The sequence below is a fragment of the Pleuronectes platessa genome, chromosome 6 (genome assembly GCF_947347685.1).
Source record: "Pleuronectes platessa chromosome 6, fPlePla1.1, whole genome shotgun sequence".
Classification (NCBI taxonomy): domain Eukaryota; kingdom Metazoa; phylum Chordata; class Actinopteri; order Pleuronectiformes; family Pleuronectidae; genus Pleuronectes; species Pleuronectes platessa.
In genome coordinates this window covers 4187379-4290830 of record NC_070631.1, presented here as the reverse complement: position 1 = coordinate 4290830, position 103452 = coordinate 4187379, and the positions used below count along the sequence as shown (strand labels likewise).

At 44.1% G+C, this 103452-nt stretch overlaps 7 protein-coding genes across 9 annotated transcripts; 1 reads left to right on the top strand and 6 right to left on the bottom strand.

Annotated features, from left to right (window-relative positions):
* Positions 1 to 931: 931 nt before the first annotated feature.
* On the bottom strand, positions 932 to 11518 carry tamalin (trafficking regulator and scaffold protein tamalin). The gene is made up of 8 exons (XM_053425309.1): positions 11112 to 11518; positions 8526 to 8578; positions 7611 to 7665; positions 5470 to 5572; positions 3997 to 4090; positions 2887 to 2953; positions 2162 to 2228; positions 932 to 1725 (listed from the first exon to the last, which is right to left on the bottom strand). Exons 1-8 carry the CDS (start codon positions 11307 to 11309, stop codon positions 1244 to 1246), a joined length of 1119 nt encoding a protein of 372 aa, XP_053281284.1. The 5' UTR covers positions 11310 to 11518; the 3' UTR covers positions 932 to 1243.
* A 973-nt stretch (positions 11519 to 12491) lies between these two features.
* On the bottom strand, positions 12492 to 33051 carry dgkaa (diacylglycerol kinase, alpha a). 2 transcript variants are annotated; one of them, XM_053425207.1, is made up of 24 exons: positions 32822 to 33051; positions 24401 to 24504; positions 24030 to 24106; positions 22449 to 22578; positions 22234 to 22308; positions 22088 to 22137; positions 21927 to 22001; positions 21486 to 21602; positions 19901 to 20021; positions 19675 to 19763; positions 19474 to 19593; positions 19180 to 19278; positions 18913 to 18999; positions 18091 to 18164; positions 17930 to 18004; positions 17738 to 17823; positions 17547 to 17636; positions 17287 to 17447; positions 17135 to 17199; positions 16802 to 16892; positions 16509 to 16695; positions 14026 to 14143; positions 13813 to 13873; positions 12492 to 13716 (listed from the first exon to the last, which is right to left on the bottom strand). In XM_053425207.1, the coding sequence occupies exons 2-24, from the start codon at positions 24474 to 24476 to the stop codon at positions 13636 to 13638; spliced, it is 2205 nt and encodes a 734-aa protein (XP_053281182.1). In that variant the 5' UTR covers positions 24477 to 24504; positions 32822 to 33051; the 3' UTR covers positions 12492 to 13635. The 2 variants fall into 2 exon arrangements, with proteins under 2 accessions (XP_053281182.1, XP_053281183.1); XM_053425208.1 differs by having other exon boundaries at positions 19901 to 20018.
* Positions 33052 to 34232: 1181 nt separating this feature from the next.
* rnf41 (ring finger protein 41) lies at positions 34233 to 38501 on the bottom strand. The gene is made up of 7 exons (XM_053424560.1): positions 38351 to 38501; positions 37476 to 37579; positions 37257 to 37372; positions 36901 to 37172; positions 36628 to 36763; positions 35934 to 36037; positions 34233 to 35824 (listed from the first exon to the last, which is right to left on the bottom strand). The coding sequence occupies exons 3-7, from the start codon at positions 37344 to 37346 to the stop codon at positions 35470 to 35472; spliced, it is 957 nt and encodes a 318-aa protein (XP_053280535.1). The 5' UTR covers positions 37347 to 37372; positions 37476 to 37579; positions 38351 to 38501; the 3' UTR covers positions 34233 to 35469.
* Positions 38502 to 39642: 1141 nt separating this feature from the next.
* ankrd52a (ankyrin repeat domain 52a) lies at positions 39643 to 59343 on the bottom strand. 2 transcript variants are annotated; one of them, XM_053425955.1, is made up of 28 exons: positions 59131 to 59343; positions 58511 to 58594; positions 58324 to 58402; positions 57738 to 57808; positions 57329 to 57529; positions 57131 to 57218; positions 56839 to 56981; positions 56495 to 56707; positions 55867 to 55945; positions 55644 to 55758; positions 55437 to 55519; positions 55228 to 55345; positions 55043 to 55111; positions 54757 to 54945; positions 54511 to 54573; positions 54284 to 54395; positions 53927 to 53998; positions 53639 to 53840; positions 53423 to 53510; positions 53196 to 53313; positions 52481 to 52700; positions 52289 to 52376; positions 52065 to 52148; positions 51769 to 51914; positions 51530 to 51612; positions 51243 to 51325; positions 50797 to 50888; positions 39643 to 49736 (listed from the first exon to the last, which is right to left on the bottom strand). In XM_053425955.1, exons 1-28 carry the CDS (start codon positions 59155 to 59157, stop codon positions 49465 to 49467), a joined length of 3282 nt encoding a protein of 1093 aa, XP_053281930.1. In that variant the 5' UTR covers positions 59158 to 59343; the 3' UTR covers positions 39643 to 49464. The 2 variants fall into 2 exon arrangements, with proteins under 2 accessions (XP_053281930.1, XP_053281932.1); XM_053425957.1 differs by having other exon boundaries at positions 54805 to 54945.
* A 2046-nt stretch (positions 59344 to 61389) lies between these two features.
* Positions 61390 to 66919, top strand: coq10a (coenzyme Q10A). Its single transcript, XM_053425359.1, has 5 exons — positions 61390 to 61526; positions 62666 to 62815; positions 62905 to 63097; positions 63305 to 63406; positions 63824 to 66919. Exons 1-5 carry the CDS (start codon positions 61390 to 61392, stop codon positions 63989 to 63991), a joined length of 750 nt encoding a protein of 249 aa, XP_053281334.1. The 3' UTR covers positions 63992 to 66919.
* Positions 66920 to 68378: 1459 nt separating this feature from the next.
* Positions 68379 to 78728, bottom strand: cs (citrate synthase). The gene is made up of 11 exons (XM_053424775.1): positions 78555 to 78728; positions 75384 to 75431; positions 75155 to 75262; positions 74433 to 74498; positions 73714 to 73845; positions 72499 to 72687; positions 72155 to 72354; positions 71846 to 71975; positions 71404 to 71505; positions 70937 to 71146; positions 68379 to 70831 (listed from the first exon to the last, which is right to left on the bottom strand). Exons 1-11 carry the CDS (start codon positions 78603 to 78605, stop codon positions 70661 to 70663), a joined length of 1407 nt encoding a protein of 468 aa, XP_053280750.1. The 5' UTR covers positions 78606 to 78728; the 3' UTR covers positions 68379 to 70660.
* Positions 78729 to 79483: 755 nt separating this feature from the next.
* Positions 79484 to 102533, bottom strand: LOC128443099 (inactive dipeptidyl peptidase 10). Its single transcript, XM_053425840.1, has 25 exons — positions 102412 to 102533; positions 96852 to 96966; positions 95806 to 95901; positions 95572 to 95666; positions 93696 to 93767; positions 89427 to 89479; positions 88780 to 88861; positions 88174 to 88294; positions 87932 to 88086; positions 87130 to 87227; positions 86834 to 86957; positions 86436 to 86477; positions 85943 to 86047; positions 85375 to 85466; positions 84643 to 84690; positions 83956 to 84074; positions 83819 to 83866; positions 83472 to 83570; positions 82553 to 82619; positions 82228 to 82422; positions 82077 to 82131; positions 81876 to 81975; positions 81708 to 81766; positions 80923 to 80995; positions 79484 to 80826 (listed from the first exon to the last, which is right to left on the bottom strand). Exons 1-25 carry the CDS (start codon positions 102448 to 102450, stop codon positions 80609 to 80611), a joined length of 2370 nt encoding a protein of 789 aa, XP_053281815.1. The 5' UTR covers positions 102451 to 102533; the 3' UTR covers positions 79484 to 80608.
* Positions 102534 to 103452: the final 919 nt, after the last annotated feature.

Here is a 103452-nt window from a genome sequence, read left to right as displayed (position 1 = left end):
TATGCATTCAGCCCAGAGCCATGTTTCAAGCATTAGCGGGTCTTGCATAACAATCCCTTGTGTCAGCGTCCATTCCAGCCCCCCCCCCCCCCTCCTCCCCCTCCTCCCCCTCTTCTTCTCACAATAGAGGAGCGAACGTGAAGACGAGGGCCCGGCTCCAACACATGGCCACATACCATCGCTCCCCATCATCAACAACTCTTTGACGCATCTGTGAATGAGCGGCGGAGGACAAAAGGGATCAACTGCGCAGGGCCAGCGGAGAGAGTGACCACCGTGACCTCACGGGTCAGCCGGGAGCCAGGAATGAAAAGACTCCAGGCGACCCCCCGCCCAACACACTTGCACACATGCACACGCACACCCAAGCAAGCTCTTGGACAACCGAACAACCGTCATGGGAATATGGGAGCGTGGAAGCGGGAGGAATCGGCGATCGTCTGCCAGGAGCTGAAAGAAGCCGGTTGTGTTTGGAATTCTGGGTCATGCCTTTCTCCGCACATTCCTCCCTGTTCTCCCAACAATAAACCGTGTCAGGGTGCACACAACGGCCTCCTGTCTGGGTACCTCACACCCCAAACCACCTCAAACCACACATTAACCTCCAAAACCTGGGTGATAACATTATTAAATGGAGGGGGGGGGGATTTATGGGCCTCATAAATTTAGCAGCAGCACGTGGAAAAAAAGGTCACATCTCGTCTGAGGGAATAAGAAAAAGATTGTGTGCACACTCGAGGTCTGGGAGCTAATTTGAGATTGGGAGCTGCAGTTCCCACAGACAGTTGTGGCTTGTGGAACTAAATAGATTTCCATGTTAGCTCCGCTCGAAATAATGTTCCGTTATTTTATATTTAGGGAACTGAGGTGACGGTGGAATCATCTGATGTCGATATGAAAAACTTACAAAATGCTGCGTTGCACAATTACACTCGTAACAGGCCATTTATTCAGCTGACAAAATAAAAGTCTTGCATGCAGTAAAAACTGAGAAATGCTTCATTCTGTACAGAAACCAAAAACGTGTTAAAAATAAATAAATAACTTAAACAAGAGATGAACAAATGTAAAGAAAAGTCCCGTCCGGCCGGGAGAAGCCGCGGCCTGAAGCTGAATGTTCGTCCACTGCTGAGCCGTCACTCTTTGGTCTCTTCACTGCCTGCTCAGTTTTCTTTGGGCAGCTTCAGTCTGACAGTCACTGGTGCTGTTAAAGTCATTGGGTCTGTTCTCTGTGGCGCTCGGCTCACAGCTTGCTCTCCTCCTCCTCCAGCGGTCGGTTCAGGCCGGGGATGAACTTGAGGAGGCGCCTGCGGAAGCTCTTCTGTTTGGGCTTCCTCTGCAGCGTGTTGAAGCCTCCCTGCTTCTCGCCCGACGAGTTGGAGCCTCTCATGTAGCTGCGTGTGCTGGCGCTGCGGGTCAGCTGCGTTTTGGCCGAGGTGAAGAGCTCGCTGGCCGGCCGGAGACGCTGCACCTTCTGCGGCAGCTGCAGCTCTTTCTTTTTGCCGGCACTGCCGTTGTCTGAGTCCACGCTGCCGTCCACCTGGTACAGGCAGGTCTGGTACAGAGGGTCGTCCTCTGTGGCCGTGCTGAGGAAGCTGGCGCTGCTGCTGGTGCTGCCGGTGCCGAGCAGGGCCCTCTGAGCCGCGGGGCTGGGAGCGCCCAGGCTGCCGTACACACCTGCCGACTCCAGGGACTCGTACACCGCCGCATCACTCATTACTATACCTGCAGGAGAGAGGGGACGGGTTAGGACAGTGGACTTAAATAAATGTAACTTCACCATTGAACACAGACGCAGAAATAGATGAACAATTCACAACGAAAGCCAGACAGATGTGGAGTTTTTGGGGCAGACGCCAATACTGGAATTAATTTAAAGATTTTTGGACTGTGAATATAAACAGGCACATCCTTTCTGCATTGTATAAATAAAAGATTTCACATCAGCAAACATGAATCCTTATATTGATCTGTCTCTGAAAGACGGATATCAGATGATCTTTACCAGCCAATGAATACATCTGTCAGGCTCTATTCAGAACTGAAGTTTCAACTTCTTTATTTTATAATTTATTATATTAGAACATTTTGATATGTTTTTAATATTTCCATTATCCCTGGTTGAACACGTTCTGACACTGAGAGGTTTATATTCACTCACCGTGAACCAGCCTCTGCTCCTGCACCATCAGCGACCGATACTCATCCCACTTCTCGTGAAGCGTTTGCTGAGAAGAGAAAACAGATGCAGGTTTTAACGACTGAGACACGAAAACCACAACATACAGAGTCCACACATGACTCCCAGGTCAGGAACTGGGACTTTATCCCTGAAGTAAAGTGGTTAAAATGGTCATCGAATAGCTTTCTGCGTCAAGGGGGTTATTAAAAAAAAAATCCCCGCAGTGTGAGTGAAACTCTGAGTGATACGAGTGTCTCAGTTTCATGGTGATTTACGTGGTCTCTAGTCAGATGGTGGTTTTATTTAGTTTCTCTCGACTGCATCGTATTAAGTGACGACTTCACTTTCCAACATTTGCATCTCGGGCTTGAGCGATGCAGCAGCAGCAGGTTAATCTTTAAAATGTTGGATTAGTGCCTCGGAGAGCGGCTGTGTGGCGGAGGATTAGAGCCGGACAGCTGCTGGGATCTTGGGGGGGAAAAGCTCCAACACTCGAGCCACTTCACGACCACGAGCGAAGAATGTCTGCAGGAAACTGCTGAGGCAACAGGTGGCGCTGGCGGGGAGACAGGTGTGGGAGGAGGGGGGGTGGTGGTGTCTATATCAGGCCTGTGTGTGTGTGTGTGTGTGTGTGTGTGTGTGTGTGTGTGTGTGTGAGGCTAATGGCCGACTAATGCAGCGACAGCCTGAGAGAGTGAACCCACCTTCAGATACTGCAGCCGCGCCTCCAGCTCGGCTTTGCGGATCGAGTCGCTGTAAACCGTCTCCAGCCTTTAAGTGAGAGAGCAGAAGAAGAAGAAGATCAAAGGCTTGTAAGTGGAACAGGAAGCGCTCAATAAAAAACTACAAGGAAAAGTCTCCTTTCATCAGACAGTTGTGGGAATGGGGGGGGGGTCTAACAGGCTGCTAGTTTTCACTCTTACACGGGTTGTAACTTTAATTTGATGATTTCAGACACTGTGATGTGGTTTTACCTCACGTCCTCGCCGACTGTGACTTTAATGTTTTACGAGTAGAGCCAGAGGGTGAGGAGGAGGAGGAGGAGGAGGAGGAGGAGGAGGAGGAGGAGGAGGAGGAGGAGGAGGAGAGGGAGCGGGTTCAAATGAAACATCCGCTCAGTAAACTGACAAAACCGTTTAATGATTGTTTTTTTTATCGATGATTAATCTGATGGTTATTTACTTTGACAGCCCTGAGGCGACAGAAACTGGTTTTACTGACGTTCACGTCTCACGAGTGAAAAGCTGGAGCCAACAGAGAATAAATTATTATATTTGTCGGTTGACTAATTGTTGCAGCTCAAATAAAACAATTTAATTTAGTGATTCAAGACATTAAAGAAAACAGAGAGACCTCACATGAAAAAAAGTTGTGTATTAACTCGACTGTTTCATCATGTGTTTGTTTATGAGCAGTTCAACACACACAAAACAAACGGATTACCACGGAAGTTGGTGGAAGGATGTGGTTTGATCCAGGAAACGTATTTAATCCTTTTCTTTAACATTGAGCACTGAGAATAATTCATGGGTCTTGATGATAAAACAACTCAGGCACGTGAAGAGCACTGAGATCTGAAAGTGTGTGAAAATGTGGTGGATTAAAGTCGCCTGTTGATAAATCCTCATTTTTCTCTCATGTCAAACAGAAGTTAATGAAAAATACAACTTAAAACTTCCAGATATTTAAAACACTAAAAACCAAAAAGGATCAAAATAGACAGATAAATCGTATTTTTCTTGTATTTTTACAATACAATTATAAACTTCTACAGCTGCTGTTGTTGTTGTTGTGTTCAGTGAGTGTGTGTTTACCTGAGTGTGTTCCCACAGGCCCGGATGAGCTGAACGATCTCTTTGTGTCGGTATCCCTCCACCGAGGCTTCGTTCACACTCGCGATGGTGTCTCCTGCTCACACACACACACACCAAACAGAAGAAGAGTGTTAGCAGCCGGCTGGATGCACGTCAATCCTCGAGGCTTGTTCGATTCCAAATGAATCCTTCACACATGTGCGACGCAAACGTGTGAAGGATTCATCACCATTTCCGAGAGCATCATCAACCACACGTCATCGTCATGTTGTGTGTGAGCTTCCGTCCAAACAACAACAGGTTTGATCTGCTCTAATGAGGTCAGGCCGTGGAAACACATTCAGTCTTTGATGTTTAATAAACGTTAAGTTAAAACGTTAAATTATCGAAATGGTTGACTTGTTTGTTGTTTTTAGATCCACAGATACAGATATAGAGTTTGTTTGTTGACTGATCGGAGTCACGCCCGTGGAGCCGGTGGAATTATTGGACGCAGCGTGGACTCTCCAGGCGTGACGCCGGCCCTTTGTGAGCTCTCGGACAACAAAGCCTATTTTCCCCTCTTTCAAACAACGAGGCCTCCTCGGCCCTAATGCGATGAAGTCATTGTGTTCGCAGCAAGACGCTGGGAACAAAAGAGCGAGCACGCGAGGAATGCAGGAAGTGAAACTGAAGTGACATGTGCAGGTCGACCGGCGGAGGAAGATCAAAACATTGAGTCTTTTCCAGCGGGCTCCGAGCCGACAGCTTGTGACCGAGCGCTCACAAGTTTGAAAACCAGAGAGGATTTAAAGAAGCAGAGCTGCAGAGCTGCTTCTGCTCATCTACCTTTTGTAAAAGCTTTCTAGTCAATGTTTCTCTGATCCCTGAACCGGCTGCTTTATGAATGCTTTATGCTTAATGCTGTTCATATTCCGACACGTAATATATTTCTTTACACGTATAAATGTATATTTCTATTTCTTTATACTCTTTAATTAACTCAAGTACTTCATGCTACTGTCTTCTGCTGATGTAACAGTGCACATTTCTTCAGGCTTCTTATCTCATCTTATCTTAGAGCAATTTAAAAAAGGGACCTAACAGAAAGTGAGACTTGTTTACCAAATAAAAACAACAACACGTCCTTCAGAGCCGGCACTCGGGAGCTGGTGGTCGCTTCACGCCGGCACTTTGGCGAGAGGAGCCGGCACGTACGTGTTGGATGAGCAAGCCGCTCGCTGAGAGGTTTATCGACTGGAAAATGATCCGACAGGAAGTCATGTGTGTGCTTCCCTAAACAGCTGGCAGAGAGTCAGGGGGTGATGTTGTTGACTCACGGTAAACAAGTGTCAGCTGGTGAAGAACGGACGAGCTGAACTAAAAAGCTCCTGTCACGCTCTCTTCCCCTCATTTCTATTTCTGGTAGTTTTCCAGCCTATTTCAGGCTCAGATAAAAAAAAAAGAAGATAAAAATACAAAACAACAACTCACCGACTTTGAGGCCTGCCTGCTGGGCCGGGCTGTCGCCGTGCACCTTGCACACAAACGTGCACATCTCCACCGAGTTCTGGTCCTGATGGTGGAGGCCGTAGGTCTGGAGGAAACAGGACAACAGACACTGAACATGAGAAACGGTTCCTTTCCTTCCTTGATACGTCATGATTATCTGACACAATGTGGCTGATGGCAGCAGTTTGAAGATACAAGATACACGGTACGGTGATAAACCACCGAGCGAGTCGCTGAGGAAGCCACGACAGTCGATGCAGGAAACCAGATTGTATCTCAACACATGCCGAGACGTGCCACATGCGAGGTGGGTTTCTCTTTATCTGATTAAACTCAAATGCGAGAGACGTCGTCAACATCCAAAATAAAACCGACACGTAAATCAGCCAAAGACGCTGGTCTCATGTAAAAACTGAAATGTCAATAGAGCCCATACGTCCATCAAGGCCAAGCAGGCCCCTGACATTCAATCAAGCATGGAGGAAAATCCTCTCACAATGTTTTAGAAAGTGAAAATCCATTTCCCCCTGACCCATCTCCCATCCTTCCATCAGGTTTGAATGGGAATCCATCCAGAAGCTTTTCCACAATCCTGTTAACTCACAAACTAAGTGATGAAAGTGTCTCCTCCTCGGCAGCAGGTTCACCTTCATATAAAACTTTTCCATCGCTGCATCTTCACCTTTGAAAGCTCCAGAGATGGAAAGTAACTAAGTAGAGTCACTCAAAGTATTTATAAATACAATATACATACTTTTAAAGCTGCTATTACTCGTTACTTCACAGATAAAGGTTTCATCTTTTATCTGAAATGTAAAGGAGGGCAGCAACAAACTGTGTTTTCCTTGAAGATTAATCTGCTGATCAGTTATTAATCAGTTAATAATCTGATCTATCGAAGCTCTAATAATAGCGAGGCCTTTAAAAGTCTCGCTCCGTGTGACTAATGTTCTCAAAAAGCCACCGAGAGGAAACAGAGCCGTTTTAAACTGATATCACTGATGTGGTTGAAGTCTGACTCGCTGAGGTGAACGATGTGAGCACTTCCTCCTCCTCCTCCTCCACTGGCAGGCCTAAACATTGTGTTGTCCTAGAAACAGTGATGGTTACTTCCACACGCATTTGCATTATCTTCCCTGTTGCAGTCACCGCAGAAGGTCACAGGCTCACTTCCCCTTAAACGGCTACTTCAGTTCACAAGCTGCTGCTGCTGCTGGAGCCTGAAACTCAGCCGACAGGTCGAGAGGCAAATAACACGAGAGCCAATCGAACTTCCCATCTGCTATCACAAGAGCTCCTCCTGAAACACGGATCCAACTTGGAGGAAATTTGTCTAAAGGGGAAATTGGGAATGATTCAGATCTGAGCCTCGCTGCTGGCTCCCGACATTAAACCATGCAAATGTCGTTGGAATGCAAATGACACACATTTACATCCCGGGCTCCTGAGCTCGACGTCAGTGTTAACATCACAGACGGGACGAGGGAGGAGAAAACCCGAGACTCCACATTCATCTGCGTGCTCCTCCGCTGGCCGTCAAACTGGCCCTCATGATCTGACTTCCCTCTGGCCACAGGCAGGAAGGGTGGGAACCTCCGACCCAAACACAAATAGAACAATATATCTTTTCCTCAACGCAGCATTTTCACCTCAAACCGGAGCTCGGCAGCGTTCCCATTATTGTAAACACTCGATCGATGCCTCGCTAAGTATTTAGAGAATGGAGGGGCCTGCGCGACAGAGGCGTGATTGTGCGGCAGCGCTTCGGGGCGACACGAGGCCGAGATCTCACAGATACTGAGGTCAAATGTGGGAAAGCCTCCGATGGGATGAGAGTGGAGCAGGTATTACATGGCGAGCGTGTGAGTAAACCACACGGCTTAAAATACACACAAAAACACACACACATCTCCTCTTCTCTCCGGTCATGGGACTAAAATCCACAAATTGTTTGACTGATGCGTGACCTTTCAACGCTCGGATTAAGAGATTTACAAGATGTGGATCCTTTACTTATGTTTTATCCTTTGACAGCGATGATGTGGCCGATCAGTGGAATCCTGTTAAATAGCACTCACAACGTTCAGACCCCCCCCCACACACCCTACCATTAATCCTCTTACCTGGATCTCAAAACCAAACGATTCCTCCTCATTTTTCTCCAGCACGACCACGTTCCTGGAAAACAAGAGACATTTTGTTAATTCTGAATCTTCTCTGATCAAACAGCTCGTTTTATATCCTTAGTTTTCCTCCTGGAATCTTCCTGTGAAGGTGACGTCAACTATTTGAATAAAGCTCTGAGGACATTTACCATCATTCCTGCTTAGAGAAAAACTAACAGACAGAGAAAAATGACTCTGATTAAATCAACTGTTCCATTAAGAGAATCATATTTTGGGTAATTATCAATCTGCCATCTATTTGTTTAGTCTGGAACATTAATCGTGAGGTCCGAGGCGTCAAATGTCTTGTTTTTGTCTGATCGACGGACTAAAACTGTTAGAGTTTAATGTAAGAGACTAACAAAATCAAATATTTAAGTCTAAATGCTAAAACTAGAGATATTTTTAAATAATCAGAAACGTTAGCATTCAAATAATCTATAAATGAAGCATTATTATCCATAAAATCCCAAATTCAGGACAGATATCACAGAAAGTCAATAGTTTTTGTTTGTATCCAACATCTGGATCGTCCCTGTGTGTCCTGATCTAAAGTGCATGAGGAGGTGGTCTCTGCTGCACAGGACGTCCTCTGTGTCCAGCAGCATGTGGACGTCACAGACAGACAAACAGAACAAAGGCTCTGAAGCATCTCTCAGGCAGAGGAGGGAAAAGAGAAGAACATTCATGACAGACCTCAAGAATATCACAGGGAACAATGTCCGCCATCACTGAAGCTCCGTGTGTGAGTGAGGGGCTTTCACTCTGAGATGAAGCTGCTCATTAACAGAGTGAGGACAGAAGAAGAGGAGGAGGAGGAGGAGGAGGGGGCGGGGGGGGAACACAGGATGAAGGTGAAGGAGGAGCTTGTACCTTTGTGGCTCCGGTGACAGTGTCAGGGGTTTCCACTTCTGCAGGCCGCCCCCCTGCGAGGAGACAAAAACGAAACAGGCGCGTGTCAGACACCTGCTTGAGGTCAACGCTTGATTACTCATGAGGGAGAAAACCCCCAAAGTTCCCCGACACACCTTGTGCACACACGAGTGCATCAACCGGTCCATCGAGTGTGTCTCAGTCACTGGGCCACGTTGTGACGATATAGAAACACAAGCTGGAACCAGAAATACAAGTCGGGCTGATGTTTGTTTACCTCCAGCCGTCGCTTCACCATCAAAGGGGAGGACGACCTATTTTTAGATTCCAGTTCCAAACTCAATCCGCTCCAGGCGCTCAGACTGTTGATGTGTCTGATATTTTAAAATCATTTAGATCTTTTTTTTTTTTTTTTTATTGCAGCCCATTAAACCAAACGAATAAGACACATTTGATTATTTATGACTCTGGGAGGAATGAATGCCCGTCTCTGTCTGGTTGTTTGTGAAACTGGACGGATTAACATGAAAGATGGTGAAAAGCTGTGGTTTGGCTCCGGGGAGAAGACATTAAACTTCGGATCAGGGGCCAGATCCCAGGACTTTCTTTAACAATTTGAATTAGGACTTTTCTCACTGGGGATATTTCTATGTGTGTGTGTGCAGAACCAAATAAAAATCAGGATCTATAGTGGATTCAAACCCAGGCTTCATACTGGGACTGTGGCTCTTCCAGTTACACACACACACACACACACACACGTCTTTTAAGTTTTCTTTCCCCCCCCCCCCCCCCGGAGACACAAAACACCTCAGCCACAATAAGTGCATTGAGCGAGAGCCCCAGTCAACAGCAGGTCAGGACCCTGCCCTACCTGCCTGTGTCAATAAGGAAGGTATCTGTCCACCGGCTCCACTAAATCATGTACAATCAATCCGCCTCTGTTCCAACTCACTCATTTTCAAATGCTGGCCCCGTGAAAGGCGGCTTTGTGCTGCCGACCGCTCTGGGCAGTAAAATGTTGCTTTTCTTTATGCCCCAACACTTACAGAATTGTCCCGTGCCCGTCTCAATGAGTGCATTTATTCCCCCACGTAACTGCAGAGCCTGACGGGGGGGGGGGCGGCCGGGGCAGGAGCTCCATCCCTGTGTGTGCACAATGCACTGTTGTGGCCGCCGGCTGCAGCTACACACAGCGTTTGTGATGTGTGGGTCTGGGGGGGGGTGACTGTGCGTCTCTGTGCAGGACACTGGGACACATGGCTTTATCAATGTTTAGTAGAGTTATTATCCAACAGTGACTGAAGCTGGTGTAGTTCTTGACCATCAGAGGTGGAGGCTGTCACTCCTGTCAACTGCTCCTCAGACACGGCTTCAGTCAAATGTTGTAATCAGGTTAAAATGATCCAGTTAAAGAAGTCGATGCCATTATCTTTGAAGTTGTCTTCAGTATGCTTTTATTTTGAAATAAAGATAGGAACTTGTATATAACCTGTTTATTTTCATTTTGATGTGTTTGTGCTGTTTATGTTCATTTCAGTTTACTTTTATACACAACTTCATGTTATTTAAATGTTGTACAGGAATCTGTGGATATGTGAAATAACCAAATTAAAATAAAAACTAAACTAAACAACATGTGGAGAGTGATTTAAAAAGTGGATTAACTTCTTCTTCGTGGCCATTTTTCAGCCAAATGAGCTCAGACGTTAATCAATTTAAATAACTAACATATACAAATGTCAAATTTATCTTAATAAGGTTTACGTGAACTCACGATGACCTCATGAGAAGGATTTCTACTGTTTGGATGTTGATATTTTAAAGTTACAGACTTTTCATCGAGTCTCTTCTCGCAAAGGTCTGAATATTAAAACCCAAACTCTTTTCACATTTTGTCTAGAAAAACAGATTCAAACAACAACTCCCGGGGGTCGTCTTTGTGAAAGACCCCGAAGGACCCTGGACTACCTGACACAGCATCAATCACAAACAGTGTTTGGGTGGTCCACACGCTTGCCCCCTGACCAGGCTGCTACTGTTCACAGTGGGACGCTCTCTGCAGATCCACTGGGAGCAAGTTTCCCAAACATTTTCATTTTTCAAAACACAATGAATTCCACATGTGAGGAGAATAAACCCAAAATATAGATTAATCCAGAGCCTCTGGTCAATGTTAGAAATATATAATCTCCTCTTTCGAATGATCCTAGAAGTTATGTATTTATCTTTCAATAACATGTTGTTATTTGTCTTTATCTTTAAATAAAAAGTTGGATTTATCTATAATTTGCTGAGCTGGTCCCTGGACATCACTCAGTCCAACAGCAGACATGTGACTACACATGTTTTCATGCTGATAAAACAAGTAGGTGAAATTCTTTTACCTCTTAAACTTGATATTAAACAGGTTTAAGGGACTTTTATCAAAAGTTAGAGTTTCAAAAAGTCCAATTAAGCAGCAGAAAAGTGATTTAAAAATTGTTTTCATTCTACAGGAGCCAGTGAAGCAGGACCCAGGCTGGACATGAACTGAGCTGCTGAATGAACTGAACACATGAAGAGTTTTAATAAACTTGTATTCACCTTCTTGAAGTTCCTGGGCAGCGTCCCTCCGGAGTAAGCCAGGGTCTTGTAGCTGTAGACCTCCGAGGAGCCGCTCCGCACCTCCACCGTCCTGCAGCTGTCCGACTGGGACGAGGGGAAATAGATGTCGTGGTCCGGGGCTGCGGGTCCAGACTCGGGTCCGCTGGAGTTCACTTTCTTCAGCCTCCTGAAAGTCATGATGCGCTCACGTGCGGCTCAGAATAAACTCTGGAAATAACACTGATAGTGATAATGGTGGATGTGGTCTGTTATTGAGAAGCTGTTCCTGCAGCGCAGCAGATGAGGACAGAGTCTGAGGAGCTGAAGCCTCCAACAACTTCTTCTCCTCCTCTTCTTCTCCTCCTCCTCCTCCTCAATGTTTCTGTTTGTTCTTCAGAATAAAGTTGGGGGCGGGGACTCGACGCACATGAGCTGACGCGTCGCTCTGCTGCCTTCACGTGCACCTCGGGAATTTCACACGCTCGTTAAAAGGCCAAGTGAACAGCACATAACTGTTATCCTGGAAAATGTACAAATGTTTATTTATGCTGTGAAGTTTGTTGTTCTTCTACTTGACATATTTTTTAAATCTAGCTGCTCCCTGAAGTGTTATTGTCCTCCTTTCTCTTTTTTAAAATAAACTAAACACTTATTGAACAAAATAAGTTTTGTCAATATTATTATTCACCATTTACCATCTCCTTTATTTTTACTTCTACTGAAAAACACTGTGTGCTTCAACAAGAAACTATTTTCAAAATATATATTCATTGATGTAGATAGATAGATAGATAGATGGATAGATAGATAGATAGATAGATAGATAGATAGATAGATAGATAGATGGATAGATAGAAAGATTATAAAGATATAGAACATGTTGTGTATGGGTGAGAGTGTGTTTCTCTGGATGCGTGTGGATGTTCAGTAATCAGGAATAAAATAATTAGTGGATTAATTAATTACGATTTTTATTATTGTAAACTTAATATTTTGTTTTTTTTGCCCTGTTGCTTAGAAAAAAGACACTTGAAGACATCACTGTGGGATTTAAGAAACTTTTTCACAATTTCAGTTATTCCGTTCATATGTTTATAATGATAATGAAGAATAATAACTATAACATTGAAAGCAGGAGACAACTGGACTAAGGTAGATACTGATTTACTATCTGACATTTTAAGAGGTAAAGTTCTAAAATGATGCTTAATTCGACAGTAAAAGAAGAGAAGAGGATCATTTTGAGTTCATAGACACAAACATGTCTGGAGCCACAGACTGAAGAGTAGATGACGCCCCCTTGTGGTAGAATACCGGTCCACCACAGGGTGAAGCTTTATTGTGCAGTCGAATCCAAGTGTTAAAAACAGTAGAACAAACTCAAGAAGCGCAGACGATTTATTAAAGTCTTTACACAGTGTGTTATTTCAGACATATTACGTTAACATTCTCTAGATACAGTGAAATGATATGAGAGATAAAGCATTTAAATAAGGATTATATATGTTTTTAACAGGTTTCAATCTGTGGTTTTAAATCCAAGTCGTCTCAATTTATAAGTTAGAAGTGAACATATCACAACTTTCCATGCTCAACAAGTGCTGCAGACTTTAAGCTCTGACACAGACGCAGACACACACACACACACACACACACACACACACACACACACACACACACACACACACACACCACTAACCCTAAAACCACTTATTAGCTCTCAAACATCCTCAAGTTGTGAGGACTGAATAAAGTCCCCCCTCTCCTTAAGATCTGTGACTCAATCTGGTCCTCACAAAGATATTACATGTACTCTCTCACACACACACACACACACACACACACACACACACTGACACACACTCACATACACACACACAGGAACAGCAGAGCAGGCCGACTGCTGCAGCACGTCGACACTCAGGCCTCTTGGCGATGATTGTCCTGTAACTGTTCCCTAAAACACTTTCAAGTATCTTCTGAAATGTAGGAAAAATCTTATTACAAATGACTTCAGACCTATTCTCATCTGTCCTTCACTCCTACTGCCCAATCTGTCAAAGCCTGTGTCTTCACAGCCACAAGAGGAAACCACAACACTGCGTGGTCTGTGTCCAAAGTGCATGTCTGCACAACGCCCGGCACATCTTCTACCTCCGCCTTAATAACCACAAAGAGGAGCAGACCGTCAAAGGCACATGAAGCTGAACACTCTGCTTTACTTTCACTTTGCTCGACGCTCCGGCCGAGCAGCGGTTCCACGAGCATCCGTCAGAAAAAAACTAAACACTGGTTGAATTTGGTCGAGTTCATTCTGTCACGATGCAACACATCTTACAGTTTGTAGTTCAAACAGCGCCATGCTTCGGTTATATACGTTTACAGAGATGCAGAACCTCGGACTGTTAACATGTGATTATTCTACAACGGACACATTCAAAGTTGATTTTATATGATGAAAATCACAAACGTGTCAGTTCTTTATTTACAGAGGACAAGTGCATGAAGTCAGTTCGCTGTCGTTTCATTTGTGGTTGAAGAAGCCTGTCGCTTTGGCCTGAGGACCCATCAACATCCTGGCTTGATTCTTGTGAGTGATGTGAATCTGGAAAGAAAAAAAACACAAAAGCGGAATGTGGAGTAAATGACATGGTAGCTTCAGGATGTGATTCCTGCAGTGTGTTGTTTTGTGTGTAGTTACCGTGCAGGGAGGCTGCATCCACGGCTCCCCGTCTATCTGCATTGGTAATGCTTTCTTTGTCCTGGGATCAGCAAAGAAAACCAATGACTGTCACGTGTCATTAAAATACCAATAGAAAAAACCCAGCATACATAAGTACTGTTATGTAAAGATCCAGAGAAGGATCCTCGTCAGTCAGACAGGTCTGAACACGTCCGTGTGGCGGTGGCTCACCTGATGGTGATCTGGGAGGTTTTGGCGAGTCTCACCGCGCTCTTCAGGCCCGTGTAGATCTGACCCATCTCCATGGCTCCTTCCAGGCCGACCACCTCTAACCGACGGTCACCGAGATCTGAGAGGGACACGAGGACACGGGGACATGAGGACACGAGGACACAAGGACAACCGGGGCAGAGACATTGTTCAGTCACACAAACATTATGCTCATCTTACAACTATAAGTGTCAGTAGAATGGGGTTAGAATTAACCCTCCACCTACACAGACAGACAGACAGACAGACAGACAGACAGACAGACAGACAGACAGACAGAGAGAGAGAGAGGTAGATAGGTAGATAGGTAGATAGATAAATAGATAGATAGATACACAGATAAATAGATAAATAGATAGATAGATAGATAGATAGATAGAATGATAGATAGATAGATAGATAGATAGATAGGTAGATAGATAGATAGATAGATAGATAGATAGATAGATAGATAGATAGATAGATAGATAGATAGATAGATAGATAAATAGATAGATAGATAAATACACAGATAAATAGATAAATAGTGAGAGAGATAGAAAGATAGATAGATAGATAGGTAGATAGATAGATACAGTGCCTTGCATAAGTATTCACCCCCCTTGGACTTTTTCCCATTATGTACTGTTACTAACTGGAATTCAAATAGACTTAAATAAACTTTTTCCCGTTTGATCAACAAAACATGCATAGTACTTTGGAGGTGCAAAATAAATTTTATTGTGACACAAACAATAATGAGAACAAAAAAGTTGACATCTGTTGGGTGCATAAGTATTCACCCCTGTGTCAATACTTGGTAGAACCCCCTTTCGCTGCAATTACAGCTGCACGTCTTTTGGGGTATGTCTCTACCAGCTTTGCACATCTAGAGATGGAAAGGTTTGTCCATTCTTCTTGGCAAAAAAGATGAAGCTCAGTCAGATTGGATGGAGACCGTCTGTGAACCGCAATCTTCAAGTCTTGCCATAGATTCTCTATTGGATTGAGGTCTGGGCTTTGACTGGGCCATTTTAAGACATTAACATTCTTTAATCCAAACCATTCCTTTGTAGCTCTGGCTGTATGTTTAGGGTCATTGTCCTGCTGGAAGATGAACCTCCGCCCCAGTCTCAAGTCTTTTGCAGACTGCATCAGATTTTCTTCAAGGATTTCCCTGTATTTGGCTCCATCCATCTTTCCCTCTATTCTGACCAGTTTCCCTGTACCTGCTGAAGAGAAGCATCCCCACAGCATGATGCTATCACCACCATGTTTCAATGTTGGGATGGTGTGCTCAGGGTGATGGGCAGTGTTTTTTTATTTGTAAATAATTGTGAAATCCATGTAATATTTCCCCCCACTTCCAAATGATGCACTATTTTGTGTTGGTCCATTACATAAACTCACAATGAAATAAATTTTAAACTGTGGTTATACCATCACAAAATGTAGAAAAGTCCAAAGGGGGTGAATACTTATGCAAGGCACTGTAGATAGATAGATAGATAGATAGATAGATAGATAGATAAATAGATAAATAGATAAATAGTGAGAGAGATAGAAAGATAGATAGAATGATAGATAGATAGATAGATAGATACACAGATAAATAGATAAATAGATAGATAGTGAGATAGATAGATAGATAGATAGATAGATAGATAGATTGATAGATAGATAGATAAATAGATAGATACACAGATAAATAGATAAATAGATAAATAGTGAGAGAGATAGAAAGATAGATAGAATGATAGATAGATAGATAGATAGATACACAGATAAATAGATAAATAGATAAATAGATAGATAGTGAGATAGATAGATAGATAGATAGATAGATAGATAGATAGATAGATAGATTGATAGATAGATAGATAGACAGATAGATAGAGATATAGATAGATTGTAAACACTCATGAATATTCATTCCTCCATCCGTCCATTATCTTGACCACTTATCGTTTGAGGGTGGGGGGGGGGGGGGGGGGGAGGCTGGAGCTAACATTAGGTGTGAGGTGGGTTACACCCTGCACAGGTCACAAGTCCACAAACAGCCGTTAACAACCACATTCACACCCACAGTCAATGTGAAGTGTTCAACTGACACAACCCCAAACCTCACACATGCACACTTCACACGTTAGGACGACTCCGTCCACACTCATGAATATCAGTCCTGTGAACACAAGTTTTTCATCTTGATTCATGAATTATTCTCCAGGAAAACAATGAAAATTATGAATATCAACATATTTTGCAACTTGCTCAGTCGTCACAAGTTCAAAAACAGGTTTTATGAAGCCACTGTGACCTTTGACCCTTGACCTTTGACCACCAAATTGAATAGTTTTACCCTTGGGTCGCTAATTTTAAAGAAATTCCTTCAAGGCGAGCTGAGATATCATGAATGCAGATTTCCAACCGACATGTTTGACTTCACACGTCATCAGCCTTCTCACCTTGAGACGCCACTTTGAGGATTTCTGGGTCGGTGATCACCTCCGGCTCCTCCTGACTGGACAGCGCCTTCGCGTCCCCTTTTTTGGTCTCGCCCCACAGGTTGGAGCCCCCGTGCATGCTGGGAATGTTGAGTACAGCGACGCCCTCTAGCGACAGGCTGCTGAGGTCCAGGGCCGTACCGCAGCACTGAGGGGGGTGGGGAGGAGGGGGGGGGGGTTGCAGCAAAGTGACACATCAGCATCATACACATTGCACACGTGCACCTGTGGTGAGGCCCGCGCTGTGCTCTCACCTCGATCGTTAGACTCTCGTTCAGCTTCTTGCAGGAAGCAGAGATGGTCTCTGATGTGGCGAATTCAAAATACCACAGCTTGTTCTTCATTCTGCAATCAAACAGAAGTGAGTTTCAGGCTTGAGACATGTTTGACTTCCACTGAACATTTTCCTCTTTTCAGCACACACGCCTCTCTTCAGCAGGAGGAGGCGGAGCCACAGACGCCTGCGTGTGACCTTTATCAGTTTTAAGAATCAGTCGACACCAGCAGGAAAAAGGAAAAACAGCTGACGACGTCGAGTTGAGATCAAGACAAACTGGTTTTCTTCCCCTGAAGAGATCGATTCCTACCTGCTGTTGAACTTCTGCGGATGTTTCTCCCTCATCGTGTGGAAGCGGTGAGCGATGGACGCGTCCTGTCAACGCAACACAACAAAGACACTTTACAAAACACTCAAACACAAACACTTCCTCTTGTGAGACGTATTTCTGAGAAAACTCACAACTCCGATGGAGAAGTAGTTGTTGATGATCTCGTAGGGCACCGGGTCTCCCTTCTCCTGGCTCTGGTCTGTGATGACCTGCACGCTCCAGCGGTCCATCAGCACCTCGGAGCTCCCCTCGATGTCCTTCAGGATACGAGTCAGATCCTCGCCGTCATATCCTGCACGGTGGAAAACAAGAGGATCAATCTTTAAACATTTAAAAAAAGAAACATCTCTTAAATGTCATTATTTTGATAGTAAAGAAAGCCGTTCCCCACCTCCTCCCCATCGCAGACAGCGTGCCAGGTCATTTCCTGTCCCCAGAGGAAGCACAGCGACGGGTGGTCGTACCTGCAGATTGGCTTTGTCTGATTGTAAGAGAAAAGGAAAACACAGAATGCAGGATCATGAGAATTGCCACCAGGAGCTCACACAGGTCTTTTAATGGAGCTCAACCCGACGGTCTCACCTATCGCGTCCAGGATCCAGCCGACTGTGCCGTCCCCCCCGCACACCAAGATCCTGAAATCCTGCAGATTCCTGAAGAAGCTCAGTCTGGAAGAAATGTGAAGATAAATATAACGACAGCAAACGATACGGGCCTGAAATATATTTAGAACAAAGTGTTTTGAAAGATACTAACAATCTGCTGGTTACTCACCCTGGACCAGGTCCACCGTTTGAAAGGTTGTAAACCTGCCGTGGGTTCAGTAAATACTGGAACTTACGCAGGACCCTGAAACAGATAAAACCAGAATAAACAATATGAACATTTTAAACAATTAGTTCTACATGAATGTGTTTTTCTTTTTTTGGATTCACCTCTCTCCCTGCTTGCCTCCACTTTTAGGATTGACAAACACCAGAAGAGGATGGGTGTTTGACACAGGGCTGATCTGAATGACATCAAAGAGTATATTGATATTAATAACACATTTTTTATAGCACTTTGTTTTATCAGCAAGAAAACGACACCAGACAGGAAGATAAAATGAGAATAAACAGGACAAACTGCACACTTATGAATTTAATTAACGCCCTCAGGATGTTAAAGGAAGTGAACAGACATGTCCTTGATCCACGTCCTAATCCAGATCCACACCTATATTAAATGATCTCTTCCCTGACTCACACCAGATCCCTTCACCAAGTTTCCTGATAATCCATTTAATACTTTTTGTGTAATCCTGCCGACTCACACACAAACAAATTCCAGTGAAAACAGAACCTCCTTGTCCGAGCTCATGATTCAGTGTGAATAAGAGTCGATGTCAATTATTAGTAAAAGTTTCCAAGAAAAGAAAAGTTTGAAGAAAGGGATTTAAAAGTCTCTCTAAGTTCATTCGGCTCAAATAGCAAAAAGCTCGGTCGCCCTTTGTCATGAGGTGAGTAACCAGGGCGGTTCTCAGGGGGTCGATGCACCTGAGAGGTTTTTGGGACGGAGGCAATTTAAGGCCTTAAAAGTGAGCAACAGAATTTCAAAATCAATAACAGGTAACGATAGATTAACACGGAAAAATGATAAATAATAAGTATACATGCTGAGTTTACTCTTTACTTTTCTTCACTGTGGAATCAATCTGTACTCAGCCCACAGACGTCAGATTTGTTTAACACCAGAGCCGTCACGAAGCAGAACATTACCTGCAGCACTTGTCCATCAGGAGTCGTGTTGAGCTCGCTGTCGTCCATCGAACCCGAGCAGCAGTTCTTCCCGTTGTTCGGTCTCTCCTTCAGGCAGGAACACAAAGTGCAGAGGGAATACGTGAGCGATGTGGAGAAAGATCTCTCCTCACTGCCGCTGTCAAGGAGCCAGGCAGCCGAGCTTCTACCAGCAGCACAGGAACGGCCCCGGGCTGATGTTGGTGTTGTGCGTTGGTGTTTGTACTGCACACCAGGATGATTCAGTACCTTTATAACAGGATATATGGCCCACGGAGGCAGGATATGGTCCCGGAGCAGCCCACAGCTGCACTCTGTCGGCTCCTGGTCGGCACATTCATCGTGACGCTGTCGAACACAGACAGTGAGGATTGACAGGAGCCATATTTATCTTTTACAGCATGTTTTTTAATCTGTGTTGCGGTGGATTCGTACAGCAGGAAGAATCAAGGAGAAGAGCAGAGGAGGAATTAAGCAGATATTAAAGCAGAGACACTGAAAACACACTTTCAGACGCAGTCACACATTAAGAAGCCTGCTCACCAACGTGTGGCACCACACACAGTGTTTGCCCGTTAAGCCTTGGAAGCTCTTGATCTTCTTCTGGCATTTATCGCACTTCCTGGACTCACAGTTCCCACTCACCCAGTCGTGCGCCGGAACCTGAAATGTGGGACGAGTGTTTTAACATGAAGAGCGGAGCAGAGGACACACAGGATGAAGTGAAGAGACACCTGGCATTACCCCCATGTCTTTCTTGGACTTCACAAACGTCCTGGTGCAAGGAGCCGGGTTCTTGTTAGCGCAGCGTCCGTGGACCGTGTACCTGCAGCCTGCAAAACAACAAGAACCCAGCTTTCACAGGAATATCAAATATAATTGAGTGTCAATGTGAAAAATGATGTTGCAATTCCCAGTGATAAGTGTGTCACTGCAGCGTCGCCCTCTTCTGGTGAATCCGGGAACTCACAGGTGCAGCACAGCCCTTGCTTCCTCAGCCCGAGCAGCAAGCTCTGACACACGTTGCAGTAAACGGGCTTGTTGAAATGTTTCATCCTCCAGAGGTGCTGCCCGTCCTTCTGGGTCATCTGCTTGGTGAAGGAAGGAAATCATTAAAGATGAGGATGCAAAGACAGAGCAGAGGGTTGTGCTTCAAGCTTTCGTGTTATTGTTCTCGCTCCTCTGCATTTTGAATAGACGACAGAGAGTCTGTAACATAAGAAGCTTATATCCGTTTCCTTTGTTCGGATTTGGATCAAAAAGACGCAGATCCTGTCCTGAGCGTCCTGTGGTACAGGCTCGTGTTTCACAGGGTTTCACACCCACTCGTGACTAACCTCGCCTTAATGACACTGCTGATGATGCAGTGTGTAGTTGGCTCGACACATCCTGACACACTGTGCAGCACCGGGGCTGCTCACATCCACGCCGGCTGTAATCTCAAGGTCTCGACACAAGATTATAAAGATGCTTTCCATCTGTTTACTGAGCGACCGGGGCTCTTATCCAGATTACACTCTCAAATGCTTTTTTTATATTATATTTTCCCTGCAGGATGAATCAGCCTCGATTTCTGCATGAGGCAAAGCGGGCGGCCCACGGGGGGGGGAAGCACGCTGCGCCTGTGAGGGGGCTGAGTTTATGCAACCCCGGGCTTCAAATGTCTATTGGTGGCTTGAAATAGGCCGAGGGGGGAAGTCCCTGGCATTGTTGTGGAGGCCGAGCCCAGTGACAGAGTCCGCTTCGTGGTTTTAGAAACTGCCACAGTGAGCGGCCAGACACACACAGTCTCACAGTGTGTTGCTTTTTACACTCCTGGCAACACAATCCACACAACTGGCCTGTCCTTGATTAAAGGTAATGGTTTTTTTAAAGGGGACATATTATGAGAATTCCACTTTTGTAGTGCTTCTACATGTTAATTTGGGTATCTGGCATTTCTACCGTCCCAAAAACTCTGGAAAAAAACAACTCCCGCGATTTGTTGTGGTTCCTCTAGCCAGGCTCACGGGGGGGTGTGGGGGGCGGGGCACTCAAAACAGGTCAAATCTGAGGAGGGCTGTTTTAAATGATCCTTGTGGTATTTTGACCAGGATATGCTACAGACATTTCATTAAGACCCCGAGGAACCATATCAACTGTGGTGAAATGGGCGTAATATGTCCCCTTTAAGGGAGGATGTGCTGCCATCGTGGACATGGTTTATTTCTCTAGTCAAATAAAGTGCATCCGCCTGAAGATTACCATTTTATGCAAGTGCTGTTAAAATGTGGCCACAGATTGAACCGGGCACAGAGAAAACACTAAAGTGCTCAGATGGTGCCGAGTTTGCATGAGAAGCGATGACATTATCACGCACTGTAACACTGAGTCGGCACAAACAGGGCCCTTATAGACGGGGGGGGGGGGGGGGGGGGGGCACGCGAGGACAGGATTTCACAAGAGCAGTATAAGTGGCTGTTTTACTACTCTGCAAGACGCCTGCTCTCAAAATGAAATACATCCGAGCCAGAGCCGGGCACTTCAGTGGAAAGAGGAAAATGGTTTCAAAGCACCTTCAGGCCCAGCAGCACCAGCAGGGGGACGTTGTTCATGCCCCCCTCCACCCACTCCTCCAGAGACACCGTGCCGCTGCTGTCAGCATCAATAGCCGTCATCATGTCCTTCAGAACCTGGTGAAATGATACGTGGTTGTTTTTTTTTATTTCATCTCTGAATCACTTATTTTCCATCACTTAAAGAAACACCACACGTTTCCTGAAACCGGTCATGCATGAGAATGTGTGAATGTGATTGAAGCAGAGAGGTTTATGATTTTTTTACTGGTCCTAGCAAATGAGTGACAGGTGGCGCCATGTGCACGACACGTCATCAAGGACATCTTGTGCAAACAAATGTGCATTTACTACAGTGTCATGGCTGAAGGTGCAGTGTGCACAGGGTTCTAGGTGTTTCCCGGGTGTCTACATTTCAGAGCAGTGCATCGTGGGACTTACCGGCCTCAACTCTGACACATCCCAGCCCAGGTATTCTGCAGCATGCATCATCTGAGCAATAATCCTGTCCACTTCCTGTTTGAAAAAAGGACCAGGAGACTCGTTTGTTAGAGGTGCAGACAGTTTCTATGACATGTTACTTCACAGTCTCGACAACTTACCGAGTTGTCGAGGACTCCGTTCCCGTCTCGGTCATAGAGCTTGAAAGCAACTAAAGAGAGAAAGGGAAATGAGAGTGGAAGGAGCTGCACGGGGAGTCATCACTCACGTTATTGTTGGCAAGAAAAAAAAAAAACAAGCGACTCACACTCCAGCTTGTCCCGGGGCTGGTCGTCCTCCAGCAGAGAGAAGTAACAGGACACGTCCTTCAGAAAGACCTCCTCTACAGGAGACAGGGAGGAGAGACGCTGCAGTCACAAGCTGAACCACACAAACGTGCACTGATAGACGACTGCATGCCTAATAGGCCGGTGTGTGAATTGATAAGGGCTTGTTACAGAGTTGTGTTGTGTGTAATCTCACTGGTGCTGTCTTCCTGGGTGGGTTCAGAGTTTTGGAACGAGAGGAAGAGTCGCTGGCAGAGGGCCACAGGGAAGTCCTCCACTCCTAAGTACGTCTTCAGGAACAGACGGAAGCCTTCTTCATTGATGCACTGGTGGAAACAATGAACGAGTGAGTCACACTTTAAAAAGAAGTGTATCAACCATCTGTGTGTGTGTGGTAACTTCTGCATTTGTCCAAAATCCACTCTGCTGAGAATAAGGGAAGATTGTTGCTCCTGAGAAAAACAAGTCCTGTTGTTTTGATTATGGGATCCAAGATGTTTCTCTGCAGAACTTAATTTATCATTTATGAATAAAAACTCGTCTCCAGAACTGGAGCGGTTGCAGGATTCTTACTGTGACAATTACATATGATAGAAAAACAGGATTTTAGACCATCTGTCTGGTCTGGTATCTGTTTCTCACACAAAGAGCTGCCGCAGGGCTCGATCACAGTGAACCACAAACCCACTTCTTGTTGACATAATTCCATTTCCATGGCTGATGCCCTGCAGAGCGGCAGCAGTAATAAATAATGCCACTGCAAAGGCAGGCGGATCACAAGAAGAAGAACAACAGAGAGAGAAGTACCGCACTGCAGCTGTGTGTCTCCACCGACCGATGCAGTGTCAGTCCAAATGAAATCTAATTCCAGACTCACATGAGGTCAGGGTGAACTTAAGCCAATGAAATCGTTTGAGTCCAAGTGACTGGTGAAGAGGCCGAAACCGTGGCCATGACCTTTGACCTCCAAACTATGATCAGGTCAACCTTGTCTTGTTGAAATTCTCTTCAGGCGATTCCTGAAATATCACGAGGTCACTGGGACCTTGATCAGAAGATGGGATTGTCCACACACCAGTTGATGCTTGTGAATTTATTTCCCCCTCCAGGTAGGTAGCGTGTCAGAGTCACTGTGACATTGACCTTCCACCAACTAAACCGAATCAGTTCTTCCATGAGTCAAAGTGAGCGTTTGTACCAGAGGGAATTCCCTCACGGAGCTCTTGAGATGATCTTGTTCACAACAACACCATGAAAACCTTCTGCCTCCAGTCACCAGCTGTCACACGAGTGCAGGGCACAGCCTCACTATTATGCAAACAACATTTACATTATATTCAAACAAAATAAATTGTCCTTTGCAGCTTAGAAGTTATATACTTGTAGTCTATGACACTATTTATGTTTCCTTTTACGACTGTGTAGTTAAATCATCCATCATAAAGTCATAACGTCTTTCCAGATGTACAGATCTGGAAAGACGTTTTTTAAATCACATCTGCGCTGACTCCGCCCCGAGGCCTGTAGGCAAAACCAAGTGGAGTCATTTACATTTGCAAGAGAGGTTTCTCCCGGACGGCTCCATCAACGTGATCAATGGGTACGAATCTAATTAATCAGCGCAGAACAATCAATAACCAAACATTGTACATTAATCACACGCTCATTTCCCAGTGGACGGCTCCGCTCAGAGTCATAACTCAGCCGAGTCCTGCGTCTCGAGAGGCCTGGAGCCGACCTCGTGTTGAAAGCATCAGGGTGCGGCGCCCCCCCTCACCTCTCCGTGTCTGTGCCGGGCCAGACGGCCATCTGCATCGAACTCCCTCAGCACGTCCTTCACCTTCAGGCTGCAGTCTGGAAGCAGAGACACACAGGGTCACACAGGGACACACACACACACACACACACACACGTGGGGCCGGCGCTCAAAACTCTATGAAAACACATGAATCACAAAGAAGCTGGGGAACAGAGTGTGGGCATGCTTTATATCCAAAACAACAGAATGCTACGTCTCTCTGGATATGAAAAACCATACACTAGTATAAATGAATGTGTGTGGGTGGCTGGGAGAGGGGGGCTGGGGGGCTGGGGGGCTGGGGGGGGATAAGTGCTGAGAAAGCCGCCCGCCCGCTCGTCTGTACTCACACTCAATGTACTGCTGCAGCTGGATGAAGTCGACAGAGTTCAGCTCCTTCACCTCTGGGTTTGTGGGGGTGGACATGGTGCCTGCTTCTGCGCCAACCGCCTGCCTGTGCTCGGGCGGGAGAGAGAACCGGTGAGACACAGATGAGGGAAGAGGAGGAGGAGGTGGGTGCACGGTCGCCTCCTGCTTCTTTTTGTAAAAGCAACAAGAAAAAAAGAGCGTCGCTGCGAGCGAGAGATAACATCTCCCGTTGAGTCGCGGCTCAGGAACACGACTGCAGACGAGGAGGCTCACACTCCACAAGCAGACCTTCAGAGGATGATAACACACAGAGCCCCACACAACAACACTTTGATATGTCCTCCCTCATAAACCTGTCTCTTCTAAACGTGCATTTAAATACACTTTTTATTCCAATAAGAAGTTTATGTCTTCACTCCTGTCGTCCTGATTGTTAAGTGATTCATATTTTTGTTGGTAATGTTTGTTAATGTTGGATCTGGAGCAGGAAGCGGATCAAAGGATATTCTTTTAAAGACTGAGAGTTATTTTTCAACATCTTCATTGATTTCTGAGAGAATAACTGAGGAAGATCTTAATAAGAGAATCGGGCTTATTAAGAGGGGGAGAGATATCTGAGTGCGTACAATGTGGAGCAGATCAATTTAAATATGGTTTCATAAGGGGGATTAGATATCTTTCAGCAAAACCTACAGATCCGCTCTGCACCAAAAAATACAGTGGGATGGGACCTGGAGCCAGAGATTTAATAATTTCATTTTGGTGCACATTCTTAAATTGTTTTCCTGATATTAATATATTTCTATGAGTGTGTGGAATTCGGTGCACCTGGATTCAAGGGGCCTACATGACGAAGCTCACTGGGTTGATTCTACATCTCTTTCCATCTTTAATACGTTAAAGCTTCTTAAAACTGGTACACGAGTCTGGCAGAAACGATGTCAGGCTGAAGGAACCCCTGATACTTGGACTCAAGGGATTTCCCTGCAGCCCAAATCTCCTTCCATGCACTCATTAGCCCATTTAAGGTTTATAAAAACAACCAGTAATGCTCTGTACTTGGTTTGGTTTGGCACAGGAGAGATGTTGACGGTGAAATGTCGAAATGCAGAGATGAACAATCGTATCTTGCAGAGAGATCGGAAAAAAACAAATTAACTTCTGTAGGAAGCTCCCCCTTCAAACGGAGGGAAGAGACATGAAGTCATGCAAGGTAAAAAGTGAGCGAGACTATGAATCACACACAGAACTGGAACCTGTTATTGGAATAAAAAGTTGGTGAAGCATGTTATTCTGAAACTGAACACATGAAGTTTGAATGGACATTTGCTTAAAGAGGAAAAGGAAGGTTTCCCCAAAGGAGAAATGAGTCCACAGAGCTGCAGTTTGCTGCTTTACATATAAACAACATCAGAGAAAACATAAAAGACACGTTTGATATTAACGACACGATGGTTTTAGACGTAAGAAAAGACGCATTACAGAGCTGAGTGCTGCAGGAAGTTCCTTAAGACGTGATGGCAAATAGATAAAGTTCATTAATCATTGAAGAAATAGGAGGAACTAGTTAATGGAGGAGAGAAAGTCGTATCCTGTCACCAGGTAAGAAACACCGGCGCAGATAGAGACTGAATTTACAGAGTGTCGGCTGATAATCGATATGTTTTGCAGTTATGTTTGAAATATGATCTTATGAGTCTGTTCTAACGAGCAGCAGGAAGTAGAGCACAAGCTGTCCCGCTCGGCTAATGCATCTTTTTCACGGCGAGAAGATTTAGAACCAAGGCCGTGAAACATCTGATGGAGAGAATACGATATCCTCTTATCGACAAAAGAAGAATATATGAGTTGTAAAGTGCATATACATCTGCAGTGGACCAATTCTATTGAAATTCACTAGATCACACACAATCTAAAATATTTCTGACTTTTTTCATCCAGATCCATGAATTATTCTAAATGAAATTGTTGTTATTGTTAAAGAAAGTGAAAAACATACCACACCAAATCTTTGAGATGATAGAATATAATACACAGTCTGATCATCTTCAGTTAGATGTTCTGTGTGACTCACTTCATCACTTCCTCTCTTCATGTCACAACTTTTCCTTTTACCGTATATTCTATGATTCACCGTTACCTTGGAACCAGTCAATCTAAACTCTCACTTTGACGTCCCACAGGCTTCAGGGTGATTCAGAGTCTGAAGCAAGGTTCACGTCTTTGTTCCATTGTTCCCATTTGATCTGGTAAGCTTCTCACATCGTGATTTATGAATCACACTGAAGGATTCTGCCCAACATGCGCACTTCCTGTCGTCATCACCGAGGTGGGCCGTGTCGACCTCTACTTGACCTTGATTGGTTTGTGGACTGGCGAGGGCGTGTTGTCAGTGCAGTTGTGGGTGTAAACTTGTTTCTGTTAAGTGCTGAGAAAAAATGACTGAACCGGTTCCCTTCAATAACTTCGTGGCTGCAGTCATATTAATTATTATTATTACTAGTAGTAGTAGTAGTAGTAGTAGTAGTAGTGGTAGTGGTAGTAGTATTCTGTCCTCGTGGTTCAAACCTAAGGAATCCTGTCAGAGGATCTTTCTCTTCTTCTGTTGTTTGATGCTGCCTCCACTTCCTGCCACTGGTCTGAAACTCCAAAGTCTCCCACAACAGTGTTTTCACACTGGTCCAGTTCGATCCAGACCGAGGCATCTGATTGGTCTAAAGTTTGGTCCCTTGGTCCCGACCAAACAAGGTCTTGGTTAAAATCGGCGCTCAAACACTTAAAATAACAAAATAAAACAATAAATAATCTGAATTGTTTTCATGTTAAAACTCGTCTTGAGTTGTGTGATGCAATCGCTGCATTAGAGCCGGTCTGCATTACATTACCATTACAAGGTAATAATGCAGTGTTGACTTTCTAAATCAATCTGCACTTTGCATGCATTACCATGCAACATTGATGTGCATCTGAAAACAACACAAGGCTCTTAACTCTGGTGGAGTGCACAAGTCAAGAGAATGTGCTTATTGATTTTAATACCAAGTGGAACTTAATGAAAATGGAAAAGCTGGAACAGGAAGTTCAGACTCAGAAGCTCAACAACCAGCTTTGGAAACTGGTCTGATCCTGAAAGGCCACTTGCTGCAGCCTGCAGTGTAACTCAGGTATTTCCCCCAATAAACAATGAGATTTTTATACGAGGATTTAAAGGGGAAATAGCTAAAAATAGAAAAGGATAAATAAACTGACAGATTGAACAGTTAAATACACACGCTGCAAACCGGATTTCCTATTTTTTATCAGAATACATCAACACTCAGCTCCACAGACACAACGCAGGTAGAAGGCAGTGAGCTGGTTTTCAGGCCAGGCTGCTGAAACGCACTTATCACACATTGAAGTGCAGCTTCACCGAGAAAAACAGAAATGAAAGAACCTGGGTGTGGGGGGGGGGGGGGGCAATAATAAAAAAAAATCACCCGTCTGCTCCTTCCATGTGATTAGGCCCCATTTGCTCCCTTCAGACTCTGAGAGGTTCACCCTGTCCTCTCTTAATTCCCTCCAAAGGTCAGCGGCGTTGCCTAGCAGTCGGCCTTTTTCTGCTGCCGATCCGCTGGGCCTGGTCTGAGCCGCCGGCAAAGTGACACGCGGAGGAGTCGTGAGAGGCCATCTGCTGCTGATCACCTGCCCACAGCCGAGAAGAGCTTCTGCTAAATATACACACCTGACTCCATCTTCAAACGCCCCGGCTCATACACGGACTAAATATAGGTCGTCTGAAGTTTATTCACACGGTAATTACAGCTCCGGGTTTAGATGTTGTTTGTTTTTTGATCCTCCCCAGAGGCCGGGATGATGTCATGAGCACCATCATCATCATCATCATCATCATCATCATCATCATCATCACGCTCATCTGGTTCTACAAGATCTGGGGCCTGTCTGAGTAATTTGATTCCCCGCTTCCTGATTAGATAATGATTTGCATGCAGAGCAGGAATCAGGAGCAGGGCGGACACATGGGGGGGCAACAGGAAGAGGAATCCCCTCCGCTCCGAGGGAACCATGAATAGTGCGATGTGGAGAAAAAAACACAACAAAACAATGGCCCCGTCTGAACGAGCTCACTGAGGCGAGTGGGGATATTTCAGCAGGTTGCAGGAATGTCTGAGGCTTGTTAGGACTTAATACAGAGCGTGTGACTAACTGCCTGCGGCCCGGTTCTCATTAACTCACACTGCTGGATTGAGAGTTGTTTCATGAAGGAGCGGCCGACGAGGCTTTGTGGAGTGAGCTGTGCTTGAGATTCCTTTCAGAGGAGATTTGTTGTACGTGGGTTTGCACTGCAGACGGTCTGAGGTATAGACTCTCGCTGCACTCTCCAGCACAAACGCACAAAAAGCAGAAGCCCACTGACTCACTGCTGTCACCGCTTCTTCAAAAAAGAACAGTCTTAATGTTAAAGTGGTTCTCTAGGCAGCAACCACTCCCCCCCCCCCCGCCAGCTAAACCAAACCGACTCTGACCACTCCACTGCAAAAACACCAAATCAACTGCTTCATAAAAAATCACAAGTGGGGGATTAGAGTGGCACACACACAAAAACACACACACACACACACACACGCAGCATGTGTTTAATTATCATCCCTTCATGTCCCTATGTTCAACAGTCAACACCCATAAAAGCCCCTTTCTACATGAGTCACTTGAAGGTTTGCTTGGGGATGACCTTTTTCCACGCGGGCTCATGTTTGTGCAAGCTGTCGTTACACACCCACGCCTTGTGTCAAGGAAATCTGCTGCTCTGCAACACTTGCACGGTGCAGAGCCGTTCGACTCCGTCACCCTGCGGTTGGAAAACACTGCGTAGGTTCTTATTGAGCTGAAGTCGAGAACGTCGGGGGCAGCTGTTTTCCTCCTCCAACTCTTCTCTGGGGCTGAAGTGTGTGCAGATTGCAGTGGGGTGGGGGGGGGGGGGGGTAGGGGGGAGGACGGACGTGCTCTGTTGCTGTGGAAAGTGTTTCCCTCCATCAGCTGCTCTCCGTCAGAGCGCTGCCATGGGTGACTAACAGGTCGGAGAGAAGGGGGGGAGCCCGGTCGGCGAGCTGCGAGTCTTCCCCCTGCACCCCCCCCCCCCCCCCCTCCTCCTCCCTCCCTCCTCCCACACCACCAGCACTGGCCTTCCAAAACCAGAGGCCAAATTACATTCTACATGCAGATGGGACTGTGACTCACTGGAACACTCCCAGTGAACTGTTTGCTCCGGTGGTCGAGCAACAAGCGTTTCACTCAGTGCAACAAACAGCCACGGGAGAAAAATGCCGTTTCTTCACTTTTACAGTATCTGTACCGTGACCACCACTTCCCCTGTTTGTTTTATCTTCACTTTTTCAGAGGCAGGGTAGAACTGGCCAAAAAAAACAACAACCACCAACCGAAGCCTCTGTTGTTCAAAGCAGAATGTGTGTCTCCAGATATGGATCTGCCCGGTGTGAGAATCATCAACTGAATAACACCGTTGCGTAATGAACAGAGACAACAATAAGGACTGCTGTAGAAATGGGGCTTCCCCTTCACTACGACTGTAATTAAAGAAGTGAAAAGCACAACAGATTCCAGGCAGAGGAACAGTTCTGTGCACAATAAACACACGATTGTGAAAACAGAGCAAAAAGAAGAGAGAGGAGAGAGAGGACATTCCCCACGTGTGAATCACTGATTTCTTGTAAATCGAAGGAACGGCTTCCCCTGGCTCTCCGGCTTCAGAGCGACGCCGGCCCCCGTCACCCCGAGCTCAGACGTGAATGGGACTTATATAATAGCTCGTTGTGTGTGGGCAGCTTTGGAGAAGGGCACGGAAACCTGCCCAGACTAGTGAGCGTGCAGCAGCCACTGTTTCTCCCAGTGTGAGAGTGTGCACGTAGACACAACCGAAAACAAAACACTAAATGTCACATTTTTCCAACGCGGTGTCCTGCACCATCCGGGTAAATAGGTCATCCGGGGATCTGAAGGAACTAGAAAATACACGACTGGGAATTGTTTTTTTTTTCTGTATGAATGGACGAAGCTTCACTTGATCAACTTCTAATCACTTCTATGAGCTGATAAATATAAAATCCTACAAAAACGGTTCAAAAAACGTGGTAATTATCACAGGATTTTATAATAAAATGAAGGAAGTGAAGGCAAAATAAAAGAGACAACTGCTGCATTTAGAGAAGTTAAAGATAAAAAAAGACATTAATGCCATTTCTCAGATCACCACAGTCATGCCATAGCAACAGGGCTCAAACAACGGGTCTGAAAAAGAGCCGATAATCATTATGTTTTACAAACCTTGATGAAATATGAAGTTATAAGTTTGTTATATTGGGCAACAGGAAGTAAAATACAAGCTTTTATGATTCACGAGTGCATCTTTTTCATGGTGGAAAGATTTAAACCGAGACCTTGTAGTTTTTTCTATAGAGAAATTAATAAATTCTCCTATTTACAAACGAAAGTGAGTTAATAAGCAACGAGGATTTCACTCAGTCACTTCAAACCTCCAACAGTTCCTGTATGAAACCACATTTAAATTCACTGGAACCATATTTTTTTTGAGAAAAGAGGGGAAATGTATTTTTGTGAAAGTGCCCTATCTATAGGTTTAAGACTGAAAAGTCACCACCCCCCCCCCCCCCCCCCCCCCCCCCTGAACCGGATCTGCACCAAAATTAAATGGTTTCCTTTTTGACGCACACTTTACATGACGAAACATTTCCTCCTTGGACATAAATGTGACATTTATCATGATAATTATAAATATCGACTGATATGAAACTTTTTATCTTCATCTACTTTGTGGCCATATCGCCGACCCCAATAAAAACCACACCACAGAGAGTAGACTGAGCTCAACTGCTCTCAGCTCTCAGCCTCTAGACTCAGACACAACCATCAGCCACAGGACATTTGACCTGATGGACTGATTGAGATCCTTGTCCCCACCGTCCCCTGGAGCAGAAACTGACAGATTAGGCAAAAAGGGTCTGACTCAAGACTTTCCTGTTTGTTTAGCTTCTCCAGGTGTAATGAGGGCAGACAGTCACTCGCAGTCAAAAGACAACATCAGTGATCAGTGCCCACCATCGCCCACCATCCTCCTCTTCCTCACACCACCAGTGGAAACCACTCGGAGGAGTTAAACGTCTTCCTCCCTGTCTCCTCTGCTGCAGCAGCCACATCCTACAACACTCACAGATATCAAGCTGCACCGTGTCGTGTGCTGGCAGCTTCGAGTCAAACACACAGTGGAGACCTTTACTCCAAACTATTTAAAGAGGGCACAACCCAGAATAGTCCAAACCCTGACAGATGAGCTGAGGCCAGGGTTCCCCGTGAAGAAGAAGAAGAAGAAGAAGAAGAAGAAGAAGGAGAAGAAGAAGAAGAAGAAGCTGAAGAAGAAGAAGAAGCAATCTGACATTACAAAGCATCGACTGAACAGAAGCTTATCCCATAATATACATAATCATCTACTGACACATTAGTTTAATCTTTCTTATTTTATTTCATTGATGATTTTAAGCATATTCCCATTGATATTAACTATCAGGCGCTGGTTCTGCAGTTCTCTGTTTACACTGTGTTTGTCTTCACTTACATTTTTAGACATGTATTGTTTTCACTGTATTCTATCATGTAGTGTTGATACTGTAATGTTGGAGCAAGCTAAATAATTTCCTTTGTCTTATTTGATCTAATCAGTTAAATCCATGGTTCACAGCTTTTTATCTTAACCTCCTGTGTGTGTGTGTGTGTGTGTGTGTGTGTGTGTGTGTGTGTGTGTGTGTGTGTGTGTGTGTGTTTGTGTGTGCTTTCTATATGATTTTACTTGATTTGTTTAATGTTCTGTATTTTTTAATTAATTCCTTCACTACATCTGTTTCTTATTGTTTCCTCTCATTCAATGAGTGTGAATAACAGTTATAGAATCATCTCATCTAAAGATCATCTTATCTTATCTCGTGAGGACCTAAAGGGAGAAGACAGAGGATGTAACACCAGTTTAACATTCAAGAGGCAGCAGCTCTGCGCTGTTGGATGTTGAATTACTCAGTAATACACACACACACACACATACACACACGCACACACACACACAAGCACACAAACACGCACACACACACACACACACACACACACTATCTCAGGAGTGTGTAAAGCAATTAAACCCTCGTGCACAGAGCTCGTGCACATCTCTCTCATGTTGTGACAGGAGTCTCTGCAACAGAAACTTCAACACGACGAGTCTGCACCTCTCTCTCTCTCTTGCTCTCTCTCTCTCTCTCTCTCGCTCTCTCTCTCTCTCTCTCTCTGTCTGTGTGTGTGTGTGTTGTGTGTGTGTGTCTCTTTACCTTTCTGTCGCTGGATCACTTCTCCAGAAAACTCGTGGACTCAGAAAAATCCAGGTTTTTCCTCTGAGAAGCAAAGTGTCCGTTAAGTTTATCTGCAGGCAGGAGGAGGAGGCAGGAGGAGACGGGAGGAGACAGGAGGAGGCGGGAGGAGACAGGCGGAGGCAGGAGGAGACGGGAGGAGCAGACTGAAGAAGTGCGGAGCAGTGACTGAGTGCGAGCGGACTCTCCTGACAAGCACCGCCTCAGCTGCTCTGCTCCGCAAACCAACACACCCCCTCCGTCACACAGGGGTGTGTGTGTGTGTGTGTGTGTGTGGGGGGGGGGGGGGGTTCTATAGTTGTGAGGACCGTTATTGTGAGGACATTTTTGTGACTGCTGATTTTGAGGTTTGAATTAGATTTAGGTTTTATATTAGAGTTATGGTTAGAATCTGGGTTTGAAGAAAAGTGTGTGTGTGTGTGTGTGTGTGTGTCTATGTGTGTGTGTGTGTATGTGTGTGTGCATCCAATTGCACATTATGTGGTTTCATTACCATTGTTCATAAGAGCACAGTCATTATTCACAGTCTAATGGTTTAATAGCACAACTCTCACTGGGACCAGTGTTTTTTACAAAACTTTATTTAAAAGGAAGTCGAGTGAGATGAGACAATAAGATGCAAAAAAACAGATGTAGTGACTAAATGAAGACAGTAAATACTATGTGTACAAATACAGAACATTGAACAATTCAAGTACAACACACACATACAGAAGATAAAGCTAAACGGCTGTTAACCAATGATTTAACTGGTTGGATAAGATATAAGAAGATAAGACAATTCATAGTTTACAGGCCTCAGCTCCAGTATTGGTAGTTTCCATCCCAGCTCAATGTGTCAATCAATCTGGCTCATACACATATACACGTCGCAGGTTGGTCAGTGTGGGAACTGCAGTTTGTCTTATCTCGACCAACCACATCTCATAATGAGCACAGAGAACAACAAGAGCCACAGACTCTGGTGGAGCCCGTGATTTCACATTCCACTGCCCACAATGCTGAGGGATTAGTGGCCACAAAGAGGACGAGGCTGTTCAGCAGAGGATGGCAGACGTGGAAAACATGTGGGTGTCAGGGTTAGAGGAGAGTGAGTCAGGTCAGAGCAGCCAGACCCTCCTCCTCCTCTTCCTCCTCCTCCTCCTCTTCCTCTCTGGGATCCAACTTCTCCTTTTCTGGAACAAGAATCCTGATTTTCCCCCTCGTCTCCGTAGTTTCTTTAAAGCTGAAGTCGTTTTCATCTTCAGACTACACTTCATGTTTTCAGCTGCTTCGCCCTAAAGGAACAAAGCTCCCCACAGATCTCTGAGGACATGATGTGGTAAAACAAGGAACTGCATTGTCTCTCATAATTAAGACATTTAAACTCATGTTTTTTGGATGAAGTTTGTCATTTTATTACTTAGTCTGTACAACACAGTACATAACAGACACAAAACAAAAACATTAATAGGGAAAATAAGAAAAGGGCACAATTCAACTTATGATTTTACTGCACTTGATTGATCTTTTCTACCACATGTCTGGAGTCTGGTTTGTCTTATATCAGCACTAAGTGAATAATGGTGAAACATTGTTACCTCTCAAAAAAACAACAACATAAGAGTGACTTCACAAATATTTATACAATCTCCAAGCTGTGGTTCTCAGTGAAATGTCAGTGAATAGATGAATGATAACTGTGACGAATGAGAAGATCAGTGTGTTTCAGGATCCGGTGGACCACCGTGATTTGTCAGATAAAACACGTCGGCAAATCCTAAATGTTAAAATTGCAAATTCAACCATTCAACTGGACCCAACATACAGAGTACGTATATATACAACTGAGGCAACAAAGAAATCACAACAAAAATCGAATTCTTCTTCCTGCAACGAACTTCAAATGCACCGAAAAAAGGCAGATTTCCATACATCAAAATGGTAACATCTTCAAGCATGTCTGTGTGAAAGGCAACACAATAAATAAAAATCAATGGCACAGAAGGTTTTTGGACAATCTAAACTGAGAATCACGATGTCTTGTAAAATATTCACAGGAATCTAAATACTAAAAAAAGAAAAGAAGAAGCAAGCGGAAAAAAAAAAGAACAACAGAGCCGACGTCCCTGAGGACGGGGACACAGGTCGACTGAAGACAACTGATATTAACAGAACACAACAATCTAATTACAGTAATGGGAATAAGAGAATGACAGTTATAATTCAATATAGTATTTGTATTTACAAGCATTTATACAACTGCGGACATTAAATGGGGGCTCAAGCTTATTACTATATCAGGACATGGAGCAGAACAATCAGATCATATAATGCACTAAATATAAACCTTGTAAACATCACATCTCACCTTTTCTCTTCGATATCAGTCAGATTAAGTTGATTTGCCAGGTTCATTATGTGTTTGTCCTTATTTTAAGGCATAGGTATGAAGCTTAGGAGTGAGCCTCTTATAAGATTCTTTTTTTTTTTTTTTTAAATAAGCCAGAATTACTTTGAAGGTTTCACTCTGACGAGTAAAAAAAAAAAAAAATCCTCGTCACAGCAAACACCCCCCCCCCACCAAAACGTCCCCGCGTGTCTCTGGATCAGCTCAGTCAGCTGCACAGTTATAAGATCTCCTCCACGCCGTGAGCAAAGATCATAACCAGGCCGGGCTCCAGGATCATATCCTCCCCCATATGCTGATTCTCGCACGCCATCACCACCACGGCCTGCTTGCCAGGGATCCGCTTGGCGACGTAGTTCTCATAGTAGCGTCTGTTCATCTGCCGCACCTCCAGGGTGGCCAGCCCCTGCGGCCAGTTGCGCTCGTGGGCGTTCTCGATCAGGTCGTTCACGACCGAGAGGGGACAGCCGCTGTCGATGAGGGAGCGTTTGATGACCGCCTGGAGCACAGCATCGGGGGTGGAGATCATGCCCCCCCAGCGCGTCACCCGGGCCGGCTGCATGGAGTTCACCCACCTGTTGGAAAATAAATAAATCAGTAGAGAATCAAGGACTGAGCTGCAGCAGCGGAACAACATCTACCTGAGAGAACCAACTCTGAGAGAGAAAAGACAGTTAAACTTACTCTAAGATTTCATTGTACTCGATGCTTTCTTCGAGGTTTTGCAGGTTGGGGTTCGCACTGCGGATTGCTCTCATGTAGGCTTTCAGCAGCTGAATGTCTCGTTTCTGGAGATGAAGAGGAACCAGCTTCAGTCACTGATCTCACATGATTTTATAAAGCTAAACTGGGAGTTTATCACAGATTGATGTGACGGCCAGCTTGAGAGGATACACAAATCAAGGGGCAGTATATTTTCAGTTCCATTGGATTTAGAACAAAGGATGGTTCTCAACCCTTTCAGTTTAGACTCGATCCAATATAATTCCATAATAAATATCATTCTCCTCCTCTGTAATATTACATATTAAAGTAATTGTGTCACATCTCTCACATAACCAGTAATAACAATATTGTGTTTAACTACGGTGCTGTAAAAAAGACTCTTAAGACACTTAAGAGTCTTTTTACTGTTCAAGTATAAATTCATTACATAAAAGACTTCTATATATTGTTAATCGGTTCTACTCCTAGAAATATTGTGTGTACAACAATGAAGTACACAAGCACAACAAAAACAAATCAAACAGATTTAAACACAAACATGAATCTAATCCCGTATCAAGCTTATCACACTTTCAGACATTTGTAAACAACATTTTTACGGACAAGAGCCATGTAGTATTTAAAGTTTCAACTTGGAGACCAATGTTCTTACTTGCTCGCCCAGCTGGTGTTTATGTTCTGCCACCGTTTTCTCCAGGTCCGAGATCTTGGTCTGTTGCGATTGAACAACACTCCGCAAATGTTTGATGCAGTTGTGGTTGGGCTGTTCATCTTTGGGCATCTCGAGCCTGAAGGAGTTTGGGGAGGAGGAAAAGAGGGGAAATTAACACCATAAAGGGAAGGTGTGACAAATTAGAGAGAAGCTATATTCATGTGATCGCCCAAATCCCAGAGTCCACTTCCTGTCCCAGTGGAAGCCACTCACCCACATCCCTCCACACAGTTGACGGGCCGTTTGGGGTTGTGCTCACAGTCTTTGAGGTGCGACTGCAGCTGGTCCAGCCGCAGCGTGGCCGTGCAGCCAAAGGTTGCGTTGTCGCAGCTCATTAGGAGCTTGGACAGCATGTTGCGCATGATGCGGGGCACGGGCCGGAGGTGAGCGAGCGTCACCACCGTGCGGTCAACGGGGCAAATCTGCTGCTGGGCGAACCACTGCGTTATGCAGGCATTGCAGAAGGCATGCTCACAATGTGGAGCCTGGAGGAAAACATGAGAACACAACGAATTAAGAAAACCAGAAGACAGAATTGAAGGTGCGTGATCTTTCAGACGTGCACTTGCCTGCACTGGTTCTTCCAGCACTCCGCTACATATAGGGCACAGCAGGTCTTCATCCACCTCCCCTTGAAACCTCGTAATGTCGTACCCCATGGTACATCACTGGGACCCACAACCTCCTGAGGAACACACAGCCAAGCAAATTGGAATTGTGTTAACAGTGAAAGACTTGGACAATTGATATGTTAACACTCACACAACACACACACACTCGGAGCCTACCTCACTCACAAAAGACCCTGAACGCTTCCATTCAGCTCCCGACGCACGGCTGATGCATCACATCCGGCAGAAATGATCTGTCCGACGGAAGAGACAGACGCTCCCTGCAAGAAGCAAATGATTGTGATGGTTATGATCATATTCAAACAACTCCTGACTGACTGGGGGGGGGGGGGGTGTAATCCAGCCCCAGGATCATAAATACAACATGGATGCAGCTGCAGTCACACGTTTGATTGGTCGACAGTGACTTTCAAGCTTTCTCGTTGCAGTCAGACATGAAGCGAGAAAAGGGGGGAAACGATCCAAGAGGCCACAACATGTCATTATGTGATCAGTGGAATCTGAAGAGACACGTTCAGAGCTTCGTCCTTGATTCACCAACACTGTGGGTTGTTGGTTCTCCTAAGATGCTGCAGCAGCCTCGTCTGGTCCCAGCTGACTGGTGTCTGACCTAAATTCACAGGGAAGCAGCACATACTGGGTCTGAAGGCGATTTCCAGAGCCCCTCCATCGTTCCCAGCATGTCCTGCACCCAAGCTAACCCTCCACTGGGACGCTCCAGCTCCCATCACTCCCACCACGAGCACCCAACTGGAGCTCCGGGGTTTAATCGCTATTTTAAAAAGGGCCACATTGAGATGAACCAGCAGGTGCCCGAGTGACGGTGCCACGGTGGCTTCTCTCGTCATTAAATACAAAATAAGCTAACGGTGGCTAACTAGCTAGCCCCCCGTTAGCGTCTGCGGTGGGTGCCGTTGGCTTCCTCTGGATGTTAGCCGCCGAGCTAACCAGGCGTAGCTCAGTGCGGGACAGCTACGCGGGGAAGTGTCCGCTTGCGTGAGGATACCGCATCCTGCGCGTGGTGTACTTACGTGAACATGAAGCAAAATGGATCCCGGCCGCCGCGTTTGTGTGTTTTTTTTTTACTGTGGACGTTGCTACTGTAAGCTAGCAGCTCGTTAGCCACGTCCTGTGCTACATCCTACGCGTCTGCGTCGCCCCGGACGGCAGCAGAGGGCTGACGTCATGACGTACGGTGGCGCTGTTGATTGGTCGGCGGGTGTTGTCAGTCAGTCTGAAAGCAGGAAGTAACCGACCGACCTTTAATTAAATGCTGCATTCAGGGACCTGTGTTAAAGGTCCAGTGCAAATTAGTAAAAAACAAAGAGAAAACAGAAAAAACACAAACTAATGTACAGAAAACAAAACGTCACAACTCATAGAAATACATAAACACGCTGCAAGTAGCGAAAACGACACCAAAAATATTTCCGGGGATCCAAATAAGTGATGAACCTGAACTTCAATGCTTCGTGAAGTTCCATCACCACTGAGGAGTTTCAGACTTCTATAACTTCACAAAACAGTGAACTACAACCAAGTTCATCACTTTATTCGGTCCCCTGGAAACATTTCCCTTGTTCTTCATCGCAATATGCAGCACATTTCTTTATTTGCATGCGTCGTCAAACTGATAAAGTGGTTTCCTTAATTTGCAGTGTGTTGAGCTCTTTCAGCCACCGTATTAAAGGGATCTATTGGCAGATATTTAATATATAATAATCCTAGTTTTGTTTTCACTACTGTGTTTCATCTAAATTGTACGAATTGTTTTTCTTTACCCAAGAATGTTTCCTTTTATATTTACGTCAGGAGCGGGTCCTCTCTATGGAGGCCATCATGTTTTTTACAGTGGCCCAGACTGGACAAACCTAGTTTCTATGACAAATGAAGGTTTCCACAGGTTCTCCTCATGTTTGGAAGGTGAAGTTTATTCAGCTGCAACATGCAACTTCATCACTAGTTGTGACTAAATTCTACACACTGAACCTTTAAGGTGTTTGTATTGATTTTCATATAAAATAATGGGTGTTAGACTATAATTATGGTATACTGACGGTAAAGCTCTGTACTTTACATCCAAACTGTGTAGATAAATAATCTTCGAATTGTGAAACTAAACTTATTTTGGTTGTGACCCTTTCACTCGAATTAAGACTCAGTCTTTTCGGGTAAATATGTTTGAAAAAAAACGTATTAACTGTATAAAGCTTCATTTAGCTATTTTACTAAACTAATGACCTTAATATAGAAATGTGAATAAAACCTGCTGTACAGGACCTGAAGGACGAATCAATTGGCACAAATAACTCCAGACTTTGGAAATATTTAGCAATAGCACTTTATTGAACACAAACAACCCTAAGCCACAATACTGAATGACAAGACCAATTGGCTGCAGCAAACATTTTATAAAATAGATTCAGGTTTAATGTCACTAAATTGTTGTTTTTTTTGTTTTCTTTTAACGTCAGAAAGACAGATGCAGGTTTTTCCAAAACAGTGAATGATCTTTTACATATTTAACATTTTTTTGTAACAAATTATCATTCACATGTTCACACAAAGGAATAACAAGGCAAAGTGCTTTCAGGATTGCATTGTCGAAAAAAAAAGAAAGTCCTAAAACACAATAGTAGAATGAATGGCTTGAGGTTTGGGTGAGACAGTGGCAAAGGGCGGTCCAGTCCTGGACAAAGCATAGTTGTGGGGGGGACTGAGGATGGTTTGTGTATGTGTAGGGAGTGTCTGGGGGGGGGGGGGGGGGGGGGGGGGGGTTAAACCTCAAACCTTTCACCTTGTCCTGTGCCCCTTGTCGTCGAACTGAATGTAGAATGTCGGGGCAGTTTGGAAACAGAAGACTATGAAGCAGAATTTGGTTCGACAGATGGATTCGAAGGCAAACGGCTCGAGGGGCTCAGACTCACCCTCGTACAGAATTACAAATCCACCTCGCCATCTTTTTCCCATGACAACACGTGGTACCGTTCCAACCGCAGGAGCGATGGATGGCTGACCGCAGAATGAAGCTGTAAACGTTGAAACTGTGTATACTACAGGGCTCGACAGGGAGTATACAAACAAGAGGAGACCAAAGAAACACACAATGTCAAAGAAAAGAAAAGAAAAGCCAATGGATTGGTAATTCATTTTCTAAAAGATGATTCCTCGCCACTGAATGTTAAAGGGGATAGACTATCATCATAATCTGCATCTTAACATTGTCTGGCTTCACATTCCAGTGGTATTTTGTCGTATAAATGCTTCTCATAAATATTTTTTTCAACGTCAAATAGACAAATACACATACAGCACAACCAAGCACACTTTTTTTTTTGTATGTATAACTACCATTGCTTATGATAAATCTGTATTCCCGTACTGTGATACACTTTTTTTTTTATACCCTTTTTCATAGTTTTTTTTTAGAAGTCAGAACAGGTGGAGAGACAAACAAATACTCAAGGCTGCAAAACAAGGAGGTAGGAGAAATGCTACTGAAAAACAGCAAGTGATGCTAACATGATCGTTCACTTAAATAATCATGAGACACACCAGGCGTCGGCTCGACTTCTTGAACCATGCTACTGCCGACAGCTGCTAACCCAGTCGACGCCTCGGGAGCTGGGAGTGTGACAACCGGAATTTCAGATTTTTCCACTTTTGTAAAAATATCGTTAAATCTTGGGTTTGAACAACTTGATTTAAGAAGCTCCAGGAATAATCTCAAAGAGTTGAGCGTGCAGGTTTCCTGACGGTGCCCGAGGCCGACTGGAGTAGCAGCTGTTTACTAACTAAAGAAATCTTAGAGGCCCACTCAGCCTTGAAAAAAGAAACATTTATCGTGTCTTTACCCTATATTTCCAGACTGGTTTGTGTTTTTGAATGGGCTAATTTCATCAGAGTAACTTCATTGGTCCTGTCGTCATCACAGGTCTAGAGACCACGCTGCTGGTGATGGCATTGACTCCTTTAGACACAGTAGAGTAGTATATTTGCAGATTTGTAAATGAGGTAATCAGCGTTAGGCTAAGTAGGGAACCCTGTCATTGACACTCATGCCCACTTCATTCATCAGCAAAGCAACAAAAAGAAATCGTTCCTCAATCGGCGGGACAGGACTGTGGAAAAGTAAATCAACTTTGGAATGTTGGGTGGACGAGCCAACTTTGTCTCCTTGTTTTTTATTTTATCTTTTTTTTTTTAATTCCATTTCTTTTTTGTGTGAAGGTGCACTGTGAAAAACCATTTGATTGTAACTCATCACATGCCCTGATTCAGAGTCCCTCTACTCATAATAAGGGCTCCTTTGTATTTCCCCAGATAAGCCACTCAAAGTAAAACAGGCAACCCATTATCTCTAACCTCTAGGTTTTAAATTTGCGATGAATTAAGGCTGCCTCAGCCGCAGGGCGCTGCCTGCTTCAAGTCCAGTCGTGAGAGGATTGTTAATAGCTTGTGAGTCGCGATGAGGGGGCAACATCTACAGTGAAGCAGACTAAACACAAAAAACATGAAAGGGGACAACCACGACTAAAATGTCACAGACCATGCAGTACACGTCCTTTCTACAGTAGGCTATTTCTAATAGCACATTCAAGGGGGGGGGGGGGGGGGGCTCCTAATGGGAAAAATTCAGCGATATGGCTGCTTGCGAGTAGCCGAGCTCGAAGTGAGACGACTTCCATCGTGAGCTCGTGGAAGGAGCGAGTCGATAAGGTGCTCCATCAGAAGACTGTGTGTGTCACTCAGTTCGACAGGTTCACCGGAACGTTTTCTGAACATTTGTTTTCCTTAGTGTAAGTACATTCCCCCTCCCCCCCCCCAAAAAACACACATCTTTTGCTGGTGAAAACAAACGGCACTTTCAAAGGGGAATGTTTCTCTAAAAACCACAATCACAGGACCTCCAAGTAACAAATTCTGAAAACACAGGCTATTGTTCAGTAGATATAAATCTCATGAGTATCTTAACTGTACAAGCTTTAGGCTACACGCTGAAAAGGGAGGGACACGTAAGAACCCTTAATGCTTAACAATGAAAACAAATATAAGGCATTTCATATTTCCTTTTATCCGCACACGTCACTGACAGCAGGTCTAAATATTTTTGAGAAAACATTTCATTCGAGGAGGAAGAGGATGCATATACACATCTACACATGCAAATGAACTTGTCTATCGGCTAGAAACCAGAAATCCAAACTACAATACCGTTAAAGTCCATCTATCAGAGGAAAGGAAAGAAAACCTGCACCTACTCAAATCTACCGGGAAACTTGTGCACCTTCCTTTCTCTGAGCAGTCAGCTTTTAAAGTCTGATATTGATCACAGTTTTAAGAACGGAATATCACTCACTCCACGAGCAAACGCCACGTCTCCGGACACAAACAAGAGGACCACTTGAAATCCTTCATTTGCTACAGACAAGTGACTTTTGGTGTTAACAAAAAGGGCATATTAAATAAGATTTATTTTCAACCGAGGAAGCAATGATAAACACAGGGTTATTGCACTTTTATCTATTTGTCTATTTCAAACGAGGTCAGCTTGAGAGAAGATGATTCATGCCTGTATGTCGCAGTAAGACAACAAATGTTACGTCACTTCTATAGTATGATCACACGGTTATTAACACTGCACACAGCTACTACTGCAAACCTACTTGTAGTCGTTCTACCCTAAAATAATACAAAAACAATCTCCACAATCAATTTGCAACACAGTCACAACAGTTTGCCTAAACTTGATCTTGAAATGCAGGTACCGCATCGTTTTCGCAACTTGGTTCATAATCATCGATGAAAAACCAGAGAGTCGAGAAAAACAATCTGAAGCAGCTCTGGAAAAAAAATGGTCTTTCTACAGTTAATGTGTTACTGACAATCAATCCTCAGGTTTTCTGCACTCGACAGGAGGCTGATGTTTTCTCTCCCGACGTCTTTCGCCTAAATTTGGTCTATAGGCTCCTGCTCTCCTCGGTGTTGGGGGAAGCCAACTAAGTCCAGAGAAGCCTTCTTTGGATTTGTGCTTTCGTACAATTGATCTCCCTCCGCTCACTTGTGGGGTGTGCCCGTAATTGCATCAGTAGTGTGCAATCTATTCCGCCTAGCACTCAGTGACCGGAGATGCGTCATTAAATCCACACAGAAGGAGTTACTTGGCTTTTTTTTCTGTTTGTTTGAATAACTAGGATCACATAGGGTTGAGATATTCGTGCTCAGAGGGTGAACGGGTCTATGTACTGTCGTCACGTAGGTTCAGTGTAATTTCTCCCCCCCCACACATTATAAGGCTTCTGGGAAATACAAATGGAAGACCGTACCTTTCGGTAGTAACAAATAAAAGGCACCATGCCACCACTGTGCTCAATATCACACAGGTCCTACTGGTGGTGGGGAAATTAATAACCAAGGGTTCAGGCAGGGAGAAGTGGTCAAACTAGCATTAGTCATACAGTAAGATCTTATTGTTGTGATTTACAGAGGTAAGGTTTTTATAGCTAGCTTCATTTCCTACATTAAGATTAGACAGTACCCTTCATCCTATACGACTCGCACCAGATAACAGACCCATCTGTTGGTTGTAATGAAGAGACACGTGTTCAAATTGTTACTATGCTTTTCTGTTCTTCAACAAAAAGGGGGAAATTGTGCATGTTTAGGTTCGACATGCAGATATTGAAATGTTACTCACACACACAAACAAACACACACTACAAGAGAGAAATGTACACGACTGGCATCAGGAAAAACGCAAGAAGAAATCACAGAGGATCAATGTCAGCGGCGTCACAAAAAGATCAGTGATGAGGTAAAACTGCAGGTCCAATAAGAAGTACAAGGTGCAGTGGGCTGCCCGTTTGTAAGGTAGGAAACATTGGACATCTGCCGACACTAATCTAACACTCACGCGTAGATACATCTCCGATTTAGGCTGGTTTAAGCAGAATTACACCACCCACGACAAGATGGATAACAAAAGTTTAACTCTTTGTTAGCATAGCTGTACAAGACTTTTTTTTTTTTTTTTCCTTAAGAATTTCCTTTATTCCATCTAGATAGTTTTTTGTTGAGGTACACCACCTTCATCCCCAGTGTCATTCGGCCCTGGATAACAAGAGAAGCCAAACTTGATTGTTTACAAGTGAATTCTGAATTCCTTCTTTCACAGTGGCAAATATGGCGAAATCCTAACCTCTCAGAACAATCTCTGCACCGTGGCAACCTGGAGCTATGTGCTACCTCACTTGATTTGTGTGCTTCTCGACACCCGCGGACGTCTTTAAGACCAAAATTAGCTCAAAAATATGTTTTTTTAGCGAATCAAACCAAGAAGCATAAATCTACAGGTGATGCAACTTATTCGGTTCTGCCAGGTATCGTTTCCATTTTCAGCTTTTAAGGCGAAAGGCTCAACAGTGGATCAGAGTTGAATTGAAATTTGCTATTTACTTCAAGTAAGAACCGAGACATCCATTGAGGCAAATCAATTCTACACTGTCTATACCATGCGTTTTCTTTTTTTTTGGGGACATCTAAAAATGTTTTTTATTTTCTCCTGGTAACACACACATTATAAACCATCTCGTTAAACACACACACACACACACACACACACAACCTAGGGATCGCTTTGCCAATAGCAATCTAACAATATTCTCCCAAAAATGTCCAATTATAAAATAGACTTCTACCCAACACCAAATTTGAACAGAACTCTTGTATTAAATTACTAATATCCCATGCAAATATTTATAGATTTCCTTTGACTAGAATAATTGGCGACAAAAGACATGCAGCTCCAAACTCAAAATTGTAATAATCCTGCCTACTTCTGAAAAAGTTACGGACCAAGTAAATATGATTTATGTCTAAAGGCAAATAAAGGTTTCTATGGCACTAAATGGGTGTAGCTTAGGTGCATTTTTGTCAAATATAGGCTATTTACGAGTATGTGTGATCATATCTACTGCAGACCCTTTTCGTTCCGCTTGTTTTTACTGTGCTCTAAGGCAAGTCTCAATGGAATGGATGAACATGAACGTTTAATTCTTCTGGACTCTGTTTACCTTGTAGGCTACACTCCACACAAATGTAGAGAGAGAAGAGTGATATCACACAACAGCAGGCCTATACTCTCAACAATAATGCCAACAAAAAGAAAATCACTATCCAGACCCTCGATGCAGGAAGACTACTACACTTACTGAATATCATGTAGAGAAGTAGGTTATGACATGCTACCTGTATAAATCGCTTCTACGCACGACAAATGAAGAGCAACAGTTTAAAGTCGGGAGAAAGCAAGTTGTCCTGCTCTAAACTGACCCTACATTCATTTCAGTCAGAAAAAATTCATGGCTCAGATTTGATGGTCAGACTGTAAACTGCTTCAACATATGCATAAATCCATTGCTGCGTCACCGAGAGGTTTCCCTCTCTCCATGTTTTGGCAATCAGGCCTCACTTGTGACCAAAGATTAGAACATCGAACCCGCATTCAATTCTTCCATTGGCATTTATGCTATGATTTACTGAATTGGCCTGAATGGATGGCAGTGCAATATTTGTGCTGCACACATTTTACACACACGCTCTATTGCTACAATTGGACCTTTCATTGCTTTCCGACTCCAGATATATTGTATATGCTCCGTTTGTTTAATCGTTAACTTTATCAAAATTGTGATCTAGCTCCATGCACAATCACTCAGTTATCACTGGTATACACACGCGCACACACACACAAAAAAAAATAGCATGTAGAAGAATACTGTGATACAATAAAAGGATTCAGTTACAACTTGTATAGTTGCGAGGGACAATGGCTCCATGTACTGGTCAGATAAGGACATCACAAGAGAAAAGGATCCCTGCCTGAACTGACCGATCTGACAGCACCTGCAGATGGCAGAGAGTGTGGTGAGTATTTCGAGGAGCCTGCCTGAGGTGTGTGTTGGATCACTGGACTGACTTAAAGTGACTGAGGCCAGAGTCTGTATTATTAACAGTAGGCTGGGTAATGTAACCTTGTCACTTTTGTCGGGCGGTTTGCCCAGAAAAAGAAAAACACACAAAAACGTCAGTGGGCAGTGGACACTGTCCCGAAGTGCTTGGAGACACTCGCTTGTTTTTTTAAATAATGCATTGTTAGAGTACAATTTTTGTTGCAGCCTTTGCTTGTCTTTTGCAACGCTTCCTTCCTGTATTCAGCAGCAACACACATGCATGTAAACATAGGTACATACATTACATATGCTCCTCTGCACACTTAGAACCTGAATGTACTAAAGTGCGTGCTTGACTATCTAATTAAGTGCTGTGGGATTAGGGTTAAAAAGGAATTAAATTAATAGAAGTTCCCATTAAAAATGTAGACATTATCATCCTGCTGAGATCTGATTGGATTAGTAAAGTTCTGCCTGCGGCTTCAGCACAGATCCTGAGATTACAAAAGAAAATGATGCACCTATCCCTAATTATAACAACAATATAAGTGTTCTCCAGTAAATTAGAAAATGATCAAGACACCAAAGGCCGAGAGTCGCCGATTAGTTCTGATTCATTTCAGTCAGTTATGGAGGTTTTTTGAATTGAAATGACGAATACAAATCTACTTAACCAACCGAGAAATCACTGCTCTGAAATGGACTTGTTAATTTTTGTTAGTCAAATAAGATACGACAACGTGAACAACTTTTCGCAGGGTGAAAAATCAACAACATAGCCTAGTCTAGGTCCTCATCTCTCATCCAGTCAACTAATGTGTGCAATTGTGCCACTTCATTACCAGTGGATATGAAGTTATCACGCCAATGAAAACAATCTTACTCAGTGTAATTTAACCACCAGCGGATGGTTTGAAACAAAAGAAGAAGAAAACGAAAGAGGACAAAATAGCATAGATATAACATCTTAAAGTCACAAACAGCTCTAGTGGTCCGATACAATCATCTTTAGTATGCTTAGTACCAGAAATGGGATGAGGAAACGACATAATTAACACCAAAAAAGCACATATTTGGATTTCTGCTATTCCTGAAATCTAAACAACAGGTATTGGCCTAAGCGAAGATCCCCCTCCTTTTCCTCTTAGCCCTATTTGCTTCTAGAAGGGACACCAGCCCCCTGGTCGTTGATATTGCCGTTACATATATAATAGATATGCTGGGCAATGTTTTGTTTTTCCACTAGATAATATGATTTGACCGTGTTCCATGTTGTCGCTATCAAATGGGTGGAAAGATGATCAGATTCAGGGCTCGTCATACTCTGTCATTATGCAATCCAACTGAAATGATGTGTTACGGAAGGCATGGGTCAAAAAGGCATTTCATGGGATGCCACAAAGGCAGCCCAGTGCATTCGTGTTGACACTGACAGTAAAATGCCCCGGCACACTAACAGAGCCATTCGTTAAGTCTTTAGTAATTTTTCATGAGAAATAAAAAAGGAAAGAATAATTAAATAAAAAATTGAAAAATAAATCAAGAAAAATTCAAACACATTCCAGGGAAACAAAAGCCCTTGTGACAGTGATTGTCTATTCAATAATGTTTAACCGAAGAAAAAAAGGCCAAAAGAAAATATTGCTTGAAAACTGCCCAATAGAAAAAGCAGAAGACACTCTTTTTTTATCTTTCAGTTATAATAATTGATCAGAGTTGACCAGCGAGAAGCTGAGACATAAGCTGTTAGATGTTCGAGACGAGTTCACCAGCTCTGACAAATACTCCTCATGGAGAGGGCTGGTAAAACGATGGTGCCGACGGCCGGTTCAACTTCAGAAACACAACAAAAAGTCATTAGTGCCAAAAAGAACCGATTGCTCTATTTCAATAATTAGGCCAATGGAATTCTGAAATCTGTCCCCACCCCCCCCCCCCCCCCAAAAAAAATAACACACCCTCCAAAACACTTTTAAAGAGATGGGAAATAAATTGAAATGGCTTGTTCATTTATGTGCTCAGATATATGACGCTTTGATGAGGTGTTGTTGGCAGATATTACTAGTAAAGCCTTCATCTAGAAATAAACAAGGCCTCAGTCAGTCACTATCCTACAGTAGTTCTCTAGTCCTACAAAAAGAGAACCTTAGGCCTACGGACCCTGGGTGAAGATGAAGCAGCTGCTAAACGAGTTGACGAGGTATATCAAGATCTATTGTCTTTCTCTATACAGTACAGTTCATCTCAAATAAATAATTTATAGCCATAGTAGTGTTGATCAACTTTGGTCATAACTTATATGCTTAGAAACATTCTAGCTTAACAAACACTTATTTAGCATCTTTAAAACATGAAGTCAGCATTCAGAGCAGACTGATGTCCCAATGCCGACCCGAGCACGGCGCTCCTTTGGAAGGAGACATGCTTCTGTATTCAGCAGCGGTACCAAATCATCTTAAAATGCCAAAAAACGATTCTAGGCTGTACGTTTTAAAGTACACTATGGAATTAACATCTTTGTGACCCTTTTTCCAAATTTCGGATTGTACTGTGGTACACAAGCATTGCACTCTTAAGCAAAATTTAGATTTTCCCTTGTGTGGTTCCTTCATAAAAATCTAAGCTAACGGACAATTAAAAACAACAAAAAAAATCAACGAAAGAAAGAAAACAAAAATATCACCAAAACACAAAGAAACTCTTTGATCAATCTTTTGGGAAGGCTGTATGTTCCTCTACAAGGTCACCACATCGGATTAAATATGATATGACTTTTATACTGAGTGATATGATGAAAAAAGACAGTTGAGGATACAGAGACTTCCATGCTCTTAGATGTTGGTTATAGAATTGTGTCTACATGGTTTTAAAGGGTTAAATGATTTCGAGGTGTCCAGATTGCTCGTGTTTGTTTTGGATGCCGCACTTTATCTTGAGTGACCTTGTAGAGCAAGTGGCCTCTACGAGTTAAGCACTACTAGGAGATGGAGGAATGGGATCTAATTGCATATTAGGTTTGACTGCACCTCAAGAGAAGACCAAACACTCACGCACACACAGACGCACAAACACATACATACAGAGAACAGACGTATGGGTGGGTGCTCTCCTGGTCCTCTGGGCCATGTTAAAGGGAGTCACCCCCTGGTGGTGATGATGGTGATAGCAGCTGACTGAGGGGGGTGCGCACGACCTCACTCAGACAGACACCCATCCAGGCCAACCGGTGCACCGTGATGGTCTTTGACGTAGCCGTTGTGGAGGCCGTTGCTGGGCAGCGGGGCGCAGGCGGCGGTGATGCCGCAGTGCTTCAGCAAGTTGAGACCCGGGGATGGGGAGACGGTGGGAGAGGAGCAGGAGCAGGAGGAGGGGTCCCGCTGGGGGAAAGGCTTCATGGTAGAGAGGATCAGAGCCAGGCAGTCAGCGACGTCCTTGTTGGGAGCACAGGCCAAAGCTGGGGTGTGGCCTGGTTGAAAGAACCTCACATTAATACACACATACTGCCTGAAAACCAGAGAATCAATCTGCTTTTCAATCAGCCCAACTTCACCGTTTGGGTTAAATCAGGCAGCACCAAAACCTCTGAAAACCTAATGCTTGCTCTCTGCATAACATTAAATGACACAGATGAAAGTTTATAACTCGCTGGTGGAGATAATGGATCGTTCAGCAACTAAAGAGCCGAACATTTCCCTCTTGAGTAATAGAGAAAGAAAAACAGAGCTGGTAGTAACTCTCACAAAAACATTGAAGCAGCAAAAAATGATTCCAGAAACTGGAAATGAGACAATACAGTTATTTACATAGATTTTACTCAAGTAAAAGCTAAAAATTACTTCTAAAAAATATACTAAGATAAAGGTAGAAAATAAGTCACTTATAAAGTACTCTGAGAGAAGGGGGGTATAAAATGTTATGCGGTGATTATGATATGGTCATAAAACGATTATATTTAACATCTTTAAACCACCAAGCTTATACACATCAATATATAAACTGTTCCCAGGTGAAAACTGCACCGAAAGCAACCATAAATTCCAGCAGGGCACTTTGCAGCCTCTACATACACCTGATAATTATATATATAAATATAAACTCGGTTGGCAGTTTATTAAGTGCACCTCGCGAATAACTGATGCAGTATAATGCAACAGTTCTGCAATAAATCCTCCTTTCGCGCAGGTTGTAATGTTGAGTTTTTAATCAAAATTACCCTAGAGACGTGTAAATTCATCTGAGTCATCATTGTGGAGGCTGCAGTCTGTGGAGCGGTGTTGCATTATACGGAAATTGTTCTGCTATTTTAGTTGATGTAAATGGGGTGGACTAAATAATGGAAACACCTGGACACTATGGTGTTGGCCCACAGACTTTGTGCAGCATTAGTTTAGTGTCCGACTTTGTGTTTACGATTTTAAATGTGACTCATCAGATTGAAATGTCGGTAAATTGCCTTGTTAGGAAAAAAAACAAAAAAAACAACATGAAAACCCACATCGGTCGGACAGTCTTTCAGAGTGACTCACCTTCCTCATCCACAGCCAGCACAGTGGCTCCTCTACTCAGCAGTGCCTGCACCACCGTAGCCAGGCCATTACGTGCTGCGAGATGGAGGGGCCTGGAAGAGAGAGAGGGAGAAGTGTGAGAGACAGCCGGCAGACCCAGTATCCAGCAAATAATAAACAGTAACATCAGAACATGTAAATAACACTGTTCACTTAAAATGTATCATCCAGCCTTAAAGTGGTGGTAATGCAAACTTAAATAAAAGATGGATCAATTATCATACAGGATATTAAATTAGTACTTTCTTGTAATAATGACTAAATCGAAGAAAGAACACTGGGACAAATGTTTCCTGTAATTCAATAGTTTAGGCCGAGAAGCACTTTGGCAAAAGATACAGTACAGCCAAGTTTGAAAACTTGTCACCTCATTTGTATTAAGCTTATAAATATTACATGGTTCTCACATTTGCAGAGCACTGTTGGTGGCATTTATGAGTGTGGGACTGTGGATTTCTCCCAGAATCAGCAGGGCACACATCTCATGAGCCTGAGGGACAAAACAGAAAGACAACACATGAAGACAGATCTAGTCATGCTCGGTGGATTTTATATCTATTTAACATAGAAGCATTGCTCATTTAGGGGAAGCTTTACTTGGCTAAGTGCTCCGATTCCTTTTAGCCGTCGTGGTGGTAAAGCTCAGAGCACCAGAGTGGAGCTTGAGGATCTAGTTATTAATTCTGATGCGTACCTTGCTGCAGGCCAAGTGCAGGGCAGTGTTCCTGTTGTCATCCAGCAGTGTCAGGTCAGCCTTGGCCCGGTGAAGAAGGATGGCTGGAAAACACCACGACACAAAGACATTTATATCATGCCACTACAATTGTCCTGATGAGACAGTTGCTTTGAGAGGACCACAACAGACCGAGTCCAGTGTGGGACATACAACGATGTATTGTTTTAAACAACAACAATAAGAAGTGTGAAACTTACCGACAGTGCCACTGTGTCCCTTGTCGGCAGCTACCATCAGAGCAGAGCGTCCCCTTTTGTCCACTGCGTTGATCTCTGTCCCGTGGCGCAGCACGAGCTGAAGTCCTGCGACATCCTCAGCAAATGCAGCAGCATGCAGTGGGGTCCTACAGGCAAACACAGAGACAGTCCAATGTATGATCAGTGCTATGGTGTCTGCAGTTTCAGTAAAAAGCTCAGGGACTTGTTTGAGATAGAAGAAACATGTGCAGTAACAATATTAAATGTATAATGCAGCATCTCTTCTGCAGACTGACCTTCCTTTGGCATCTCTGGTGTTAATCATCTGGACCCCAGCAGACTCCAGCAGCCTCTCTGCTGCACCGCTATGGCCGTTCATCCTACAAGCAAGAAGCAGGTGTTAATGAAATGCTGGTTTCATCTCAACCTACTTCAGGGATTGTATTTTAATTTTTTTGTTGATGAAAAGAACATAGTTTTGACACACTGCGAAGGGCACCTATGAAAAGTTAACACTCACAGAGCACAGTGCAGGGGGGTGAAAGGGTTTCCCTCTTCATGGATAAATGTTTTAAATTCAAGTAAAACCTCCAAACAGTCTTCATGCCCTGAGAATAAACACATGCAGCATTACAGGAGAAAGACGGACGGAAGATGTTACGGTGAGTAATTGCAAATAGAGACATTTCAAAGTCGATCAAACTGAGCTTACCGTTGTAAGAAGCCCAGTGTAATGGGGTGTATTGTTTGTTGTCCAGCAGTTTATCCTGGGGGTCTGTGGCCACGGCGGCCTGCACCAGACTGGCCATGATCTCCGTGTGGCCTCTGGACGCAGCGTAGTGAAGCGGTGTCCGGCCCTGGGTGTCCATACACAGGGCAGTAGCTTTGTGCTCCAGCAGGGCGGTCACACAGTCGTCATGGCCCAACACCGCCTGCACACAGACCAGAGGGGATGAGACAAACTCTTACATGGACATAATTACTATGTCATCATGTCTTTTATTTTAAAATGTTTCTAATTATAATTCTCGATGACAGCAATATTTATTAGATCTGGGTTTCTCGACAGAGGCAGAGTCTATCACAAGATTAAAGACATTGCTCAATGAAATCCTTAATTTGTGTCACCCATGACAAAGATTAGTTCATAATTAGGTTTGATCTGATCCCTCAGATACAAACAGATGGTGCTGTTAGGAATTTGAAAGATCTTCAACCATCAATTATTTTATGTTCAGTCTGTTTGTTAACAGGGTGACGTGGCAACTCTGCAAAATGCAGCTTTTTCTTTTTACTACTACTTCTAACTACTATATTTGGAAGTGAAATTACAGAGCTTTAGATTGTCTATTATTGTTGTTGACACTTCACTCAACAATTACACCTATGTTAGTACAGTACGTAGCCACAGAGGCTTGGAGACTTACCCCTCTGTGCAAAGATGTGCTGCCCCTCTTGTCCTTGGAATCTGGCAAGGCCCCCTTCTCCAACAGGAAGTGGACACAGTCGGTGTGACCTCCCTGAACAGCAAGCATCAGAGCGGTCCTAAAAGTGACGGGAATAACAATTAAGAAGTGTATTTTCACTGTTGGCCCATTGGGCAAATTAGCTTTGGGCAAAAACACAGCAGCCCCCAGAGAAAAAAACAACTCACTGTCCAAATTTGTCTGCAACGTTGGTGAGATCCCCATCCTCCCCATAATCAATCATCATACGCAGGCAGTCTGAGTGGCCATTGGCAGCTGGTATGAAACAAAATACAAGATAAATCTCAAATATCAGCTTTAAACATGAAACAGACTAACTTCATGAAGATAACAATCAGAAACAGTTGCAGTAGCTTGAAATATTCCAGCAGAAAGTGTTGTACCTGCAACATGAATCGGAGTCCACATGAGACGGTTGTCATTGAGGAGACAGGACGCTCCCTGAGCCAACAGCACCTCCACACAGCGGGCGTAGCCTTTCTGAGCGGCCAAGTAGAGCACAGACCGACCTGCAGCATCCTGCATGTCCACATAAGCTGCGGTCTCAGTCAGCACACGCAGCGCCTGCCAGTGGCCCTTGTCAGCCTGAGGGGGGGAACAGAAAGTCAGTCACCACTTTAACAATGTAGTCGAGGTGAAGAGGACGATCTCAGTCGGTGTGAAAAACTCACAGCAAGATGCAGAGGACTGACTGGAATGCTGCTCTCTATGTCTCCTAGTGCATTAAAGGACATCTCCAGGAGCTAGAAAGGAAAAAACAGACACTGGATTTTATTAAACCGTGAAACACCACATTAAAAGTCCAAAAGCCAATGTGTATTAAGAATAAGTGAGATTAGAGATTGTAAAATTAAGAAATTAAGGCATTTGAACATTTTTATTATCAAATGGATGTTTAATGACCATAACTCTTAATATACGAGTAATTGATTGCAGCGCTTGAGACATATTATTGAAGGCAAAAACGTATTTACTGTCTGTGCTAAGTTATGTTGTGAGGTGATCACAGACTGAGCAGAAGTACACACCAGCTCCAGGTTCTGTTTGTTGCCGTGGTAAGCTGCATAGTGAACAGCACTGTAACCCTTTGTGTTGACCATCGATGGATCAGCACCGTTGTCCAAAAGATGCTCCAAGCAGCTAAAACAGAAAAAGATATGAAAAGTAGAGGGTGGTTAATATTATACAAATTATACAACATCACATTGTTAATGGGCAGATGCAGGAGAGAGAAGAAGAGAATACATTTACTCACAAGTATGACTCCTTTGCCTCGTCCTCATCGTTCTGATGGTTCGCGGTAAAATGACGATCAACTCTGGAAAGAGCGAGAAATTCACTGAGTCAATAAACGTCATTGAGGTCAGAACATTTACAAATCTGTGAATTTGTTGAACTCAGTTTGTATTATTCATGAGAGAACACACATCACTCAGACACACAAGGTCAAGAAACACATTTTCTGGTTCACTAACGTAATAAAAAAAAAAACTGCATTCACTTTTGGTGGCTTGTGCTCCTACAGAAGGAGAGAGACCAGTTTTCCAACCTGCTGAAGGCTTGGGACGCGGCAGAGTAGTGCAGGGGAGTACAACCTGTCTGGTCAGGCTCGTTGACCTCAGCGCCAGCGCTCACCAGGGTCACAGTGCACTGGTACCTCCCATTAGCAGCCGCATAGTGCAATGGTGTCCTACAGGCGGAATGCAAGGAGAAAGAACAGTCACTCTGAATACTTGTTTGTATTCAACATGCAGAGAACCTTGCTTTACTGATGAGCGAGAACTCACCTTCCCATTATGTCCCTCTTGTTTAAGTCGGTACCGCTACTTAAGAGCAAGTTCAGACATTCCACATTTCTGTGAAGAGAGACGACCAGGACAGGAAATTAAGTTGGAGCAACCGACGACCTGTATCAGCATAATATCTTCAGTCCCTTTAATATTCAAGGGCCCAAGCAGATTGTGTGTCTCACCCTCCAGAGGCAGCAGCGTGTAGACAGGTCCTCCCAAAGTTGTCAGGGGTGTTTATGTCAAACCCAGCGGATAGTACATGCTCCTTACTCATAGATGAAACTATACTATACAGCTGACCTGTAGGGAAATGAGGAATCAGCTGGCGGTTAGAGCTACGTCAAAGTATAAAAGATGAAATGTTCCAAACGTAAACATTCATGGAACAAACCTGAGGAGAGTAACTTGCGACAACAGTCTGAAAACCCGTACAGCACAGCTAAGTGCAAGGGGAACATTCCATGGATCCCACGTCTAAGAAAACCAAAATAGACACAGAACAAAACGTAAGAAGCAATTTAGAAAATCTAATATATGCATTAATGCTTCTTTGTATTAAAGTACTCATCAGTGCTACCACTCAAAGCTTTTCTGATACCTGGCCGTGTCTGCTCCATTGGTCATTAGAGTGCTGATCAGCAGTTCATGGCCATACTTAGCAGCAACGTGGAGAGGAGTATTGCCATACTTATCCACACAATCAATTTCCCCACCTGATGGAAAGCAGAAAAGAGGGACTCAATGAAACCCGCATGAGGAGGAGAGAAAAGCCAGCAGCTACATGTTCCTTCAGATCAGTCAGAAAGCAGCGTCATCGTTACCATTTTGGATGAGGATCTGAGAGCGTGTGAAGCGTCCGTGAATGGCTGCCATGTGCAGGGGGCTCTTCCCTTCTTTGCTCTGTGAAAATACCCATATAATTTAATATTTAACATAGAACAGAGATAAGAATACAATTTAACTGCTGTGGGACACTTCAGAAAACTGCTGCACTAGCAAATGAGGCTGATTTGATAGTTCTCCATCGCATTTTACAGTTCAGAGTCTAGTGTGGCAAAGACTTTCATGCACGTCACAGGCTTTTACATTTTCTGTGGAGCGCAAGCAAGAGCTTGTTCCTCTCTTACTGGCAGGTCTATCTACAAAATGACAATTAATAAACCCCTAAAATATTTAATATATTACAAAATAGCAAACTACACTGTTCTGAGTTATTTGATAGACAACATCTATGAAATCTGAACAAAGAGTGACCAAATTGATATAAATACTTTCTTCTATCATGACATTTTCATTGTAACACACTATTTTCACACATCTCATGACAACACTGTCACATCTGACAGTCAAATGCGTGTATGAAAAAATCTCCTCCCTTGCACATCCATGCAACATTTTCTCCATATCAACCCACATGTATTTATTTAATTACATAAGACTGCCTCATACCTGCTGGTTGACATCTGCCCCATTGTTGACCAGCAACTCCAGACACAGGGCCCCGTTGGTGGAGACGGCAGCCAGGTGCAGGGGGGTGTAGCCGCACTTGTTGGGCTGGTTAACATTAGCCCCATGGTTCACCAGCTCAGTAGCCACAGCCTCCTGCCCCATGTAGCAAGCCACATGGAGCGCAGTGTTTCCGAAGCCATTGGGCTCATCAATCTGACGGTGGCCAAGAAATATAGCACAAGATCAGACTATGACCGGAAACCCAGACTTCAGCTACCCAAGATAGACGACTAATGTTTAAAGAAAAAACAACCAAGCAAACAAACTGAATGTTTACCACTCACCTCTGTCCCCATCCTCAGCAGATACTTTACAATTTCGAGGTGACCACTTGCAGCAGCAGCATGGAGAGGTGTGTAGCCCTGCTTATCCTTGCAGCACTTGTCGGCACTGCGGGACACCAGCAACTTCACCACCTCCACATGCCCTAAGGGAAACAAAAAATGGAGAACACATCAGTATTATAGACTGCTCTTAGTTTGAGTAACACTGTCCACGGATAATAGAGCTTCTACTGTGATTTTACATGGAAATGGAGAGCTGTGCAGCACAGTAGAGAAAAGAAAAGTCACTCACCCAAGTAAGCAGCACAATGGATGGGCTGTCTCTCCTTCTTATCAATAGCACTCAGGTTGGCCCCTTTGTTCAGCAACAGCTTCACCATCTGTAAGACAAGTAAATTGGAAAGTTGATGGACCCATTTCAAACTTGTCATTACTTAAGACTTCAAAAAGGTTCACACACACACACACACACACACAACTGAAATCTCACCTCTTGGAACCCACTCTGAGCAGCATGGTGCAAAGCAGTTCTGCCCGTGCGATCTGCCATGTTCAGGTTGCTCAGCTGGGTCAGCAGGGCCTCTGCGCAGCGCGTGGCACGGTTGGCAGTCGCCACATGCAGTGGCGTCTGCCAGAACTTGTCTCGTGCATTTGCCTCTGCTCCGCGCCTCAGCAGCAGACCCACTGCCCTCTGGGGGGAGGACAAAATTACATGAGCTTAAAGTATATGTCATCTCTGAGGTTTGCCGCATTTCCTTTACAGGTTTTTGGTGCATAAATTCTAATGAGTTCTATAATCACTGTGGGTGAATATATAATAGAAGTAGAGGATGATGTCACCTCGCTGCAAGATAATTAGATTCTCTGAAATGAGAAAAGGATGCAAGTTGATCACTTACTTCATTCCTGGAAGCAGCTGCCCTGTGCAATGGGGTCAACCATATGTGATCTTTAGCATTAACACTGGCACCTGGCAAACAAACAAACAAACAAAAATAAACCATTTGTAAAAGGCATCACATGCATATCACAGCTGAAAGGTCCTTGCACATCAAATGTGTATTTTAGTCTGAAACCGTGGTATGTTAAAAAAAAAAAAAAAACAGGTTTGATTTACTGAGTTTATCGCATCTGTCAGGTGTCTATAGAGTTGCCTGTGCAGATTTGACCTCCTGAAATGGACTTGGAAGATCCAACCAAAACTCATTCCACGCTGCTGGACTCCATTTTACCTCCTGGTGCGAAGCTTAAGATATAATAGTGCAATAACATACATCAGAGTCAGTGTGCAAGGTTTCAGTGCGTGGTCATGTCTTTTGGCGTGAACACACACGAAAAAATCCAGACTTGTTGTGCAAAGACCTTCATGCTGCTTCCCAGGGATTTAACAGTGAGGATATCAATCAGGGAATAGACTTCTCCTGATGCAGGATGACAAATTGATAACACACAGTCAGAAATCAGCAATGCATGCAGCTCACTCACCTGACTCAATGAGGAGGTCCATTATATGGACGTCACCCACACAGGCAGCAGCATGAAGTGGCGTACGGCGCTCGTGGTCCTGGAGGAAAGAAGAAAAAAAATACACAATGACGTTTACCATGTTGGGATATAGGGGGGGGGGGATGCACGTCCTGCACAGTATGAACTGCATGCACTTCACACGTACCAGTGCATTGACATCCTCCTTTTTGTGCAATAGTAGTTGAAGTTCTTCAGCATTACGGTTGAAGATGGCCTGGACCAGAGGAGGCTGCAATGCAATACACACACAAGCCAAGTTAACGTTGCATAAAATGACGCTGATCGGTGAGCATCCATCACACTTAACCTCTGAGCGGGTTCAATCCCCGTTAAATCAACCGGACTCTTCCGGGAAATTGCAGTTGCATTATCAGGCTATTAAATGTTGCATTCAATACGTTTGTTGTGTGTAATTCGTGTTAATTCCAGCAAATACTCGCAGCCCTCACCGAGGCCTACAGGCCCCTTATCCCATTACGTGAGCTAGCCGCACGGCTTTAGCTAGCAGCCGCTCCGGAGCTGGCCCGGACCCAGAGCACGGCCTACACTGGAGCGGGCTACAGCGGCCGTGTTCCCGTGTGGAAGCAACTGCTCGCACGGGTATTAACACACAACGATGCTAATGTCCGCTGCAGCAACCACGAAGCACCGAGGAGCGTAACGCGAAAACAAGAAGCCGCTCGACGAATGCGACGTAGAAGGTTGCGCACAGGAGCCGCTCCGTCCCAGCAAATAGACTGCGCCACGGCACAAACAGGTTTTTACCTGGTCTGCAATGTTGAGGACTCCCATCTCCCAAACTCAGCCCGGACGGAGCTCCTTCATGAGGATTGAACTACGAGGTAAACTGCGGCAAGCTACTGGCTCCACCGTTCAGACGACAGCCATCGCTGGAGGCCAACACAAGTGCGGGCTCGGTCTGTCACTGTTGTTGTCTCCGTATCCAGCGTCTGAGCTCACGATCCCGGCTACGACTGTGATGACGGTCCGCCTACAGGCGTGGCGGCACCACAGCGACACCGAGCGGCTGGGAACGGAACAGCAGCAAGAACACCACAGAGAGAGAGAGAAAGAAAGAGAGAGAGAGAGAGAGAGAGAGAGAGAGAGGGGTAGAAAGAAAGGTGGATGGATAGATAGAGATATATATAGATATATACATAAAGAGACAGATAGATAAAGAGACAGATAGAGAGACAGATAGATAAAGAGACAGATAAAAAGACAGATAGATAAAGAGATAGATAAAGAGACAGATATAGATAGATAGATAGATAGATAGATAGATAAAGAGATAGAGAGAGAGATAGAAAGATATATGAATAAAGAGACAGGGAGAGTGAGCGATAGATAGATAGATAGATAGATAGATAGATAGATAGATAGATAGATAGATAGATAGATAGATAGATGGATACATATACATTGAAAGTGTTTGGATTATTATTTGACTTTTCATTAGTAATCAGACCATGTAGAGAATCTTCTTTGAGTTATGTGTTGTATGTGTTGACAGTTTATGTTGTTGTGTTGGTAGTGTTGCTTGTTGTTGTTTTGTCTGATCAGCAGGTCAGTCAGGGAGAGTGAGAACAGGTTTGCTTGATCCGCTCAGGAGAGAGGAGTAGCTGGGAAGTCTCAAGGGGACAGAGAAAGTGTTGGAATACATTCTAGTCGGGTTGTTTCATGTATCCTCTGTATGTTTGCAGATAGATTGGTCTAACTTGGTCTTGTGTCCATAGAGTTGGTTGTGGTTTCTGTATTTGTCTTTCTGTGTAGCTCAGCCTATACTCACCAGGGCAGGTGGTAGGTTCCAGACAGGTGAGGCTGTAAAGGTAAATACCAGTGAGTAGTGAAGGGGGGAGAGTGGAGTTACCAGCTTGCTCTGGATTGCCCCCCCCCCAGTATGATTTAGTTTTGGTGGATTTCCCAGGGTTCATTTCTGTCTGTTGTACCTTTTTGTTAATAAAATGCACATTACTGTATTTGCAAGTGTTGGGGCTTTTTGCAACACATGCATTGATTTCTTAATTTGCAGTGCATTGAGCTCTCTCGAAATCGTATGTACCTAATAGATAAATATATTAATAACCAGTTAATATTTTTCTACAAATACAATCACACCTGTTTGTTGAGCGTATACACATCTCGAGATAATACAATAATAAATCAGAGCTTTAAAGGGTCAGTGTGTAGAATTTAGTGACATCTAGTGGTGAAGTTGCATGTTGCAGCTGAATACGCCTCGCCTCACCCTCCCCTTCCAAACATTAAAGTTTAGTTTGTCCAGTTGGGGCTACTGTAAAAAAAAACATGGCAGCCTCCATTGAGATAAATATAAAGTAGTTAAATATAAAAGGACCACTCTAGGGTGAAGAAAACATCAATTCGTACAATTTAGACAAAACATAACAAGGATTACATATTCAATTTCCGCCTATAGATCCTTTTACCTAAATCTAAACTAAAGATACATTGAAAAGATCATTTTCTGTAGTGAACCTCCTGGCCAGTGCGGGGCAGTATCGCACCACAGCGCCGTGGAGCTGACAGCTGATGTGGACAGAAGAAAGGAACAGTTTGTCCCACTGCCGGTGTTCGGTGTCTCGGCGGAAGGTCGCAGGACAGCTGGAGACACATTTCAGCCCGAACTGATCCCAAACCCGCTTAAACCACCCAGTGCTTCTCTAGACTCTACGTCTGGACACATGTGAGGGATGTGAGTGTCGCACAAAGCGCAGAGCAACGCGGCTGTGCGTCGCGTTTGTTTAGCGAGCTAACGTTGAGCTAGCTTAGTGTGCGCTAACGCTAGCGGACGGAGGCGTAGCTCGGGCGAACTGGTTTGTTTCTTGAAGCTGCGCAGACGCTACGTGTCGCTTGTTGTTTTGTCCCATACTCGGACTAAAGACCTCAACTCCCACCGGCCCCTGGTCTCGGATCGGACTCCCCGGGTCTCGGATCGGACGCCCCGAGCTCAGCCTCTCACTCTCACCCAGGATCTGCCCTCCTCGACCGGCGGAGGCTGCTTCCATGGCAGCCACGGCCGCTGCCCGGCGGCTGCCCATGGGTGTGCGGACGTTCAGTGACTTTCTCCAGATCGTCACGGTGGGATCGCCCCGCTCCTGTCGCGCAGCGGCGCCCAGAGGATGCCTGCGACAGAACATCAGGTGAGAGACGCGGTTTGTTGTCATGTGGAGACCCACACCGGCTCACGTGGACAGGATGGGATGGAGTCGTGTGGGAATCGCAGGTTTAATCCTGGGGTACCTGCCATATATCTTAAGTACCTTTTTAAAATCCTTCAAATGCTGCATCAACCAGTGTTGTTGAGACAATGCTGGTTAATTGAGGCTCACTGACAAAACACAGGGTATACAAACACACAAAAAGAAACTGTGATCCTCAGTTAACAAGAAGAGGTTTGGGTATAAGAGAGTCAGGTGTGCAGCAGGGGTGGATTTAGGATTTGTCTTAACATAGGGCTATCCAGGGGCCACATTTTACACACAGTGGAATAATTATATGTCCATAATCCATGCACATATCCTGATTCAGTAAGATTCACTTCCAAGACAAGCAATCTTTTATTTGTATAGCCCATATTCACAAATCACAATTTGTCTCATAGCTCTTAACAAGGTGCCACATCCTCTGTTCTTCACCCTGCACCAGAGTAAGGACCCCCCCCCCCCCCCCCCCCCCCCACAAAAAATGTAGAAACCTCAGAGAGAGATGTGTGAGGGATCCTCTCCCATGACGGACAGAAGTGTAACTGAGACCAGCGACAAAATAACACACATTTACAACATGGATTCCTTGTTTAGCTTTGAGCAAAAACCACACAACACTGAATACAGCTTAGTAGACAAAAGTATTCGACTGACAGACTTATTGTGATAAAGGTTGTAATTGCACAACTACCCTGTAACAAAGTGATATTGATTTATGGCTGTATTACCAATCCATGTCTCAAAGTCTCAGCCAGTAGTCGACAAACATTGGTCCGGATTCCACAGGTAACTTGTGTAACTGTTATGTGGTGAAACAAGTGTGAGTTGATGTTACAATACATGTGTGTGTTTCTATTCACATAAGAGGACCTGCCCCACTGGGAAAACACCAGTACACTCTCCACACAGAGAACTTCCGTCCTGCTCCAGCACTTTATCCCTGCACTCATTGACTCCAGTAGCTGGGAACTGGGATGTGGTGGATGTTTTTTGTTGTTGTTGTTGCACTGTGGTTGTGTTTGGTTGCTCTCTTTCCAGAATGTGGCTTATAGGACATGTTTGTTTTACTTTTTCAGACACCTGTCGTCATGCGGCATTTTGATGACCAGAACTCCCAGAGCACTTTGCCTTCAAGAGTGGGACACGATGACAGCCGTTCCCCAAAGTAGAAACTTCATCAGCTTCACCAACAAAAGGAAGGAGTACTCCGAGCGTAGGATAATTGGGTAATTCATCTACTTTGATATTAATAACTTATACCTTTTGTCATATTGTTTTGTTGAAGACCTTAACATTGGAATACTTTCTCTTTTAGGTTTTCTATGCAGGAAATGTACGACGTAGTGGCTAATGTTGACGAGTACAAGCTCTTTGTGCCCTGGTGCAAGAAGTCCCAGACCATCATGAAAAGAGCCGGCCACTGCAAAGCTCAGCTTGAAGTGGGATTCCCACCCATGGTGGAGAGATACACATCTATGATCACTTGTGTCCGACCTCATCTAGTCAAAGTAAGTGTGAGCAGCTACTGTGAGTCCTTCAGTCCTGTGAAGACAATACACGTCTGATTTTAAGTATGGAAATCGTTTTTGAGATTTGTGGAATACAAAATAAATGTCAGTAGCTACCTGGATGCAAAGTGTATGGAGACCCCAATGTTGTTGTTGTTGTTGTTGTTGCGTTTCTGCTCACAGAGTTTTTCTTTGGGTTGATTTCAGGCAGTGTGCACAGATGGAAAGCTCTTCAATCACCTGGAGACAATATGGCGCTTCAGTCCTGGCATTCCTGGTTACCCTCGCACCTGCACCGTAGACTTTTCTGTAAGAAGCTTTATTATCACTTTATCGAGCCCTCCGATGCATTTTACTGTAATGACCTTGATTAAAGCCATAGTTTGACATTTTGGGAGAATTTATGCACTTGATTGATACAACTGTTGTGTGAAAGAATTAAGAAACTGCAAACGCTTGGCATAAAGACATCCTAGACTAGCGTGTTCCCACTGTTTTCACTCTTTATGTTATGCTAAGCTAGCTGTGTGAGGTTGTATTGTTATATGTATAACACAGACATGAATTTGATAAAGATCTTCTCATGTAAACTTTGATAAGAAAGCTAAACAGCCTTTATAAAGTGAAGTCCAAAACCTTTTTAGACGATTGGACCCCACTGAATGTTTTGAGCAAATCAAATCAACCCTCTTGAGGTATTGATTATGCATTTTGTGTCTTCCCCAGATATCCTTCGAGTTCCGCTCACTGCTGCACTCCCAGTTAGCCACCATGTTCTTCGATGAGGTCGTAAAGCAAAATGTCACCGCGTTCGAGCGGCGCGCCTGCAAGCTGTACGGCCCAGAGACTCGAATCCCGCGGGAGTTGATGTTTCACGAGGTGCATCAGACGTGATCTCCCCAGCTCAGCGTGTTTCCATCCGGCCTTAAACGACACCAACCTTTATTCCCTCTGTCCCCACCAACCTGCATGATGCTGCATAGTCACCTCACCCTCGAGCTCCAGGTCCCTGCCGCTGCCTCGACATCTCAGCGGCTCCCGGAGACTATAGACATCCCACTGTTGTAAGCATTATGTTGGAATATTACACATTCTTGTTATTGCAGCCTCTCAACAGATTCTCGCTCATTTCCATCCTCCTCGTCCACGTGCTGTCTACCTCCACTGAAAGGTTCCTTGTTTAGCAGAGGGAGCCCACATCGCTCTCGCTCCACGGCAGATACATACTGTGTTTATGTAAACAAAGCAGTCGGTCATTGCAGCGTCACGTTAGCAATGGAAGAAAGGCAACGTTTGTTTTAGAAGAAACAGTGACACTGAACAAAACACCATTTAATTTATATTTTTCATTGTATGTTCGGAGGTTTGATTTGATCCAGACTTCAGCTCGACTCTTACAGTTCACTGTGACCTCACGGACACTTGTCACGATGACACTTTAATGCAAAACGTGTCCAATACTTTAACTTCAGCACTTTAATCAGCTGATTACACTGTCAATAGAGAAACACATTCTTTGCCTTTGCCGCTTGTTTTTAATTCAAATGGGGAGTTTTAAAATATCGTGACATATAGTAGTGAGTATAGTAGAGTAACTATTTCCTTTCAAAAAAATTAGTCCATCAGTGGCTAAATGCAAACTTGTATTATTTTATTGCGATTCAAAAGAAATGTTCAATGTTTGGGACGTTCAGAGTCGGGACTGTTTGTTGTGACGAAATCAACGAAGGGAAACCAGGAAAGTTCTCTTCATCATTTGGCTGTGGCCTCATTTAACTTTAGCTTTAACTTTGCCTGTTGTGCTGTGATGCTTGTTTTTTTTGTGGGACATTGAGATTTGGTCTGCCAATTTTAATAAAGCCTTTATTTTACAGCCTGGCACTAGTAGTGAGTGTTAGGTAACAAGTGGTGGAGGCAGTTAAAGTTTGCACAAACAAGCGCACCTGAATAATTCCACTGAGAAGCTGGAAAGAACTGAAATACTGTAAATGGGATTACAACAAGAACAACTTTATATTTGATAAATACCTGTATATAGTGTGGGTTTGCAAGTTGAACTCATACATAATAAAAATAAAAAAAATAAAGGAGGATTTATTGATAGTAATCTGGTATTATAATAATCCCACTGCAGTGAAAACAAACCATTTGTACGAGACTTTTTGTAAAAGTTTCCCTTCTCTGCTTTCTGTGTTTTGTGGTCCATCTCCTGAAGGTCATCAGGAGGACGTTACTCCTGCTGTGTACATTGTTAGAATAAAATAATCCACTGGTGGGCTGTAGAATAAAACATTATCATTTGCCATCATCTGTGGGTTTAATGCTTATTTTTAAAAGGCTTTTTATTTATATTTATTCTGATGCATGGATGTAACTAAGAGGGAACTATTAGACATGTGTTTAGTGTGTCAAGGTCACAATTTCATTTTGTTGGGATTTAAGTTTCATATTGAAGTAGCCCCGTTGCTTTATTCCCCCATAAAGGGCTCTGAAGTTAAACTGATTGTATTTGCCATATTTCAGAGGTGACCGCTACGTGCTGGTTGCCAAAGGTCAATGGAGGAAGTCATCTGTTGTGTGACCTTCTTCGTAATAGACGAGTCACTTTGTCCACATGCTACAAGTCTTATTCTCCCAACAGAGCTGAACTGGGGTTCGGTGTTCTCACATCTCGGTTTTGGCTTCGAACTTGATCTGCTTTCATTTTCTCTGTGATTTAGAAATGAAGATATTTAATCATCAGTGCATGAAGAGTGTTAAATCCAAGTGGGCCTGTGAATCACTGTTACGTTAAAAAAAAGAAAAGAAAGTTGTACTTATTAAAGAGACATTTAAATGCTGTTTTGGGGTGTTATATTTTAAAGCAATAAAGTCTATTTTATATAATATTGACATGTTTGCTATGCAGTGATCAGGCTTCATTCATCTGCACCTAAAGTCTCTGTGTGTTAATATGGCTGCACACAGAGTGGATTTCATGCCAGGTCTTGATCGTAGATGCCAATACTCTGAGTCAGAAACAAGGGAAATCTAAAAGGCACTGAGCACCGTGTAAACCTTCACCAAGACCCAACAGTCCCCTTCAATTGAAGCTGCTCCAATTTATACAAGTAATCCTGGATTCGCCCCCAAATTTAATGGGTTCTTCTCTGATCCCATCGGTGTCCCTCCACCAATTTTTATGGAGCTCCATCCCTTTGCTTTTGTGTCATCTTGGTTACAAACACACTCGGACAGAGGTCAAAACATAACCTCCTTGGTGGATGTAAATAATTTAGGACAAACCTGAATTTCCTAGAGATTAAAGGTTTGAACATTTTGTAGCAAAGATTATATCGAACCAAATACTGTGGTTCTATTAAAAATGTGCTGGAAATGTTCCAAAATTGCAGATACACAAACTAAAGTCATTTCACCCAGTGTTATATTGACAATATCAATAGAACTTATAGTATTTTATTTATTTATCGAAGACTGACATCTTGTTACGTTGACCAGCGTTATCGTTTGTTTCACTCATGTGGGGACTGTGGATGTTTGCATTTGATGATGCTCACAGTAAATATGCTTAAGATTAAATGGAACAAATTAATCATGAGGCCGGTGATTGTTTCATCCCTTGTGTTTCCACATGAACTTGTCAAACTGCAGGTGAATGAATGAGCCTTGGTCTAATGGTGGCGGACTTGTATATAAACAGAGGTGTAGATCATCACTATCACAGACTGGGGAGTTCCTACGATAGAATATATTGTAAATGTATCTGAAAAACACTGTGGGTGTATTTTAAAGCATTATTTAAATAAAAAAGCAGGAAAACTCCTTTGTGTGTTTGCAGTTTTTTAAATAATGTGCATTTCGCTCTGCAGAGCGACTCCTCTGTGTCGGTGTTGTTCACCTGCAGCGACCTTTATCCCTGAGTCATGTTCTAATACATTTACATGAGGATCCTGTGCCACAGCAGCTTCTTAAGCAATCCCTGGTCTTGTTGCTACAAAGTGCACTTAGGCAGAAGGAGGGTGGACACCGCTCTCCCAAAGGTAGCTGACTGGAAAGAAACCAGAGTGGGGTGGTGGTATTTGGGCCAGTTATTAATAACAGCACATAGGAGAGGTGGTTATTCAGACCATCTTCCTCCTTGATCCTGTCAATCGCATTTATTACGTCCAAGCACAAGTCACCAGAATAATCTGACCGCAGTGAAGGATAAGAACTGAAGAAGCACAAATTCAAGTTAAGGTCCTGCAGCATTTGTCCAGAGAGGAACTGACAGCTTCTCTCTGGGTGGAGCTTTTAAAATCTTGTTTCTAAAATGCAGTCGTCCAAGGCTGCGTCTCAACAAAAGAACATGCGAGTATGAGCTCTGTCATAGAGCAGGACTGTATCTACCTCGGTCAAAGAGGTTATGTTTCCACCCCCGTCTCTTTGTTTTTAATCAGCATTACACAAAAACTACTGATACAGATGTCCACAAAACCTGGAAATCCTCCAGAGAGAACCCATTACATTTTCGAGTGGCTGGTTTTTTTCCGCTTCCTTTAACATTGTGAGACTTGCTGATTTCCCAGCAGATAAAATGCCAAACATATTTTGGGAGCTGATATCTTTGAGTTTGGGAAACCTGCTGCAGCTGGATTGGATTTAAGGTTGAAACGATCACCTCAGAGGATCAGACATTTTAAAAGTAAATTAAATATTTAGAATGTTTAGTCTGGCTTTCATGTCGTGTTGTGTATTTTACATATTCTATTGTTTTATAACATCTTAGTGTTTATTATATAGATTTAAATTTCTTTACGGTTGTCATCTCTGATGATTGCTCTGGTCTTTTTATCCAAATGAAATATTTAATACATTTTTAACATTGTGTATTTTGTCACCTGTAAAGGACTTTGACTTGCTTGACAGATAATTAAAGTTCAACTGATCAGGTTACAGATAAAAGCCAGAGTCTGAGATCCTCCGTCGACTGAATGGGACGTGACCCTGACTCTTCACTCTTCACCTCTGCTTTATCACTGAGGAAGACCTGAGTAATCTGATTACATCCTGTACAGTGAGAGCATATGAACCATTATCACAGAAAAGAGCACCTGTGTTCCTGTTCACATTCATGTAGACTGTGAACTTGCACAACAAACTTCAAATAAAAGCAGCTACATTAACATCAGCCGTTATTAGTTTAATCATTAACAGCTTTTCCTGCCGTGACCTGTCAGAACGTCCTCTGTGAAAACAACCTTCACTACATCACAGCCAATGAAAGAAAATCAGACCAAACAAGTGTTAATAAAAACCTTTATTTTTCATTTTTTTGTCAGGTTTTCCAATATTTGCTCTTCAAGCTTTTCTCTCCCATTGACCCGTCCAGCCCCATCCCCCACAGTGTTTCTCTTTCGTGAATCCATCTGCTGTGAATTCACCGTTATCATGTTCAACCTCTACATGCTCCTCTACGATCAAAATAACCTCATCTCTTGAACGACCCAACACACAGAAGAACACCACGACCAAACACTGAACACACCCGATGAAGCCGAGAGGATGGCGGCAGAGAGACTCACGCATCTGAACGAGCGATCGACTAACACGCGGCATGAGCAGTTTGAGGGGGAAGGAAATTAACAAGGATCCAAGAACTTTAAACTACAAAAAAAAGAAAATTGGAGTGCTGACAAACCCAGAGCTTAAGAGCAAGCTTGAAACACTGAAGTGGAAATTATTGAACTAAACAGCACCGGCTCGGCCCCCTGAGCTAGGCAAGAAATTATATGCATACAAGATAGCTGCAGTTTTCTTTTTGTTCGTTTGTTAAGTTTTCACAGTGACCCTGAAGGACACTGTGGATCAACTATGGTAATCTTTGTGGCTATAACAAGCACGTGATCGAGCTCATACATTCAAGCTATACATATACATATAACTATGTACACAAAGTATAAATAAAACCACAAAATGAGAACCCAAAGATTATAGTTTCATACATATTCAACACCCAAAAAACCTCTGAAGAGAGGGGTACAATCAACCAGGGAGGGGGGGGGTCTACGTCTAGAATAAGGAAATCCTATCAAGCAAGTGCTCATTTTGGAGTATTTGATGTTTAAAGCGCTCTCCTGTGGGGATTTAACAAACATACACTCAGACGAGACAGGACCTCAGTGTCCCCGGATCCCACTTTTCAGTCAAGCTTGCTCTTAAGGATTCACAACAGGCTGTCACTTACAACACCCTCTGCTCAGAACTTCATCATCATGATTACTGTACATTATTCTGGATTCTCTACCCGGGTCCATTTGCGCAGAGACCCGTTAAAACCACGAAAGCTTACCTACGAAAAAATGGACAAGACAGTTATTTTGATCATAGAGGGAAATACAGGTCATCATTAAAAAGAAAAAACCACTAGAGTTGGTGAGAGGAGACGTAAGATTGAAAGGGGCAGTAACTTTAAACTGATATTGGTGTTTTTGAAGGTTGGCTAGCTAGGGGGGGGTTGATAAGTCCATGGCCTAAGGTGGAAGGAGACGAGTTCTCTGGTTAGATGCAAGAGCGGTTTAGTTCTTTGAGAGACTATACACAAAAGTTTGAAGCTACCAACATTTTCGGAGTTTCTGTTTTGGTTGATTGAAAATGGCCCATCAGCCACTGTACCTCATCTCAAGGACCTGTCACCTAAAGAGGTCCTGGAGGACACGTGGCCCCTTCTTACATCCTGGTAAAGCGTGGCAAGGAGCCTGGAGGACCAACGCCATCCCTGGAGGCCAGTCACCGTCACCACGCTGGAGGTCGTTGACCACAAAGAAGGGATCCGAGAGGTTTTAATGAAATGGACTCCTCCATCCTTAGGCCATGAACTTATCAACCCGCCCAGCTCGTTAACTTTACTTGTGAGGACCTTTTTGTCTAAACTGGAGTGTTCATATACAGGAGTGAAGCGTGTTAATAGACCGGCTGGGATGGCATCTGGGAACATTGCATAGAAGGAAAAACTAAGTTGAGTCGTATTTAGGGGCGGGGGGGGGACAGATTATTCTTTGGGACGTCCTCTAAAACAAATCACTGCATTAGCCAGAAGCAACAAAAGGTTGAGTCGGGTATTTTAACTTTTGAACACATATAAACGAAGTGTAGTTCACTCCCACAATTCCCTTTGAATGCCACTGCCTATTCATAGTTCAGACCCACAAGGTGCTCAATGACAAATGCGTGGGCACTGCAAAGGGGAAAATCTTAGCAATGCTAGCAGACTTAGAATAGTACATAGTTTGAGCCGACTATGGGTTACATGTGACTGAAGCCTTCACCTTACGTGTTCCAAATATGGAGGCACGGTGGGGAAGACCTCTCAGGGGTTAACTAAATACACTCAAACACTAACTGTGAGACGAGTTAAAAGGCCCTTCTTTTGTGAAATGACATTAAAAGCGTACTGTCTCTTTGAATCCCATTGAATCCCTGGGGTTGGAAATGACAGGGGGTCAACTTATGTCTGCCTTTTTTTCGATATTTCCACCTCCTCCCACCCTTTACACTAACCCCCGGCTCCTTTCAGGTGGTTCTTCAGCCTGACTTGACTCCCACCAGTTTCATCAGACCATCCGTGCTCATGGACTTGGGGCGCTCCAAGGGGAAGCCCAGGGCTCTACTCCACACCAGCTGAGCCAACACGCCGAGGGCTCGGGACACTCCGAAGAGCACCGTGTAGTAATTCATCTCAGTCATTCCATAGTACTGTGGACAAGGGGGGGGGGGGGGGGGGGAGAGACCATGTCAGAATTTGTATTTGGAACAAGAACAGGACATTAACACGATTGAAAGGGATCCCTTGGGTCTCACCTGCAGCAGCACTCCACTGTGAGCATCCACGTTGGGCCAGGGGTTCTTGGCCTTACCCTGCTCCAGCAGCACATTGGGGACAATCTTGTAAAGCTGGGCGACCAGTTTGAACATGGGGTCGTTGGGCAGATGCTTCAGGGCAAATTCACGCTGGCAGGCGTAACGTGGGTCCGTCTTCCTCAGGACAGCATGACCATAGCCTGGCACCACCTACAGCCCAGAGAGAGGAGACGTTTTCCTAAACATGAGAACTGTGCCAACATCCAACTACTATTTTTATTGTATTTGTTATTATTGTGTTACGTGTGAAACAGACAGAATTCCCACGTACAGAGAATCTTGTAGAGAATGCTAACTGATGGATGTGGGGTTATAAAGTTCATCCAGTATTATATAATAATATTTGAGTGTAAATATGAATTTTAGGAATAACCACAGCTGGACGTGTAAGAGAAGTTTTTTTTTACCCTTCCAGATTTGAGTGTGTTCCAGATGTAATCCCTCATCTGCTCATCAGACACCTCTCCTCCCATCTCCTTCTGCAGAGCAGTCAGCCACACCAGCACCTCCTGTAAGATGAAGGCAATGCAAATTACATGACAGGAAATTAAATAAAATTATTCATTAATCGTAATCGAAGTAAATGTTTAAAAATAATAGTGATACTGATTGGAAGTCATATGGCACAGCTCTATTCTCAGTAACTCATGTCAGTGTGAAGGGGGGGCGAGCTCAGACAAAACCAGCAGCCGAGAGGATTTCAGTCAATTAGATTTACTAGTAGCAGCTGTGCCTTTCCAACAGTGGCATGGGAAAATGTCTTACAGGAATAAAAACACTTTGTCATCCTCTGATGTCAGGAAACAGAAACTGAGTTAAACTGGCTGTGGCGCTTAGCTCTGTACAAACCTGATTGGCCAGCCCGTGCAGAGGCCCAGCCAGACCATTCATGGCGGCGCTGAAGGACAGGTAGGGGTCAGACAGAGCACTGCCCACCAAGTGGCTGGTGTGGGCACTGACATTGCCTCCTTCATGATCACTGTAACATAAAAAAGAGAAAGAGAATAAGTTTCAGATTAACATTACGCCAGCATCCATTAAATTGCTTAACTTTTTCTTGCACACTGCACATTCTACATTCAACCTTTGATTTGAGTGTAACTAGAAACAGAGAATAACTCCACAGAAATAATTATAGACTCCAATAGAAAGTGGCACCTGTGGATGGTGAGGTAGAGTCTCATTAGCTCAGTGAACTGGGTGTCACTGTAGCCCAGCATGTTGGAGAAGTTGTGGGACCAGTCCAGGTTGGAGTCGATGGCTCCGATACTGCTGCCTTCGCGGTACAGGTTGCGATAGATCTTGGCAGCAATGCAGGGCAGCTTGGCGATCAAGTCCATGGAGTCTTCATAGACAAACTAAGAGGCAATGTAAAATTACCAAATTAAAACAGCAGTCCATTTGTTCATCAAGATATTTGACTCAGAAACAACAGATGAGTATTTCCAGCCCTGGTACAAAGCCTGTACGATTAAGAGGTCATGAAACAGATGTGAACTCACCTCCCAGTACTTGGTCTTGTGGACGCCCTCAGAGTAAGCCCGTGCAAAGCTGCTCTCGCTGTTCAGAGCTGTGATGGCAGCACTGAACTGAGACATGGGGTGCAGGTTTGTGGGGAAGTTGTCCAACATGGTGACGACGTGAGAGGGAAGTGCTGCTCTCTTCGCCCACTCTTTGGACACCCAGCTCACCTGGAGTAAAAGAATCACACAATATAAAAGTGAGAGACTTGAAAGACTTGATTTTCTGCTTTATAAAAAGGTGCCTTACAGTCACAAGCACATTTACTACAGTAGCTTTACTTTGAGAGCAAATATCGATCTGCAGAACTGTTGCAGATGATGGTCTTAAGTTATCCTCCTTCGCTGATTGACTAAATAACAAATGCATTAAAATATACGTCAGATCAAATTGGGTAAAGATGTGAAAGCTATTGATTCAGGGAAGTGTCGGTTAGAGAGATTAATGCTTATGAGCCTTACTTTCTTTACATCACTCTTCCAGGACATGACTGGCAGCAATGAAATTTTCATGATCACCACATAATGATTGACACTTTTCTTCAATGATTAAAATCCTTCCTCACAGCTGTGTGCGTATTCATAAGCCCATCTTCGCTGTGTGGAGAGCAATGTTTGTCTCTGCCAGTTTAAAATTCGTTATTTCAGAGAGCACAGCATCTTAACGAGGCACGGGATTGGCTGGTTTACTGCCCTCTTGATATCAGACCTGACAAATTGATTTATAAATTAGTTATCAACTACATTTGTAATTGATTAGTTGTTGCAGCCAAAGAGCCGGAGGCGATGCTGGGGCCGATCGGTTTGGCTCGATTTGTTTGGCAGTGCCCAGCGTGAATGATAGACACACAGCAGAATTAGCTTTGGCGCTGTGCTTGGCTCCCGGGGTGTTTGCCCAGGGCTTAGTGGTGCTGTGTCCGGGCCGTGCCTACTCTGGCACGGACAGTGGAGCCGCCCATGGCTCCATGGGTGTCTGCCCATCACCTGCTCTTAGGACGGTAATGAGCTCAATCCCACCATAGGCACCACATGTGGTATTGCAGTAAGCAAGTACCGTCACAGCCGTATGTGCAGCTAAACCCTGGTGGAGTTGAGATGTGTCTGAGATACCAGCACTGATAGGAGTGCCTGGTCCTCCCTCATTATGACTCATAAGTACAATGAACTTAGCAGCTTCAACACTTCTCTCACGCTCACCTGCTCCTCGGTGGGCACCTGCCCAGTGATCAACAGCCAGAAGAGGCCCTCGGGCAGTGGCTCCTCACCTCCTGGAGCTTTAGGCAGCAACTGCTGACACTCTGGAATGCTATAGCCCCGGAAACGGATGCCCTGTTTATCAATGGAGAGGTAACAAAAATCGTAATGTTAGCTGTGAAAAGTGAGTGTGGTCAAGCTGTCAACGTGAGCTCTAGTTCTACCAATGAATATGGAGGATTATCGCCCTCCGTGTGGCGGCCTGCTAATCAGATATATGAACAAAGCAGCTCTGCCACTGAAAGCTCTCAGCTTCAGAAAGAAAGCAATCAAGATGAGTGCCTATGACGTAGCCTGGTATCTAACAGCCAATTTAAACCAAAAGTTTAAATTATAGCCACTTTAAGATAGTCTATAAATCATGAAGTTTTCTACTTTGACTCTCAGCAGAATGAATAATACATCATAGCTGATAGTGATAAATATTTGCTGGGTAAGAAATTCAATATCAATACATCAGCTAATAGTGTTTTCTTTTAGCATTTGACAGACCTGCAACAACAATCTTGGTTTACATCTTCATGAAACTGTGACAGATATATATTTCACTGTTAAAAGACGACTCACTTGGAGACACTGTGACACTGTGTGCAACGAAATTACATCAACCAGACCAGCAATTTGAATCTGAAAACATTTATTGGCCTTGTTTTAATACCGACCTCATCAGGATCCAAAACAGAGGTCTCGTAAACCAGACCCTTCATCCCCCTCATACCTCCATAGACCTGTGGATGGAAAAATAGAAAAACAAAAGCACATACAGACGTCAAATACTGAAAACTGAGTTGATACAATCTGTGCAACATTGGATTTTTGACAGTTTGGCTGTTTTTCTACAGTATAATTATTTTTTAAACCAAGAGGACGGTTATCAAGCGCTGTCAAGTATTTTATTGGAACATAAAACGCATCTACAAAAATAAACACATTCCCATGAAAAGGACAGCTGATGTTTACATTTTAATGTTTGAAAGTGAAACAAGAAATCCGTCTAAGATCCTCGTGGCTGCCAGCCAGGGGTGAGAGGGGAAGTGACAGTTATACAGAGGAGGATGACGCAGTCTTGCAGTGGTGTGTGTGATTGTATGGCAACTGTACAAATCTGACAGAATGCAGTAGAGGATTTAGTGACACAGCTAAAATGTCTGTCGGCAGGAAGCAGTTTGTATTGTGATCTTTAAGGGAGTTGATCGGACACTGATCCCTGACAGTAACTAATTCCGGTGATTCCTAGACAGATTGGGTGGGTCTACAAAACCACAACTAGTATGAATCATGGCTGGTGGCCCACATGGCTTGTGGCTAACTGGTTTGTAGTTAGTGTGTCATTCTGATGAATCATCTATTCACTATTTTGTTCAGTGACTCCAAAGTTACTCACCATGTCAACAGTAACCTGTCCTATGTTGGTTTTGCCATGCTGTTGTTTGAAGTTCTTGATCCTGGTCTGTTCTTTGGGGATGAGATCTGCCAGAATATCCTTCAGATTCTGTAAAAAAAAACAAACACAATATCTAAATCAGTGATGCACCAAAACAAACATCTACGCTAACACTTTATTTTCCTTCACAAGTAAGCAGACAACCTTGGAGTGAACAGAGTGAACTTACTGTTGTTGATGCGCTGGCATTTCTGGCTGCCACAAGGAAGTTGGCATTCTGTGGATTAGAAAGAAATAATATTGTAACAATTGGCAACATGACAAAAGGGTTACAAAGTATTTCAAGACTGTAGCCGCATGTCTGAGATACCAAAGCTACTTATGTAAGGAACCAGACAACCTGGCAGTGGCTCTAAATATCTAGCTCCTGTGAATGACCTTTCGACCTCATTACCCTTGAAGATAAAAATAGATTTAAAAACTGATCACTCATATGTAGTTTCTAAATAGTGAGAAACAACTCTTCACATTATAATAACCTGCTCTTTGAAACAGTTTTACTTTGAGCACGAACCCAGGATTTCAATTAAGCCGTCATTCGTTTTACTGCCAAACACTTAATTACTGTGAGTGGCAAAAAAAATCTGGGGTGGGTGTTTTTATCCCTGTTGTAGTAGATGGCTGGTGACTCAGTTCCACAACCAGACTTACAAACACTACACTGAAATAAACATGGATGAGGCGATTGGGTAAATAACAACAAACAGGTGCAACAAGTCACTACTAGTGAGAATTCTTTGTGGACATTCCTCACCAGACGTATGAGGATTACCCTTTTAAAACTGAGGTCTTGTTAGCATGTTGGGTGAATCAGTTATACAGCACACTGTGTGCTATTCAAATTAAACCTGCCACACAACTAAAACACCGGTTTACAATGTCAATTTGTGGGCTGACTGCTCATGACAAATAAGGTTTTCCATAATTCGGATGCTGGCCCCAAAACCTAAAGCTGCAAAATAAACCTTTGCTTTGTAGAAGACAGATAAAAATACACTTTAACTTATAGGGCATCAGTCTAACTAATCACAACTTGTGACTTTTATGCTACTTGATGAAATATATGGTATACAGAAATGTTGTCGCCTTCCTGTTTCTAGTGCAAAGGAGTGTTCAAATTCAAGAAGCTCTAATCAGCATTAAACTTGTATTCACACGTTGGGATGTGAGTCATACAAAATGGGGGTAAGGTCAATAAAGTTGTATCTTTAAAAAATGTTTTTGATGAATGAGACAAGCCACAAGCAGCCTGACAACCAGAGACATTAGATGGTCAAAGAGGGATCATCAATCAACACCTATTTATACACAATTACTGATAACTCTTAAGCCGTATACTGTTGCTGAAATTTGGACACGACAATGGTATGTAATAGAGTTCAAAAGTAAGAAACACTGTTTAAGAAAATGTGAGAATAGTAAATGGTTTTTGTAGTGCAGTATCAGCAGTGAGAAGCTGAGCCTGCTGCTGCTCACAGGACTCCACTGACTGCTTATCAAAATCATCAATGGGTGGGGGAAGACAGGTGACAGCTGGCTCTGCTGTGGCTGGTAGTGGACGATAGGTCGACAAGGCGCACAGAAACAAAAGGTAGGCGCTTGCTTGCGTCGCGTCACACCCACACACACCCCCACACCCACACCCCCACACCCACACACACACGCTGAGAGTAGGATTATGTAACAGCTCGGGGTCTTATATATAGAGTGTCAGATTTCCCTCGTCACCAACCAACTCCCAACTTCTGGGAGAAAGGTTACTGTAACAACACTGCACAGAGCGGGTCACCCCCGCAGGCACTTTGTTTGAAAGAAACACATGAAAGGCTCCATTTACATGTTATCCAACAATCCACTAACTCAACAAAAGTGAACCAACAACTTAGCTGGAAGAACTACGGTTGAAAGCAAACTAATTTCAATCAATTTTGTATCAAGAACTTTGTTGAATCCACATTTCTTCTCCCTTTTTCCTCAACTTTAAAGAGTCAAGTATTGACGATATAACCTCTGTACACATTGAAAACTCCACCTTTCAACATATTAATTGCATAACTTTCAGTAATAGTTCAGTCACCTAACAGTTTATGGTCAAAGAAAGGATGCAAAGGACACAAAAACAGCTGACTAATACATGTCCTGAGCAAAGATTACAACTGATAAACAGGGCCGGGATGAGGGTGCCACGGGTTAAACGCATGTATCACTAATTGTAAGACTGATAACAGGGAGTCATTACTCCTTGGTTTGCACAGAGTTCAAGGAAGTACACCTCTTGGTCACAGATTACTTGTAATGGAGGAGGAAGATCTGATAATAGATACACAGGTGGCGGACCACACAGGGGTCAGTGTAAGTAGTCTGGCCGGGGAGGTCACTGGACGAGTCACAGGAAGGAGGCTTACTATGTTGCTGAATGGAAGATAATATATTATAATAACCCATCCTATTCAGTCGACTATTAAAACAACCCTCGTATTTATAATAACACATGGTGTGACCGGCCTGCAGAGCAGAAGCAGAAACGTTTCATTGCCAAGCAGGTTCACACATTCAAGAACTTTGCTGTGGTGCATTAATGCAAAAATATATAAATACTGTATTAAATCCCCCAAAATACAATGAGCACCAGGGGGGTGATTGTGCAATAAGTTACAAATATACAGATAAAGGATGTTCCAGGTTTAAGTCGTGAGAGTGGCTTGCACTTGAATCTCCAGTGTTTTATCTGCATTTTGAAACAAACTTTAAAAAGGAATAAGTTATAATAAGAACAGGACCTCATGGAATAGTTTGCCATTAGGTTAGTGTCTGAAATCCTAACGTGAAGGTCAACGCGGCTGGAGCCGAACCACCACGCTGGGGACGAGTTGGAGAAAACCCCGCAGTGGCTTGAAATCCAAGTAGATATATGTATAGATCTTTAAAACATATTTAAAATAATCATGTAAAGAGGTGGTTGCTGCTGGAGGAATCGCGTCCGGGCTGTGACGTCGCCAGGCCGGCGTGAAGAGCAACGGGACTTAAGCTAATGTTAGCTAACAAGACCCATTCAAAAGACAGCGGGACTCGAACATGTGAACATTGCTATGTATACAGAGAGTTAAAGTGAATTAAAACATAACGTAGTTGCCAGAGTTCGGTTTATTAACAGTTATTATTATTATCCTGCGCTCTTTGCCAACTGCATTTCACAATGTGGCTCGGACGCGGCTAAGCTAGCTTGACGCCAGCTAGCTCCCCTTTAGCCGCTTAGCTCCTCGTTAGCCGCTAGTTTCTCTGGGTAAAGTACTTGACGGGAGGAAAAAGTGGCGTCGCGCCGCCGGAGCCGGGTTCTTACCTTGGGGCTGAGGAGTTTGGGCGCCAGGCGGCTGAACGTCAGGAACGACATGTTTTCTGGTCTGAGTTACTTCCACGTCTCTTCAGCTGAGGACGCCGCTGCCAGTTGCACCGCGGAGCTACTTGAAGGTGCCCCTCCGGAAGGTTGAAGAGGGATTCAGGCCCGCACGCTGCCGACTCGGGGATTGGACGAGGCGGAGGATCGCTGTCGCAGCGTACGGGGTTCTGATTGGTCGGAGCGTGACAGGGGAGCGGGCCGATTGGCTGGTGAACCTCCCCACTCTGTATGTGACGATAGATTAGACAGGTCGATAGATCGATATAGAAAAAGATAGATAAATGGAAAGAAAGAAAGAAAGATATATAGGTTAATGGCTCGATAGAAAGATAGATACTTAGCCACTGATTCATAATGTTGGATGCAAGATGTACATATGTATTTACTTTGTTTGTTTATGTATTTTTACAAATTTCGTGAGAGCATTCTGATAATGAAGTGTTATCTCATCTTATTTCATCTTATCTTATACAGGGAAGTGCCTACCCTAAATTATGTCCATACAATTTAACAATGTAATTACACAGCACTACACACTGTAGTGTCGTTAAAACATTTAAATAAAAACTGAAAATCTAAACCTTATTAAAATGAGGATTTATTGCATTCACTATAGGTGTCTCTATAATGAATGCAATAACTGAGTGGATGTATCATGTGTAGTGTCGTGTTTTTGGTGTTAATTTTGATTAGTGTTGGCAATACTCCAAATGATCTATTTCACACCCTGTGGACCTAGAAATCAGTCGCTGTGAATGCCACTGTTATTCTTCAGCAGGTATCAGTCAGTTTTAACCAAGTATTTCATAGTTCTCCATCCAGATGACTCTGTTAGGCTACAGCCATGATGTGAAGGGAAGAGACCGAAGTAATAATTTGCTGTAAAACAAGAAGTTCAAACTTTATTGTCAAGGGGAATAAAAGGAGTAAGGAAAGCTGGTTGTTTTCGAGTCGGGCATTCATTTTCAAACCAACTGCATGCAGTTTACCGTAATGGTTTGGTTGATCGCTTCATGGTCGAGCCCACAAGCTCAGTGTATTTGGAACATGATGGCTCAACAGTTTGTCCAATGACACCACAAAACTCTGCAATATACAACAAATGATTCAAATGCCAAGACATAGACAAACAGAGACCTGCCTTACTGACCTGTACAGACGTTCTAACAATATTTCTTGAATTTAGAGCTCGTGGTGTAAATAGCTTCAGCCGTATACTCATTCTTAATCACATAATGCATGGATAAAGTCCACAAACTGTATTTGGCACATTCAGAATGATACAAATGATTCATCTAACTTTATTTAAACCAGGAATTCACTGTACAGAAGACCCAAATATCCTTAGATTTTGCAGTGACATCTTGAGAGTCTAAGCAGACCAAAGACCGTACGGCCTGAAGTTAATCTTTGAGTCAAGGAATCATATCTCCTGTATCAGAGTCCTATCACTTTTTTGACTTTCCCGTGAATGGAATCTGCATAAATTTGAACGTGATCGTGTCGTGTGATCTGGTTTACTCAGGAATCTATAGGAGGTTGAAGGTTGTGTAAGGTTGCGTCTTCTCATTGCCTCGCTAAGGATTTTCAAGTCTTCTCAAGTGTTCCCGGCTCTTGGCAGAATTTGTACGTTCAACCCTGACAGGCGTAATTCAATCCTCTGCAAAACACATAAAATGCAGTGTAAACTAATCCACATCATGCAGCCATTAAGACATGCATGTTTTCAAGTCTTTGTAAACGTTTTGTTGGAATCTGTAGTCTTCTAGTCCACATCCTCCTCAAGTACATCTTGTAAACAAACCGTCTCTCAATCATTCAGTGTAACAGAAATAATTATGTGCAACATGATATACAGTACATCAATTTTTCCAGAAGTTGTTGGCGCTGATCTCATGTGTTTGGTCCCCACTCCTGTGCTCTTGTTCCTGGTAATCCGACCCAAGGTAATGCATAAAACGTCTTTCAGTCCTAAGAGAGTCCTTCAAACTCTCGGCTCAGTCCTCGTCCTCCTCTTCCTCCTCTACGGGCTCGAGGAGAACGCTCTGCTTCAGGCAGCTTTGGAGGTAATTGACCACTGTCCTCTGGAAGTGATGGACGCTGCGGGGTTCCCTCAGGACGTGACCCTCGTCTGGGTACAGCTGCAGTGAGTAGTTGGCTTCCACCCTCACCAGTCGGCTCAGGAGCTCGGCGCTGTGCTGGAAGTGCACCCTCGCTTTGGTGAGAAAAACACAAAATGTTAGAATAAGTATGACAGACAAAAACTACAAATGGAATCCAAATATCATTATTAAAATTTAATATATCTTACCATCTGCAGTTCCATGTAGAATAAGGAAATTCTCATCTTTCAGCTTGTTCACCTCCTCCAGCAAAGAGGCAGTCTGAGAATACACAACATGACTGTGAGTGTGTTACACCTGTCCAGTTCAAACTAATGCAGCCCTGTAACAAATCCTTGCTTCATAAAAGTTGTAATACTATTGAGCTGTTTGCTAAAATCTTTATGGTCGTCCTGGAGGCTGTAGGTTCGGCTGCAGCTGAACTCTAGTGCATTATCACACCAACTCAGGTTACCTGTGAGAGTTAGATCTGACTTTGATATTTGACTGCTTGTTTTTTAAAGCCTGGAACAGTCCTGCCTATATCTGAGATCTGCTTTCCCTCTATGAGCCTGGTCCCTGCCAGGGCTGTTGTTGTTTGACCTGTTTGTTGTATCACGTATTCTTAACTGTCGGCAGTCAATAGTATAAATGAAGTACAAATCATTGGATACCATTTTGTGAAGCACCTTGTTTAGGGCTTCTTCTTCTTCTTCCTATTATTTTATTGAGTGTTGTCTCTATTATTTATTCTGCCCTGCTTGGTATCAATTGTGACCAACAACTAAAAATAACTGTTAGTATAACTCAATAAACTTGAGCTGCACCACAAATTAAACGGCTTAAAATACTTTAAAGTTGCCTCAGCACCTCTTAAACCTTCTGGCTGTGAGGCATCAGTGCTAACCACCACACCACCACTCTGCCCTCATTCATTTAATAAACCTATTTAACAGATGAGCACAGATTGTTGAGCACAGCGGCCGAGCCTCACCGAGTAAGCGTGCTCCTCCTTCGCTGGAAGGCCGAGATATCTCTCTGAGAATGCAGCACCTGAAAGCAGTGGAACGACTTTTACACCAGCACATGAATTGTTTTGCTGTTTCACTGCATTTTTCAATCCCCCACTCTATGAATAATTGATGACACGACTGCAACTCACTGTAAAGCCTGAAGTCGGTTATCGGTGCCACGGCGGCCGAGCACTGAAAGAGTTTATCTGTTGCCGCCAACATCTTGAGAGTTAAATAACCACCGAACGCCTGTGAGGGGGAAACAGAAAAGGGGCAATTCTAAATCATGTGAACAATTTTATGACTTCAATAGAGAGGAATTTAGTTTCAGGGTTTAAAAATGCTGTAACCTTGCCATAGAGGGCCATCCGGCGATCATCAATGTACGGCAGCTGCATCAGCAACCTGTGGAAACATCATAGCAGCCTGTTAGTTCATCAGGCTTTATGTTCAGGTGTCGTTATGTGAGGCTGCGTTATGTTGTTGTGTAACCGCACTGACTCGACAACTCCCAGGTAATCTTTGACTCTCAGTGAGCCGAGCTTGCGCGTGTCCAGAGCGGCAGTCTTCTGTCCGCGGCCGACCCCGCTCCGGCCCTCCACCCAGGCCAAGGCCACACTCTGCGAGCTGGAGAGGACTTGGGCCCAGTCGAGGGAAAATTCCTCCGTCACCGACTGGCTGCCGGGAACGCCATCTCTGAGCAACAAGACCAACAGGATCAGCTGGTGTGCTCACAGTTGTCGGGTTCAGACGAGTTGTTCACATGTTGCAAAACCGATGACACACACAGTCCGACTGTCTCGTGGGATTGCTCAGCGACACTTACACAATGAGGAGGAGGGGGTGCAGGTTGGCCTCGTAACCCTGAGGCAGAGAGAGCTTCAGGTGCAGATCTAAGGAGAAGCAAAAGGTGGTTGAACAAGGTCAACTCTTCATGAACAGGCAGCCGGAAACACATCTGAAGAAATGTCTTTACAAGGATATTCTTTCATTTGAAACAAAAACAGGAAGGAAAAGAACATGAACAAATATTCACATGCATGTCCCCGGGGGCGAGCATGACTCATACGAGCCTGATCACACAATACAAGAAATCTCTTCTTCAGTACTTGATGATATTTGGAGAATAGTCTGACTGGCACTGAAGGTTATCTGTGAATGCTTTGTTTGTGTGGCCAGTATCATTAAAATCCCCATAACCATTTAATTTAGCTACTTAATGAAATGAGAGCCAGAACAAACCCAAACCCAACAGTCCCATTACGAAACCACATTTAAATTCACTAAATCCAGACGTTTATTTGGATCTGCACAAACTTGCTCTCTCATAAATATCAGTCTCCTTAAAATGCCTGATTGCTTTCATCAGGATCAAAGAGTTATTACATGTCTACGTATATTAAATTGATTCATTTATATAGAATGAATCATAAAATTAGATTTATTCTACTTTTCTGAGGTTCATGTTCTGTAGTTCGTGTCATGTTGGCCGTACACCTAACGACCTGTGATGTATTTATTCAGAAAAACTGGTTATAATGAATTATTTGATCATTACTTAACAATATTTGTCTACTTAATATCATGTGAATGCTTACGAAAGGCAGCAAAGAGGATCTGTAAGCTTGTGACTGTGTTTGTGTGACCAATATCATAAATGTGACCACAACCTCATTTAACTTCTGCTACTTTCGCTCATTAAGGATCATTTATATAATATATAGAGAAGGGTTTCTCTGTTGTACCGTGGTTTTCTGCCGGGAGAGTCCTGAACAGGGTCTCAGGGAGCCTCTTGTCCTCCAGCGCTCTAGACAGAGGGCTGTTATCCTCCAGGACCACGTATCCTACAGGAGATACAACATCCCTGCGTTACATATTTCATCCTGAACATCAAATCACACAGAGAAGTCTCGACGTAAGCTGCATGCTCTGACTGAGAGCCACAGACAGAGGGCAGTGTTGATGAGCTCAAATTGAATGGATCTACATCCCTTCCCCATATCCAGCTATGCAGGCTGTGGTGGGACACTGCAGGCCGCCTGTGTGTGAGGATAAGTCTGTGTGTATAAGTGTAAGCTGATGTAATACTCACTGGAGGGGTCCTTTGTACTGTGAACTGTCACTTTAGGGACTCCAGGGCCTGGGGGAAGAAAACGTTATAAAACCAACTGTCTGAGCAGCATGGTGCGTTCAAGGTCCTGGCGAGGATGTGCATTGCGTCTCCTTTACCTAAGCAGTAGAGGGTGAAGTGGGTCTGATTGGGGCTGAACTCAGACTTAAAGAAGCTGCATCCGTCTATGAGGTCACAGGTGATGCACTGGCGCTGGAAAACTCCATCCAGGTCCACGCTGGAGAGGCAAAACAAGGAGGTTAGTGACCACACGCAGGACGTGGAGCAACTCGATCGGCTCGAGGAGAGGGTCGATCGATCGCTAAGGTCTGAGAGAGAAGTGTCAGCGTCGAGTCAAACTGAACCCGACGCTGGAAACAAATGGGGTTCAATGAGGTTAGACACAGAAGCTGTCGTACAGATCACTCTGTGGAGCCTCTAAAGGTCCTTTTTCACACCGCTGCTTATAAAATTTCATACAGGATCGATCACAGGCCAGGTTTAAACAAGCCGTCCTCCCTCCTGCGGGATATTGAGCTGTCTCCGTGAAGCACAGCTGATAAAAACATATGAAAGCCAGGAGGTAGATGAGGGAACAGTGTTTATCACCCATGGGACTATGAGTCTCACACGGCCCTCGTCCACAGAGACAATAAAGATTCAAGCCAGTTACGCTTGGTGGTGTCAGAAGGCTGGTTTCTCCATTAATCTGAAACATTGGTTCAGACTAAATGAATCATATCACTGTGTAGAGTCTGTGTTCTGTGGCTGAGGTCAGGATGCTGTTCACAGGGAAACATGCTCACCTGTAAAGGTGTCGGCTCTGTCTTGACTCCTCTGTGCTCAGAAAATAGCTGACGTGGAGAAAAGAGACAAAGCACAGACAAAGCAGGTTACTCAACAAAACCGCAGATCGCCTTCAGGTATCTAAACTTCATCCAATTAATAAATTATTCATGACAAGAATCTATCTTCACATATTTACATACTGCAGCATGTTTATAAAATCAGCTACATATCACAGTACAGTTTTTTAAGGCAGCGTTAGAGAGGCTGTATCAGTAGGTGGACTTTCCACTTCTATACAAATGTAAGGAGAGAATTATTAACCGGAGAGCCGCATCAACATGTGGGTTATAGAAGTGAAAACAAATATCTAGAGCTACCATCGCCTTACTGTGATGCTCCCACTTCAGTCATTATGTTCATAACCCATCTGTTGTGCTCTTCCCCCCGAGCAAAAAAGATTTCAGCAATAATCTGATCTGAATCAATTCATTGCCTGACAGAGAGTCAAAGCTATATTTTTATATGAGATGTTTAAATGGTCTTCTTGGCTCGAGTCGGCCCCAATGATGGGATTTGATCTCCAGCAGCCGAAATGGTTCTCTACAGCAGGAGATGATTATTTTTCGAGGTGGGCAGCATTCAGCTCAACCCCTCCAGTCACTTGTATATTCATGGTGAGCCCGCTGCAGGCTGATAAATGCGCTGAAGGGTGATTCAACCTGGCTCCACACACTGCGGCTCTCACATACATTTTCCCAGCCTTCTCGTCCAGGGCGCAGAGCCGGGTGACATCCCAGCTCCCTGATGTCAAGAAGCGAGGGGGGACCGACGGGATGGCAGGCTGGGTTACACACAGAGAAACAGAGATGAGGAGGAAGGCAGAAGGCAGAAGCCAGATATACACACGCAGCAAAAATAGGCGCAGCGATACATAAAGTGTGCGTCAGAGGATGAGGAGAAGAAGAGGAAAGGAAGACACAGGAGAGAAAAACTCTGATTTGACACCGAGCCGCTAATGGTTTGCAGGAGGCCAAAGGTGTGAGGCTCGACTACCCTGCAACTGTAAAGCATTCTGCTCTTTACCACCAAATTTCTTGAGCCTTTAATGCGAAAAAATAGATAATTGCACAACTATGGAGAAAATAAAATAACTCAAACGGCTCTGCTAACGACAGAGGTGGAGGCGAGTGGGAGGAAAACAGACTTTAGGCTCCTGCTGGTTTATTTGACCCCGCGTTGAAATGTTAAAAGCCAATTCTGCCTGTAATTACTCCGAGATGACACGGAGGAGTAAAAGTTAACGGAGCAGAAACTGACCTGTGCAGAAAGACCGGCGATGTGGTGGAACTCTCCACGAGCGCCTTGCTTGGCCGGCAGGATGGTATAGAACATGGAGCCGTCAGCTGAGAACAATGGCACCTCCTGTAGATGAATCAGAATCAGAATCAGAAAGTATTTATTGCCAAGTAGGTTTACACCTACCAGGAATTTGCTCTGGTAATTGGTGCAAACAATGAACATAGAAACATTAAAAAAACACAATAAATACAACACACATAAGAAAAGCAATACAATTTTAAAAAAAAAAGTATATATTTAATCACTATTTACTTCTTATTTACTCACTTTTTCTAATATTTATACAATGTAACATTTATTTAGACATAACATATCTAAATAGAAATATATAAAAGATAAAAGATATAAAAAGTGAAGTAAAAAGTGAAATGCAAAATGCAAAACAGTGAACTAAAAAGCTATTTAGTCAGATGAAAGACTTCTTTGATAAATTGACGTGATAAATATTTACCTGTCGTTGATTCTGCATGATGTCCATGACCATCTTGTGTTTCTACGGATTTCAAATCAAAGGCATCAGTCGCCTAATTTAAAATGCACTTACATCAACATCTAAAGCTGATGTGAATGTCACTTTGATAAATAAAGCTTTTTATGTCCATTAATTATTAAGGGTCGCATTAATTAACTGAAACCTAATCTGAAGGGGATCAAGCGGTAAGATACTGCAGCACATCGCTGGAAATTCCTCTCATGCAGCAAATGACCTTAAATATGAATCCAGCCGGTGGAGATTTGAAAGCCTAAAGAAATCAAACCCGGCTCCCGACACAGAGCAAAATAAGTAAAAATTCTATTAAAGCCGTACACTGCAGAGAAGGCCATTTGGATTACTAATGTGGCGCTCACCTCCGAGCACGCCCCTGTGGTGGCCTCGCACACGCACAGCACCGACTGGTTCTGGGCGCGGTTCAGCCAGCGCACGGCGAGCCGGGTGGTGCTGATCCAAGTCACCATAGAGATGTAGCTTTCTCTGAAGAGGTGATGCAGAACATTATACACGGGAGGAGATTGAAGAGTGGTGCAAAGGGACGGGGAGAAGAGAGGCAGTGAAGGGGAGAGGGATGTGGACGTGTGTATTAACTTCTGACAGGTGGTGTTTGAAGTTTTTATAAGATTCTTTATATTCACGACGGCGTGCTCACCTGGCCCTGAGGGAGTCGGGGGGGATCATCTCCAGAGTGTGAGCAGGACCATAAAGATTCACCACAAACAGACTGACTGATGGGATACTGGATCCAGCCTTCGTGCACAAGCAGAAGAAAAAATGATTTGTCAGAAACATTTTTGGAAAAGAACACGAGCGACAAAGGCAATGTTGGTTTGTAACAACAGGACTTTGGTCCAGTCCAGCATTAAATAATAAATAAAACAATATCAGTAACAGGAGGTAGAACTCATGCCTTCCATTTTTATCTCAAACTGGGAATTAACCTGTTAACAATGTCCAGAGAGAAATTCTGAATGATACAAAATGTAATGCATAAAAAATATCAATAATGTACAATATCATTTGAATCCTTATAGTGCTTGTTCATTTTGTAAGAACAGGGAATAGGTATAACAGAATTGATTGACATCAGTTTTTTTAATATTTTGCTGTTAAGTGTTTCTCATTCTCTGCTCATGTTTTCTATCTATCTATCTATTTATCCATCTATCCATCTATCCATCTATCCATCCATCCATCCATCCATCTATCTATCTATCGTTTATATGATCTATTTGGTACGTAAAGCAGTTTGAGCTGGTGAAATATCTCAAAATGTTCTTGATGGAATAGAAGAAAATATTTATTGTTGAAAAAACAATGTATTCTGAAGCATTGCTGACATTTGTGTTGTTAAGTAAAATGTCACCACACATTTTGTTATTATAAAACAGATGCAGACGTTTGTGTTCATCACGTCCTGCTGCTTCACTACTCTTGTTCTAACCAGTTTCTACCTTCGGGTAGGGGAAGAGCACGTTGGACGGGTAGAGACCTCCTAGGAACTGAGGTATTTCCATCACAGGGGTGGCAGAGTTGTTGATGCTGAGGTAAGCCAGCCGGGCGCCGTCCACAGACCACCAGTGAGCCACATAGGTTAAGAGCACCTCCTCTGTTTTCAAAAGACAGGAACAGGTTTTAAAACAGATAACAAAGTGTAAATCAGCTTTTTTTGTGATTACACCAATCAACCTCCTACCCTCATAGGTCCAGTCCGAGATCCCATTCACCACATTCTGCCCCTGGTCCGTGGTCGTGAGGCGCAGCGGTTTGCCGGCCACGCTCGGTTTGTAGTAGATATCTCCGTCCAGCACGTAGGCCTGGCGTCAGCAGCACAGACACACAGCGTTAATCCATTATCAAAGACATGAGCGGCTGCAGGCTTCATTGCTGGCTTCATGAATGGAGCCTCGGAGGCCGTCCAAGAGTGAATGAATCATCAGCCAGCACACACACACACACGGCTGGGAGCCAATACATCACTACTCGCCGGGTAATATGGTGCATATGAGCACCGACATAGCAGCGAAAGTCAATTACGTTACATGGAAAGGTAGATGAATGATATTAAGGGTGTAAAGCGAATCCCCATAATAACGGCACAGTCACTGCAATAACCTCTGAGCTGGAGGTCTCTCTCCGTGAGTGGGAAGACGCGGCACCGCTGATGTTGTCATTAAGAAGATGATGTGGAATGAAGGCCATTCATACGCAGACAGGAGGGTTATAGATTGAGGAAGGTTGAGGAAATTGAAAAGCATGAGTGAGAGGGACGACAGCCCTGTGGATCAAGTGTCTGTCTCACCAGCTGGTTGCCCTGATGTCCCCAGGAAGCGAACTGCAGCGCTGGCTTCTCCCTCTCCGCGGGCTTCAGCTCCAGCAGATCCCTGGAACACACATCAAAACTCAAACGTAATCCTCTCATTAGGGAGAACCAGCCTGTTTAAAACCCTCTGAGCTCCGTCCATGCCCCGGCCGTGGGAGAGTCACTGTACTGAGGGGGACAAGAGGAGCAAGATGCAGCGAAAGGAGAAACAATGGGGTTGGTTCATGCAGGAGTGCAACACATTTCCATTTTTTTTGCTTCTTCTGGACAAGCAAACATTTCCCTTGATGGCGAAATTTCAGGCAAACGATTAATACTGAGAGAATCCTGTCCAGGACGAGTCATCGGCGGCTCCAGGGACCATCCAACATCCCCGCTGACATAATGCAGACTATGAATCTCAGGCAGTGAAATCTGAAGAACAGTACAAACCATATGTTGGGATATGGAGCCTGGAGAGGACTGAGGGATGAATGCATGTCTGACAGCGATATGAGGTTCTGACTCCATGACACACGCGTTGAAGGAAGGTTTTTTGTTTTTGGGTTAAATCCGCCGGTTCTGCTTGCACTGGTAACGCTCATGCCCAGTGCAGCCCATGCATTAGCATTCACGATTCCACCTACCCATTAGCCACATTGTAGATAGCATAGTTGGCTGTGAAGGACTGAGAGAACACCTGAAAGAGGTAGAGGACATCATGCATACAGGTGTGTTTGATTTGAGTGTTCACACATGCTCATACACGGGTATAAATAAAGTTAAATGCAAATGAAACACTGGTAAATGGAAAATGTATTTATATACTGTAGGTCACCCATTCAGAGAGCGATTCCAAACGCTGCACTGTTTCTATCACACATCCCTCACACACTGCCGGCACAGTGGTCAGGGGCAATTTAGAGTGCAGTGTCTTGCCGGAGGACACTTAGGCAAGCGGAGTGGATGGGCCGGGAATTGAGCCACCGGTTCTACTGAGCCACAACCGCCCACGAGAGCCCACGATTAACCAATGAGGAACAGAAGCTGTTTGCATTAACTTAAATGACTGCAAGCGTCAAGTGGCCATTGCTTTTTTTTTAGAAGGCAGCAAGAAACTTTGCTATAAAATTAGAAGACAAGCAAATATTAGTTGATCGCTAAATTAATTTATTGATGGTACAGACGTTCTGGTAAAGATACCAACATCTGTAATGCCTCCGATCCAGCCGAAAATGTCAAGTACATGGGTATATATATACAGATCTGATACTGCCTCTTTAAAGTATATAAATCTCTACATCCAGATACAATTCCAGTTTTCTTTTCCTGCAAATCCCTTTATCTTCACTGCTTCAAAACAGCAAAACCTACCAGGATGCAAAGTCTAGGTATTGGAATCTGTATCGGCAAAGAAAAATTTTCATATCTAGAATTTTTAATTGATAAATAGTCCTACAACTAATAGCAATGTGCCTTGTCTCATTTTGATCAGCCCAAGTATCTTTATATAGCTTTAATTGCTTATGAGCCAATCACAGCTTAGTATTTGATCCATCTAACCGCTGGCTACAGTTTCATCCAGATTACATCATTACAGCGATCACTAGTGAAGAGCAGAAACTTTGGATCACAGAGCCATTTACTTAAGACTGAGTGAAGAAGACAATACATCAGCAGCATGAGAACAGAATGAACAGTACAGGCATCAAGGCAGATGTTCCTATAAGGCACTTTCATTACAGCTAACATCCTTCCCACTGAGACCTATCGAGGCTGGCAACTCGGTCGCAAACGTGACCCGAGCATCAGCAGCTCGATGAATAATTAAATCAACACACTGAAGAAGACCTAGGGACCAAATCAATGAGTGTGTATGTGTGTGTGTGTGTGTGTAGAGTTAATTGATCACAGCACTACCTGAGGAGTTCAAGGTATTATATATCGATTTCTGGGATTTCTCTCTTTTGTATTTTTCGACCAAATGGTTGGAAGCAGGCTATTTGCCCTGTGGCCCCTGAAAGCCTCGGCCAGCTGGAAAACCAGTTCCTAAAGAAATTAAATGTCACATCCCCTATACGGCACACTTAGCAGTGAAATTGGATTTCTCCTCTGTGTTGTTTGCCTATTGTTAGAAAACGCATGGATAGAGTGGCACAGGGGGTAAAGCTGCGGGGGGGAGGGAGGGGAAATAAGAGCTCAGGCTGTGTAAATGTGCACGAGGGCAAAACAGGAAAGGAGAAGTGGTTCAACAGAAAATAGCTGCAAGAGCAGGCGGAGGGAGGGATGAACCGGTCAAACAGGAAAAAGGTGATGGACGGAGATAGAGAGAGGAGGAAGCAAAGACAGGAAGGGAGGAGGACAAGGAAGCAGAGGCAGGCCCCGAGCTGACGGCTGCTCCACTCCCGACATGGGGCCGATGTTGAATTACGGGGCAGCATCACTCTTCCAGACCAAAGGGGGCAGCACTGCCACGAGCACAATGTGTCCGATTAGCTGTCGGTTGATTTGTTGAGGAACCCGGTGATTCTGCCGATGATTGAACGTCCTGTGAGCCGGTGGCGGAGGCCGGAAGTTACGGCGTGTTTTTGTGCGTCCGCGTGTGATAAACAGCCACAAAGAGTGAGAGCATCTGTCTCCGGGAGGCTGAGTGAACTCTAATGTGCTCGCCTGCAACGTGTCGTAAATCCTCGTCAAGCCCCCCCCCCCCCAGCCCCACCACTACCTTTTACACACCCCGCCCCCTTCGCTACGCCACTGCTGCCAAACCAGGGAGGGGGTGAGGGGGCACTGCACTCCACATCCACACAGATTAAACCCTCATGAGAAAACATATAGAGATTACACCACCCTCTGCCTGAGCACAGATCCTGTGTTCTGCTCTCCACCACAGAGATAACAGCTTCCTCCCTTTCCACCAGTGCTGCTGCTGCTTCACAAGCAGCTCAGCAACACACCGTCTCTGACACCAGCAGCCACCAGCGTTCTGCTGCAGCGTGCTCACACCAATCCTTTTAGTTTGTCCCTAAACTGGACCATCTTGGCAGGAGCTGCTCTGTTTGGCTCCTGCTCATCAATCCCCAGCCCCCCCCCCCCCCCCCCCCCACCCCCCAAAAAAAACTTCCAGCTCCTCCAGGCTGTTTCGCCATCATAAGAAAAATAGGTTATTCAAACAGCCTCGGAGGAAGTCCCCGTTCTCTTGCTCCTATGTGGTCGAATCCCCCAACTCACTTCTATGTATACCCTCTTTTTCAAAAGCGGTTTATTATTTATTTCCCCCCCACCAGGCAAAGACCCCCCCCCCCCCCCCCCCCCAAAGCCTCCAGAGCTAATGTAAAACCCAGAGAAGCCTTTTAACATTGCACACACACTGATCATCCATTTCCCTCCTCTGCATCTCCCTCCTCTCGGTGTCTCTGTCACTCTTCGATAACCGTTCTGATTGATTTCCACCGGGCAGTGTATCTGAGGGCAAATGGTGCATATCCCATTATTCCTCCTCCCCTCCATCACAAGTGGCTCCCCCCCCCACAGTTTTTCCTCCCTCAGTTCTCTGCCACTCTCAGCAGCAAACCGCTCCTCGTCCAAACAGCGGAGCCGGTGCCTGGTGCAAACTGCTTCAGTCAGCACAAATCCCCCCAGAGATAGACAGGGGGGGAAAAAAGAGTGGGAGAGAGTGAGGAAGATGAAGCAGGAGAGAGAGAAGGGGGGGACCTAGAAGGGAGGGATGATTGGATGAATAGCCTCCATGCATGCAAAATGCCAACCACACACAAACATATCCATTCCTAAATACACAAATGATTCCAGGTGCCCACAGCCTCGGATTTCCTGGTGCGCACACACCGAGCATACAGATGAGATCACACAATCCCTGCTGACATCAAAGGAGCTATGTTAATGGAGCGGCATAAATCAACCGGAGCAGCCCACCAGCCGGGCAGAAGCTGCGGAGCCCGTTCCCCACAGGGAAAAATCAGAAAACTGATTAAATGTACGTTAACCGCTCAATTATTCAGTTGGGATGCAACTGTGTGTGTGACGAATGCCGTAACACAGCAACAGGCTCGTTCGTCTCCCCCCCCACACACACACACAGAAAATATGAAACGCAGTGATTACAGCAGGTCTGTCTGAAGAAAATCCACAGAGGGAAGGAACGAGGGAGCGACTGAGCGGCAGAATCTGCATTCCAGATTTGTTTAATAAAAACAGGCTTTCACTTCCCACCAGCTCTGGTTCCTGCCCCTCGTTGATTCTGTGCACAGAACCCAACTGGCCTGATCTGTGAGTGGTGCTAAAGTAAAAAAGGGAGGAAAAGATGTGGGTCTCCTCCGACCAAATCTGATCTGAAACCTCCCGTGATTGTGATTCTTATCGGCTTCTCATTAAAATTCTCCCACAGAAGAAGCCGGGGCAATTTCCTTACCGCAGCTTCAACTCTACTGCCCCCCCCCCCCCCCGCTCACTTCCCCCTTCCCCCTTTTCCCTTTGCCTCCCACGTCCCACTGATCACTCACTCTTACGCTTTCCTCAACCCCCTTGCACCTTCCACCATCAGCCAGTTTAAATATTCAACTCCCCATATGTTACCCACGTCATTTGGCGGGCGGTGTTTCAGAGCTACAGACTGCTGCAGCAGCAGAAATCAGCTCTCACACACACACACACACAGACACACACAGACACTTGTGTTCACTCCTCCCTGTTGTGCGTCGATGCTCTGACTTAGATTCATGACACCATTGTTTCACAGCCACTAGCAACCTGCCATACGTGGAGGTCTGTGAACACTAGCAGATTGTCTTGGATATTTATTAGTGCATAGTTTAATTTATGGCCCTGGATATATCCTGCAGGTAAAAATCAAGATGGTGCTGAATATTGAGTCAAGCTGGAATTCAAAGAACACTTACTGGTTGAATGTTGTACGCCAGGAGGACAAACCTCTTGTCTGCGGACACTTGGAATTTAGTCGTGGACAGATCCTGTAGAAAAAAACAAATGAAGTCAATTAGACAAAACTTATTAAGAGACGTTAGTTTGGTGTCTCTCACTGTGTGTGGCTCACAGGGCTTCAGAACCGGTCCTCTTATCGGCTTCACACGTGGAATTCTGTGCCTTTGATACATTCAATGTTTGAAATAATAAATTGACCAGTACTCTGTAGCAGCTGCAGCACAAAGGACTCATCGACGACTTTGTCAAACACAATCATGACAACTTGCCTGTTCATGACTACGGCAACGACAACTGATTCTCCACTTCAGGGTTCTGAATGCACGGAGTCGAGCCTCACAGAACTTTGTCATTGGTCAAGACATAGAACCTAAAAAAGCAAAACTGGTTCCCTGCTGCCTTAATCAAAGCTAAAACAATATATACCTAATCTCAGTCCTGCTATATTCATCTGAGTATTATTTTTGTGCAGATGCAATCGTAATGTGCATAGACTAAGTTGCTAGCCATTAAAACTTTTGATTACAGCTGAGAACCTTGTCTTCTTTGTCAGATAATACAATAAAAATAACAACCATGAAGTCAAAATAAGAATAAGAGACAATGAACTAAAGAGGCACAAACATGCTCAAAATGTGCGTTTTTCTTTTGTGCAATGAAAAAGTAATTCAACAACTAAATTGTCAAATCCTTGTTTCATTCGCTGTTACATCACACAGATAGAATCATGGACACATGCAGCTTTCTAATGATGTATAATTCATCAGGGTTTGTAAATATTGGCTCCGGTACAAACCCAAAACATCCACAGTGTCACTACAGGTGGGCCAACGTGTCGCCTGAGAGGGACAAGACATTTAAAAAAGGTTGAACAACAAACTGTGTCCTTTGTGTCTTCTAACAGTTTTGTTTCTCAACATCCTAAACAGGATATTCCGCTGAGTTTCTGTTTTGAGCCAAGAAGCTGTATAGCAAAAACCATATTTAGTGCAAAAATTCTGATGAAAAAGACAAAACTCCTCATAACTGTTCACTGCACTGGCCTCCTGTGAAAGGTACCAATTTAAACTCCATCTTATAAGCTGCTGCACAATCATCAGATGGTATCAGACAGTGGATCAGTGGGTTCCTGATCCCGTACACGTCCATTAGGCAGATACCCCAGTCGTCATGTTTTCATTTGTCATCTGTCAATTTGCAGAATTATGTAAATTTGGAGGGATTAACACAAAACTTGTTGGATTGTTGTCAGTGTGAGTCAGGGACTGTGGTGGAAGTGTGGTTTCATCAGGGCACTAGTCGACCTCGCTGGAGCTTTGAATTCTAATTTCAACAAAACCAATAATCAATCTGCATTTCTTTGCTTGAGGAAAAACCATTGAACTTCTTTGTATTCATGAAAGAAAACGAATTGTTTCTTATCGACAGCGGCAGGGAGGACAGAGCCACACCACGACACAGAGGAGAGAGACTTCTTCTCAACCTGACAGCTCAACCCTTTCTTCCAGCTCCTCGCTGATGACCCATATAAGTCTGTCAGAGTCGCGCAGCAGAGGCGGCGTTCAAAATCATGCCCTTGCTTTGAAAATTCTCTTTGATGGCACATGTTGAGGACTCACAGAGCCGCCAGAATGGAGGGGGGGGGGGGGGGGATGAGGCGATACTGTCTCTGTGCCAAATCTTTGTGGGATGTGGAACAGTGGAACTCATCAGCTTCTCTTTCCCTCCATCTGCAAGGCTCCTTGCTTTGGGCCGGCCAGCCAGGTCTATCCAGCTGTCTGAGGTTATGAGCCGATCAATACTGAAAACATGAGCCGTGTGGCTGCAACTCACCAGGGAGCTGTTGTCCAGCAGCGTGGAGGTGAGGTTGCTGTTGAGGCTGAACGACAGGACGTGTCCCTCCCGGGTGCGGACAGCCACTTCGTTATCTGAAGGGGGGGGAGAGAGATAAAGTGCTATTAGGACGATGACTTAATTTCAAAGTGCTCGCTGTGCCTGCAAACCAGCAGCTCAGTTTCAGGTGAGATCACTAGAAGGATCGGTTGAGACCCGACGTGGGATCCTCACCGCTCAACCAGGCTACACGGGGGTCGTGCACCTTGAAGTCCTCGCTCTCCAGGTCCTCCATGGTGAGATGGGAGCGGAGCAACAGGTGAGATTCGTCTTCAGGGGCAGAGAGACAGAGTTAGATTATCAGAAAATCTTTCCTGTTTACAGAGGCAAAGCCGGAGCGTGATTCTCTTCTTATTTGTGCATTTTAAGTGGCGCTGTTGATGTGTTTGTAGTTTGGAGGAACTCTTATTCACTGTTTGGTGGATAGTTACATTTCCATTAAACAGGAACTTAGCTGGAGGCAGGAGAAACAAACCAACCTGGGTCTGTCCAATGATTAAATCTTTAAATTGAATCCATACGAACAACAAAGTGTAAAAAAAACGATATTCTCTTTTTTAGGAGCCTCTTTAATCTAAGAGACTATTTTGTTGTTGCCTGGCAACTGCTCAGACCCAAGAGATAGTCGAAGACATTTGAAAACTTCCATAAAATGTTGAATTGTTGTTTTTTTCACTGCAGTTTGTGGTTTTTATAAAACAAATAAAGATGGTAGAAGATTTAACAGATTTTCGGCTAAAATTTCTCAAACATTCAACAGTAAAGTCACTTGAACAAGATTGAGGTGAAAGTTTTCTCTCACCTCTTCAGGATTTTATTTTAATAACATTTTCTAAGAGCAAGTTTCGAGTTCTATGATTAAAATGTTGCAGATTGTTCCCTTAACATTGTAAAAATGTCTACAGATAAATCACATGAAACTTGACCTGCAGTGAGAATCACCTTGAAAAAGAGTGAGGTGGCAATTCTTTACCACCTCTTACAGATTTCTTTATATTCATATTTCCTAGTTATAAGTTGTGAGATTTACAGCTCTTCTCATCTGTTTCTAGTCTTTCTGCTTTAAGCTATCACAGAGTAAATAAACACATTTCCCAGGAAATCAAACTGTGATTTCCCACGTTACAACTCCTCTCTGCTTTGTTGCTTTTTACTTTTCACCCTCCAGCTCTTCCAACCCTTCCCCCCCCCCCTTCCTCTTTTTTTTACAGAGCTCTTACCAGGAGTGAGGAGGATGACGGAGAGAATGACCAGAGACATGACAGCCAGGATCACCACCATGGCGATTCCAATGCCCTTCCAGTTCCGGGGAGGACCGTCTGAACTCCCCAGGTCCTGAGGGTGACGGGGAACACACACACACAAACACAGTGATGAATGTGAGCAGCCATCGAGGAGGAGGAGGAGGAGGAGGAGGAGGAGGAGGAGGAGGATCATTATTGCTGCTTCATTTACGCAGTCTCGCAAAAATGTCCCCCTGACAGGCATCTCGGCGCAGTGAGCCTCGGGGGGGATTGGGACCAGTCTTCAGCATCACTGAGGCCTCACTGGATTAAACTCATTTTCCATTTGAGAGCTGCGTAAAATTGTTGCATGTGAGAAGTCAGACTTTAATTGCATCAGCAGTTTTTTGGCTGCACAATCATTTTTCTTCATTATCACAAGACACATTATCATTTCACTTGTTACGTGACTGATGGGACGTGTGCTGTAGTGAAAACAAAGAGGCTTGAGTGACGTTATCAGGGAAGTTGTGATGCCTGAAACGACTTTTATAGAAGAAGCTGTTTCCTTCCTCAGCCGCTTTGGGGCAGATCAGGATTTATTCAAGAGCTTTGGATGAAGTTGTTAATGAGGCCATAAAAGTGAGAAAAAGACAGGGACTGTATCAACAAAGAGAGAGAGACCAAGGTGCCGTTGAACTTCAAGTTTAGGCTCAAAGTCCCAGCATAAACTATTATGCGATCTGGGGGGAAACTGATGGAATTAGCCGGCATCAGTATCCGTCACAATTAAACCCGACTGCATTCTGTTCCCAGGCTGCGCTCCGCTCCCTCATAATGTGAGGCTGGCACTGCTGGAGCCACACGCCGGCTGGAGTGTGAGAGTTAAATCACACAGCAAGCATAAAACTCAGCCTCCATCAAGGGTGGCTTCAGCCCCTTTGGCATCACCCCTACATCAGCCTGGTCGGCCCCGGTCCAGCACGCATCCCCCCCCAGGCCCTGGGGAGGACGACAGCGGAAGGAGGGCATCTCTGTGGCTCACCCCTCAACAGATTGCTGCTCCTCCGTGCTCCCTGGGTGACACCAGCTGTCCCCGAGTCTGGGCAGTCGGCCACACTGGCCTCAAAAAGCCCCGACCTACAGCGCTTCCTCTCCACACACACACACATACACACACACACAACAATACACAAACATACACGTCTCTCTTTCCCCAGGCACGGCTGCATATCTAAGAGCTCCCTTGCACTTGTGGTGTTTAACTGACAGTGCACTTAAATAACTGTCGTCAAAATGTCTTAGAAACCCATTTCAGAAAAAGTGAACTGTGCAGAAAACTGAAGATTAAAGGTGGGACAGTGGGGGACAAATGGGACAAAGTTAAAAACTGAGTTTCCACGTCCTATCACGAGGGAGCGGGTTGACTTTATAAGATGAATAGAAGATGTACGAGCTTTGCTTTTTCTTGAGCGGTTGCCAGAGCAGGACTCCCTGCCAAGGTCTCATCTTTAATAGATAGAGATCCCCGGCTGCAGCATCACAACACGTTCAAATTAAAACCACCACCAGTTGCACCTGCAGGGAAAACTTTTAAGCGATGTTTGAACCGTGGCAGGTCGGCGCAGGCCAGAGCCGGGAGATTGATGTCCACGGCTGTGAATCTATTCGCCTCTCTTACACTCTGGTCCATCTCTCATTCTCGTGCCCTCTCTCAGCACCCAATCTCTCACTGAGCCACCATTATCCCTCCATCAGACAGATAACCCTACACTGGTCCATGGAGGCTTTGGTAGAATACACTCAATACTGCATCACTGCACTTTTAACAGCGTCTGCCTGACTGAACAGTTTTGGAAAACTGAAACCATGTTGAATGAGTGGATTTGCCATTAAAAGCAATGTGTAATTCAGTTCATAAAGAATTAAATACAGATTCTACAGTGGAAAGACACATTTCAAATTAATTTCCTCCACCTGACTGATTCTAACACAGTGTTTTCATTTCCGAGTCCATCCCTCGAATTACTGTGTGCTTCATGAGAGCAGAACATCCTCCTGTAATGGGATGCACGGCTCCTATCATTCCCCTGAGCCCGGGCTTTAAGTCCTACTTTCCAATTAAGGTTAGCATGGTCGCAAAGACTGACAGGAAGAATCCCACATTTGTGTAAACGAGGGATTTTTGTCACACACGCGCAAATGAGACGTGCAGAATCCCCGAGAGTGAGCGGTGGAAAGGCTGATGGTGTCGACCGGCTGCTGGTCACGATGCACGAGGGAATCTAATGCAGCATAATCTGCTGGCACAGGTGAACAGAAGAGGAGCTGCAATATGAGACTGACCCCGAGTGTCTCCACACAGCAGCCTGACGGACAGGCATATGTCCATCTATCACTCTCAATACATCTCAGAGCAAGTTTTTCTGCTGAGGCTAAATCAAAAATTAATCACTCATTGACCTTCCTTATCGAGCCGTCTGCTTTATTCCACCCGCGTGAGGAGAGAGAGAGCCGAGGCGTCAGTCAAACACCAAAGGGGGTGAGAATGCAAATCAAAGATCTGAGTGTTTATGGATCAGCCGCCTGAAGGGATTCGCCCTCGAGGGGATTTTTATTCTGTCACACCAGAGAACTGCATTAGAGGAACGAGAGATCTTACAGTCACTCACCCCAAAATAAGAGAATCAATATGGTGTACAGTTAATCGTGTTGATGCAGCCGTAGATAAGACTTTCTGGAATACACACAAGACCTATTCTGACCCTTTCTAACGTTTCAAATTAAAAACCATATTATCAGAATGAACCTTTTCTTACATTGGCACACAAACTGATTCCAGCAAAGTGGCTCAGTTTTTTTTTTCTCAGAGCCCTGCACGCACAACAAACAAACAATTCCGTCTCTATTGATTGAGTTTGAACATTATAAAAGCAGGCCATGCCTAACACAATTACTCAATCCGCACAGCACGCACCCCGGCTGGGTTGTGTGGAATCCAGGCGGCTGCTAAGAATTCATAAATTGGGCTCGGGAGACCTCCTTCACTCCGTCTTCTGTGTCTCTGAGATGCAGAGAATCCAACAATAAATCACAAATACAGGATCGAGAGGGAACCAGGCATACTTCTACCCCCCCCCCCCCTCCCCCTCCTCCTTAACATGAGGAACATATGTTTATTACAAACATAACATTGGCAGAGATATCAGTGAAATAACCACCGCCATAAAAACAAGGGGAGATCTGCTGGCTGACACATGCAGGCGTCAATACAACATGTCTGCTCGTGATTTTTAATGATTCACTGTAATTGCTCACGAGGGAAACGCGGCAGATTAGCAAGTAGTCCACGTACGTATCACCTTGTCAATATCTCTCACTGCCTCCTTAAAAATGAAGGTCATCATTAAGAGCAGGCCGTAACTTAAGCATGGTTGGAATAAATGGATACCAAGCATCTGTAGTAATGAGATACTACAGCTCGGGATCGATTCATATCTTTTTTACCACATCCACAGGACTTTACGAGCTCTCATACACTCTTATCTCAAACAGCAGTAGTTACACCATATGGGAGTTGTTTTTTTTTGGGCTCCTCGAGGCTTTCGCCAGACAATGCAGTGAAATGAAAGACCTGCAGCTTTAACCTCTGCTGATGCATGGCCGCCCTACGCTGTCTCGTTCTTTTCACGCTCCCCATCACGTGTAAGTAAATTACTGTACAAAAGGATTGTGCGTGAGACCTCTCCTCCCTCGGCACCTCCAGCCACTCACAGTGACCGTGCTGCTGCCTCTGCGAACAAGCAGCATCTGTAGAATACATGTGTGTGTGTGGGAGGGGGGGGGGGGGGGGGGGAGGTGGTGATGTGTTATTCCAGTGAGATACAAGAGGAGGCTCCACTTATCGCCCTGGGACTTCACAGAAATACTCAATCAGCACATGACATGCCTATAATGTGCTTGAATAAATACATAGATTGAACAACAATGTTCTCACTGTTTACACTATGTACACAACATGACACCACTGTGCTGGGAATGAAGAGTAAAACCAGAACGATAGAACAGATTTATACCACTTTTGACTTCTTCCCTCACCCTGGGGACCAACTGAGGCAGAATCAAAGCTTTATGGTTATGTGGCATGAAATTGTGATATTGCTTTCGTAAGTTAGTCATAGACATATAGACTATGTCATAAAACAATGACGCACAAACACATTATTCCTGGAGGATCCCGCTGTGTCCACTCACCGGCAGAGTGAAGTGAAAACCTGAGGGAAAGTGTGCAGATGTGATTTGCCTCATTATTAATTGTTTTCCTATGGAACGCTTGTTATTGATTGGAGACGGTGACGTGACATGTTGCTCACATGCAGCTGATGGATTGTCTGTATACGCCCCTGCAGCCATGTGTGTGTGTGTGTGGGGGGGGGGGGGGGGGGGGGGCCTTCTCAAGGAGAAACTGACGCTGTGGGGGATGATTTCATTTGAAGTTTCCGACAGGTTTCATCACGTTAGCATCCGGAGGTGTCACTCATCTTCAGAAATCACTCTGCTCACATCACACAACAATTACAATTTCACTAATAACCGCTCCACGTAAACTCTTGAACAGTTTTGCCACCAGGGCTGCTGCAGTGATTTCCAGGGGGGGGGGGGGGGGGCGACAGTTTGATGAGATCTGTTAATTAGACGACTCTTTTTTAATGGTCTCGTTGCCCTGTGGATAAACAGAAGATCCAGAATAACATGTCTGTGTGATGGTGGACGAGAAAGTTGTATCCATGGAGGGGAACCCTGCAATTAGTCCTGCATGGATATTAGTGGTGCGTGTCCATTGGCAATGTGTGGAGAAGAAATATAATAAATAACAGATTATTAGATCAGAAATCTACACAACTTCAGCCATGAATACAAAATCCACCTACTCAACTGTAATTAGCCTTCATGCAATGTCTTAAATTAATAAAAAACAGTGAAATAAAGATGCTCAAGACACTTGAACAAGAGATTGAATAATTAAGGGTTATATATGTGACTGTATGCTATTGATATTGACTGTGAACCTCATACAGATGGTATAGTCTCTGTTCATGGCCAATACACCAACACAAGCAGAGGGATAATCAATCATACACTGTCATGCGTGCAGCCTGTCACATATAGTGCAGGTCCACACTGGAGGGGGGGGGAGTCTGCATGGGACACATCTGGATATTATAGGAAGAAAATTCCAACTGTTCCTGGTGCAGATGTGATGTTAAAAGTGTGGATGGGACCTAGAGGAGTGAGAGGAGGCGGACTGCCCGCACCGCAGTGCTCGGTGTCAGGGGGGTCCGGTGCACAACATGGATATTGACAAGCAGGGAAAGTCTGAATGGGCGAAATGGATGGAATCGATATTCACCGTGTAGTGGGTGCACACATGAGGAATCCCTCTGCTGCACAACACACACACATACACACATCCTGCACGCTGCACTCACACCTGCTCCGAATGTGATGCAAAGTAAAGTCACGGCAACAATTAAAACATTAAAACTCGTGCACGTACCAGCTCCGTGGACATGTTTTGCTGAGTTGTGGCAATCATTGTAATCCGCAGCGCGTGCACCTCTGTCGCCTGAGAACCCGCCGAGCAGCTGCACTGGAATCCTGCGGAGCTTCCTCTGCAAGTTCCCCCCTCTCTCTCTCTCTATCTCTCTCTCTCTCTCTCTCTCTCTCTCTCTCTCTCTCTCATCCCCCCTCTCTCTCTCCCTATCTCTCTCGCTCTCTCTCTCCCCCCCATCTCTCTCTCTCTCTCCAATCTGTTTACAGGCTATCGATAGGCAGAGATATTAATCATGACATGCTGTTGGATGTATAGATGAGCGTCACTTGGCAGACTTCAGCTGTTTCAGCATTTCAACAAACGCTGAAAATGGTGCTGTTGTTGTTGTGATTATTATATTGAAATGTTATGACAGATTTTTTTTCTATAATAGACACAGAGACAAATACAAAGAAAGAAGGGGACTGTTTCAGTGTTGAATGATTTTATAACTGTGTTTCTATTTGACACATAATGTGACCAGAGGGACCACAAGTGATCGTTATTCTTTAAACATCCATAGATAAGATGGGGCCAGGACTGAAATATTTAATATAGAAAAGTGATGTAAGTCCTATCCACGCCTATCTGGATTTATCAGGGATGCTGATGCAGTTTCTTCCATACTTGAAAGGTTCAGGAATGTCTCCAGCCAATTGTTTGAGTTAAAATAATCAATATGTCAGGGCTCTCACTTCATAAAGCTCCAGCGTTTCGTTGCAAGGAATAACAATTCTATTGTGCAGATGGTGCCTATGTGTAAATAAGATATTTTAATTTAAGGATTATATATCTCAACATCAATTGGGCCTAATTATATATCACGGACGAATAATCCAAATTAAATGAAATATTGAAAGTGACCAGATGACACCTCATATGAGAATTTCAAGTAATATATATTAAATATAATATAATCATGATGGCACTCTGATTCTTCATTTCTTTTTATTGCTCTTCTGTGTGAACTGATATTGAGTTTCCTCTCAGACCATTTTGCTTAAA

Coding starts and splice junctions, on each gene's coding strand:
- tamalin (XM_053425309.1), bottom strand. CDS start 11,309: ATGACTTTCAGGAGGCTGAAGAAAGTGAACTCCAGCGGACCCGAGTCT. Junction 4,091..5,469: donor GCAGGCAGGCCTCAAAGTCG/GTGAGTTGTTGT, acceptor GTGTGTGAGCAG/GAGACACCATCGCGAGTGTG. Junction 2,229..2,886: donor CGCGGCTGCAGTATCTGAAG/GTGGGTTCACTC, acceptor TTCTCTTCTCAG/CAAACGCTTCACGAGAAGTG.
- dgkaa (XM_053425207.1), bottom strand. CDS start 24,476: ATGTCCACCCCCACAAACCCAGAGGTGAAGGAGCTGAACTCTGTCGAC. Junction 22,579..24,029: donor CCCGGCACAGACACGGAGAG/GTGAGGGGGGGC, acceptor TGTTTCCACCAG/TGCATCAATGAAGAAGGCTT. Junction 22,309..22,448: donor CACCCAGGAAGACAGCACCA/GTGAGATTACAC, acceptor TGTCTCCTGTAG/AGGAGGTCTTTCTGAAGGAC.
- rnf41 (XM_053424560.1), bottom strand. CDS start 37,346: ATGGGGTACGACATTACGAGGTTTCAAGGGGAGGTGGATGAAGACCTG. Junction 37,173..37,256: donor TGCTGGAAGAACCAGTGCAG/GCAAGTGCACGT, acceptor GTTTTCCTCCAG/GCTCCACATTGTGAGCATGC. Junction 35,825..35,933: donor GAGTACAATGAAATCTTAGA/GTAAGTTTAACT, acceptor ATTTTCCAACAG/GTGGGTGAACTCCATGCAGC.
- ankrd52a (XM_053425955.1), bottom strand. CDS start 59,157: ATGGGAGTCCTCAACATTGCAGACCAG. Junction 55,946..56,494: donor GGGCAGATGTCAACCAGCAG/GTATGAGGCAGT, acceptor GTATTTTCACAG/AGCAAAGAAGGGAAGAGCCC. Junction 53,999..54,283: donor ACAAACAGAACCTGGAGCTG/GTGTGTACTTCT, acceptor TTTCCTTTCTAG/CTCCTGGAGATGTCCTTTAA.
- coq10a (XM_053425359.1), top strand. CDS start 61,390: ATGGCAGCCACGGCCGCTGCCCGGCGGCTGCCCATGGGTGTGCGGACG. Junction 62,816..62,904: donor TCCGAGCGTAGGATAATTGG/GTAATTCATCTA, acceptor TTTCTCTTTTAG/GTTTTCTATGCAGGAAATGT. Junction 63,098..63,304: donor TCCGACCTCATCTAGTCAAA/GTAAGTGTGAGC, acceptor GGTTGATTTCAG/GCAGTGTGCACAGATGGAAA.
- cs (XM_053424775.1), bottom strand. CDS start 78,605: ATGTCGTTCCTGACGTTCAGCCGCCTGGCGCCCAAACTCCTCAGCCCC. Junction 75,263..75,383: donor ATGCCAGCGCATCAACAACA/GTAAGTTCACTC, acceptor TTTTTTTTACAG/AATCTGAAGGATATTCTGGC. Junction 72,355..72,498: donor ACAAGACCAAGTACTGGGAG/GTGAGTTCACAT, acceptor ATTGCCTCTTAG/TTTGTCTATGAAGACTCCAT.
- LOC128443099 (XM_053425840.1), bottom strand. CDS start 102,450: ATGATTGCCACAACTCAGCAAAACATGTCCACGGAGCTG. Junction 82,423..82,552: donor CACCCCCTCCTCCTCATTGT/GTAAGTGTCGCT, acceptor CTTGTTGCTCAG/AGATGGCGTTCCCGGCAGCC. Junction 82,132..82,227: donor GATTACCTGGGAGTTGTCGA/GTCAGTGCGGTT, acceptor ATGTTTCCACAG/GTTGCTGATGCAGCTGCCGT.